Here is a 115063-nt window from a genome sequence, read left to right as displayed (position 1 = left end):
GGCGTTTATGTTTTGTTTTGCAAATGTTGGCAGCGGAAAATAAAACCGCACTAATAAAAGAAAAGAAAAGAAAAACAAAGCCGTCCCCAGCATCGTCATCTTGTGCGATTGTCCTTTTTCGCGAGTGCATCCGGTAATCGTTGCATATACATAAAGGTTTTTTTTCCTTCTTCTGTGTTTCTGTCTCGTGCTTCGTCGTTTAAACCGCCACGGTGGTCACAACGCTGTGTAATAAATTTTCAATTGCGTAAAGTGAAGTAAAACGGCCCCGTGTAGTGTCGCATGTGCGTGTATGGCGTGGCCAAGAAGAAGTAGCAACCAGCAAGCGCCTTACGTAAGAGTGCCGGGCCCCATGCTTTGGCCAATGGTTCGTTAAGTAGCAAAAGGAAACAAAAATCTGCCACGCACATCCGCGTGTGTGTATGTGTGTGAGTGTACTTGTGGTTTTGTTAGCGTTTCCGGTTTGTACCTTTAGTGAGTTGAATAAAGGGAGATTGGGGACCGGAAAAATAAAAGAATCCATAAAGGGAAGAAAAAAAAAAAGGCACCCATCAAGGCACCTCCAAACTCAAAGAAGACGTACATCCTACATCGTACATCCGCATTCAGCCACACAGGCTCCTGCTGGCGATTCGGGTTTCTTCAACATGGGATCAACGTTTCGGATCAATGCGGCACTCGCGGGTAAGTGCAGTTAAGCAGCGCGTGGGAAAGGCATCTGGTTTGCAAGTTTGCGCCTTTTTTTTTTGGGACAAAATCACTAGACAGTTGGCACACGAGTTTTGTTCTTATGGGAAAGAGACAGAGAAATGGTGCCCCACAATTGAGCCGAGGTCCAATGGTATGAATGTGAAGTTATCTGAAAAATTTGGCCTCTATTTGAGCCGCTTATATACCGCTCGGACCATCCATTAGGGGTAATAATAAATGAATTAAACGAATGAAAATAACGGTATTTTTATGAGGTAATATTTTAAAAATCAACACAGAAGAGAAAAGAATGTAATGCACATATACAGAGAGGAGAAAGAGGGAGACATTATGCGAGGAAGGGAATTTAAATACCTTTTTTGAGCCAACATTTACTGGCCTTTGTGTGTTTAAATCATTTTTAAAAGGATGGTTTAAATAATGCAACCTCTAGAGACGTTTCTTGCAATAATTTGGTATAAATTCTTGTGCATTTTATGCAATGCAGAAATGAATGACACACTATAAACGTTGGTAGTAGCTCGTGTGATCGCAGTTTTACCTTCGTAATGCATAGTAACGCAAAGCCGACTACGATCGTAACGTCTATCAATGTTTTTGTTTTTCGATTTGAAATATGGTTTTGTTTAATTTAAAGTATTACGGCTCGGTGCTATATTCTCAGCTCTTCTTGAGTTAATTTTGTACAAGTTTCTCAAGGCATTTTCTTCTTGTTTTTTTTTTGCCGGGCATGTTCGTTTGTTGAATCATAACTTATCACAACATTATTTAAACTTCCAGCAAATTTATGTTAAAAGCAATAAAAACATGCGCGATTGTACTATAAAATCAACCAGCTCACAGTGGCACTTTTCAATAAACTTTATTTCCCTCCCCAAAAACCCTCGCGGATGAATTAATCGCTCACATCAATAGTGATCCTGCCTTTTCGATTGCAACGATTAGCTTGATCTCATAAAATAAGACGATCGTACACTTTCCAAAAGTGTTCACGTAGCTACTTCCCTGCTTTGGGTTTGACTTCAGCCGTCTGGCAACCATTCGTGTGCAGCTTTCGTGTGCAGAAACAATGCACAATTGCACCGAACATCTCACCGATGTAAAGCAACGAAAAAAAAAGGTGAATGTGAATCCGGTACCAAAGTGGAAAATGCATTCCCCTTGTCAAAATGACGCCAAACGACGATGCGCCACTTTTACTCTTCTCATCGCGTCTCGGAAACGTCTCACTTCCGGCCAACATTACACCAGCTACACTTACATCCTTTCCGCGATACCCGGCTCGGAGCAACGTTGGTACACACTAAACTGGGTATCAAATCGCTTCTTACCCCTTCGCTTTGTGGTGGATGAAGCACGCAATCGTGCGATCGTGTATCGTGGTGGCTTTGGAGCTAGGAGATTTTATAGACCGACCGGATCTGGGATCGAGCCGTAGTTAGTGCGTCGGCGTCACGGAAAAGCTTTGGGATATCCGGGAATCGGTTCGGTAAAGGGTATTGGTAGGCTATTTTGAAATGAGTGCAGCTTTGGAACTTAAATGAAAAGCAGTGGGTAGTGTGTGCCATCAGACATCAGAGAATGGAACGGAATACTAGAGAATGTTTCTATTGAGTTTTAGAACTGACTGACTAACCAACTACGTGGTATCGGCAGTCTAGTAAGCCACTTAGAGGTCGTTAAGCCAAGAAGCAGAAAATGAAAAAGTGTATAAACGTGGAAAAGGTGTGTGTTTAAGGATCATTCCCTATTGTGTAGGGCGATCTTATTTTTCTTTTTGGCCCTCTCAAGGTTGAGCACGACGCGTCGACATGGCCATGTTGCCAATCCATTTCCAGGAACCTCGGTCTAGGGCTGCAGTTTTCCGCCCAAAGATGCATCCGATCTCCGACAGGTTTGACTCCATTTGATCTAGTCAACGAGCTCTCTGTGCTTCTCTACGCCTTCATGGTGGGATCATGTCCCATGTCCGGCATTCTCATTATGTGACCCCATCGTGTAAGGTATTTGAGGGTAACAAACAAGCGACAAAAATATTTCGATTTTTCATGCGCTTGTGCTGTCACCTGGTGGTCGGTCCACCGGTCAGTAGTCAATGTATGCTAGTAGAATACAAGCTGTCAAAAATTGAGAGTATTATCTTCTAATTTACAGTAGCTAGTACGACAACAGTTTCTTCGTCTGCTAATTTCGGGCCCCAGAAAATCGATCTATCACAATCGGACAACTATTTTTAAGATTTTCGCCTTTCTAGAGTAGGGAATGTTTGTAGAGTGTGGGAGCCTGGAACTGGCCACTAGCCATTGGAAGCCATTGGACCATTGGAAGCCACTGGAACATTCAACAGAGGCTTCGGTTCACAATCAATGAAAAGAACGTCACATTCCGTTTTATTTTCTCCAGGAATGTCATTGACCGATGTGATTTATAGTACAAGGAGCCTCCCAATAGTTGCGACGTGCATTAAAAAGTTCCAAAAAATGGCGAAGTGATGTTATTATTTATTCGAAACCAGCGCTGGATTAATGGACCGTTTGGGCATTCTAGGAGATCCCAAGTTGCCATCTTAAGTATACCGTAGAATCGTCCAATCGCAATTTTCTGGATCAATTTGAAGAGGAAAATCTCTTCTAAGTAATTACGCGGTCGAAGACAAGTACGAATTGATGCAATAGACGAACTTTTAATTAGAAAAAAAGCTCAAAAAAATATTTTTTGACACTTACGGCAGAAGTGTCGCCAAAAGACCGCAAGATAACAAGGCAAAAGTTGAATATTTTTCCTTAAATAGGCAATTTATTAAAGGAAACAACGCAATTTGAATGGTAATAGTATCTTTTGTCTTTTAAATTTACCATGCATCTGAAAAAGGTCGCTCTTTTAATGCATTTTAATGCAACGTATAACCCACCGTAATGGCTATCCTAGTTGATCCAGCGTGTCCTCAAACACGTTGGAATTTTTATATCAAATTTTTCATTTAATACAGTAGTTTATCACCGTATAAGAAAGATTTAAAGTCGTATGTTTCGTCATTGATTTTTATTTCCCAAGCACTTCTTTTGCAGTCACACTTACGGAGCGGAAATAAAATCACACATTCAACCAGAGTATGTAGCCAAAGAGTAGCGAATTTCCTTAGCTTAATGCAAGCTCTAGTATGTTACACCACACATGGCCAAACTTTCTCGCATGGTTGTAAAATTTAACCTCAACTGCATGTCACACAACGTAACAAACCCCCCCGTGCAAGAAAGATGGAAACAACGCTTGGCGTGTAATAACAGCCTTTCGATTGTGTTCCGATCCACGCGTTAATGTCCACCTTCTTCGCTAAGGACTACAGTAACACCATTTTCAGTGACTCATCCGTTGGATGGTGTGTTGCATGTTTGATTAGTTACGGATTACCGGGCCTATGGGGCTGTGTGTGTGTGCTTTTTTTTTGCTGCTGCAGCAGTTGGCACAGTTGCGTAACGCCCCGTACGACGCAACCGGTGGACATTCCCTCTTTTCTTTCTGTCGAAATCATCTCACGCGGTTCCTCGCTGTACGCTGTGCAAGGTACGTGTGGAAGTGGGTCATCCATACGGTGGCCTCCAGACCGGGTGACGATTGCAGCCATTGCAACCATCGTTGTCTCGTTCACCTTCAGGGCCTTTCCCTGATGCTCGCGTGTCCGGGTTTATGCTTTTCTCCGGAGCTGTGGAAGGCCACAAAAGTACGCCGATTGCATCATGCAGCCCGGTTGTCCGATGAGTTGTTGTTTGTGTTGAGCAGCCAATCTAACAGATCAGTGGAACAGATTTGGTCAAACTCGCCTTAACACTATATCCCTTTTGAAGCGTGTGATTTTGGCGAATCAATTCGAAATTCGCTACAAAGTATTAAGCTTCGTGCATTGATTATTGCATATTTATGAGCTTTTCTTTCTGAAATGAAGAAATGATAATTAGGCGCTACCGAACGAGGGAAGGAATTAAAAATGCGCTCAGTACGAACGGAAAGAGCTGCCGGCGAAAGTTAATTCTCATTAGGACGCCCGAGACTTACAGAAAATTGACTGCCAAGGACATGCGAAAGTTTTGCTTTAAAACCTCGATTTTGTATCAACATGGAGAATGATTCATTTGTTTGGATAAAGACGTTATGGAGAGACGGGATTGGAGGACAATAAGGAAAGGGTAAAAAGATGATAGCTCTGAAAGCTATTAATTCTGATGAAGTGCCATTATGGAAGGAGCTCAATTTGTCTGTATTAATACGAATTAGATGTTGATCAACGCTTTGAAGATAAAGCTGACAAACGAATTTCCCTCCCGAACTCCCGAAGGAAGGTAATGCTTCGATATTACTATGCAACCTTTGCGGTTTCGAGTTCCACTTCTTCTGGCGGGTCACCGTCAGCAGTGATGCCAAATGAGCCATAACTTTGTTGGTCAAATGCCAACTGGCTGCATCTGAACACGTACAAGTCTACTGAAGAATGCAGGTCATCACAATGGCCATCGTGTCACGATCGGTGCCAACCACAGCTGGCTGATTTGTCTGAATCCGAGTCAGTCACACAAGCATGTTTTACAAATTCCTACCATCCGGGTGATCTCTGTGGAGCAATAAATGAAGAAAAAAATTCCCCAAAAAAAAAAATGGGACACAATTTTAAAACAATTCCAGAACACACGGAGCGTGAGAAGCGCTGTTAACCTGATTAGTGAATACAACCGATGGGTTTGGGTTTTGTTTATAAATTTTACCAAACTAACCATAACGCAAGCTATAAATCTGTACAAACTGGGCCAGCCAGCCCTCACACCGTGTCCGCGGTGCGGCCGTAAATCAGTTCTGGCTGCGAAAAATAAACTCACCGATGGGTTATAAATTATGCGGTGCGAAAGCAATTAAACAATCAACGCGACGACATGTTTTACAATCGTACGCCCAAATGGCTGCTTTCCACCTCACGGTAACGGTAACGTAGTGACAGCTGTCATACCTGCTAAGTGGCCGTTGATAATATAAGTCAATGTGAAAAGTTTAAATGTTGTCGTTTGTTTGCGTGGAATGAAAATCTTTCAATTATCTCTGTAGCGCACGGGCAAGAACCAGACCCATCCCGGCGATGGAATCGCTTTGTAAAACCGCTGACCATCACTCGGATCTGATCTATCACGGTCAATCACCAACCGTTAGCGTCGCTTAATAAAGCGATAAACTTTAACCGCCGCCGGAAAATGAAAGCCCGCGCCGAAAGGCCCCGGCGAAGAAAGCGAAAAAGGGGTAAGACGGCCGAGCGACAAGCTCGTCAACAGGAGGGAAGTCGGTGTAACAATTCAACCCTCTACATCTCTGTGGCTGTACGCGCGCCCGTATCGGGACGGGTTTTGCGGGCGGATTGGCGCTCATGAAATATTCATCAACTTCCCAACAGGTTGAAGTACCCGATGAGCGTCTGTGTGTGTGTGTGTTTGTGAGTTGAATTTTATTTTTCGCTCGTTTGATAGCTTTCCTGGGAGGGAAAACGTATCCACTGTCTGCATGTGTTGTGTCTGTTTTTTTTTATTGCTGCTATTCGGTGGATTCATTCCATCATCCCGCTTGGTTCCTGTTCGTCACGGTTGACCCCATTCTTCATGATCGCATAACCGGGTCCGGACAATGCCGGACGTCCCGTGTACCCGATGAACCCGCTGAAGGAAGAATGCTTTCCCCCCGCTGTTGGTTGCTCGTACAAAAGAGTGGCGGCTGATCAGTGTGGCCGGGAAACACTCACCCAAACACTGGCATGATGCTGGCACGAAGTAACCACGTGTGAATCAGCTTTGCCCTACGGCATACCTAAAGACAGGCCGAGTTGTCACGGTTGTACGTGCTAATGTAGTATCATTAGCTGTGAACAGATGTTTTTTTCCTGGAGAAGTATTAGCGGTAAGGAACGGTGAATGCTTACGAACAAAGAATCGTCACATGCGGGAATGTGTTCAATTTATCTTTGGTTAGCGTTTTTTTGTCAAATTTTTTGTGAGGATCAAATTTAGTTATACGACCAGGGCGTTCTTCAGTGAACAAATGATCAAAAAAGATGATCAAATGATGTTTTTTCATCGAAAGAGGCGATCTTTCGTACAACTATCAAAATAGTAACATTGTAACGCTTCTAGGCCTTAGTTCTTCTTGACTCAACGATCTTCTAGGTCACGCCGGTCATCGAATGGCTTACTAGACTTGCCATTACCACATAGTTGGATAGCCAGTCCTCACTACAGGCGGTCGTTGTCGCCTTACCCCCCAGATTTTTATCTTCGTTATATAAAAAAACAGTTTTTTTATCCTCAATCGCATAATTTTAGCAGCTAAAACAGTTGTATTGCATAAAGAAAAAGGGACAGTGCAACTAATTTTTCATGAAGATAGCTCGAATGCTTCTGACCGCCATAACTGTTTGTGTTTTCTTAAAGTTTTTTTTGGAAGTTAGTACACCGTCATGGCTGCAGAATGCTTGGCTAAGGTCAATTACAATCTATTGATCACTGATGAGGTTAGTTAAAGGAGGACCTTTGAACGACGACATCGTCAACGTCTGGTGATTTTGAGTGATTCTCTTGGATTCATCTTAAACATGTAAAGCGAGTTTTACACAGCAAAAAGTATCATGTGCAACGAATTATTCATTTCCTTGTCCGAGAGCTTCTTCTACTACCTGTTTTTAAGCCGAATTTTAAAATGATCTTTTGTATACAAAATAATGGATTTTCGTAAGTGATAGTTATGATATTTAAAGCTCTTTTCAAGCCAGTTAAAAATGAAATAGTGTGTGAAAAATATGAAAAAATGTGAGTAAACGTACAGTTTAAATCTCTACAACTTGGCGCAACATAACTTTTACTTATCTTTTCAATTTTTCCAGTTATTCTCAATAAACTTCTGGCCTTTTTATTGCATAGCATACTGTAGCAAGTAATAAACACGAAATTTGCTACATGAGCTTCTTGTGCTTGAGTTTTTGATGCCCGGAATCTGTCATCTATAGAAAATTTTTGTAAATCTATAGCAAAGGGAATATATTAAATTACCTGTAAATACTCTATACGTTTATCCAACTTTATCGCTCAGGAATAAAATTCACAGAAGAAGCAATCAACTGTAGTTTTTTCGACTGTTTTAGCTTCAGCTACTATTAATCAATTGACTTAACTTACTTAACTTAACTTATCAGGCGCTACAACCGCTTTGCGGTCTTGGCCTACCCCAGCAGAATCCTGAACCGCTCACGGCTCCGCGCCGTCGTTCGCCAATACGTTATCCCGGCCTTGATGGCAGATGACTCCACGCAATCCTCCCACCTCAATCTGGGAGGATGACGCCTCCTACCACGCCTCCTCTATCCGTGTGGACGGCCTAAAAGGACTTTCTGAGCTGGGTCGTCCGGTGCCATGCGTATAACATCGGGCCAGCCCGTCGGAGCCTGGCGAGCCTAATTCGCTGCACGACGGTGAGGTCGTCATACAGTTCGTACAGCTCGTCGTTGTAGCGGCTCCACCATTGTCCTTCCACACATACGGGGCCAACGATCCTTCTGAGCATCTTCATCTCGAACGCGGCTAAGAGGGCTTCGTCTGTTGTGGACAGGGTCCATGTCTCAGAGGCGTATGTAAGTTCTGGGACTATAAAGGTACGATACAGTCCCAGCTTCGACCATCGCGACAAGTTTTTTGAGATGAGATGTTTCCTCAGGCTGTAGAATGACCGGCTGGCTGGCAATATCCTAGCGCGCAACTCCCCGTCTCTATGCTGTTTTCGGTGCTGACTTTTGACCCGAGATAGATGAAGTTTTGGACGACTTCAAATTTGCGATCACCCCTACTTGGTTCTGGATAACTTAGTAGGGCCGCTGATGGTACCACCATCAATTTGGTCTTTGCCTCGTTAATCTACAAACCGGGGTTTTCTGCCACCTGCTCGATCCTTTGGTAGGCCTCAGCTACCTGGGAGAGCCGCAGACCAATGATGTTTATATCATCAGCGTATGTCAGGATCTGGGTTGACTTATAGAAGATAGTTCCCGAAGTCTCCACCTCCGAGTCATCCCGAGTGAAATCTAACCTCCGAGTGAAGATCTGGTCAGTGGTTATATCAATTGACAAAGCAGTAAAATTTGCCTGCACTTCAAAGACAAAAGACATGAACGTTGGATCGTTCGTTCGGGTGGATTGTTCGCGAACATCGACAGCATATTTTCAGACGTTAAAACACTAAAAAATTTAATAGTAATAAACTATGCCAAAATCGTATTAACTGTGCCAATATCTTATATATGTTTATTATATTGTTTGCTTCCCATCGTTATGATCAGGTAGCAGAAAATAAAGGGAAAACACTCCATAGTCGGGCAGCTAATGAGAAGCAGTGGGGCTTAGTTTTTGGCCGTGTACCGTTTAATTATTTACCAACATGCTTCCGAATCGTATAAAGCCAAAAGAGCTTCGTTAGCTTAACTTCGGGCTTTCAGTTTCGAAAACGACCTACACTGGAATGGATGCTCCGTTTGTTGCGTGCGTCGGGACATCGCAGAACACTGCTTAGTGCTTCGGTACAAAAATAAAAGGCTATTCCCATATCCGGTACGTATGGGGTCCGGTTCCAGTTTGTGCTACCCTTAGCTGGCGCTCCGTTTCCGGCAGCTGTTAAAAACTTGTTTCCCAGCCTGCAGACGTTTGGAGAAAGAAGCAAAAACAGGCACCACACAAAGGTGAAGGAAGATTTCGCGCTGATTAATCGATTAGATAAATGTGGGGGGTCTGGTTTTGGTATGACCGGTGGCAAAATGGGCGTCTGTTTGTGGTTTTTTTTGTTTGTTTGTTTGATGGAGTTCGCTGTAGACGTGTCCACTCATTCAACGACCATTTCGAGATGTGCCTACCAGGGCCAGCCCGTGCTGGCAAACAACCGGCCAAGAGTCTGTGTGTTTTTCCTCTCCCTACATAATTACTTTCTTTGTGTGCGTGTATGTGTGTTTTTCTCTTTCCTAACCACTTCCAAAAGGAGGGACACGTTTCTAGCAACCCGTCCGTAGTTGATCGATCGATTAAGAAGCTAACAGGGAGGCTGCCTTTTCTTCATACCTTCCGTAGTCGCTAGCGTCTAGTGCTGCCGAGAGGTTGAATAACGATACCTAGACGGAATTGAAAAAAAAAGAGGCGGAGAAGGAGGAGCAAAAAAAAAAAAAAAACAGATCGAGCTAGACGCCATCCAAACCGATGATCGAAATGCGCCCGCCGCAACCGATCACGATGCCATTTCACTTTCGTTCGCCTATCATAACCTTATGCCCGGTGTTGGAGGTACATTAGCAGAAGCAAACCATTACAGAGTGTGGTGCGCTTTCATGGCCATTTGCACGACCCCTCACGGTAGCTTACGGTGGCCAGGGAAGTATGCTTTTTTCTTGTTGTTGTGCTACACACGTCCTTCCCACTTCCGCTTTCCCAGCAGCCGCGATCATGGCACACGGTTGCAGGTGCATAATTGCGGGGCGAAATGGTGTAATAAAAATTGACAGCCGGCTAAAAGTGACAGTAATTGACGATCGACCGCTGGCGGCAAGGTTGTGTGTAAAAGCACGTGGCAAGCCCGCACGGAAACGAAGGCGGAATTGGCGCCATCTAATCGCGGTTGGGCTATGAGCCTGGCGCCAAACGCTTACGTGTGTGTGTGTACGCGTTAGGGACGATTTTCTGCTTCCTCTTTCCTTTCTTTACGGCTTCATTTTGACACCTTTCGCTGCGACTTGCTACAAGCGATGTTTCCAATGTTTACGATCGTGTGTGCTTTTTCTCTTCTTTTTGTGGCTGCAGTACAACTTTATTGATGGGTCGATTAAAAAGACATCGTAAAGGGTGTACTTTGCGCCGAAAGACGTACGGGTGTTCCATCTTTCGTAGGAAAAAGGGTTGACACGACCGTTGACTATTTTATGATAGGTTTTTGCGATGCGTGCTTTCCTTGATCGATGACAGTGGTGGTGGCGGTGGTGGTGGGTTAGCGATATGATTGGAAATGGCGGAAGTAATGCGGAAGCGTACTTGTCATGAAATGGATAACGTCTGTGAAAGGGTTTTACCCACCATTACCGCAACAGATCAAGAGAAACCTGAGATTTGTGGGAGACGGTGCTTATTAAAGGGGTAGATGAAAAAGGACGAACTGTGATAACGACGCACCAAATCCGGAAGGTGACTGGTTGCATGGACATAGGACTAACTGTTAAAGCAAAGAAAAAAAAGAAGAAACAAAATGATGAAGTTTATCAAAAGTTGCAAACTATTTAGTACACTCAATCTACAGTACTGATCAGAGGCGGATCTTCCTATAAGCGTGACTGAGCGACCCACCTCGAAATGAGGGATGCGACCCTCTAGCTGAGGGATGCTTCTCCGACCAGGGGACCTCGTCGATCAGGAAAGGCTCGTAGACGAGGGTGTCTCGTCGACCAGGAGGGCCGCGCTGGAGAGATGAGCTGCACCGATCATGGGGATCATGATCGGCAGCTACAACGATCATCCCTTGATTATGAAGGCGAAGGGGCCTCGGATGATGAGGATGAAAGTCTCTTCCGCCTTGGGCCTGCTTACACTTTGATCTGTTCCGTTTCTCTAAGGGCGTCCAAAACCATTTCCGCTTAGGGCCTCAGAAAGGGCAGAATCCGTCTCTGGTTCTGATTTTTCATCTGCTTCTCTTAAATTCTAGCGGATTCTTACCTAATGCATTGTACTCAATTTAAAACGATCTAACACGTCACATGGAGAAGAAATAACACATAAATCGATAGGGAAATGAGAAATTGTACCGTGTGGTTGGTGCTGTTGCTGTTTTGGTTCAGGATAAAGATACGCGGGTCTCGAAGTAGAGAAGTAGCACTACTGTGCTACCCGAAAAATAAAGTGACTGCTTTTTTTCATCACCTTCGAAGTTATCTCCTTCCGATGCAATGCACCTCTTCCACCTCTTCGCCAACTCCTCAAAGCAGGTGGAAAACGCGGATGCTGGGATGTCCTTTAGTTCCGCCGTCGCTGCGCCTTCAATCTCCTCCGTAGTGTCAAAACGGTGTCTCCGAAGCGGCCGTTTTAGCTTGTTAAACAGCCAGAAACCGGCCGGCAGGTACCAAATCTGGCGAATACGGTGGTTGCGGAACACTATGAGTGCCAGTTGTTGCGAAAAACTCCCTCAAAATGATGGCCGTATGGGAGGGCGCACTATCGTGATGCAAAACCCAACTGTAGTTTTTCACACAAATCTGGCCGCTTTCGCTGGATGGACTTTCCGAAAGGTCTCGTATCGCCAACCGACGATTATTGACCACCAAATCCTTGATTTGGACGACCTGGGCGTCGTCGGTAGAGTAAGATGGTCTACCCAGACGGTCTACGTCTTCAACCTTCTCACGGCCATTCTTGAAACCACTGTACCATTTGTACACATTTTTCTTCGACATAGATTCTTCCCCGAAGGCTTTTTGTAACATCCACAATGTTTCCGCAGCGTTTATTGCATTGCGCAAACAAAATTTGATATATGCGCGCTGCTCCACAAGCTTCGACATGGTCAATAAGGACAAAAACACTTGACGCTGCTCCGAAAACAAAGCGTCACTCCTTGTCATATTACTATACATAATTTTTTTTGCAATAAATTTTTTTTAAGATCCGACTGTTAATCGAACGGAATAATCGAACTTTATACAGAAAAAAAAATCAATTAGATTGCAGGTTCTAACATTCTCATGGACAACGAAATTTAGGTACAAAAAACCTACTTTGTGATTCTATTTGAAACCAGGTTCGATCGTTCCATTCAAGGAAAAGCAACGAACCTAATAGACTCGGTCCGAAATGTTTATCACTAGTATAGTGTGTGCTGTATGGAACCTCACCACGGGTTGCCCCGGTCCTGCCGTTTACCATAATTGCGGCAAAATAGGACTTAAATAAATATGTAAAAGAGAGCCGCATAAGCCCTTGCCCTTTTTCCGTCAATCTTCAATAAGTTAGGTTACAAAATTGTAAAAAGATAATAGAATGGTAAGTACCTCGTCCGCACAAACGTGTTGATAACCAACAATCGAAATGTCACAGTTTAGTTTCTTAAGGTGAAATTGCACTTTAATAGCGTAATTGGTGGTACTCTTGCATACACACACACACATTGAACCTCGTCTCGATAATCAAATTGCATTCGGCGCTGCCAGGTGCACGGTAAACCATCCACCCACTTTACCAGTGGTCGTAAAAAACTCTGCGTACGATCAACCTTGCGCGAGGGTTGATTACGAACGGGCGCTGTTCCGGCACGATGCACCCCTTTCAGCGTTGCGTTTTCCCCATTTCCATCCGGTGCAATCGGAGCGCGTCATGCTACATAATTCCGCACCGTATCATTATCAGTTTGTGCTGTCGGATCTCGGCTCTGCGCGGTTGTGCAATCTTTCGGTTATTGTTCGAGGCATCATCATTAGGCGGGAGTCGCCGTCCTGCCGAATTGAAAGGGAAATGAGAAATGGTGCTGTGTGGTTGGTGCTGTTTTGGTCCAGGAGAAAGATATCACGGGGTACCTCGAGGTACGGGCATAACGCTCATTACTGATTATGGTCGCCGTGGACTAATGGTTCGCCTCCCCCCGAAAAAAAAAAAAAAAAAAAAAACCGAGAGGGAAGAAACACAACACAACGGCAGCAGCAACAATAAGCACAACCTCTCGAATGTGTATAAGCATTTGGCGAATTGGTAATGTACGAAAGTGAAGAAGGCAAAGGTAAGACGTTACAAGACGCTACCAAGACGAAATTCACCACAGTCCGTGACGGGGAGGGAAGTTAAGGTACGTCCTCCTGTACGTTGCATGCCGTGTGCTGTTTGTGTTCGCTCATTGTAATGAAGAAATGATAAACGGAGAAACAGTGCGGATGATGTTTGTTTGTCTGTTTGTTTGTTTTCCTTTTTCGGTGTTTATAAAACGGAGGGGGTGCAAGCTACAAGCGGAAAAAGCGGCCTTAAAAGCAATGCAAATATGCAGATATGCTCGATAGGGAAGGTCAACATAGAGCGACCGGAACGGAACGGTGGCAGGAAGCAAGGTGAAGAAACAATAACAATTGCAAAATTGATCCAACACAGCCAAGAAAGACGAGCGGCCCAATGTGTATGCATGAACGAATCAGTAAAGAGCGAGAAAAGGTTCCGAGTGAAAAGCGGATCGAGTGGATGGATGGGATCCGCAACAGTGGAGTGAATCCCGGCGTAAATGTTACACAAACGAATGAAAGCGAAACTATGGGGCATGGGAAGTGTTGGGAAATATTGTTGTTTTTTTTTTTTCGTTTTCATTTTCCTCGTACCAACTTTAACGGTCTTTGGTCACAGCCAAAGTCAAACACAAAACGGTCTTTGTCGCGTGTCACGTTCACGCGGTTAGGGAAGAGAAAAAAAAACCCCGCTTTTTACCGAATCTTTCGATTCGTCGATTTCGTAAGTCGGTTGTAACACTTGGCCACTGAGGGTGGAAGAATGAACTTTTACGCCTCATCTATCTGTTTCGATGGTGATGGTTCGATGCACGATTCCGTTTACAACTGAAATGTGCAGTTTATCGTTGTCGGATGACGTTTTTGCAGAGGATCGACAGTTCCGTCTGGAGTTTAATAACAAAAACCATTTTCGCAAACTCTTCTTAACCTACTTGTGGGTCGTTTTACACAAGGGGATTTCTTTTACAGGGAGAACTTAACCCTAATACGAAAGACGCAAATCATCGCCATATTCGACAAAATGTAATGACAATGCGTCATTCCCTGTTGACGTATTGAAGAAGACTTTGTGATTGTATTGGAAGATTGGAATGGCATTTGGTAATTGTAGTACATGGTCTGCCTGGCCAAACTGGCCAGGACGTTCCCACGAAATAACCAAACTAATCGTAATTTCAACCGGAAACATTTTACTCCATGATAAGATAGGGAGTTGTTGAGGAAAGTAGTTCCTGAAGACTTTATTACAATTTACTGTGACATATTTTTCGTGTCTCAAATGAATTCACTACGGGATTTACTGTTAACAGTACGAGTAGTAACATTATCTCGATGAATATGACAAGTAGAAGAAAAGATGGACTCGGAAATAAAGCATTTAGGAATAATAATTAAGATGACAATAGACATTGACGACCCCATATGCATAAAAGCGTTATACTGCAGTCTAGTCAGGCCCATCCTAGTCCAATGTAGCTCAGTCGTTTGGTGCCCTTATGCACCAAATTATTATTATTATTATTATATGAGTGAATACGGTGAAAGAGCCATCAAATCTCTTTACTTCTTCGTTAATAGAAACACTAAATTGAATCTAAAAAATCAACTGTTACTCTATAGAGCAATAATAAGACCGATCATACACATCAAAAGATGTCAAATAACGCAAAACAAGTGGCTAAAATAAATCTCGAATCTACCACCATGGCACAGTACGAGAGATATGCATTGTAAAATACAATATTTAATGGAATATTTGAAAACATTTAGTAAAAAATATATAGCGAAATGTCACACTCGTAATAACAATAGATAAAATCAGACATATTTGAATGCATTTTGTAGCATATATAAGTTTTCTAGTTTACAATGAGATTAAACTAGTAAAATAAGGTCCAAATTTAAGTTAAGTATCAAGGTTTTTTTTTTCTTAATTTCTCCCAACTGTCAAATGAATCGTCATAATAATTAAAACACCTCCTAAAAAGTCATCGCGCAGACAAGTAAAAGTAATATTGTGTTAAGGCTTCAATCGTTCGAATATTACTACATATTTAATCCTGAAATACCACGTCACAAAATAATGGATTATAAATAAAAAAAATGGGACGGCCCGGTGGTATAGGCGACAGCGACTCCGGTCGTCAATCGGCAGGACCGGGGGTTCAAATCCCATCCGGACCGTCCCCCCGTAGTGAGGCCTGATTATCCAACTACGTGGTATCGGAGAGTCTAGAAAGTCTAGAGGTCGTTAAGCCAAGCAGAAGAAATAAAAAGAAGAATGACGCAGAACGCTGGCTGCTGATAGGATTACAAACACTGGAAAAAAGCGTCGGAAAAACGCGCAGGTTAGTAATATAGCAGGCTTAATGGTAGGGACAATTGATCGATAGTTGACAAGATCAATGATGAGAAAAATCTCTCACTTGACTTCTCGACAGCATAGATTGTTTTATGAAACCAGACAGGACACGCAATACGGCGGAAACGCCCCCATGACTATAATTATGCGCTGATTTCACAAATATTCAACTTTGCAATGATTATAACAAGTTTTAGGCATAGGAGAAGAGAGAAAATGACGTAGAAAATAGGTAATAACTGTAATAAATTATTATTTGTGACGCTTTCGTTTAGCCTGCTTGGCAGAAATCAGAATCGTGAAGTACAGTTGCGGGTTAAGCTTCTAACGTGATCAATAGAAACAAATCAAGCGATACAATTAGTAGGAAAATTCTTCAGCACACCATTCTTAAGCATCAAATCGTAAGAATAGCTCTGAGGTATGCTCCAAGTGAAACACTCTCGATTTTCTTGATTGTCCAAAACGCTTCCGTTTGAAGCTGATGGCATTTTAACACCTGCCGGGGTGTGTTTTAGATTCCTCACTAGGATGCCGTTACTTTCACTCCTATCGTACGTCACGCCACCCAGTTGCTCTGTTCTGCACGTTCTTTAAGAAGATGCCAAAGAAAATCTAATGGTTTCGTGACGCGGTGTCATTTGGATCGTTGAACGCTCACTCGGCACCGGCCAGAAGAACCGGTTTCGTGTGGCGGATGACCTAACGGAAGATTGTCTGCAGATGGATGCTGCTGCAGAGGGTTAGAGCCGTGCAGACCATTTAGAAGTTGGGATGAAGAAAGAGAACGTTTTTACTTTCCACTTCGTTTGGGGAATAGCTTTTTGTCATGAAAAATGTGGTGCATTCGTTTCGATAGATTAATGAATGATTGACTATGCCGTACGGTGTATTCGACATCAACCTAAATGCTTTGTATTAATTACACCAATTTTCTAGTTTTATAATCCATTTTGAATTACCGTTACCGTAGCACGTGGAGAGAATGCTACGTATGAACTTTGTTCAAGAATTTCTATTTAACCCTTTAAAAAAGGTTTCAAACAAACGTCTTAAGCTTGATCTTCTACTACTCTTCGCCTAATCGTCATAGCAACGAAGCTAGACTTAATCCATTACACGTAACACGCGTCATTATAAATTACGGAATGAAATGAGACATATTAACGTACAACAATGCGTAGCCACGAAACAAAGAAACAGTTTGCAAGATAATCGGTCGAAAAGGAAAGAACCAACTCGGTATGAAATCCGACACTGAAACCGAAACGAAATCGTAACCACGAAACGAGTAACCGCGCGCCAAGCACCACCAAATGATTCATAATTCACTTTCACTGCATTACTAGATCGCGCAAACTTCCTCACCGATGCCTCGAACGCGTCATCTTGTGGAGGTGCTGGTTGAATGTATGCGCAATCGATATGATTCAAAACTTTGCTCAACCGCTGACTGTTTGCGGTTGAATTGAGCGTGCTTTTCTTTTGCTTCGAGACAGTGCAGTTTTTTGGGAAAATGAAACACATAACCCTTTCTAGCGTAGCGGTGGACGGTATCGCACCAGATTGCTTGGACGTAGTAAAGGTAAAGGTAACGAAAGAAATACTTACCTTTAGTAGGCCCTTCCGTAAGGAAGCTTCGAGTGCGCGCTACCGGCTTAGGGCATAGTAATAATTCGGATGTTGCATTTTGTTAAACAAATTCCATCTTTACACCCTTGGTACAATTTAAAGCACGTCCGTACACACACACACACACACACAGACACGTGCACAAAGGAACGTGGTGGTTGGTGGCATTCCACACAGTTCATGCGGGGTTCGGGTTTCCTGCTTTCTCCGCCCGGGTCGTACCCCACGCTTCTTTACGTGCGCCATTTATTGTGTCTGTATTTTCTGTACCTTTTTGGCTGGCTTTGCAGAACATGGCTGCAGGGCAGTGGAACTGGAAGAGGAAAGGGGTATAATAATAATTTAACATTTTATCTGGTTGGTTCGGAAGGGCAGCTACAGTGGGACGCAACGTAGGGTGCGCCGTAAACAAGAAGTTTTTCGAGACTACGTACAACTGCACACCTCTACCATTGCATTGCAGTTGTCCCGTAGACAAATGTTTACTAATGTACTAAGAAGGGTACACTGACAGGCGGACGAAAAGGAAAGTTGAACCATGGCGTTGGCATGATTACTTTCGCAATTTATTTACCAGCTACTGGTTTCCGGTCTTTGCGGAATTTATAGTATAATGTCGGCACGGTCCCGGTGGTAGAAGCGACAGTGACGCCGGTCTTCACACGGCTAGACCGGGGCTAAAATCCCATCGGGACTGACTATCCAACTGCGTGATAATCAACAAGTCGAGCAAGCCATCCGATGGCCGGCATGACCTGGTAAATCGCTAAGCTAAGAAGAAGTTAGATTTTCAATTTAAAAATGATGGGATAAGGAAAATCTATCTAATTTTTAAAAACGTTAAACGCGTGATCTTCACTGGACTGGAGGACTGAATGATCAATTTTCAATTACCGGCGTGACCTAATAGATCGCTATTACAAGAAGAACTTGGACTACTGTAATTACTACCATTAATACCTGTAGTACAATGTCTGGTAAAAAATACTATTAGAAGTATCCAAAAATGAAAATCTTCTGCAATAATAATAAAGTACAACATATCTTTGGTTCATAAATACTAACCAAACGTCACGTATTTAGCTGTCAAGCGGTTAGTAATGTAATCGACCACTAGCTTTGACGGCCAAAACCTTCGCCCATTGCTATGAATATCAATTGCATTACTAGCCCTTGCCGGACATTTGCCTTGACTGACACCGTTGTGCTTCTTACGTGATCCAGCGTCCGAAATGGATCCCATTGCATAATGCCACAATTGTCACAGGTGTGCCGAAACAAACAGACATGAAAAAGTAACGTGTTACGGCCCATCCTTCGCTAACGATGATATTCCCGGTAGTTCCGGATACCCTGCAGGCATTTAAAATCGAGAGAGAGAGAGAGAGAGAGAGCGAGAAAGAGAGAGAGAGAAAGAGACACAGACGCTAAAAAATACAGAGCAACCACCCGATCTTGTCCAAAGCGACGAGCGATCGGAAGATGGATTGGCCCGTTCGCTATGGTGTTGATGTTTTTGAAGCAAAGAAGAAAGTGGCCTAAATTTGCAAAACCGGTTCCCTGGCTGGGTGCCGATTACTTAATACTGTTTGTATTTTGTGTCCGTTTGTGCGGATTGGCGTGCTTATGCGCCTGGCTTTTTCTATTTCACACTAGTTCATAATCGTTCCTTCTTTGTTGGTTCGTTTTTTTTTTCGTTACAGTGTTACTGGTGACAGCATTGCTTCTGTCACACACCCTGGTGAGGGGCGATTCTTCGGCCGGTGGAAGCAGACGATCACCGGCACTGATCGATTCCGGCGTTCGAGGTAAGCAGAGTTACATGCTTAACGGCGACTATGAATGACTACGAATAACGTGATTTACTTCGTACTTGGCAGCTGGGTCACGAATGCCGGTAGTTCCTTTAGCTGGTTCGAAGGTTACCAAACTACGGCCGGTTGGCAAGCAGCCACCCGCCGAGGAGGAGGATGATGACGACGACGACGACGATGATGACGACGATTACTTTGACTTTGGGCTGGGAGATGATGACGACGATGACGATGATGATGATGAGGACGAGGAGGACGAGGACGATGACGAGGAGGAGGAGGAGGAAGTGCCTATCAAACCAGAGTCGCCAGCGCCGGCTGTGGTAGAAACGAGCACGACACGAGCGAGATTGCTGTCCGATGCAGCCTTCAACAAATTGTCCGAGACGCTCGGTGCTTTGAATACGGTCGGACGGTACATCGTTAACATTACCAAGGGACAGGAAGCGAGTGCCATCACGCAGGTTGACCCCGGCACTAAGGAAACCGTCCCGGAAGCGCTTCTTACTCTCACGAAAACGGTTCTCGGGCAAAACATTACCAAATCGTTCGAACCGTTGATCAAGCGGGTGGGCAATGGTGGTGGTGTCGGTGTGGGGGGAGACCACGAAACAGTCAGCGCGGTCACTTCTGGTCCGTTGGTGATCGTGTCAACTGGCAGCACCTTGGAACCAATGGTCGCATCCATTACTGTACCATCAGTTGCAGTTACAGCACAGCGAAAGGAGGACAATGAGCTCACACTCGCGGACAACAAGATCCTATCGCCTCCCGTGCCGGCCAGTGGTGCAGCAAGCGAGCAAAAAAAGAAGAAGAAAAAGAAGAAGAAGAACAAGGTAAAGCGCAAGGATCCGGCACATCAGGAGGTGCGGCTAAGTACGACAACGACGACGACCAGTACAACGACGCGCCGGCCAGAACCAGCGCCGAGCAGTAAGTAATGCAGTAAGCCAGCCAATCATTCCTCGATTTTTAAAACCTTTTTGTTTTTTTTAATTTTTGTAGATAAAATCATCGAATCCACAAAGGATATTGAAAATCGTTGCCGCACGCCGGACGGGCGCCCCGGAAGGTGTGAGGATTTGAGTACGTGTCCCGGATTGCTGCTGGATTTGAGTCACCTGCGGGAATCGCTTTGCTTCAAGAGCCTTTTCGTACCGGGCGTCTGTTGTCCGATAAGCACCACCAGTACAGTGCTTACCACGCCCAGACCACCACGGCCACAGCAATCCGGTTCGGGTAGCGGTGGTTCGTCTAGCTTAGTACTCAGCCCGGTTGTTAAACCAACGACCACGACGAGTACAACCACAACCACCACTAAACGGCCCCTCGTGCCGGTGTACACGGTATCTCCGGATGATAGTGGAGCGTTACTATCGGCCACACTCAAACCGATCGATAACATCGTCGATCCGCAGGACTGTGGACAGCAGGAATATTCGTCCGGTAGGATCGTGGGAGGTATAGAGGCACCAACTGGACAGTGGCCGTGGATGGCAGCGATCTTCCTGCACGGCACGAAGCGTACCGAGTTCTGGTGTGGAGGATCACTGATCGGCACGAAGTACATCTTGACGGCCGCTCACTGTACGCGAGATTCTCGGCAACGGCCGTTTGCGGCGCGACAGTTCACCGTCCGGTTGGGTGACATCGATCTGTCCACCGATGGGGAACCGTCGGCTCCGGTGACGTATAAGGTGACGGAGGTGCGGGCACATCCCCGGTTTTCGCGTGTCGGATTTTACAACGACATTGCGCTGCTTGTGTTGGACAAACCGGTTCGTAAGTCGAAGTACGTGATACCGGTGTGTCTACCGGGGGCGAATTTACCGTCGAAGGAGCGACTAGCTGGTAGGTAGCGATCGCATCTGTGCACTCAGGACAAATAACTAACCACTGTCTTCGTCTGGTTGTTTTAGGCCGTCGAGCAACGGTCGTCGGTTGGGGTACGACGTATTACGGTGGAAAGGAATCTACCAAGCAGCAGCAAGCGACACTACCCGTCTGGCGTAACGAGGATTGCAATCGAGCCTACTTCCAGCCCATTACGGACAACTTTGTGTGTGCCGGGTTCTCGGAGGGTGGCGTGGATGCGTGTCAGGGCGATTCTGGTGGACCGCTGATGATGTTAGTTGAGGCCCGCTGGACACAGGTCGGTGTGGTGTCGTTCGGCAACAAGTGTGGCGAACCGGGCTATCCCGGTGTGTACACGCGTATCAGCGAGTACATGGATTGGATAAGAGAGAATACGAAGAAGTAGACGCCATAACGCTCCCGGGCAGTTAGTGTGATAGAAGTTAGTAGCTCGATTTCGGATCGACAATCTAGTGACGTATTTAAAAGCGCAGCAGCAGAAGAAAAGAAAGGCAGAAGACACAGGCTAAGTGTTTTCGGTTTTTTGTATATAATTTATTTCTTTTTGTTTAATCCACATCCCCTTTTCCCGTCTTGATTCTTCGCTATCCCTTCGACACATTCGCGCACCCCGCTCAATCATGCGGCAATCAATTAGCATTAGCCCTTTCGTTTGTTTTTTTGTTTATCCTAATTTATAAACTAACTTATATCGAGACTATGCATCGCTAGCGAGAGAGCCGTTTTTTTCTCCTGCATCATCGTGTGTAATTGATGGAACTGCCGGTGGAGTGCAGGCAGAGCAGTAAATTATGTACGAGAACATGTATAATTGTTAGAATTAATGATAACAAACTACAGAAAGTTGTAGTGTAGTAACAAGGGATGAAACGTAATGGAGATGGTAGAAACCTTTACGACACTAAGGAACTAACAATAGAAAAAGAGAGTAAAGCCGGACGAGCTGTGTATAAAATTGAACAAACCGTGCAGCGCAGCCACGTGGTAAGCGTGGGCTGGGTGGCGAAATAATGAAATATTTCAACACGAAACAAACGCAAACAAATTTCGCCTTTGGTATTTTCATTTTCCCTTTTTGTTTTTACACGCCTTTGTGCCAACAGTTTTTAACCGATGGCAAACAATAGATGCCTATTCGCTTCCTTTTATATTCCTATTTAATTTTATAACTCATTCGTTTGCTTTTATGGTTTATGAGAAAACAGAAAAAACGCGATAAAGGTTCCCTCTCTCTCTCTCCCTCGACTGCAGTCACAGTGTTTCCTTCGTGGAGAAGAAACGTGCATTTAAGTAACTACTACTTATCGATAGACATCGTCCTCCAAACCATGCCGTGCCAACCATCCCAGGATGGCACACTTTTCACTACTCATGCCTGTTGCCTGTTAGTTTTTAATTTTAATGTTTTATTCTTTTTTTGTGTATGTTTTTTTTTGGCGCTGCCATGCACATTCACGGTGCACGGGTTTTGGGTTTTTTTTTGTAACATGAAACGTTCAAAGATTCGACACTAGTATTTTACACAGTACGGATTACGGTAGCTTCTCCCCTCTTGTAGCTGATATCTTCTCATCAACGGCACCGGTCACATCCAACCTGTGACACTAACCTAAAGTGGGTGTGTTGTGTAAGTTTATGCGCGAAAGTTGTGAGTGTGTTTTGGTGAGTTTCGAGTATATCTATATCATTAGTCCGATCATTTCTAGACACGCTTTTGGACAACATCTTTGCTTGATGGTATTTCAGTGGCGCTTGGTTTGGAGCAGCGCCGTGTTTAAAGTTTAATTTTTGTGTGTATAGATGGCAATGGCAGAACAACAGTGGAAGATGCCAATTGTTGGTTGGAGCGCACGTGAAACACACGCTTCCACGGTTCCTATATATATGTATGTATATTATATATTAGCTGCTAGCGTGATCGATTCTGCTCCTCCCTTCATATAATCGTTTCGAACCAAAACCGGCCGGCTAGGCCAGCCGGTCTATCGGTTCTCGGTGTCGGGATCGCGTACGGGTACGAATAACATGTTCGTTAAAATCTTGTGTTGTTTTGTTTTTGTTTTTGTTTTCTTAATGCACAGCACCACAGTTACAAGGGTTTTCTTGTTTAAATGTAATTTTCTTCTTCTCTTACTTACTTACGCCACCACAACTTAACACCAACGTCACGTAGGAAAATCTACAGATTTATGTTTGTTTCTTTTATAGACAGATTGTTTTTTTTGTTTGTTTGTTTGTTTTGACACCTTTTTGCCATATTTACGTAGATAAGAGTTTGTCTTTGATTGTTTATTACACACGATTAGAGCGATATACCGGTATGTTTTTTTTTTTCTCTCTCTCTCTCTCTCTCTCTCTCTCTCTCTCCACTGTTTGTATGTGTGTAGCAGTTCTTCAGCACACTGTTGAGAGTAAATTTTTCCATTTATTTTATTTCTTTTTTCTAGCTTTTGGCTTGCCGATTGATGTGATGCGTACAAATGCTATCGGAAACAGTACAGGTTAACAGGTTTTTTTTCTTTGTTTGTTTGTTTGTTTGTTTGCACACACTAACAGCCAACAGACATCGTAAAACATAACCTCGGTATCGCATAAAGAGCGGGACGACAGCGTAAGTGTTTTTTTTTTTTATAGTAAAAATTCCGATGAGCCGGCCAAGAAGGGAAGGCCACAATAAACAGCGTGGCAAACGGCCACGCGCACGCACACGTGCTGTGCATGAAATCTTTCATTATGAAATGGAAATATTTCAGTCCGATGCGAGGGCGAAACCCTACGACGGTCGCCACACGCCACACGGCACGAAAATATGTTCCACCCAACCCGATTCGAACTATACAGCACAGAATGGGCAAATTCGATTGGTGTTGTTTGGCAACAATATACGAATTACGCGCATCTGCTTTGTGTGAAATGCTTTAAACTAATACACCGCACTTTGCAAATTGCTGTTGCTGTTGGTTTTCTGGCACTGGCCGAGATGGAAAAAAAAACAGAGGAAAAAACAACACTGCTTCAGTTCGGCGTTACTGTGTCACGCGCAACCGCGATTTCATTGTGCCTGAACCCAAAAAGGTGGATTTAGTTTTGTTCGGTTGTGGTTTGAAACACCACCTAAACAAGAGAATCCAAAAACTTACACACAATGGCGCGTGAAGAAGGTTTATGAAAGGACCAATTCACGCTCGTTTACTTATTAACTTGTTTTGGTATTTTCCCGCCCCTCCCACCCGCTTTGTCCGGGATTTTTTTTTTTTTTGCGTGTTGCCAACCGGAACTTCGAGCCCGCCCTTCTTCGTCTTTCGGCGTTCGTCTCTAGAGCTTTTGAATCTAGAAAATACGTTTAAAATTTCATATAAAAACACGTGCAGCTACCATTAACCGCAGCTCATCGAATGGTTGGGGATTTAGTTTTGTAGCCTTTTCTTCCGCTTTTTTTTTTGTTTAACATTTCTCCCCCGCACTAGCACAAACTTTTGCAACGGTTTGTTGTTGTTGGGTTTTGTGGTGTACTTACTTAGAAATCTACACTACACTACAGAGAACAGTTTTTCCGCTTCCTGCCTTGTTTTTGATTCGGTATTGCATTAACGAAATGCTCTCTCCACAGCTAGCTATCGGATTTTTTTTTTCGGTACGATTCTTTCTGCTCGATTCGTTTCAGCTTTCCCTTCATTCCCTTTTTTATTTAGCTTCTAAATGCACTTCGCGCACTCACCCTTACCCTTGACCCACGTCCTTCCTAACACACACACACACACGCACACACACATTCGCACATAGCACATAGTAAAGTGGTACCTACTACCATTTATAACATCTAAAATAATCTTCGTTCGAACTTGCTTTGACATGTCTTTCGCTTATTACACTAAGATTTATGCGCTACGTTGTTGTAGTTGAAGTCGTGTTTTTGTGTGTCCCGTGTGTCACACTGTACGGTGTGAATGTTCTTATACGATAGAATTTGTAATTCATTTTTACCTTACACTTTACATCGCTCTCGTTTAGCAGCTAATAATCTGTGTTAGCATGTGTTTGATAGAATCTCGTTTTTTGTTGTTTTTTTTTTGTTTGTTTGTTTTGTTTACTTAATGTTGTGCATTCGTGCCAACAATAGCTATGACCCTGTAATTTTTAAAAGAGTTTCCCCCTTTTGTTGTTGTTTTTTTTATGTTTAGTTTCCATCTTAACAATCCACTACGTTAAAGTTCACTCTTTTGTAGTTGTTTTTCACATTTTTTAAATCTCTTTTTCTATGCTTGAGTGTGTGTCTGTTTCTGTTCGCGTGTTTTTTTTTTCATAATGCCTAGTGCCTTTATACGTTAAGAAAACTTGTGAACTATTTATCTTCCTGCACGAGAATATTTTTTTTTATACGATTGTTTGCATTGTGTGCGTTTATCTTGTGTGGCCTGTTTTTTTCCCCGCCCTACTGATTACTGCATTAGTATATGCGTTTTTAAATAGTTTTTTTGTTTCGTTTGTTTTCCTTTCTTTTCTCTTGCTTTAGTTTTGGATATAGCGTATGAAAGAACATTGTGTGTGTGTTTTTTTTTGTTTGTTTTGCTGTGTTTTTGCACATAGAGTTCATTTTTTTTTTAGATTTTTCAATACATTTTTTAGTACAAAAATACCAAACGATTTTGCAAACACTGGCCACCGCACTAGCACTCCTACCGGTGCTGGACTGTGGCGTCCGATACGCTCTACGGGTAGTTTCAGTGGTATTTGGTAGTTTTCGCTTTTCTTGTGTTACTTTTTAGTGTGTGTTTTGTTATGCTAGGTGCAGGAGCAACAAGATAAAACAGAGAACAAAAGAACGCACTCGTATCGGATCGCTGGAACTGATCGATAATTTTTATGGAACGATCAACAATAAATTGAGTTTTTTTTCATTTTCCATCGATATACTACTCTCTGTGAACAGTTTTGTAGGACAGTTTTGTGTGAGGAAAAAAAACGTGTTTATGTGTTTGCCTATATAAATATAAGTGTTTCTGTTTGTGTGTTCGTGTGTGCATGTACGTGTGTATGTACTTGTCCCGGTCCGCATTCACAACCGCAAATGTTTTAACAACTATGGCACTAGCTTAATGAGATCGGGACGTACACTTAGTGTGATCGTATGTTTATGTGTGTATGTGGTGAAGTTGAGCATGTCTCACAAAGTTTGTTCCTTTCTATGATCGCAAAATAAAAGAATAGAAATGCAGGTTGAAAGGGAAACATGGCAAAAGGTGAACTTATACAAGCTAAAGGCACTATTATGTCCAAACTACCGAAGAAACCGAGCACATGGCAGCATGGGTTTGATAGGTGTGCGTATCCGTATGGTAGGAAACCGAGTGATTGTGTTTTTACTTTTAAATAATAGCAAACTAAATAGACAAAAGATTATTTTTCGTGATACGATTTGCCTCAAAGTATGCAATCCGTATAACAATGTATTCGTTCGTAATAGGCCAGCGTTCCCTATTAGAATTCAATCCTGTCGTGCGTGCTGGGCGTTCTGTTGAGATACGGCTTCAAACTATGATCTTTATCCGTGGCCTGTGCGTGTGGACTAAAATGGAATCCATCAGCTAACAAGGTAGTGCAGATTGGAAATGGTTGATTACTGCTGTGCGTTTATTTGTTCTGTGTTCTATGTCTCTTCACAGCTGGTAGATGCTGTGGCTTGTTTGCTAGTAACTGAACTATGTATGTGCTACATATTAACAGGCATGGGTTGATGTGTTGTTGTTTTGTGTTGATTTACTACGCCGAGCTTAGTTAGCTCAGTTAGCTTATGAGTCTGTGCTGAGTAACATTGTTGTGTTCTGTGTTCGTATCTTTCGTACCACATTCCTGCCACAATGGTTGACTAAGTGCGTTTTGACTATTGTTGAGCGATTGACATTTTGCGTGTTGAGAACCGTTTCCTTCTCCATCGTCTCCCCTCTAGGTAGGAAGTAGGCGTTATCTGCTTCACTCTCGACTGCGAAGGTCCATTTTTAATGCTCCTGACACCTTGTTTTTTTTTTTGCGGATATCGCGTAGGTGGCATAATGTTTAGCTGGAACTAGACACTTGAAGGAGGGCTGGAGGATGGGTTGACTACTGCTGCTACGGGGGTTCTTCTATTGCTAACACCGGGAACGGGAAGTGGCTCAATCCACTTAGTCTTCTTCCTCTTCCCGGAAGAGATAGGTGCTCCAGTAGACCAGGTTGAACAGGGCAAACACCAGCGGGAACGTTATCCGGGAGATAACGTCGATGCGCTTCGACCGCGAGCATTGTCTGCTCGGAGGTAACATTGCGCGGATACAGTGACAGGGAAATAGAGAGAAAGAGAGAGAGAGAGAGAGAGAGAGACGGGAAGAGAGAATGACACGTTCGATTAGCACGGAATGATTGTGGTAAACTGGCATTTCAATCGTTTCGACGAGCTACATGGTGATCACGATCGATCATCAACTAAGAGTGTGGACTAGATTGATCATCACGTCACAAATGAAAGAAAAAAGAAAACGTATGCAGACAAGACAAGGCAAGTAAGTATCTAGAGTATTATGGATGGTTGAACTACTGGTTGGATGAGTTTGATGAAGATTCATTCGAGGCATTCCAAATGACTGAAAACTTGCGAGTTGCGAGAGAAAAGGCATGGGAAACAGAGCAGTAAATAGAGTAGCTCAAAAAACGGTAATGCTAATGTCGTTTTGTTCTTTCGATTTGTTTCATATGGTAAAGAACCGATCCGGTCGCAGCCGTTGATGTTAAATGTATGTTAAGATGTACCGCAAAAGGATCGGATCAATGGCAGCTGGATAACTGAAAGCTTTATTTAGTTGTTTATTTCTCTGTTGGGGAAACTAACGAAATAGAATATTAAAATAAGGAGCGTACTAAGAAATGAACGACAGTGTGTTACTATATCTGCTTGTTGGTGTTAGTGATGTGGGCAATGTATGTGTGTGTCTGTGTGTATGTGAGAGTGTTCATGTGTTGCATGAACGTGTGTGGATGAGAGCATCCATCGGTCGCCACATACGATGCGGCACGAAGGCTGCCAGGTTTAAATGGTGAGCTAGGAATGGACGCAAAAGCTCGAGACGACCGGGACCGGGACCGTTCGTCGAAAGCGTTATGGACGACATGAAATGGGATGAATATTTACAACAATGCTGCTTAGAATTAGTGACGGGATACAGTTTTGAGCGAAATGTATTATTATTTTTCATCGTATACCGCTACCACAGGGCATAGATCGGTCAAATAGCGCATGAGAATGTACACGTTATGAAAATTGGAAAAGCGGTCGAGCATGAAACCAAAGCTAATGCGTTCTATTCGGTTACAAACTAAATCAAAACCAAGCTGCCAACTCAAACTGGGGCTTTGGGTTTTTGTATTTGTAGTGCTAGGATAGGAGCAAAATTGTAAAAGATTTCCTAATCGACTGCAAGATGAAGAGATGAGAGTGATGTCTACTATCTATTGGTATTTGGTTGAGCAAAATGATTATCCTTCTGACAGTTTTCTTTTTATATAGAAACAACCTCTGATAACATTTGTCGGATTTTGTGATACAAATAAATTGAAATTTAGTTTTTTTGTGCTGTAAATTTTGTACTGTAGAAACAGTGTGACCCGAAAACTTCAAAAATGATGCTTTTTTATTCTAATGCACATAACAGGCTTCGAATATCGATTTAAGCGCCTAAAGGTATGCAATACGTATCGTTTGGTCAACCATTTAAAGTCATTTTTAATCACCATTGCATATTTTCAGGCGTTAGGATCGCAAGAAACGTAGCAATAGAATTATTAGGAGCACATAAACACACCATTTCTGTTCCTTTACAAACACTGTCAGCGTAGGACCTTTGTATGGTTTCAGCGCGTGTACTCGAAAAGCAGCATCCAAGGATGAATGAGGCGAATGACGCTAGTTTCTTATATAGGACATGAGTGAAAAGTAAGGATTAAACCCAACCAAACAAGGCTTGCAAAGGCGCATGATACAGGACAACAACAACAGCAATCGATAGAAGTGAGTTGCACGAGAAAGGAAAATAAACAGGAATAAGTAAGAGCGTTGTACAACGAGCACAAGAGAGTGGCTTATGATAATAATTAAAGGGCGATATAGATAGGCAAAATTAGTAAAATTGGTAGTAGTAGTAAAAGTAATTACCCTCGTCCCAGACACGGCACCTTTTTGAAGGGGCTTTTAGGTTGTCGGGCGTTCGGGATGAAGAGCATGTTCGGTTCGAATAGGTTTGAGTGTGAAGATTTGTTTGTTTGTTTCATATTGCCGTGATTTCCGTGACATGGAAGAACAAAACAGATGACAATTACACACAGTTTTCACAGCTTTCGGTACTGTTGCAAGGGGGTACTATTTTAATTTCTGTGATAGGAAGAACTAAACCACGTTACCACGAATCGTTACGCCATCGGGAACGGACGACGGAGGTAAGATCTTGTACGGGTTTGGTGTTTGCTTTACTAATGCTCGTCCAAAAGGACAGTTTTCGTAGTGCATCAGACGGTTGGGGAAGATTGAAAGACATAGTGTCACAAGTGCTTGTTCCGGTGTCAGGTGTCGTGTGGATTCATTGTAAATTAAGGTATTCTGATGATTGTAAGTAGCTGTGATTGTTTTTTTTATTTGCTTCTTTGCTGTGTAGTGAGGCTGTGTGTATAGTGGAAAATGAAAAATGTGTTGCACAAAACCAATCGGACTAAAACAATGGACAGAAGAGAACGTAGACAAAACAGAAACGCAACCACACTGTGTAACCCGTGTAACGGAACGGAACGATTGGAAACGGAAGAAAAATACGTTAAAAACTTTGCTTTCGCTAGAACGAATCCTTCCAGGTTCTTTTCGCTTGTTTTTGTAGCTATCTGTATGATGTAAGTGACGTGCGTGCGCCATTTTTGGAAGCGCCTGCAGCAGAGCTTTAGCCAAGACAGACAGACAAATAGAGCGCGAGATAGAGGGAGCAACAGAGCGATAGGGGGGGCACACGTTCACTTTTGGGGTTTTGGTGGAGGCATCCGCGGTGTCTTGCGAACATAGCACGACTCGGCTTACCTGGTTGGGAACTTTGACAGCCAGCTACGGCAGCAGTTTGGCCGCTTCGGGGCCTGCATGTGCACTTCGCACTGGCGCAGCTTTTCCAGTGCCAACGGATCACCCGGGTGGCGCACTAGCGGTTTCTGGAAAATGTAATGCAGCCAATTACTCGCACTGACAGACAGACAGTTCCACTGCCGGTTAGAACATAGTTAGCGATGTTGTGTTGCTTGAGATGAAGTTGTTCCTGCTACCGTTTCAAAACTGAGAAATACCCTCTATAAATTGAGTTTTGCGGTATGTGAACCAAGTTTGAAATTAAATGGTAAATTGAGATTGAAAGAGCTTTTTTTTTTTCTCTGGTGGATGAAAATATTGATGATGAGTAAATGCAACCACATTCACTCGACAGGGCATTTTTCTTATGCTTGTGAAGTAATTTTTCAATACAAAATGCTTGACTACTGCTATACGCTTGATACTACTGTCTGACGCTTATTACACTCATGCAGAAAGGATGAATAACTTGGTGAACAACGACAAATCGGCAAACCCCTAGGGAAGGGGACTGTGCAGTACAGCGGTCAGTGGTAAACGGCGCACAAACCAAACAGGTTTGCTGGCTTACTGTCCGGTTTATGGGAGGTTTTAGTGGGTAAGGTTAGTAGGTCCCGGAGCGTGCTTTGCACAACCCGTGCAACCCTCGTCCAATACGAACCATCGCAAAGGTGGCATTACTGTCGGTGTCCAGTAGATCCGAAGCCGCGTCCAGACTGGCCTGTTCCATTTCACGGCGCTTTTTCTTCATATTCTCTCGGTGCATGTCTGCTGCCCTATCCGCTTGGTGAGCATGAATGGATTGATATAGAAGCGCAAAAGAATTTATGTGTTCCAAAATGGGAGGAAAAAATGAAGGATGTGCCATGTTTGAATTGATGGTGGCGATGCATGGGTGGGTGTGTTTGCACGGATGAAATGAAAATCATGAGATGCGTGATCGTGCATGGATGTGGGATCAGGATTTTCCAGTTATTAAAGGGGTGTCAAAATCGACAACAACACATCAATTGGATATATTTATATGTATATATGTGCGTTTGTGTGCACACAATGCAAATGGCAGCAAAAGGGAAGGGTAAGAGATAGGGTAAAGAAACGTTATGTTGAGCAAATAGTACAATGGCCAAGTGAGCAAGTGATTCAAAGGTGGCGTTCAAGCACACATTGCGGGTGCGCACGTAGTATCAAACGTGTGATAGGCGTTTGACGGTGGGATTGACAGATGAGAGGAAAAAAATTTGTACGATTTGTGATTGATAAAAGGGTGTCGGTTTCGATGTATGGGCGAAGGACGCGCAAGGAATGATGATGAGCGAAAACGACCAGGTGTGGGACGTGGTGACGAACGGAAAAAAAAGAAACGTTTGCAACGAATGTAATAAATGGCGAGTAACGAAATCGAACGAATAATTGAGGCGCGCAAGTAATGACAGAAATGTGTTTTTTTTTTTCGATGCAGCGGACGAGTAACGCAACCGGTAACGTAACGTAACGTGTGTGACGTGAGCAGCAGGAGGAGAGGAGAAAAGAAACGAAAAAAGAGATGCGGGTGACATCATTATAATCGGTTCGAACTACGGTTGTATTATTTAAGGTCATTGCAGAATAGAAACGAAAACGTACAACACTATAGCCCAGAAACAGAGGTAGAAAAATTATATAGAACATAACACCGACGACGAGCACAGGTGGAAACGCGGACAGATGGCAAGAAAAAAAACAGAAAGGATCTGCATGGGAGCTGTTCGTTAGTGTTCGGACGGAGATGTGGAGTGGGAGGATAGCAAGAGCAACTGTACAGCGAGCGAGCGAATGTAATTGTTCCATGTTCTCCTTGGGAAATGCTTGGGAAACCGCCGTATAACGCAGCAAGCACGTGCCGGCAGCGGTAGACTAGCGCAGGATTTAGACATTTGACAGCTGTCTTCTGGGACAGCTGCTGCTGCTGTTGTGCTGCGGATACTACTACAGTTACTACTGCTGTCACGTGTTGTGTTAGGAGCGGGTAGAGCGGTCACCTGTCAAGACACCCAAGGGAACCGGAACCGTATTATCATTCGTGCAGTTTTTTTTTTTTTACTGGTGGACTGAAGGATAAAAGGCAAGAGGATAGTATTAGGAGGCTTTGGAAAGAGCAAGTGGGCTTGCAGCAATAAACAAAAATAATAAAAAAAAACGCATCAGAGCGCGACACAAATAAACACATACACGAACAATAAAATTAGCAAACCTGAACGGGACGCGTAGTTGACCAGGGCGAACTCGAGCAGCGCCCCGAACACGAACGTCAAACAGACACCGGTCCACACATCGATGGCTTTGGTGTAAGACACGGGCGGTAGCGATGCGTTGATGCCCGACGTTTGCGTCGCCATCGTGAGCAGGGTGGTGACGCCGAGCGATACGCGCGCCGGCACCGCACCCTGATCGAGCCAGAACGAGACCCAGGACACGATGACCAACATGCAGCAGGGGATGTAAATCTGGATCAGATAGTACGAGAACTCGCGCTTGAACAGCAGATCCACCTTCAGGCAACTGTATTCACCTGCGGAGACGTGTTAGATGTGCGTGCGAACGCAATCACAGAGACAGAGAAGCGAGGAAGACGTGTGCGTTAGTGGCGCAACCGTATGGAACCGATGGCACCGATGCCGCTGGTGCCCACCGTTCACCCGTACGCTTACCGGTGTTGGTTTTGCTGTTGCAGTAATCGGTCAAGAATTTCTCCAGCGTGAACCGGGGCAGATGCAGATTCTTCACCACCTGCACGGGATCGCCCTCCTTCCACAGAAACACTAGATCGGCCGTCGTCCAACCATCTGCGGATCAGAAGCACCGTGCAGCCCGATTAGTCCTGGCGTTAGTGGCGTGCGTTACAGCGTCGGGCAACGGACAGTTCGGTGGCAGCGAGGATTCTGCCACCCTTTTATGGAACGTGGGGGCGTGTTTTTGTGTGTGTGTGTGTGTTTTATATGTTGGTGGTGGTGGGGCATCAGTCAGGAGGATAAAGGATGGAAAAGGAGGAAGTGGATAGATGGACGCTTCTTGTGTCGTTGCTGTTGTGTGTGCTGGGTTGTTGTTTGTTTGAGTGTGTACGGTTTTTTGGGTAAAAAAACGGTACTTACAACTTGCCATACGTAGCGAGCACACCTGACGATCCAGTGGGTACAGCTTGAGATTCATCGGGCAGGCCAACGTGAGTGAAATACGTATGCTATATAGTACCGATCCGTACGGGAAGATACGGATGTAGACGTTCGGCATAATGATGTTGTGGAAGTGACCTTCCTTCTCGTTCGAGAAGAACAAGTCAGGCATCCACACACGGTTTGCTTCGGTCAGTGTAAGGTACTTTAAGCGGCCTGCATGAAGAGCGAGGAAGAAGAAGTGAAGACGGTGAAAGAGGTTGTGTGTAGGTGCGAGTGTGTGTGAATGAGAGAGACAGACAGAGAGATAGAAAGAGATCCTTTTTTTTTTGGTCGATGCTGGGGGGCAGCGAATTATCTTTAACGGTTTAAACCCGGTGGGGCAAATGGGAAAATCTTTATAATCGCAACTTTTAGAACACTTCATCTACTATTCCTGCCAGTTATTGAGGACTTTTTTCCATCCATCCTGACGTTTGTGACATTTCTTCCTTGCACTATAACGCTTCCCTTGAGTTGATATTGAGTATTTAAAAGTAAAGCAGCAATAAAACATAAAACCAAAACCTGAGCCTTCTCAAAATGGTGACCAACTTTTCACATTTATCTTCTGATTAATTATCTGTCACGGGCTGCTCTAGAAGATAAGCTAGCACCGGGCGGCTCCATTGCGCCATAACCTACAAACTATCGGCGAGAATTGGGAATATCTGATTAAGCAGCAAAGTGCACCCGAAACAATAAATCTTCCATTCTTTCATTTTATTTCTTCCCCAAATGGGTCATCGGGGAGTAGTTTAAAGAGAAATTAAATGTGCTAAGATGGTGTAGCCTAAAAAAAAAAAACAAAAGAAAACAAGCTCCTCCGACCTGAGGTTCTGATTCTTCGAACTCTGGCCACTGTTTGCTTAGGACACAGTTTGTATTCTCGTTCGCATCTTCGAATTTCTGCAGGCGAACGCTGTGCACTAGCGCTCGCCCGGATCCGTCTTTGGATGTGGACGAGTCGTTAAGAGTGGGGAGTATCAAGTTTGATCCATTTTTTTATCACGGCTTCACGGTGACAAAGGGATTGAGGTGGTGAGGATAGAGTGGGAACCTTACACGAGGCACAGAGTAAATAGGATGGGTTGCCTAGTGAGACACGTAACACGCACAGACTCGTCTAGCTGTTTTTATCGAAGACCTGTTTGAATTTTCAAGTCTCTGCGGAAGTTTGCTTATTGGGGCGAAGGTACGATCGAACCATTGGGGATGGGATATTGTGAGAGTTTCGACGATGGTGTTGGTTGGTTTGGTGGGTTGGTAGTGGTAGGTAAATTATGATTGATATGTAAACTTTACAGCCCTTGTTAGACATACACTGACCGAAGACCGAACGAAGGCGTAGACTGCTATAGACCGGAGTCGATGATAGATCCGTGTTTCATGGCCCTCGTCGACCAGCCCTTAAACGTCCGTCCGTACCGCTTGTTATCATATTTTTTTTCTGGTTGGTGTGTGCTTGTATGTGCGCGTCCGGCGGAGAGGTGTGCGTGCTTGTGTGCTTGTGCGTGCGTTGCCTCGAGCTGAACCGACGATCCGACGATCCGACGACGAACGGGCAGTTTACAATCGTTAAGCGCTGTCCCATTTGACGTACTGGTGGGGGACACACATACACACATGGCTTGGCGACATGTGCGACGGGCCATGCAACCAAGACTGGTAATGGTTTCCCGCGGATAAACCTTGGCCATGGCCACGAATCCACACGATGGTGTCGATTTGATGCGATGCTGTGCTGGTTTGTGTGTGTGTGCGCGCTGTTCTCCACTACATCTACTTCTACACGTACATATTTATTTCTTGCCCCGCCTAACGGGAGCCGGGGACGGAGACCAAATTGATTTCTTTTCCGAAATTCGGATGATCAGAAAAATCGTCCATCGCTTCCGGCGGTCGGTGTCGAAAAAAGGGAAAACGGATAAGCGAACATGTGTTTACTGTTTTGCGATTGCTCTCCGGGCTCTCCGGGGGCAGATGGGGACTCATTTTATCAACATTATTGCGTTTCGGGGACTGTTTTCCCCAACAGGGGTACCGGATTTGCGCTCACGGAACTGATAAAGTGGAAGGAAGCGCACCGAAAACATGAGTTTTGGTTTATTTGCGCAGTGGGACAGAGGGGGAGTGGATGGATGAAGGAGAAAAAGAAGAAGGATTCATATTAAGGTGGCTCCTAACACATGCTCGATATACATACGTTTCATACATGTATGTAGAGATACACATAGACGTATGTGTCAATGTTTAAAGGATCGAAAACCGGAAATGCCCAACTGGTAGTGCTATTTTGGCATCATCGGTGGCGAGATTGATGGAACGGTCTTCCTGGACGGGTAAATATCAATATTTCGCTAGAGTTCGCGATTTTTCTCGAACTGCTGATTGCCTCCGTTCAAATAGCCGGTGCGCTTTTTTTTCTTCTTCTTCTTCTGGTGACACGACGAACGGGGTGGGGAATGTTGGTCGGACGGGTGCTGTTGCCTCTGGTGTAACTGCACCCCCTCGGAAAGGTTGGTGCGGAAAGTTGTTCCAACCTCCTTTTTTTCCCACAGGAAAACGAAAAGCCCTTGATTGGCACGTTCTTGGGGACGTTCTTGTTTGGTTGATGCGAGTGTGTCGTAGCCTTTGGGCCGGGATCGGTCGATGAAGCGTAATCGAATTTCGTCAGCAATCTAGGCGCTAGGCAAAGTTGCCCGCAGGAGTAGATGCTAGCGACGGGCAAAACGTGGTTTTTGGAGGAAGAATTTCAAGTTTGTTCCGGTAATCGATGGTGTTCGGAAGCTTTCCCTCGCTTCGGGATGTGGAAGAGTACCGGAACTGCGAAACAAGCACGTGCGCGACGTTTGATCAGGGAAACACGAAACGGGACCCAGGGTGTAGCGCGTTCCGGGGGATTGGATTGGCTAGCGGATGATGAGAGATGGTTGCAATGCGGTGTGCCTACATGTAGGCGCTTCATCAGCTACGAACGGAAGGGGGCGCCAGAGAGCGAGCGAGGGGTTGGCGGTAACATTATTATGGCCTCCCACGATCCCACACTCTCCCACATCAAACGAGTGGCAAGCCGAGTGTAACATATCGAATTTACGATCAAGCAAGGGCGATGAAAATGATTTTCGGTACAAAACTCAGCCCTCCAACCGGGGTGGCCCTGGTTTTTGGGTGCTGAAATTGGCAACTGGAGTTCGGGCCGTTCGCATCCAAGCTCAGGTTGTGTGACTCTGCTGCTCGAGACGGTGTCAGTGGTGTCGGTGGCGGTGCAAAGCCTCCTCTAATTTCCCGCTAAAGGAGATGATTGAAACGCTTATGACGTTTAGCGAAAATTTAATCTGTCCAACGAGCCCGCCTGCCGGATCGATGGAGGATTGTATCGATGGGACGTTGGGTTAGATCAACAGCACGTAGAAAAGAAAAAAAAAAAAACGGCAAAAAACGTCGAGCTCTTGTGCTTGACTGAATGACTACACTACTACACGGAAGAAACACGGGTGCTAGAAGAGAAGCGGGTCTCTACTACACAAGCTCTACACTTTGAGCTCCTCGGGTAAAAAAAAGTCTATATCAAGATGTCAAAAAGTGGGATAAAAAAAAAACAACACTCTTGTAATGAAATCTCCTGCGGAATAGGATAAAAGATCGTGTGTTCGACAAAATTAATTTGCCTTTAAGGGTGAAAGTTTACAAACCACCCCAATCTACCATGGTTCCCTAACCCTACCCCTTGTTTCTTCTCATTATCATCAACCATACTTACCTCCGATGTCATCGAACTTTAATCGTTCGTCCAGCCACTGTTCTCGGAACGTGAGCTGTACACTGTACTCCTACGGGGTCGTCATGTTTTTTTTTTGGTGTGCATAGTTTGTATGTGTGTGCGTGTGTGTGTCGAATGTATGCAAGAGTTTGTGTGTAGTTTGTTCAGGTTTCGTTGTTGCACGTTATTGGTTGGAGATCAACGGATTCGATGCATAGCGATGGTTGACGACACAGGCGTATTTGGTGAGCGGCCATGTTGAGAAATGAAAGAAAAAGTGCATTAGTAACGTGTCACCCAACTTCCCATTGTATTGCATGTAAATTGTGTGCACTTAAAGTAAGGACGACGATGATTGTATGTGGCGGGGGGTTTTTTTTTTTAGTATTCTTTTTTGGAATATTGTTAATTTTGCTATGATTATAAGGGTATTTAAAACAAACGAGAGCTAGTTTGATTTAGTCAGGGCGGGAGCTAAACATAACGAGAGAGAGAGAGAGAGAGAGGATGAGTGAGTGAGCCAGTAAAAAAGACAGGGTTGGACAGTTTTGGAGCTTAAGGTTGGAGGTGGCGAATTCTAATATCACTACAAGGGCAGGTTCGATGCACGGAAAGGGCGTTGCGGGTCTTTTGTCGGTAAGGGTCGTCACGGGTTGCTGGTAGAAAGGGAAAAAGGTACTCATCAAATCATGTTTTCCGGTCTATTATACTATCTGGGGTAGGGATTATTGTTGGATAGTACGTTTTCCCTAACTAATTTTAGCATTGCGTAAGTCTTTCCACTTGTGCTGCCTATACACGCATAAACCGCAAAACATTTTGGGAAAAAAAGGGGAGGCACATGGGAAGGGAGAAACGCAAGACAAAAAAACGGAGCATGAGAGGAGATTGTGTGTTTTTTTGCTTTTCTAATTGAGCAATATTTCATATATCTCTGTGTGTATGTGTGTATGCATGGATGGAATCGAACTTTCCCTAGAACATTCCCTCGCTGGATCTGTGGTATCTCTAAAGGGAAGCTAAAACCCTTCCGAATCTTTCCGGGATCGCTTAAAACACACTACAAACATTGAGCTATGTAGAGGAAAAGGAGTAGGATGGAAGGGAAGGAAGCAAGGCAAAAAAGAGGGCGAAAAAACAAACTCATAAACTGGTTAGTAGTAGTTCATGTGGTTCACGAGAAATGGGAAAAATTTCGCTATTTATTTATAAAATACCCTTATCTGAGGCCGTAAGGGAATGGGATGAGATGTCAAATGAAGAATAAAGGAAAAAGGAGTAGTTAGTGGGACTAGTTTGGGGTGAGGGGAAAATAGTTTCCATCCAGTTAGGTCACACAGTAGAGCCACCATGGATGAGTCATGATGCGCTATCGTCTAAATTATTAATACACAGGAATGAGTCTTTTGCTTTTTGCTGGAAACTATAAAAGAAATACTATTTTTAATTCCTTTTCAACGTACGTTTAAGAGAGAGAGAGAGGCAGATAGAGAGGAAAAGACAAATTACTCGAGATAAGAAAATGAGACAAAACCAATCTAATTGAAGTAAACTAGTGTAAAAGGAGGTAACGGTAGTTACTACGAAAGGAACCTCCTAAAATAGGTAAAAATGGACGAAAAATTTAAGACGATCGAAAAATAGAATAGAAAATGAGAGAAGAAAAATGATGCGGAAAAAAGGGTACACTAAAACAGGAGGGAGAAGAAAGAAAATAGACTCAAAGAGTGGGATCGTCAGAATGTAAAAGAATGTTAATTGTAACGGTGAACATCCGGGGGAGGATTAGTTTACGTAAAAAAACGGGATATTTCAGGAAGTTTGGAAAGTTCGGGTTTCGATAAGAACACTAGTTGGGTCTTGTATAGTTTTCCTTCTCTTCTAATGAAACGGACGTTTTTGGGTTGTGTTTGTTGGTGAGGGGGGGGATGGTAAGCCGACGAAAGTATGTAAATTAGAGTCCGAATAAGAATCCGTACATTATGTGCGAGGTTTTGGTGAGACATTGTAGGAAGAGCACTAGAAATTCCATGAACCATAAAAGCTTGAAATCGTTTGTTTATCTTTCTGTGTGTTTGGTTGGTTTTGGGTTGGGGATAACAAAGAAAAATCAACAGCAATCCATTGCTGCAGCAGGCGGGGTAGGGGGGGGGGGCATTGTGGAGAAAAGCAACGTGAAAAAGGCACACAAACACACACACACGCGCGCGTGAGGTGTGGCATCAAAAGAAAAATGGGAGAAAATAGTTTTTATCTTGTTAAGCAACGTTTCCACTAAATAGTAAGAACGCTCTTGATTGTACCACACAACAAAAAAAAAAAAAGAGAATAGTAATACAAGTAGGATAAAGGTTGTCTAGTTTGTTGTTCAACCCGCTTAAAGCGCCACCCAAATTGTGCACTTTTTCACGTGCAAATGTTGAATTTCCTTTGAACAGACAAAACAAACGTTGCATGCAGGTGAGGAGAATGGAAACGTATAAACAGAGAGCAGGAAGGGACCAGGACGGGGAGGAAGTTGGGTAGTTTTATTTCCGGTGCCAGGTTCGTGGCAGATTCCGAAAAAAAAGGATATCGTCGTGTTGTGCGCATTCAGTTCGCCTTTCTATGTGTGATGGTGGTGGTGGAAAGATGTGTCGCACGGATATGGCAAGAGATTTTAAAACATTAAATTTGTTATTTTTTGTGTAGTTCATTTTACTTTTTTGTCATCTAAAACATTCCAATTGATAGGAAGGTTATGGTTCGGAGGCGGCTTGGGAGTGGGAAGGGTGCGCCCATGCAAAAGGAACCCATTATTGATAAGGAGCGTGGTAAGGTTACTGTTGCGGGCTGGTGGACGGGCAGTTGAAGGTATGAAGTGGGGGGGAGGGAGTGGTGGAAAATAATAAAAGACAACATGCAATCCCTGTCATGCCACATGCACAGGTTCTTCTAGTACATGCTAGGTGACGTGCAGAAGCGCTTGCATGCATGCAGCATCATGCACCTGGATGATTGCAGAACGCGCTGTAGACGCGCTGGATGGCAAAGTTGTGGTAGCAAGTAGCACGACAATAACAACAAAGAACTACAAGACACGCATGCCATGCCATGCCAGGAAGATGCCATTTATCGAACCATGGTAACAAAAGGGCGAATTTCGGTGTAGTTGTGAGCGTGCACATTTTTATCGTGCTTGTTATTATTTGCAGAAGCAGCGTTTCGAAGCACCACGCAAGTTAAAGGGTAGGTTGTGGAAGGAATGAGAGAGAGAGAGAGGGAGACACAGAAAAAAACTGGACCAAATCTAATGCTCTAATGCCATCATGCGAGAGAAACATTTCATGCGACAAACGGCTGGAGACACGCGGATTGCTACGCGACCATGCACAACCACGATGCAGTGGGATGTGTGTGTGTGTGAAACGATGGTGGGTATGGTGTGCTACACATGCAGTACAGCATGCAACAATCATCATCATGCATTATTGTCATTCTCATCATCATGCTGCTGCTGCTGCTGCTTTCATCGTTATCTACTTTCGCATGCTCATGCTACGTGCGGGCTACATGCATTCAGGCAGACATGCACACATGCACATTGAAGGCAGCTCTACAAAACATGCATTGCAAGTACGGTGAAGGAAAAGCTAGAGAGAAAGAAAGAGAGAAAAAAAAGTAGTATTTGCAGGTATGTGTTTTTTCAAGAACGATGCGCATGCAGCTAAACATACGTGCATCCATAATCTACTTGTACGGAGAGAACTAGAGAGAAGGAGTTCGCCGAAACGTTCGCCGCGACCATGCATTCGCGGTACGTATTTGTATTTGTTTTTCTTTTGTATTTTTTCGCCTTTTGTTTCTTTTTTTTTTTTAAGTTTCATTTTCGCATTTTTCCAAGGCGCATTATTGCGCGAAGTTTGAAGTGCTGGATCCCCGCAGATAGATCCGCGTACGCTAGACGCAGATAGTCAAGCCCACAAGCTTTGCCCCTCTTTGTCATTGTACGGGCGGTTCGGATAGGGTCTGAAGGGTCCGCGCTAGGGGAAGAAAGACGCCTAGAAAAAGAAAACAAGTACACACTCGTAAACCAAAAAACGAAACGAACGAAAACAAAACGACCAAAAACACGACAACACTGTTGGACGGATGTTCTTTTTTTTTCTTCTCTTTTTGTGCAACGAAGCCCCATCCCCACCCGTCTTGTCCGTTGCGCGATCGGCAGAAGGCATGGTGGGCTCCTCTAAGGCACGTGACGTTGGACCTCTAAAAGTAGTAGTGGTACTGTAGCTTTTTGGGGCATGGTTGCCCTAAGAAACTTAAACCTTATCTTAGTAGTTTTCTGATGCCTGGTTAGATAGTTCTGTGTGAGTAGTAGCAGTAGTAGTAGTGATAGATGACAGACAACATTACCCCAGCGATAGTGCTGTTTAAGGAATGCGTCTGTCTCGTCAGTTCAGTGAATGATGTTTTTTGAAAGTGAGTGTATGGTCGTTGGCTCGCATTCTTTTAGCATATAGTGTCTATAAAGTTTGTAGCGAGAGTATGTGAAAGAAGACAGCTAAAGGGGGAGACGGAGTGACGCTAAGGTAATTATGACGGATTTTAACATGTCCCCTCACTCACAGGCTGCAGTAGTGGATGCACTCTACTTAGCGAGTCCGGCGAGTGAGTTGACAGCTGCTGTTACTGTGACAGTTACGACACAAACCGTGCTCCGTGAGTTTAGTCTGGCTTGAAGTGCCTTAGTTGAATGCTCGGACACTTAATCTTTCACTCCTTCCCCACCTTTGTCATACCTCTGTCATCTCTAGTGAAGAGTACGTGTCCGTGCATTACCTGCTCGCAATGCATTCCCTTGGTTTTCCCCCTAAAGAATAGTCACACACGTCAAAGTTTTTGTACCAGTCTCTAATGGCAAATCGTTTGCCAGCAGCTCAGTCTTAACATACACACAAACAGACATACAAACACACATACAACACACGCGCGCACACTTATAACACACATACATACACTAGGAGTGGGCGCGTGCACACGCTTTCCGTTACACGGGGTTGCTTTTTTCACATTCACCATTCACAGTATGAGGAAAATGAATTTTCGAAATGGAACGTAACGACCACAACAAGAGAAAAGAAGAAAAAGAAAACAGTAAAAACCAAAAAAAATCACAATCAAAAAGGAAATCAAATAAAACTTGAAGATGAAATTTTTTTTTATTTCATTATAGAGAGAAGAGCTTTACAGCTGGATGGGTAAGTTGTTGGTTGGCAGGTTTGGTTGTAGTTTGTTTTTGTTTGTGTCCGTCGGACGCAATGCAAGTGCCGAGCTGCCGAGGCAAATCAATCCGTTACTGCGCCAAGCCAACGTACAGCTGCTTGTGGTGTAAATTTTCTCTCTCTTTTTTGTCGATGTGTGTTTTACTTTGTTCTGCTTTTCTTTCGATACTTATTAGGTGTTGGTTTGATTGGCGCCATACTTTTGTTGCGTACCAGGTTTATGTTGATCTCTATGTGTATTGTGTGCTTGCTATTCTTCTTTCCCAAGCGCACTGCAAAGGTTGTCAAGTTTCGTGAACCAATCCGTTCATATCGGTTTTACGAAGAAGAAATTTATCACGGTGCAAAAAAGCTCCACATTGAGCAAGGGAGCGTCATTAATTTATACTACATATGGGAAAGCTTTTCCAGAACAAGTTTGATCAAACATTAATCAATTATGCAAAATGCGATCATGAGATGTGAGCATGTGCACCGAGGTAGGGTCGTGTTGCTGGCCGGGTGGAACGAAAATTTCCTTCCAGAAGATTCAGACTGATTAAGTGTTTGGCCGGGTGCAGAATAATTTACGTGAACGTGTGCGGCTGTGTTGCGTATGAGTTTATACGTGTGTTTGTAGATGTTTATGAGTGAAAATGACACATTGGGGTACAGTTATGATGGGTGAGGAGGGTTGGTTACAAGACACACATGGTTAACAGTAGCGACTGCATACGGATGCACTTTGATGGTGTGAATAAATGAATGCAATTATGACACAATAAGCTTTGAATGAAAACTTAAAATGCAGTACTTCTCTCAAAGACGTCGAGCGGAGCATCGTGGCAGATCGTGAGACAAATTAGGGAAGATTTTACATATCCTGTTTGGTATTATGACAACCTTACCTCATCTTTAAGATATTTTCTCTAGTTTCTTTAAAAAACAGGTACTTTAAATCTACTTTCAGCAAAATATTAAACTGTTTTGTATAATAAATGAATGGTCTGTGATACTCCTCCAATGCTCCAAGGTTGGCTTGCTTGCTCCTTCCTCTAAAGTATAGCCTTTTCTCCGTGAAAGTTACAACTAACCAAGCAGGTTTCTTACCACTTTAAGAAACCCATTTCCATTGCACTCATGTGGCTGCAATTTAGTTTGAAAAATTGCATTTGCCATTGCATTTTAAGCCAAGATCTGGCAGTGAGAAAACGACCACTTTATTTCTAGCTCACAACCAACCAGAGGTCTCACCTACGGAGTGGCAGGCAGAGTGTGGATAAAACTTTGAATTAGTGGTGCTTTTGCTTTCTTCCGCCCATACAAAGAAACATACACCCTCCTTACGCTTTGTTATAATAAAACAAAGCGTCCAAAAGATTCCTCTCTACCCGGGAGGCATGTGCGCCAGCTTTGCGCTGATGATGACGACGACGATGATGATGAAGATGAAGATACGGACACTGATGCACTAGCGGTGTCATAATTTATTCTCGCCGTTTGTTGCGGCCAACCCAACTTTGGCCCGTGGTCAGCCAAAAGCCGCACCATCGGCAGGTCGCGTCGGACAGCCCGGGTGGAACGGTGTTACGGGGCTTGTGTCTGTGGGGATTTATTTGCATTCATTTTTTATGGCATCGCGAATGCAAGACGCGCGACCATCGACTATCTCTACCTCGTGCCGCACGAGTTATTGCATTATTCAACAACTTGAACAATGCGGTTCGCATTCGTGTTAGCATGCTTGGTGGGTGGGCATTACGGCACCATGTTACCATGCGAATCGAGTGGAACGGTTTTCACAAGTTACCATATTTTATTCCACCACACTGCTATACGGTGTGATACCGATGCGATGGACCGGTGGCGCTCCGCGACCGACGAGATTAAGTGCATTTAGCATCGGTACGAACTGTTTGTACTGCTGCAAATGGAATGGTAATTTATGCACAGAAATTGCAAAAAAGAAAGCAAACAAACCACCATCTTAATGTTTACTGAAATCAAGCTTGTTATCGTTGCACCGGGTTGGTGTTGTCTTCAATACCCGTAACCGTAGTGTGCAGTTAAAATAGTGGCGAGATAGTAAATTGCCGTGTGGCTGGCAACATAAATATAATTCACCAGCTTTGTAAAGCTCCACTGGTAAGTGGGAAGGAAGCTTTTCTATCTTTCCCCTGGCCTTCGCCCTATGCTTCACGTACTTCCATTTTCGTCCCCTCGCACCAGATTGACAGCCGATTCGATGAACTTTATCTGTACTACCACAATTCGTTGCAATATTTAGCTCGTGCAATTTTGGGAAATTGAACCACCGTCGAGGAAATGGATTGCAATCGTAAAGTAACGTCAATAAAATAAACGAAAACCTGCCCTTGCTCATGCAACCGGGGTTGCAGAAGGGAGGGTTGAGTTTTGCAAATGCTAACCGGTACCAGTCCGGCACTCGTATCCGATTTGCCAGAAGGGTGGGTCTTGTGGGGGGAGGAAAAACTGAAAGACCGCTGATACAGGCAGCACGGTGTTCGATCGTCTGCATTTTGAATGTGGTCGACCGGTCAAAGCACATTGAGTCGAGTGGTTGAAAAAGATGCTGGGACGAACACCGGCGAAGCAGAGTGGTAGATAAAACCGAAGAACGAGCAACATTTCGGGATGGTTTTAAAGTTAATTGGAAAAGTTTTCCTGAAGCGATCATACGCTCCTCAGCTACGTAGCCACCACCGTACCGGAGCAAAACCGGTGGCAGCGGTGGTACAGCCAGAAACGGTGGCAGCGTACTTTCAAAATTTGTGGCCGATGCACATTCTCCCGGCACCAACTGGCTCGGTAAGATTTCGCCCGGGACAACCCAGAACTCCAACCTGGGCTGGGCCGGGTAGGCTGACTTATGGCGGACCGATAACCGTAAAATGCACTTTACTAGGGAACTTTTGGGCCAATAAATGCGAAACGGGCTGCGCTGTGTGCTGTTCGGGAGACTTTTTTTTATTTCGTTCAGGTTGTTTTTTTCTTGTTTCTTCATTTGGTCACCAATAAAGCAAGCAAGAAGCACTCGAAAAAGCTCCTAGCCATCTTCCGAGTGTGGTGAATTGACTGGACGAATGTCGGTCGGTGCGCTTGCTCGGTCGGTGCAAATTTAATAGCTTATTAATTTTACGGTCTAGAGTTTAAGCTGGTTCGAACCCCGGAGGTCGGTCGTTCGTATGTCTCGTTGAGATAATTCTTCCAGCCAGTTCCCGGATAGACGATGCCATTTGGTGGCCTGATTTGGTGTATTTGTATGTGTATGCCTATTTTTATTTCCATAAAAACGGCTTCAAATACAAGCATCACTCCGCCAACTGGGTACTTTTGGCCAAAATGGTGTAGATGTAGGTCGTGAATTTTATGTTATCCACATTTAGAGCGTTTAGATTTGTGCCCAGTAGCATAATAACTTGCAGGATAATATCACCAGCGTAGCGTGGTCCAATTGTACATGTTTTTGGTTTCACATTGTTGAGCTCATAAAATCACGTGCTCCTGTAATGGAGACGCCTGGTACTTCATGACACGGCTGCTGTACTTTTATCGTGCATTACCGTATATCTGTTTGCGAGTCTGGTGGCACGTGGATTGATATAAAAGATTTCACTTTAAATCACTCCAAAGAAACGACCCAACGAGCAGCAACAAACGGTTTGGCTTCGAACAGGGCGGCTTAGGACAGTGTTCGCCCAGCGATGGAGGCGCATGGTGATTTGTACAATTTTCTACGAAAGCAATCACGCACCCATTCACGTTTCGGTGCCGCTCCCGGGTTTTGCCGCACCATGCTCCGCTTAATGAGATGTAAATCTTCCATCCGGTTTTGCGAACGCTGAAGGGTTTCATCCGCTTTGCAAGGTTTGTCAGCCAGTGCGTCGGTTTTATTTCGCTGTTTGTTTGTCGCCGCTACACAATACCGGCAGAAGGTCAGCCCCATTCCTTGCATCGAAGGTCAGCTGGGACTGCCGACGTATGACTGTGTGTGTGTGTATTTTTTGTTGTTGCGCTAATGATGTCATTCGTAGGCGGAAGCAGCAAACAGTGCTTGACAATCGTGTCAAGTGGTCGGGGCGCCACATGTACGGTCTTCGGTGTGTTTGGTCTTTGAAATAGTAATCCCTTAGCCCACCAATACCGCCCAACAGTCAGTCACCAAACTGGGCTGGGTGATGTCGAGCGGCAACGGCATGAATGCTCGGTCTGGGCAAAATGTTGTTTGCAGCTGGTTGATGCGGAAATGGTGATGAAGATGATGAGGATGTTTTTGAATTATTTTGCCAGGGGTTCGAATGCGAAACGCGAAACCATCTAGGCACCAGCAGGAACGGAACGGAGCGAAAATGTAAATGTGCTCATCAAATCAGAACCTTGGATTTGATTAGCATTTTTTCGTTGCTGCTGTTTTTGTTGTTCGTTGATGCTACTGTTCGCGCATACTGCACACTACTTTCAGCACTGGCTGAGCCAGCAAGCACACCAAAACACCTGCTTCGTTCGCTGCTGCTGCTGCTGCTGCTGTTCCAATTCGCCATAGGTAGACGATAATTAATTCTAGTGAAATTTTTTGCATTCGTTATGTTATCTCTCTTTCTAGCTTGATTGAATTAATGCGCAAATGGCACTGGGAGAGGCAAACGGAGAGAAGGTTCGAAGCAAGAAAAGCTTGAACGTGTTGCCTAACGAGCTGCGCTAAATTGTTAAATTATTATCACTTTTCCGAATGAAAAAGATGCTGTGCGATTAGTTTAACATGATAATTAAACGTAAAATTGATTCGTATTCGATCATTACAGAAAATTATGTTGAGAGGGCGCTATGAAGTACTGACATAACTGCAAAAGTAACTGGAACAGAAATACATGTAAAAAGATGCAAATAAACAGTGAAAAATGTGAGATGAATACGTAAAACAGTAAATCAAAGAGAAATCGACCTTAAATCTGGAAGATTCAAGGTGATTAGATAGGTACAAAGTAATGGACACGTACAGACGACAGAAGCTAAGCGAATAATGGTATGCAGGAAGTGAGATGTGTTATCTATCGTTAATATCTTAAGGCAAATACATTTTGGAATGTAACTGCAAGATAAGAATAAATTTACATATGTAAATCAATCGTTATGATGTTATATATCTCATTATGGCGTTGAGAGTTGTCAGTTTGATGTACTATAGCATAAAGCTAAACTCAATTGAATTGTATATTTTGGATTATACTTCATACAGACGACGATAACAATAACACGATAAAATAACATGATGTATTATGACAGGAAGTACACAATTATACGCTTTCAATACAAACGACAATGTTTGTTGACCAGTTGTTACAGATGTGTGATAAGTCTAGAACATAAAACTAGCAATAAATAAAGAGACATTGACGAGGACAGATGGAAGTGATGAATGAATAGATGAAATTTGTGTAGCGAATGAATAACTACGAAGTTGTACGCATGAACTGTGTTTGATTAAGGTAAAAGAGAAAAAAGGCATAATTAAACTCTGTGTGAAATATGAAAACATAAACGAATAAAATAGCATATTTAAATAATAATCATTAAGAAAAATAATTAAATAACCGTAAAAAATCAGCAACAATACGGTGCAAGCCGTCATACTAAAAATAGCTAAATAAAACAGTTAAAATATCAACAGAAGTAAAAAATGTCACAAAACATTTTTTAAGTATAATAAACACATTTTGCATTGAACTAGACATATTTCCGTTCTGTAGGAGCGTTGCACAGACAATACGACTTTGTTTGGTGTGTTGTTATGTGTATGTATGAGCGTATGTTTGTTTCTTCTTTTTCTTCTCGATGTCCAGTTCACTCAAACAAGCAGTATGTAAGTGGGGTGATGGGGCGAGAGCATTTATGGTGGAATTGGGAGGAAAGGGTTTCGAACCCGGTTGGCGCCTTTGCATGTCATAACAATGCTGTTGTAATTCCGTATGGCAGGATGCTGTACCGGAAGTTGAAGTAAACCGTGTGTTCGGCACACATACAAACAAATACAGTAACACAAACACACATATGCACGTACGGTAGAAGATGGAAATGGCACGGAACAGTGAGCTGAAGAAGAAGAAAAAAAAGGGCACGGAACAGAAACACTTCAAACTAAGAAACCAAACGACGAGTAGAAAACGGCAATGAGGCAATGGATGGAGAGCCCAGCAGATATGCTGATGAAGCGAGTAGGGCGCTTCGTACTGTGAAAGGTCATGTACGCTGGTAGTTGTGCAGCGACAGTGTTTTACATGTGTGTCCGTAGGAAAGACGAGTGAATATTAGTGACCTTGCTGTGTGTACATCTGGAGAGAGAAAAGTACGGCCGGTACCGTACCAGTGTGCGTGTTTTGAAAGGGTAGGTTTAAAGTTGGAACAATGTGCACTAAGCACCGAACAAAGCTCTTCTTACATCCGATCCCAATCCTAGTTTGTAAACATTCAATTGGGACAGCAATAGTTCCCATGGCGAAACAAAACAAAGTGACCGTAGAAATAGGGTGCAGTTATTGGTGAGCGTGTTACAGACATCACAGCACACACATTTTAGTATCAGTAGACATCAAACACAGTAACCACACACACACACACACACACACACGCACGCACTAAAACACGCAAGCAAGCGCACTGGCACGCAATCACACACACACAATCAAACAGTAACAAACACACGCGCCGGATGCTGTGCGTTTCTAGCTGACAAACCGGCTTAGATAGGTCTACTGCGATCGTTTATACTGTGCAATTAAAAGACGTTTACACCTCAGCCGAAGTATGGTGGATTATTCAATATGAAGAACGAGAGATTAATGAAACGCTGTTAGACACGGCACTACACTCGCACATCTGTGCACACAGTTACATCGTTACATAGATTATTAAAAAAACAAAATTTAAAACAAACAAACAAACTGTAACATAAATATAATTTATAATTGGAACTAAAAATCAAACAACAATGAACGAAAACGAAACTAAGAACGATGAATGAAACGTATTGTTGTGTTTGACGAAACACGTTGGTGGTTTTGAGTACGATCGACTGGTTGGATTGATTTCGAAAGGTCAGTTAGTGTGTGTGTGTGTGTGTGTGTGTGTGTGTGTGTGTTTGGTGTGTATATTTTGTATGCGTATTAATGTCCCCTTGCACTGCAGAGTAAGATGATGCTACCCAGTGGGTTTGCTGTCTTATGTTTAGGAAGTTCGTATGAAATGAGGATAACAGGATCAGGAGCAATGTAACGGTTCAGGAAAGGCAACTAACGATGGAAAACTATAGCTCAGGAAGATCATGTAGGTTTGGTGGAGAGGAAATGTAAATGAAAGGGTATGAAAGTACACCGTACTATATACAGTTTTTGTTTTGTTTTGTCAAAAACTTTATACCATGAGCCTAGCTTTAACTGAAAGACACTTCCGTGCTGATGTTTGGTTGGAACGTGATGGCGTTTAATGATTTTTATTTGTTATTATAGTTTTTGATGTAACATCATAATGTGTGTATTACAAGAGTATTACGAGATAGACACTGAATCAACAAAAGGAAACGGTAAAGTAACAGGAAAACAAACAGAGACAGAGACGGAGCAGCCGAAGTAAGACAATGGTGGTAAGTAAAGGGCAGGCGAGCGGGCATTCAGGAATGCTGGAATGCCCTTCTGTGTGTAGTTTTGTACAAGTGTATAGCAACTGTGACGCTTGGTTGCTTAACGGTAGACGCATAAACACCGGTGCTCTGAGACACAACACAACAGCATGATTGTTTGGAAGTTTTGTTTTTTCTTTTCCAAATTTTCATTATGCACAATGCCGGCACGAAAGGACGCACAAAGGACGCACAGGAAACGAGTAAAGAAACACTGTACAAACTGGTGTGGTTTGACTTTGAAACAGATTAATTAAACGGATTCTGGTTGTTCTGGGACTGTTACAAATGCACACTAACTCACCATTTTGTAATCGTCGATTTTCGAGATCGATCTTAGGAACATGTTGACGAACACCTGTGTGGCCTTGTCGTCTACGGGTTGGTGATTGGTTTGGTTTAATTGGTTTCGTTTTGGTTTTTTGGTTTTTTTTTTTTTGGTAAATTTGTTTTTAATTTACATTTTGTGGTTTTGTGTTGTCATTTCACACGTGAATATTCCACAGGGACACGCCGGGACAAACGCACGCATTCAACAAACGGACGGATTTTGTTTGTTGGGTGCGTTTGAGTATCGTTTTTTTTTGTTTGTTTGTATTGTTTCAATGGTGTGGTTCGAGTGGTTTGGTTCAACGCGTTAGCGACCGGTATTCAGGATATTTGTTGGTGGCCAGTTATGTATGTATTCCCGGATCGGTGGAGCACAGAAGGGGGTTCGGAGGTGTGGTTTTTGGTTTAGATCGAATGTAAAAGCAGTATGCGAATACGGGTACGAGTGGTATAAAAAAAAGAGAGAAAATTAATTAGCACTGAATATCGCTTGAACTGGTATTGATGACAGTGTGATGGCACTGGACGGTTTTTTTTTTTGCTTTTAAGTACACTTATGAACTAAGATCGAAGAACGCAAGAAATGAGAATAATTATCATTGAAATACAAACCCAAATGTAGATATACAGATACAGAAACATAAATAACCATGTAGTCGATCAGAACATAACCAAAAACAAAAACCACTTGAAACGAAAAATAAATGCAAAACCAAACTCGACAAATGAATGCAGTGAATTGCATCGAAAAATGCTAGAATTACGGTTACAGCGTTAGAGAGTGGGTTCAAATTGCACCAAACTTATATACCCCGGGTTGCAATGGCGTGAAGCACATACTTTCCGACGGTGCTACAATACGCACACACGCAAAACGGATGCAGAAAACCGTTCGATACGAGCGTATATCTGTTCTGATGCAGTTTGTTTTTGTTTCTGTTTCTTCTATGTTCTTTTCTTTGCTTTCACTTGCATCTAATTACTCTACGGTAGGGTTATGGGATGGATGACGGTATGAGTTGTTTGCTTGCATGTAGGATGAATATGCTTTCCAAAAACACTACGCCCATTACAATGTATGCTCCAGTAAGCTCTACATTAGTACTAAAAGTAGCAGTAAACGAAAATCTTGCTAATCAAATGCGTTGGTACGTTGTTGTTTTCATTGTTCTTTGATTTTCCAGCTGTCAAAATCTGTTAACAGACGTTGAGTTTTTAGCCATCGATTGAGATGGTATCGGATAAGGATACGGAAACCGTGCTTCATCGTACATAATAATGTACAATGATCGCTGACCGTGTGCCGTATCGAGATGCCTGAGGAAACTATGTGAAGAGAGAACAAGATATTTATTCATGTACACGGGTAAGGATGATAATAAGCAGAGCAAAGTCGTCTAGATGAATGTATAGACGTAGAATAACGAAAACAACAATTAAAGGTAATATTACAATAAAATCTGGTTCGATACCCAATTTCATTTAGAATCGATATTTTTGGCTACAGTTATAGCCTAAACTAACGTCAGAATTTATACAGCAAGAGAGAAAGAGAGAGAGAGAGAAAGCACGAGCGATAGAGAGAGTGAGAGAGAGAGAGAGAGAGAACTTGCAAAAAACTACTACGCACGTAGTCAGTGTGTGAGAAATATAGAGATTTAAAATATCATACAAATATATAAGAAACTTTGAACTTAAGTAATAAAATAAATAGAAGAGAGATAATGCAGAAGAATAATTAGCATACCTAGCATACATTGGCTGCGTATTAACGCCAAAAAAGAGTAAGCGAAAACACAATTTTGAAGCAAAATGTTATACTATACATTAAAAAAAAACCTACAGTGACATTCAGTGAACTATTTTATGGTTGGTCGATAGTCGAACGATGTTTTAGCGGCCAAGTGAGGGCAAAGATATATTTTTTCCATACTATATTGAGCAATTCAGAAGCTGCGCAAGCAGAAAGGTCAATATGGAGCATTTTTGAGGAAAACTAACAGTAATGCTCTGGTCGACATTGATCGGCGTACCGGCTCTAGTACGACATCGTAGCGTGTTTCTTCCGGAAAATATTTCTAGTCATTTTTATCCATGAATTGTTGGATCCATACGAACAGCGTTATCAAATACAAGAAAAAAAACAATCTAAACTTACTCTACTATCTAAAATACCACACACACACACAACAAATAGACAACTACGTGCTGAACGGGAAAACACTGAAAAGAGAGGCATTTAGATATAAAAAAAAACTAACAGATCCTACAGCTCGAACTAGTAGTGTAGTGTGGGCAAATGGAACCAAACTTTACATGCCACGTGTTCGATACGATAATGATGATCGTTTAGGACGAGTTTACACGAGGATCAAAACGGAACGCACTGACGGGTACACCCAGTGACGGTTGAGAAACACTTGATGTGAGAAAAAGACACACTAGGATAGTTCTAACATTTACTGACATCGACAGGGTGTGACAGATAGGTTTATCTACACCGATTAAATAACTGTGTGAAGGTGTGTCGTTTGGAGGTGTGTATTTGTGTGACCCTACACTTCTGGTTCGTCTGGTTGCGTCTGCTGGGTTCAACAGCCAATAGCAGTTTGATCCTTTTCGATAATGATAGATGACATTTTTTTTTATATAAATTTTCTCATTTACCTTCTACGATCTACGGCTTTGTTAAAAAGTGTAGATAAAAAAAGGGGGAAATGAAAAGTAACATCGTTACGCACGCTTATACGCTTATGAAAGTTATCGATAAGAAGCAAATACCAACTTACGACAAACACATTCACAACCGAGGCAATTCGTTGCAAAAGGTAAAATAAGGATTAAGGGCTGAAATTATCAGCAAACGGAAAGGGATAATCAGTGATTGGATCAAACGCAAGTTGCAACATTGTTTTTTGCATATTAATCGAAAACAAAACACACCAGTGTCAACGGGAACGAGATAGTATGGAAATATGATATTGCAGAACAGCAAACAAATGCACACACTTTCGTGATTATAGTAGTCAACTTTAAACGATGAATCAAAACAAATATACTAAACAGTAATGATGAAGAAAAACAAAACTCGTAACACGTCATTTTTACATGAAATGTTCGCAGCGGGGAAAAATATGCCAAAAACTTGCTTACTACGCGTGTGAAAATTTATTTTGTAACATTTAATATGACGGATCAAAAGGTTTTCTGGATTTAAGAGAGGAAAGCTTGCTACTGTAGCTGCAATACTAATAGTTCAGCCAAATCTCGGAACAGGAACTACGGAAGGATTAGTAAGGGGATGGGCGTCAGGAACGGTGACAGAACCAGCGCATCGTGCCGTTTTTCGGTGGTGTAAGCATGGAAAAAATATGTGAACTGCTCGCGCATATCGGTTTAACAATATCAATCCTGCAAAAAAGCCAACGATTAGTTCACTGAATGTTACATTGCATGGTGCGTCAAGTAGCACGTGTTATGCTGAGCTGAACCGAAGAAACACGATAAAGTATTTAGAAAGTATTTAATTTGATAATAGTATATGGTCAAGATATCCAATTGAAAACTAAAAAACAAAACAAACAAAACCTGAACAAAATGAAGTTTTCAAATATAAAAAACCATAAAGTTATTAAGCCGTGTGAATTCAAACGTCAATAGAAGGTAGAGAAAATATTAAAAATAGTAAAAATGCATAAGCAAAAATACAGGTTTACACAATTTGAAGATAAAAAGGAAAACGAGAAGTGAACAAAATAACAAATATGTCATACCCTCGAAAAAGAAAACAAAAATCGAAACATGAAGAGAAGCAAATACAGCACAAGAGAAGTACAGAACAGAGAGAGAGAGAGAGAAAAATGCTACCTGAAGGCAGGAAAAATGAAACATCATTACTGACTTTCTATCGTTCTAAGGGTAAAAGTTTAGGAGACAGTATCAGCTTGCAAATTCAGATGGAGCTAATCGTTGACTTTGTTGATGTTATTATATTTTTTGTGTCGTTTTGGTTGCCGAACGCCGAAGTGTACTATAAACTACGGTACAATGAGTAGAGATGAGGGTTGTGTAAACGATCGACAGAGATCTAAAAAGTGTTTCAATTGGTGCGTTTGTGTTTGCTTTTGCAACAACGATGACTCTTTTGTTTTCGATTGGAGAAAATATGGGCACAACAATGAATAAAACAAAATGTATGTCTAAAACTGTTTAGACTCGTTATATAAGGATTGTGAGTCGTTTGAATCTTGTAATTACAAAAGATTGTGCCTCTAGTACTAACTCTTACTTGTCCAGTTTTCAGGCTAACGCATAATAAGAACAAAAATGAACTAAAGTGCTCTCATGAAGTCTAAAACATAACATATTAAAAATGAACTCCATTAAACTGCACAAACATAACATCAATAAGAAACAAAACGAATAAAAAGTGTGAATTGTCTGAAAAAGAGAAGATCAATGTAACCCCAAACGAGAAGAACACAGTAAATACAAAACCAATAACACACAATACGAAAATGGAAACTGGTTAATGAAACAAACAAATAGGAATGTAAGGGTACGAGAGTAAAAAAAGAAAATAGGAAAACCAAACGATATTTTGTGTAACCAATGATGCAATTCGAGTAAAACATTGTGAAAGTTGTGTAATGTGACGGGATAAAATAGATATCAAAATGCCAAAACTCAAAATAAGGGTTTATTAAAAATTCAGAGGAGATGGAAAGAATAACACTACAAAACAACCGCTGGTAGGATAAAAGGAAGTAGGAAGAAACAAAAACAAGAACTCTCAACTGAGCATGGAGCATAGCATCAGGAAAAATACCAAAATAAATCAAATCAACTGAAACCCTGTTTAAACCAAAATTATAACCAAAACAAAACAAAAATCATTATGGTGAAGCCTTACTACAAAACTGTGCTAGCGAGAGCACAGAAGAAAAATGGCGTTATTTATCTTTTCACTACGGTTACTTAAGAAATACGCGTGAAAAAGGACCGCGAAGGCACACAAACACAAAAGCAAACAGGACGCACACACACGCAACAAGAGCGAACAAGAGGGAGGTGGGATGATTGGGGCCAAATCGAAAACCGAACCGGAAGCAAACACCAAAAACTTGCGCCTCGGAGCATCGAAAGACATCGAATTCTTCAAATAGTCCGTGGCATTGAAGTGGTTTGCGCCGGCAAGGAGTTTTGGCATTTAAGAAGAGATCCTTTAACCTTAAAAAAGATGGGATGCTGATGGTTGAAGGGCAGCGATGTGAGTGATGTGACAAAACAGATCGGGTAGAGGGGTAGAAGGCGGCTGCTTTCAGTAGTGTAATTATGTGTGTATGTGTTTATGTAAGAGGGTGAGTTATTGCATCAAAAGGTAAAGGTAGATTGATACACATACTCGCCGTTAGACAAAAAAAAAAAATACTTGCATTCAAACGAGCGTTTTAAAAACAACAAAACACAAAACTGACTGGGAGTGACTGGGAAGTAATCGTGAGAAAGTGGAGTAATTTTTCGAGTGTATGTGTGTGTGTGAATGTGTGTTTTTTAACAGGGTTGAGGAGAGTGGTTTTGAAAAAAAAACTCTTGCTTTAAATTTCATTCCGACTGTAGTGGGGGAGGGGATTCTTCTTATCGTTACTGTGCTCTATGATTTTTTGGTACGGGGTTGTTTTGATAGTAATTTTGTTGGTTGTTGTATTGGTTTTGGTTTTGTTTTAGGGGAGCTGATACCGTCGCACTTCTACACTTACCATAGTCACGTCATCGATTTTTGATATACTTCTTACAAAAATGTTGACGCGAACAACGGCCGGACCGTCTGTGTGGTGTGCACGAGCGAATCGATTTGCGAAAGTAGTTGCATTATGAGCGACAGTTGGGGTGTTTTTTTTTTAGTTACATCGGTTTTTTGTGGTATGGAATTAGGTTTCGTTTTTTCGTCATTGTTTGCAGTCGGTTGCAGTCGACGTTTGTGTTTGACGTTTCCGGTCGTCCCAAAACCGTCGATCGAACGAAGGCGTTACGATCCCATTGAAGCGCAGTTGAAACCGTGATGGTGTATTAGATTTTTTTTGTTTGCACGATCATCACGCAATTAGGTGGTTTTTGGTTTTTCGGTGCAAAACATTCGATAGATAGTTCGATTTTGTACATTTTGGTTTGTTTGTTTTAGTAGTTTTTTTTTAAATATGACAAAATTCGTAAAACACACAAAGTTGCACACAAACAGACGACGACGATGCCCATAATGAAAAGAGAGAAGAGATGTTGGCAGTTGAATTGCTATGTTGGTAGGAAGATTAGATGCTTGCATTAAAAATTGATAAAGTAACATAAAGTCACTGACTGTTGTTTCGACTGCTTGAATGGTTAAAGATAAGTTTGTTGTTTGAAAGAAATCATCATTGAACACGGCGCGCAAAATAGAAACAACTTGAGCAAGTTGTTGCTGTTGCCGAAACGGCCGGTTGTAATTCTCCTTCCACTTCTTCTGTGTGCTTTCAAAAACCAAAGGTCAAAATTATTACAAAGAAAAAGGTCGACCCATTTTGTAGTAAAACTTAGTGCAACAAAATAATCATATCCGGAAACGAAACGAAACCGATACGCGAAGGTGTGGAAGATTTTTGAAAGAAAATACCGCCACGTGTCGTAGTATCCAGCTGTCAAATGCATCTCGATGACAGCTCGTTTGACACTCGCTCGATGGCGTCATGTAAACAAGCGTTGTTTGTTTACTTATAGATGCTTGATGGTTTTGTGGTGGAAAATGTGCGCAAAAAGAGTTTTTCCACGTCGTTTTTCCGCGGACAGGTATATTTACAGGGACGTGAATGTGTTTGTGTATGGAATTTTACAGTGATGCGATCATATTTTGTGCAAATCGGTCAGTTTGTAGATAGTGTGTGTGCGTGTTTGTGTCTCATGTTGTACATTAGAGACGTACGGAATCATACAGCGATGTTGCTTTAGTACAGAAACTTTGAGTGAAAATATCGATCAGGAAACGTCGTATAATACCAATGCGATGAGCATAACGATGTCGGAATAGAGAGCGGAACAAACATCGTACCAGTTCGGTCCGTAATCATTTCTTTGAAGGTGTTCGGTTGCACCAAATGGGATGTGAGTGCAGTGGGAAAGATGTTTTTAGTATGCATCAAAGCTTGGAAGTACTAGCAAATTTGTGCAAATATCACTATAACCGGTAAATGAGATCATGTAACGATTGAGTACAGACTAAGCTACAAAGTAATGCGCTAGTAAAACTGGCGAAACGTGGCAAGCGCCTGAAAGACTACTCGTACCATGAGGATCATTTACGGCGTTCGGAAGATGAGGAGAAACGGTATGCAGCAACGGAACGTAAAGGGTAAGACTCAGCGCACTAAATTCAAAATGTAACACGCTTCAATAACGACTTCGGTTTTTGGCCCGTTTCAGATGGACTGATGGGAAAGAATTGCCTAGGCATGCTCTCGGCTAAGTGACAGTGCAATCAACTTGCAGTGCGTAAACTAATCTCAAGGTAGGGTAGCTATACGTTTCAGCATTACCGAATCACACGGTTGAGGGAAATGTGAGCTAATCCACCGACCCACCCACTCACCCACACTCGAAACACTCCCGAGATGCAATCTTAACTATTTGTATACCCTTTTGTCCCGGGGGTAGCAGTTCCATTAGCGTTTATTGAGAATGCTTTTAAACTTTCAAGCTCTCCTGAATGCTGCTGTATGTCCAGGGTAGACCGAAGGTGCCGAATGAGAACGACGGTTAAGGGCGTTCCTAATTTGACTTGAAAACGCGGTGAACTTTTAACGCAGGCAGACTCTGACGTACATTGAGCTTTTTGCCGTATATACTGAAGGGTTGGTTTTTTTTTGTTTTGCTTTCGTTGGCAATGGCAACCTGATAGTACCGTGGCCGAAGGTTTCAGTGTGCTCAAGGGAAATCTCAAACGAACGAACCGTACTACAGCAACTCATGCAGAGAATGTTTTGGTTGGCATCCATATAGACCCAAGGGGTGGTGCTGCTAGTTGGTGCTTTTATTACGTCAAAAGGTATGTTTTAATTGGAGTTCCGTTTTTTCGGAGAATCATAAACCTATTTGAAATGAGGCTGAATAGACGAGACGAGTGTTGTGTGAAAATAGTGAGGATAACCCCTGTATGCAGAATAGCAGACCATGCAAACATTATACCCAAAACACAAACTTTAAACATTAGAATCGGGCGTTGAAAGCATGCCCGCATCCTGTATGGCACTCGTTGTAAGACCTGCTGTGTGACTTCATCGACACTCTGGGCTGTTGCTGAAGCGCGACATATTCCTTTCATCAAACAAATAATTGACGATCTGTCCGGTCGATAGCGGGTGGACGATCCAGTGTCAGATTCAATGAGAAACCGGAAGGTATCGGTCCTCTCAAGTGTGTGTGTGTGTGTCTGTATACTCGTTAAGTAAGAGCAAAAGCTTCAAACAACAGCAATTACTTCCTAGCAAACGCGTGCTCGGACAAGATTCGAGTCGATTATTGTGTTATTTTTATCGTCCTTGTCCTTCAGTCGACTCGCCCCGAGGGTATGTTTTTTCGGGGCCCGGGATTATTTTGGCGTACTGTACGCCGGGCGCAATGCGGAGAAGGTGGTTGCGATACGTTCTCGGAAATAATTTGGCAATGTTGGGAAATTGGACACGACAATGCTGGGTCTAGTGCTCACTGGCAAGGTTCCGAATTGGTGCCGGAAGATGCTTGGAATTTATCCTCTCCCATCGCTCGAGTGGTCTGATGATGGTCGTCGTCGAGCAGGAGCAGCAAAAAGAAATGTAGCAATTTCAACGATGTAATTGATATGGTTACCACCGACCGATAGTGTACAGCAGCGTGATGTGCGTTGTTCTTTCATTATTTCCCTCTATGAGTTTCTGTAGAGCCCTTGAACGTGGGGCGTGTTTGTACATTTTAGTGTGCTTGTGTACTCGTTCCTCTTCCATTCGATCGGGTTGGTTAAATTTTCCTGAAGGGACAATTCCTCTCATACAACTGCACCCAAATGCTAGGAGATTGGTCCGTCGAGGAAAAGCGCAATTTTCTTTAATATTGATCAACATGTCACTCTCAGATTGAGATGCAAACGTAGCACACGTATACGGCTGGAAAAAAAACAACCATGGGAAAGGTTCTGCTTCTCTAACAGCAAAAGTAGTACAAATAGTTTTGGCAACTAGAGAGCCGGGTGTTCACCAGCTTTTACCGTTTGCCATCGAAACAGATCCTAAGGAAGGGGGTTTTCTAAATGGGGACCACATGCACCATCAACATTTCGAAGAATTTCAAGTACGTGCCGGTGCATTACCGGACGGATTTGGCCGATGTGAACATGCCGTTTTTTCCACGCTACCATTTGCACCTCATCTGCAGCGTCCTACCTTTCTTCTAGCCCGAGCCGGAGACTAGAGCGCTCAAGCACCATATGGCTGGATGTTTGATGCTACTACGGCCAAAAAGTGAAAATTTCTTGTTTGAACCAATATCAACGACGATGACGACGTCGCAATGTTCTACGATACAGTGCGGCGACGGCATCATCACGACAAGGAAGGCTTCCCGTCCGGGAAGGGCTCAGGTTCTTTCACAGACGAGCTTCTTTTGCCGTGAGTATGGTTTCGCTCACCATGAATCTCTAGGGATCAAAACATCCTTTCAGTTCCCGGTGCTGCTGGGGTTTTCCATTTCGTCCGACCCGGCGGTTCCTTTTTTCGAGTTGTTAATGGAGAGCTTGCTACGTTTTGCAACCTCCAAAACACTAGCAAACAAAAGTGGTACCGAATCCATTTTCGGCAGCTGACGACGAAATGCAAAAGCTCGTTTAGATCTACGGTCCTTACGACGGTTCTTTTGCGTACCCCCTTAAGCGGAGAGCATGAGGCGCGGCTTGAGGCTCCCGAAAAGGATCCACTGCGAGCGGTTCGGAAAGTTTTTCATCGTTCCCTCGTTTTCTATACTCACCAGGCACTCCGCGCTACACCTACCCGGCCCTGCCTCCTTGTCACCAGGTTTTCCATTAGTGCGGTATAAGGGATGCGCATTTTGGATCGTGTACGTCTTTGCCATTATGATCGAAATACGGGCGAAGAACAGGCAATTAAGAGACATTTGGCGCATGCCAATAGCTGACGGTGAAGCGAAGAAATGGAGCGTTTTTTAGGTTTTTTTCCAAAAAACTTCCCCGCGGATACTTTTCACTCCCCACCCACACCTTCCCACAATCGATCATCATTCGGTGTGGTGCGCGTGAAGCGCTGAAAGTTTTCTTGCACTGTCACTTTCCACCGCTAAAGCGAAACACAATCGATTACGGCTCATGACCATCATTTCCATTCGCTACTAGCACCGAGTTTGTAAATAACAGGAGCGAAATAATACTTTGAGCTGCCTGTTTTGCGACACGGGGTGGTACATTAGTAGGTTTGGAAGGACGGCTACTACCGCTAGTATGGAAACGGAAACAGAACGCAACAAACTGAGCAAAAAGTTAAGAACCACGGATGCAGCGAACCAGCAAAATGGGGAAAGAAGAAAAAAAGACGAACCGAACAAAACTTCTAAGCTGGTTGGTTGTATTGGTGGGGAGGTACATGCATGCAGCAGCATCCAGCACACAACGAAGAACGAAGGAAAAACGTGTAATGAATAAGCGATGAAACATTGCAAACCAACCATGGAAGCGTATTATCAGCTTAGCGCATTAGCCCTTGGAATCGGGCGCACACGAGGCAGCTCTTGGAGTACAAAAAAAAAAAACTGTGAAGCTAATTTAATCACCGATGGTAACCTTTTTTTTTTTTGAACATTTTTTATATCTTAGTCTTAGGGCGCTTGAATGCGGCGGAATGCGACAGCAGGCGCATGGGTGATGGGTTTTTATATCCGCGATGAAATGACGGTCTTAAGTCTTAACGTCATGTTGAAATTGGAAAGCTACTTTTACTCGCCGGATGAGTGAGTGATGGAGCAAGTTTTGACTTTTTCACTACGAGTTTGAAATCAACTTTAAATGCGAGTTTAAACGTGATGAAAGTTTTTTTTTTCAATTCTCTCGAACTCGTAGTGAACGATGGAAATGAAACTTTTGTGTGCTGGAGAAGAATTTAGACGAGTACGGTAACTTTTACAGAACATCCGAAGTAAATGATTGCTGCTTCCAACAAGCACACTCAAGAGCTTTTTCCAGTGTGGCGCATAATGTGCAAATGGAGTTTTAAAGCGATTCTATGAAATGTAATGCTACTGAAGATGGGAAAACAACTGTACCAAACAAAATGCAATCTCAGAACAGGTGGAAAGCAATAGACGGAAGAAAAAACAACCACACCTTCCGCTAGCTAGTAGCTGATGGTTAGGAAACAATCTTCGAAATCGCATGACCAATCACAAAGAGCAAGTAGAATTACGAGCAAATGTAAGTGATGTAAAACTAATCAAAATCGAACAAAAATCACCATCCTACACTATGACAAAAGTAAAAGCTGTTAGAAAAAGAGCTAAAAAAATCAAACTAACATCTCTGATAAAAAAAATGAGACCGGAGCAAGAATCAATCAACAATGCTGTTGAAACATCTGCGCGTAAAGTAAATTCCATTAGGACTTTCTCCAAAAGGATTTCATTGAAAAGGAGCACATTTTGTTGACAGAAATAGTGGCGCAGCGCTGACTGCTTCAACGTGCCACAGCTCACTGATTTAAATATAATCGACTACTTAGGAACATGCTGACAAGTTTAAGCGTTTCGAAAGAAGAATGTCAACTTCCGACTTGCCGCAGTACAACTGCACATGACATTAATCTATGGAGGGCACAACCCCCGTATGAGTCGTTATGACCGCTGCGCTTATTGCTTGTGTATGGTTGATTCTTGTAACTGCCCGTCTTGTGCCCGTCTAGTATCGTGCTGCTTGCACGGAACATTTCAATGACAAACGCACATATAGAACGAAATTGGAACGAGAAAAAATGAAGGAAAAATTGGAAAAAAGAACCTACACACGTTGAAATTGAAATGTAAATTGTTTGGCAAAAAGTTATTAAACAAAAACTGCACAAGCGAGAACCAGCGAGCGAGAAGGTTTTGGAATGGAAAAATGGCGTGTCTTAAAAACGTTAGCATAAGCGATGTGGAGCAAGTAAGCAAGAAAAAATAAATGTAAGAGAAAGCAACGTGTACTACAAAATTCTACACCGAAACTTGTGCCTGAGCTGACTTGCGGCGCACAAAAAAAGGGGGAGATGGAATGGAAAAAAGGGCTGGTAAAATGTGATAAGTATGACTGAACACCACCATGGTCAAGTGTTATATTTTATCTGCCAGGTTTTTTTTTGTTTGTTTGCTGCTTTCCAAGCATTCGCTTTTTGCTTTTTTCTGACCGAAGCAAGTAGTAGCTGGATGCCGTGTAGGCAGGTGTAAGCGTCTAATTGGCTTTTCCGTTTACCATTTGCTAGGTAAAGGTGTGGTAGCAGGGCTGCTGCTGTTGCTTCTAGTGGCGCTTTTCTTGTAACATGAATCGGAACAACGGTACAACCGTGCAGCGTAAGGTTGCTGCCGCCTGCATCGGCAGTAATCCAGTTGGTAAACTTTTTCGTCGTTTTGAAATGGGCAAATTATGAAACTGAGGAAATGGGAAACGAGACAACAAAAACTCGTTTAAGCCCATTCGGCTACTGGTGGGGGGGGAAAAAATGGACCAGTAGGTGGCGAAGCTGTTGCACGGTTTACGATTCATGATTCGTGCACAAAGAGCTGGTGTGGATGGTTAGTATTTTTAATGAAAATGGGACCTTGCACACAAGTTTAGGGCAGATCGGCAGTGCGAAAATGCGCGACCCGTAAACATTTTCTTCCCAACATGGGGGAAAGGAGTTTGGAAGGAACAAAAAATAATGTGGAAAGGAGATGTGTGGGTGTGGTAAGGTTGCAATCCAGGTGCATAAGCGCACGGTACAACATGTGTTTGCGTGATTTGTTTATTTGTTCTCAGGATTTGCACTTTGCCCAAGTCAGCGGAGCATTGGGCGAATGGTGAAGGAACACGGAGGCGATGTGCAGTGAACCGGTGTTAGTGTGACAGCTTAGTGTGCTATGGCTATGTTGTACCAACATCCTTACGGTTCCTTGTTCCGATGGAACGCTGCTTTTGCTGGCCCGTGCGGGATGCGAAAGGGATAACATTTGTTTCTGGCTAACTTTTAAAACATCGTTTCGTGTGTTTGCCTTTGACTGGAACAGGTGTAGCAAGAAAAATGTTCCAGTAAAGCACGAAATAACAAAATCGGTATTTGAATAAAGTTGCACTCAAGTGTTCAATCTATCTTGCTCTGTTTGTGCAGCAAAAGAACATCATGTGCTAGTTAGGGAAAACATTTATTTTTCCTCTTCATTTGCTTCATGTGAAGGGAACTAGTATTGAGTTGCATATTTCATGCAGCTCACTTGTAGTGAAAGCTGTGCAATCCTAACAAAATGCATCAGCATCAATCATGTTGAGACGTTGTTAATTTGATTTGTGAATATACAGTGACGAACAATAGTTTAACACTACCTGTTGTTGTATATAGCTCAAAAATAAGAGCCAACTTCCAACAAATCAACCTATTTTTATTTGTTTAAATAAGTTGAGCATGCTGAGAAACCGTTTTTATGATTAATATAATCATTAAATATATTCTTAAATATTTTTTTTCAATTTTGATGAAAATGTGGCCATAGTCCAAAACAACATAAAATAAAATAATTATTCAATTTTGAAATTGAAACGAATACTTTGCTGCATCAGCTTTTTACTTTTTTTTAACGCTAGAATTAGCTAACTTAATATAATAAGAAAAGGTTAAGTGTTTTGTAGTCTAGAATTTTTTTAATATTTTTCAGGGTTTTTTTTTGTTGCACAATTATTTATGAACTTATGGATGAAAATAAAATTTCTATAGATAGTTCAGATGCTGATGATAATTCTACCAAATTTTGGTAAAATTAAACGTAGTAGAGGTATCAAAAGCAGCAGTTAAAAACCTTGGTATAAGAATGGTCTTAATCTATTGTCCTGTACTGTAAGTCTGAAATGATTGCGTTGTACAACCAAATGCCTTAATATATTTCTTGAACTGGGCATATTGTAGCACCATATTGGAACCAGCAAACAATTCAAATACTCCTATGAATGACAATTATTTTGATTGTTAAACTATCGAAGAATGTTTCGGCATCCTTGGTTTGGTGTTTCAATTGGATTTCCAAGAAATTTCAATAAGCTTTGAACAAAATTCAAACCTATTTTATCGATTAGAAATGTTGCGTTTAGTTCAATGGCTTTTTTTATATTCACTATGTGCAATTTTGGCATTATTATAACATCAAACGCGATCTGCATTTAGCTTTCCAAGCTGTTTTGTAAGATGCATTTATCACTATACACGCCATTAAAGCTAGATCAGCAGCAAAAGAGAGTGACAAGGAAATCAAAATTTAATTTATGGCTTCAGCACAGCAAAAACAAAAAAGCTGCCTCCTTTTCGAGAAGGCTCCCACTGTCACGGTCAACCATCATCGGTGGCCACATATGAAAATGTGGGCGTGTGGGCGCGCGTGTGTGTGTTAAATATGACAACTAGCCTGTCATCGGAGCGGAAGGCAAATGTTTCATTAAAACTCATCCTCATTTGTACGATGCGGGAAAAGGAAAGGTCACGGTGCTTGTGTGCTTCTGCTGCCGGTGCTGCTGCTGTTGCTGCTGCTGCTGACGGCGATGATGATCGTAATAAGTGGAGCATTATTTTGCGGTTCCACCATACTGCCCAAAAGCTGTCAGAGGTTTGCGCTGATGTGCTGGGGGGGGGGATGGAAGAAAGCGGCCGAAAACCGCCCACAATCAAGCAACCGAAATGAAGCACCCAATTTGGGGTAGTCCTTTTATCTGGCAGGCGGACGATCAAGCGGGGTCAGACGGGCAGGATGTTTAATATGCAAGCACTTTTCTTTTCGGTGGAATCAGCCGCCCAAGGTGGGCGGAGGAGGCGTGTGAGAGCGAGCGAACATAATAATGCCGTGGCAGTGAGGAATGAAAAAGGGAAGCAACACAACAAAAAATATCTCCCGACTACCGACCGGGCTACAACCCAGGAGTGTCTGCTGGCTATGGATTAAGGAAGCGCATCGTTTGTATCGTTGGTGGTAACTTGCAAGGACACTCGGTTGGGTTTGGGTAGGCGAAGCAGAGGCCTTATTTATTTATAGGATTCGACTGCAGTAGCAGTAGTCCAAATTTTGTGCCAGCCGCAGCAATTTGAGGCATCGAGCTGAAATGAAATGAATAAATGAACGCCGGAGGGTCCCCCGCTTCGTTTTCAACAGGAGATTGCATTCTGTGGTTTGTAGTCTCTGAGCGAACAACCGGTGCCGCCCCGAACAGGCCGACGACAGGTCTCGGGGGAATGCTATAAAGGTGGGGAACCATTCGGTCTGCTGGTGGAGGATGACGGTGGCAAACACCTGCCGAAGCACTAGCAGCTCAGCAGCAACGGAGCACTTTTGGGGGAGGTGTGCAGGAAAAAACTCCAGACACAAAAAGAAGTACGGTGAGCTAATCCGGCTGAGTGTTTCGCCCCGTGCACACAGCATCAGCATACTCCCTGGGGAGGGGGGGGGGGGGCATAGGGGTACGATCGGGCTAAAGATGATGAAGCCTGCATTGGTGTCATAAGCCGGGGTGAAGGTGTGTGCTTTTAATAACACTGGTTGGGCTCTTTAATCGATGCAGCGAAAGCTCCCACGGCGATGGTGTGAAACGATGAGGGTAAAATTTTCCGTATTGCGGATTTTATTAACGCTTTTTTCTTCTGCTCCGGCAGGGAATATTTGATACGTTTACACTTTTTGACCATGGTGTTGCAGACATAACACATTATGGGTGGAAATTGCGCACCGAAAATGTGTGCGCGTTGTGTAGGGTGCCAACGGTGGAAAGAAAAACAGGCATCGACTTCTGTCGGTCGAGCTTGAAATGATTTTGATTGCTCACAGTGTAAAGATTTATTTTAACATTATTTGCTTTCATTAAACAGTCCGAGGGCTGTGCGTTTAGAATGTGAACTGATCTTTTTGTGTGTGCCTCTAACACTCATCAACACCTCAGATAGTTTTGGTGAGCTGCTAATGACAGTTCGGAACTATGCACTTTATGAAATCGTAACCTGTGAGCAATATATTTCACTATTTAATGTAATTGATGAAAATGGAGTCAAACAGTTTTGCTAGTGAAATATATGAGCTTTGAAAGAATGCTACGGTTAGGTATCTAAGGTTAGTAAGAACACGCATCGCTCATAGCTAACGGATGCAATATAAGGGCATGGCCAAGAAAATCAAACAACAAGGAAAGAAGTATTCAAATTAGAAAAATAACGAGAAAATTCGTTACGGGAAGAACGGCTATAGAACACGCCAAACTTTAAAAAAAATCGAAACTCTAGCTATAGGAAAAACTTGAGAGTAAGCCGTATCACTCAAGGCAAGTAGCGCGTGTAATGAAGCTTGATGAATTTGAATTTGAGTTTAAGAAGTAACGAGAGGAAAAATGTTAAGCGTTTACAGCCGATTCCGATTCGTAATGGTTTGATTATGAAAATAAAAAAAAAAGATTGCCGAGAGTACATCTGGTTCATGAGATTTTGTTGCTACCAAATACGGATTACCATTTCGAGATCGGACAGCAGTAACGTGGCAAGAGAATACGTACTTGCAGCTAAGAGTACGTGTTTAAGAAGATTGTTAGAAAAACAAAATTTAAAATTTTACCGCTAAGCTATACGCATTCGATGTGTGTGTTTTTCTAATGAAACTAGGTAAAGTAAAAAAAAAAAGGAGGGGAGCAATGAAAGTATCGAGCAAAAACCAAAGCTAACGCTAGCAGGCAAGCGAACGCCAAGCCAAATATTGGGCTGCGTCAAACTGGGCTACCATTTTTGTCTGCAGCCTGTGCATGTTTGTCGGCATGGCTCAATGATCGTGTGGGTAATGGTTGGGGGGGTCAGCACAATGTAGGTTCCAAATCGGTGTACCGAAGTTAACATTTTATCTTATCGTGTAACCCATTCGGAACGATCTTGAGCCATGCAATGCAATACCCGCACAGGACATACAATACTATTTGTCACGCAATCAATCAGGCTGCGATCTCTCATTCACAAAACTCAAACCACAAAACACACACACACACAGTCTATATGCGCAAGCGAGTAAACTGGGACGCAACACACGGGGGAATGCAACGGAACGAAAGTTCTAAAGAGAACAAAACGCGCGCTTTCGCGAAGAGAAAAACCAAAATGCGATCGAATGCGATATGCAGCGCCGGTGGGCTAAGAAGGGCGAAGAAACACTGGCCACACTACTCTACACAACAACAAAAAGAAAAAGTAACGTGTTCTTGCAGTGGGTGGTTGTGATGGTTTTTTTTTTGTTTTCAAAATTATTTTAAGCAAATATGCATTACTAGTAAGAACGCGCACCGAATGTACTCTAGCTGCCATTCAAATCGCAAAAAATGGGAATGTGATCGTGTGGTTTTTGCACTAAAATAGGCGAACATGGGTAGGATAAAATGCAGTGTCGATCGGGGGTGAAATTTGTTGTTTTGCTGTTGTTGTTGGGATTTGTTCATTGATTGCACAAGGCGTTGGTTGGCAGAAGACAAACGGACACTTACCATCTTAATGTCACTGATGGTCATAATGCTTCGAACGAACAGATTGATACGAACGATCGCCGGACCATCTGGCCGTTGGAGTTGGGCGTGGTGGGTTGTTGTATGTATGTGTGTGTGGGGGGTTTTTTTTTTTTGGAGAACGTGTGGAATTTCGTTTATTGTAATTTATTTTCCCCCACCAATGCGACCAGAGTAGAGAAGTGTTTCGATACGATACAGTGTTTTATGATAGATAGTGTATGTGGGGGTGTTGTATATGTTGTACAATGATATTGTTCCAAGCATTCATTGTTGCCGTTTTGCGTTTGTTTCGTAGAGTGGTTGCCGTAGTAGATTGCGGATCGCGAACGTGATTCGGTGTTAGTCGGTTTGCAAACGAAGAAAGCAACGAAGTTCGACAGTAACGAGCACGATATTTGCAAATTTTTTTAAGGTACATTGTGTATTTGTGTGTGTGGTTGATTTACATTTCGCGTTCGTGCGCGCACCATATTTCAAGAAAAGAGAGAAAATTGAAAGAGAAAAATGGTCAAAATATTGTGATGTTTTGGTTTGGTTTGTTTGCTGGTACTGGCGCTGTGAAAAAAAAAAGGTTCGTCGTTATGTAAGGATGCTGTGTACAGTGAATGAAAACATTTGTGCACGGTTTTGGAGCAGCTTGAGTGAAGTGTAAGTGTGAAAATTGTGTTGATCGTCTCTTCCCGCGCGGTGATCCATTTAAAACCTTGTTTACGATGCTGCTAGCACCAGATGTGGGCGTTTTGAAAAGGTACAGTATTGGCGCTTTATTTACTTGTTCATTCTCATTTTCATCTGCTAATGTTTTATGCAAGACAGCTTTACGGCCAGCAAATGCATTAAGACATTAATCTAATTACCCTTATTTTGCCCCTCCGCACAGCTGTTGATTGCGGTTTACCGAAAGAGCAAAGTAAATGGACATCGTTTGTGCAATATACATTTAAATTTTTATCTATTATCCGAAATGTTTAGCTAGCAAGCTAGTGCATTTATACAGCGTATGAAAGCATTTGTGTTAATCATTTTGCTGGATGACAGCTGTCAAATCACTGACTAGAACGCCTTACTTTTGGAGAGTTGTGTAATGGCGTTTTTTTTTTTTGGGAGTCCATTATTTAGTCCATTTTACTTTCAAAAAAAGACCGAAGGAAATAACCTAGCACAAAATAGTAGAGCTTTGCTCGAGTGTATGAGTGTGTGGGTGCTGTGCTGTGGGGATAGTATGTATATACGTGTTACACTATTTACACCAGACATGTGTACTTGGGTCTGTTACTGTTGTTGGGTTGGTATTGTTATTACTGGTGCAAAGATTTTGCTTTATTGCTTAAGTGAAAACGAAACTAAAGTACAGCTGTCGAAAGTACACATTTAAAACGCTGGGAAGCTTATTTACATTGGAAGCAGAAGCATGTTTTGCTTATTGTACAACGCTCTTTAGACGAGCGTCACCTTTGTGTCTCGTCAAACTAAGGCTAATTTGCTCAACCTTAAGAAGAGCTTAGTGTTGAGAAAGTGGTGGTCTTTTTTTTTTTTTGAATGGGATCTGAAATTCTAACCGTATGTACAACTCGCAAGCTAACACGTGTTCCATCCTGAAACACTATTTTCTTTGTGATTATTTTATTTCTTATTGGTCTGGATCATCCATCGGGCGAAGGGTATGTTCACTCGCCTGTGTTCGCTGTCAGGCACGTAAAGCCACTACCAAATGGTAGCACATCACATGGATATTTTATGTTCGTCTCGGCATTAAGAGTACATTCGCATACACACGCCCCACGTGGTCCGACGGACCCACCAGCTCTCGTTGCGTTATTTTACGATACGGCCGATAGTAAAAAAAAAAAAAAAAACTATCCAATTGAGCAAACGTCCTCCCGTCGTCGTCGGGATCCTGTAAATACACGGGACCGAGCGAAAGTTTTACGAGCACCGGGGCCACAATAAGTGGCGCACACATATTGCAGACGATTTGTATTCCCGGTTCTTGATGGGAGCGATTTAAGTCAAATGTTTGTCTGAGAGTGCAATAATATCATCGTTTATGGCGTGTGGGACAAAACCACCGGTGCTACCACGTGGGGCACACGTGTGTGTGTGTTGACGAACCGTTTAAAGATTAATGCCCAAACCATCCAGGACGATTACGGTGGCCTGAATGGTTGTATAAAGAACATCCCTAAACCCTTACCGTGTACCGACCGTGTGCTGCAGGTTCCGTACAAGAGAGGTGCATAAGAGCTTGGCTTAGAAGCAAAATTTCCAATAGTACGATAGTTTTCTCGCCCATGTACACCTTCCTTTAACACATTTTATGCGAGGTTTCGGCACCCAAGTGGATGTGTGAATGTTCGAGGGCGAGACCGTGAGGGGTCAATCGAGAAAAGAAAGGTAAACACCTCCGAAAAAGTAAACAACAAGCGGGGGCTACTGCTGAAGGTGCCGGCTCCCGCTTCGCTTGCAAGTCAGCTTCGTAGCAGAAGTAGCTTCCAAAAAGTTCGATCCGGACCGAGGCGAGGAGTAAATTCAGCCCCTCACAATGTTGACCTTCATCAATACATCAAGTCCAAGTTTTGTTCGCTCACTTGGCTGCGTGTTACTTCGCTTCTTGCACCAGAGCACAGTTTGGGTAGGCAATCTTGCAGAAAAATGGCTAACGGCAAACAATGGGCTGCGCAGACAATTTGCTTAACTCACTAATAGGTCGAACAAACTTTTACTTTCGTCGAGCGAGGGTAAAACTCTTTGGCAAAGCTCCTCGTGCTGGAATGGAAGAGGTGGCAAAATGTTTTCCAGTTTTTGCCTCCCTTTTGTTCGTGCTGTAGACTCCCAAAGACTCGGTCGGCAATACAAGGCAGCAAAACTTGAAATATCTTCAGGGAGTGCGCGCTAATGCTTTTTGCTTTTTTTTTCGGCGGTTACAACAGTTTTTTGTTCAAGATTACGAGAGAGAAAAAGCGAAAGATTTTTTCTTTCTTAAAAACCATAAAAATGGGGGGCAAAAAAACTGGCAGAAAACAAATCAACCGCAGAACGTGGTGGAGTTTTCACGAAAGCAAACGAAACGCTAACTGGTTGTTGTGTTCCGAAAATGGACAGTAGCGGTTTTGGTGGGATGTCCTCCAGAAGAAGGATCACGCTGGTAGGCGAACACTTTATTCTTGTCCGTTTGTGTAAGCGTCGTGTATGAGAACATCATCCGAACTTGCACGATGAGCTTAGGTAAATTATGGGTGGCTCAATTTGTGTCCTCGAGCTATCTCGCAACCGCCAGATAAAGTCGACCTACTTACTAAAAGGTCTGCCATCGCATCGCAAGAATCCTAAGCAGGACTAGAACGCAACTCATCACCTCACCGGGCGCTGTAAGGTTGATGGATTCGGGAAAAGTTTTCCATTTCAAGCTTCAATAACAGTGCCACAGAGTCCTTCAAGTAGGGTGCGGTCTTCCAACCACCCACCTTTCCCTCAACCCATTAAGCTCTTAACTCCGATGCTCGATCAGCAGTCGATTTGGTTGAGCGAAATTCAAATAGCTGATATAACATGTCCGCTCAGTTGGGACACATGGTCCCCGGTTCCATTTCCTATCGCAATGTACGATCCCGGCAACGAACTGACTGTGGGACAACGAAACACAAAATGTCACCTCGCTTGCCGCACCGATAGCCGGAAGCCATTTTGCAGGGTGGGTAGCTTTTTAAGGGTTTCTAGAAGGTAATTGGCGACGCAACTCCTGCAGCGCCGTAGCCTTTAGTGACGGGGGGAACACAATATCGAGAGGCCCGCGTGGTGTGTCGTGAAGTTTTTTGCCTAATTTGGCAATTTGTATGATTGAAGGACGAACGGCGTTTGCGTTTTGAACCAGTGGGAAAGGGGTTTATGTAATTTTGCTTTCTGTCCCCAAAGCAAAGAAAGGGTGTAGTAGTTTGTGGTGCGCCCAGGTTGTCCATGCTGTCGTTGGAAAAGTTTTGTTATGCACGTTTTTTTAAAGATCGCTCATTTTGTTTTTGTACCTTTTTTCGAGCCGAATTTTGTGACTCTTCTGAACGGTGGGAAGGATAAAACATTGAAAAAAAAAAACGGCAGACTTTTGTAAGTGTGTTGGTTTAGAGCAGGAGCATCTTCTTGCCTCATCTCGGTAACCATCCCGATCACCTCAGTTATGCGATTGACCAATGGGTGTTTGTGTATTCGTGTTTAGCCACCAGGTTAAGGTTGCGGCCAATTTGTCCGAGTTGTTCCCAGAGCGACGTGTGTCCACGTCGGTGCGCGGGTACGCTGTCAGTTACTAAATTTGCTCTCCATCTGCACAGCGGGAGCTGTGTTTTGCAACTGCCATTTTCTTTTCCCTGAGCATGGGGTTATGTTTTTGGCATCTCATTTACATGCGATTAAAATGCACAGCAGAGCACAGCAGAGACCATAGAGAGACCCTTGCCCTTTTGCATGGGTCACCCGAAACATAACAAAACCAGCAACAACACAAAAAGAAGCGAAATGGCAACTTTTCCCTCAGCGAATACTAAAGTTTGTGGGTGATTTGTTTTCGGAGATTTTTTTGTGATTTTTGTCAAGTGCTTCGGTGTTTCCCCTTTTTTGAGGATTTCCAACTGATTGGTTCGAGATCGGTGATTTTAAATCAGAATGGAAAGAAGAAAAAAAGCACCAAAATGAAAGGGCAAAATAGCTGTCACTCCATTGCAGCACGGGATTATGGAAGATTTAACCCAATCCCGTTGAATTTGGACAAAAATTCTTGGAAAAGTAGGGCATCGGAAACGCCACAGCAGAGCGCTGCAGCTTTGCAAAAAAAAAAAAAAAAAAAAAACCGTTCAACCTCTGTCAAAAGTTCGAAAATCCTTGGAGAGTTGTTACTTGGTTTATTTTACGACAAGTTTTTTGTTTTTGTTTAACGCTGTATCAGCGTAGAATCAGTCACTTGTTGGTGTTAAATACTCCCGGGGAGCACGAATGTATGAAGGCAGGGGTGCGTGTACATTTCACTTTTCACTGTTTGCGTTGTTTAACTTCTTTTTTTGCTGTGTAGCAACATTTTAACGTTTTGTGTTGCTTTTATTTTCATTTAGAAGGAACAATCTGAAAGATTTTGGGTTTTCCTCTTCTTTATTCCCACCCTTCAAGTTACTCAAGTAAGGACATTCACTAGTGAATGCCCAGATCGAAATCGAAGGGAGTTCGATGTTCAATTAATATTTATTTAAATTGCAAAAAATCAAAGAAAATGAATAACTATTGGAATAGAATGTCAAAAGATTTCGCAAAACGTTAGTAGCTAACAATTGTGTAAACATCCACTCAACTTTGATGGAGTGATGTTATTCTGGAACATTTAAAAAATCCATTTGATATGACAGATACAGCAACTGATACACTGACGCGCATAATTTCGCGTTGTATGAAATAAAAAAAAAAAAAACAGAACCGATCTATAAGTTCATAGTTTTCTACTCGAAAGCGTATATAAAAGTTACTCAATTTTTGTAAATTAGCCAACGTAAAATAAATTCTTACATACACTAAGATCAGACGAAAGAAATGGCAAAACGGCATTAAATAAAACAAAAAGAAACGAAAATCAAAAGGCTAAACTAAAAGGCCAGAGAGAAAAATTAAAACAGGGCCGAAACCGTGTAAGCGAAACCGAAACTGGACGCAAAGGCTGGCCTTACCGGTTCCGTTGATGCCGGACGGTCGGATACGCGCGTCGTACTTGCCGGCGCCCAGAATTTGATCTAGAATTTTCTTTTCCTTTTCGCGAAAGTTAACTTTGGCATTGTTGGCACTGGAAAAAAAAAAATCGGTTGGAAAAATCAGGAGGTCAGTAATGGTTGTTGATAAAACCAAAGTTGTATTTCAAATTAGGCAATCAGTGAAATCGTAAATAATGAAACACGAGGTTAAGCTTTCCCGGCCGAATCAATGGATGTGGCTCGAATTTTTTCCAGCGTATCGCTCTAAACTGTACGAAGAAAATATTGCATATTTTTTAGAAGTATTTAATGGTATGAAATTCGGTGCCGACATAGATTTATTTTAATAGACCAATTTATATCATTATTAAATCCTGGATAATATCAAAATGATTTAGTTGCGGGTTGCGGGTTACTCTCAAAACAAATACATCAAATCAAATAAAAAGGCACTGATAAAGTTAATCACAACCTTGACGACAGTTTGGATAGTCTTTCAAGTAATAGCTTGCAGGTTAATGTGAAAATTTTTTAAAAATTCAAATAAGCTTAAATTGACATTGAATGAGCCTCATCCCGATAGAAAATATAAGCGCAATAGAGCTTGCAAACACATGGATTGCCTAGTTTTGGGCGCTTAAAGTTTAATATACTTACAGCGATGCACTGCACAGGCAAGCGAAGTAAAATATGGCCCAAAAGAAATGGCCTGAGGCCATTCTGGAAACGTTCGATTTCGGATCCTGTAAATGAGAAGAAAAGAGTGAAATGTAAGAACTGCCGTCAAATGTTTATGCGCCTAGACCTGCTGGTAGTTAAACTGGAAACGACAGTTTTATAAAGCGAAACGGTTGACTCATTATTAGATCGTAAGATTGCTATCGTGCCAAGCAAGGGGAGGAGGGGGGGGGGGGGGCTCGTCCGCTGGGTAGCATTCCAGCATAAGTTGACACTAACTCAGTTTTATATCAGTCACTTTACTTCAAATCGCCCTTCCCGCTTTTTGGAGGTGGCCGAGTGCGGACGACTCTCGTTTTCCAGATAAAACGCAGCGATATAGCTAAACGAGCTTTTTTAATACCTTCCCACAGCGAGAGCAGGACGTGAGCGGTGGTGGACACAGCAATAGAACCCCCGTACGGCACGGTACCCGAACGGGGCAAAGTTTATTACAGTCTTCCGGGCCCGGTTGCCCGAAAGGGGTGTTATAAAGCGACGGTACTCATCGTTACCGGTCTCGATGGGAAATTACAAACGATCAGTGAGTTTTGAATGGTTCTAGCGACCCGGTAACAGGGGGCTCCGCCAAACCGTTCCGGCTCCGGGCGGATGATGTACCTCCGGTTCCGCCAGTTTCTCAGCGAGTGATGGTGAACTATTCGAGATATTAAGCTTCTTCCCGCATTGAGCCGGAGGAGCAAGGCAGCTTTTATTGACAGATACTTATCAGTGGTGAGTTTAAGCGAATGGGCTAGAGCTCAAGCTTCAAAATAAAATATAAAAAATGAAGGATGTAAAAAGAGTTTCCTTTGGAATGTAATAGGAAGATGCTTCGGCTTCGCCCATCATTTCCTTGTTGCGCAACAGTGTAAGTAAAAACCACATCAAATCGCAAAACTTGCGGGTAGCCGCGCACTCCATCCGTTTGGGATTTCTTTCCCCCTACCGTACAGAATGGGTTCGGTGTGGTTTTTGTTATTTATTTTCTATTCCCACCATTCGTTTGGTGCTTCCACTTATCCACACTATAAACCTGGAGGGAATAGATTGAATTTGGTGTCCCAGCGAAGGATAGAAACCAAACATTCTCCCACCTCGTCGCACCTCGAGTGGTCGTCTAATCTACGGCACGTTGCGTAACGACGATTGATGAACGACGGTTTTGGCTCTCGAACCGCATCCTAACTTAGCAGGGGTTAGAACCGTCCGGGTTCCGGTTGACCTTTTTTCCTGTATTGTTCTATTTTGTTAACCGTTCTTCCATGCTGTACCGTTTGGTTCGGTTGTTTGTATGGTTCATGATTGATCGACAGGTTTGTGCGTGTGCCTTGTGCGTACGATTCTGCTGCCAATCCTTTGAGCTTTCGAGCGTTCTTTTGCGCTAAGGTCAATCCAGAAAACCCCCGGCACCCACCCGGTTTCGAACGAGGGAAAAGTTTTCCACACGTGTTTTCGTGTGCTCTCCCTTTCTCCGCGTGTCTCGCATTGCTCTATCGACATAGGAAAGTTTCGCTGACCGAAAGTTGTGGTAAATCGGTAATGATTAAAGCGCGCTGCGATGGAGCAGAAGGAAGGTTTTGGGAAACAATAGAACTTTTCGGCGGTTCAGGTGGTGCTTTTTTTTAGCACTGTCGTACCTGCCTGCAATACCTATCGCATCGAAGTTGCTCCGGTTAACCAACAATCTTTCCCTTCCTGCGTGAGGTGATCGTTTCTTTGGTTTAACCGCGCGGATGGACGGAGTGCTTCGATGTTTTATTTTCAACCTTTCCACCCGTGAATTCCCCTAGCGAGTAGGGAAGTTTTTTTGGTTATGGTATACCACTGGTGTATCCGGGTGGGAAAATTTCCCAACATCATCAACCCCCTCGCACAAACACGCACTCACGACCGTGAGGTCCGCTACGGGTTGCATGTGAAGGATAATTTTTCACCACCAAAGTACCAACAGCCAGCGAATAAATGGCGTGTGCTACAAGTGAAAGTAAAACGTACAGACGACATCGAATGCCGCGCTGCCGATTGCAAATACCTTTCCCATTCCAGTGGGTGGAAATGTGTGTGTGCTTGTACCTGTACCGGGCACCGTTCCTCTGGAAGACTAATGGCACGGGGAAGTAAATTACGTTGTAACATGAATCTTTTTTTCGCCGTCAGTACGAAGAAGGTAAATTTTTTGTCGCTTTTATGCTTTTTTTTTGGTGGCGTTGGCCTGCATCTAACATTACGCTGTGCCCTGTTTTATATCTTGTTTTAATGCTTTGTAGAAATCGCTTTCTGCCGGTGCTGTCGGTTTCACGGGCGGAGCGGCGGTGGGTGTGCTCGTTCCACACAGTTCCATAGTGTACACGGGAAAGCTTTCTCGAATGAACATCATTATGGGCAATTTGAGAAGAAAAATCATGACGATTTGATTCACTTTGTTCGTGTGATGAGCAGTCGAGGACCGTACGAGCAGTTGTGTATGGTCGGAGTGTGAGAAGGAGAGTGCGGGGAGCGAGCGGCGAGAAGGGACGGTCTCCGTTATGATAAAGTGTGTGACCTTTTTTTTTTGGTGTGTTTTGTTTCTTACATGGGAATCTTATTGCATGAATACATTTCAAATGCAGCAAACGCGAGGCCATGATTTATGCGCACGAATGATAAATTATTGTTTTTTTTTTTGTTTGTAAAAGTGAAAAACAACGAATTGCTCGGACTGGCAGCGGTTGTAATAGTTGAATAATTTACAATTTGAATTATTTAAACTGATTGTTCTGTATATCGTTGTTTTGTTGTAGTCGCTGCCACGTACGACAGACATTATTTTAAAATTGCATTGAGTTTCTTTAGGATGTGTGCTTTGGGCTGATCGTTAAAGGAATATTCACAAACGCATCCGGTTTCGGGGAAATCTTGACCGGACGGGACAAAAAAGAACAAAGTTGCATAATTTAATGTAATGTTTCTTGCGTGCTCGGCTGTTCAAATTTCAAACGTTATGAGCGATCAGAACCACAGGTTCTGGGAACAATTAGGATTTAGTTATAACTCAACAGAATCAAAATGTGTGTGATGTAAGTTTGGAGGCATTTTGCAGTTTGAAGCGTGATCTTTTTCTTCTTCTTGGCCTGCTCAGGATAGAGCACGTCGCGTCGACATGGCCAGGTCGCCAATCCGTTTCCAGTAAAATCGGTCTAGGGTTGCGGTCTTTCATCCACGGCTGTATCCGATCTCCGACTGGTTTGACTCCATTTGATCCAGTCAACGAGAGCTCGCTGTGCTCCTCTACGCCTTTCCTGGTGGGACATGAGACCGGCATCCTCATCACGTGCCCCAGCAAACGTTTCCTACCGGCTTTGACTATCGTCAGTAGATCAGCGCCGCTTGACGGCTCAGCTAGCTCGTGGTTCATTCTCCTTCGCCACACGCCTTGCTCGCACCGCCAAAGATAGTCCTTAGCGCCCGCCGTTCGAAAATGGCGAGTGCATTGGCGTCCTCCGTCAGCATGGTCCAAGACTCGTACCCCTATCAGTGGACTCTACCGGACGTATCAGTGTGCGGTAAATCGAACATTTCGTGTGTTGTTGGAGTCTTCTGGATCGCAGGAGTTTGGTGTTGTTGGAGTCTGTAGTAGGGACGAGGCGCTGAACCGTAATTATATTTGTTAATTACTACTGTGACCGAAAAATAAAGTGACTGCGTTTTTTTATTGGAATTTTATTTTTATATTTTTAAATGGTTTTTTTATTAGGTCAATTGAAGGTCCTTCGAAGTAATCCCCCTCTGAGGCAATGCACCTCTCCCACTGCTCGAAGCGGGTGGAAAACGCGGATGTTGGGATGTCCTTTAGTTCCGTCGCCGTCGCTACGGCTTCTATCTCCTCGATAGTGTCAAAACGGTGTCCCCAAAGCGGCCGTTTTAGCTTGTTGAACAGCCAGAAGTCGGCTGGTGCCAAATCTGGCGAATACGGCGGTTGCGGAACACTATGAGTGCCATTTGTTGCGAAAAACTCCCTCAAAATGATGGCCGTATGGGAGCATTACCGTGATGCAAAAAGCAGCTGTGGTTTTTCCACAAATCCGGCCGCTTACGCCGGATTGAGGTACGCAACCGCCGCATTACGCTTAGATAGTATTCTTTGTTCACCGTTTGGCCCTTCGGAAAAAATTCCTTGTGAACCCAAGGTAATCAAAGAATAGCGTCAGCATCACCTTGATTTTCCACCGGCTTTGGCGCGACTTCTTGGGCCTCGGCTCGTTCGAGGGACATATTTTTCATCGACATAGATTCTTCCCCGAAGGCTTTTTGTAACATCCTCTATGCAATGCTTCCGCAGCGTTTATTTCATTGCGCAAACAAAATTTGATATATGCGCGCTGCTCCACAAACTTGGACATGGTCAATATGGACAAAAACACTTGGCGCAGCTCCGAAAACTAGTTGTCACTCCTAGCCGGGTTGATGGTCTGACTTGAAACATGGCAGAACTGTCAAAAACATACATATTGACAAAGGAAAAATAAAAACAAGGGGCTTCTTTTGGCGCGCGAAATTTGACATACAATGTTACCTTACTTTTCGGACACAGTAGTATATGAAAAATAACGGTAAGTATATGAAAAAATAATCCTCCTCAAAACCTTTAAGCTCCACTTTGAAATACTTTTATGTTAAAGTTTTAGTCTTTCAATCCTTTCTTAAAAAAGTGTTCTACTTAACCAAACAAAAACGATAATGCTAGCGCAGATGGCAATTTCCATTTGCATAAAAAACGACACGAAATACTCACGTACACAATAATATATTTCTTGTCCACAAAATGTCCACAAATATTATGCACAATAAGTCAAGAAATCTCGACCGGCCAACAACGAACCAGATGACACTTCTGTTCTTTTAATATCCTAGAATGTCCTATCTCTCGCATCACCAGGTCCACGCAAGCAATACGCCTAAAAAACTAATCCTTTTCTAACACCTCTTTTCTTCGCCAATATTCCCCCTTACCGTTCATCGCCACTGAATTGCCGTTGGGAGTTGGAACCGGTTGGAAGAAAAAAGATAGCACAAAAAAAAAAATGCTAGAAACTCCTCCGAAACTCGCTTGATTGATTCGACATTCAACAACACTGTTCAAGTTCGTCGATAAACAAACCATTCGATTTCTCATTTGCTTGATCCTTCCGGCCACACTATACACGGCCATACGATTCGAACCGGAAAGAAACCGCACCCTTCTTGTCCCCGTCCTTCACCGCGTCGGGATGGCACAGCACACAGCACCGCAACGGGCGTCATCATCGTCGTTGTCTGTTGGTCACTTTCTCAAGTGGGCTCGCTCTAACTAAGTTTCTTGTTTGCCATATTTTTGGGGTTTTCGATATGGTGCATCGGCACGTGCGCGGGCGTGGCGACAACGATGACGGACGGTATCGATGCGTAAAGTGTGCCGACCCGTGTGCCTCGAGGGTTACGATCATGTTCGGTTCAGTTCACGAACGGACGGATGCGGATGAGAGCCCTTTTCGTCCGGTGGACCGTGGAAACTGTGAGCATGGCGCTGTGTATGTGTGGGTAGGTGTGTGCGTGTGGCGAGTATTTGGCTGTACATTTTTCATGTTTATGTTTCCGCTTTTTTCTATTCCTACCACTACCCTGCTTATACACTAATACTCTATCGAAGCAAGATTCTTGCGGCGGTTCTCTTTGGGAGGTGAATAATCCTGACAGGAAAGCAAAAAGAAAAGAGAAAAGAAATCAACGGCACAAGTAGTAGAAGCAGAAATTGTATTCTCAAGTGTCAAACTTTTACTCGGTGACCGCTCCTGCTTCGAGTGTCCTTATCTCTAACGACATTGTGCACAGGACATTGAGCTTATGTATCGTGATGAGGCGAAGCTTTCGGTGTCACTCGTCTGTGCTCACTGTCAGCGTGTCTTCTCCATTTGCTCCATTTTTTTGTTTTCTAGGAGACGAGACCATAAACTAAAAAAAAATGGTCTGATGATCGTTTCTGAGAAGCAGCTACAACACAAAAAAAGATGACAAAAAGTTCGCTCTGTGGGAGCGCAATAGGGCGATGCTAGAGGTCCATCTTTTTCGATTCCTTCCCGAAATAAGTGGAACACTTTGGATGGCTTTCGTTCGTCGCTGCATCGAACTTTCTCTCCTGCTTATCCTTCATCGGAATCTTTTGTGCGACAACGTGCAAAAACGGGAAATATTATCACCGGGAGAATGCCTTTTTGGAAAAATAATTCTCGTCTTTTGTACTTCTTTGACGGTGTATATTTATATGTGTTTGTGTGCGACCCCTTTTTGGCGAAAGGTGTAGCATCGGAGGGTTGCTTCCGGAGGCCATTTGCACCACCTGTTCCTGTCCTCCTGTCACCGTTTCGCAACCAAGGTCTATGTCCTACAAGAAGGTCGTCTGAAGGATTTATCCTCACGATCTGATTTGCGTGTTGCAGGATGAACACAAGGCGGGCCAGGGAACAGGGTACACCAAAAAGATGTTCTTTGACGAGGTGAACCAAAAAAAAAATGTGCGAAGGTCCCGTTAATTGGGTGTCGTTCCGTTCCAGGATTTTCGGCGATGCTTTCGGGCTTAGTTTTCTGCGCAAATTCCAGGGCATAGTAGACACACCAATGCAGGAAAGGGACACAGCCAAATGAAGGGAAAAAAGGACCCAACAGTTTATTCACGATCGTGGGCTACTACCTCCAACTCCACGTTGGAGGCCTGTTTTTGTCTCCTCTACCCGCGATTGCGTCGACTTCCGACTGTCACGTCGGAGCTTGTCCTTACGCGTTGAATGCTAGAGAAAATTGATACTTATGGTAATTAGGTTTTTTTTGTGCTCTTCTCTTTCGCATTCACCCTTCGCTTACCGTTTAACATTTTGTTGTAAGAGTCTGAGTGCTTCTCTTTTTCTCTACAAAAAGCGTTTAAACGTAACGGTGTTCATGTGGACGATTAACAATTTTTCTTGCCTTCCCGCTGCTGTCCTCTGAAGGTTGGTACAGGTGTTTACCAGTGGATGCAGGTTTGTGTGTACGTGTGTTTGGAAAGTTTTAAAAAGTTACACTTTGATGGATAAAACTGGAACGTGGTTGAATCAATTTTTCCAACCCGTCAAAAACAGAAGACGAAAATGGCTGAACAGAAGTATAATTAACGAGAACGTGATTAATGTTGGCGGAGCTTTGGAGCCAGTTGGTAATGGAGAAATGTCATAAACAATCATGCTCAAAAGGCACGTGTCTTATCGAAACCTTGAAATGCTGTGATTTTTGCGACTGCAATCAATAAGAATGGAATTAAGTTGGTAATAAATTGCTTCCATCAATTGTGATTTTTGCCAAGGACTCACTAAATTATCTTGCCACAAAACATTCTCAAGAAAGTGATTCACAATAACTTCAAAACAGCTGCGAAGCTAAATCCCGCGAAAACTGCTCCAAAGCACTGCAAGGTAACCAGTCAAAATATTGAAATTTCTTCTCGTCACATCTGGACACAATTTAAACACACAGAAAAATGAAATAAGAGATTTGAATGTAATTCGACTTTCTCCTCATTAAATCATTGAACCCTCGCAACAGAGCATTGCTGCCTACCAAGTACATGGGAAGTGACATAATAAAAAAGACCACCACGTACCCCATGTGATTACGTGAATAATCCCGCTGTGCGTCAGTTGCGTACGGCACCGGAGACCAAAACCTGCTCGTTATCAGCGGACCCAATCCCAAGCCAGCCCACCCGCCGAAAATATGTAAACGGAGCGGAAGTAAAAAAAAAAAACCATTTCCAATGTAGCCATTTCCATTAACCGACTTCAACCGTACACCGTTAGCAGGGGGAGGAGCGGTTGAGCGCTCGGTAAAGAAGTCATACGCAGAAAATGGGCAGATTTCATGCCGGAATGTATGCCGCCACCGTGTTCTTTATCACACTACTGGTTTCTGCTTGAGTAGATTGTTGGAAGAAAAAAGGATGGGCAATGTGACACAGCTTCCGAACCGGAATTTAGATAAAGTCATCTATTTCTTCAAGTTTCCCTCTGTTCCGAAAGCGGAAGAGTGGAGACTATCGAGCCACTTTGGCCCCTCCGGGAGTTAAGGTGCTGAATTGGGGTAATGGTACGGTGGGGCAGAAGGTTGAAAAATCCGCTCAACAACCAGAAGCATCAGTGGCATCGGTTGTTTCGCGACAGTGCTGCGCAATGTCGCGCTTAAATTATCCAATTAAATTAGAATGATAATAAAAGTTTAACTTAATTAAAGCAACCCACACGGCCGAGACCGGGCTGGTGTAACGCAAACGAGCGGGAGCAGAAAAAATGGCAGCGAGGAAAGCATTAAAAGGGGAGGGTTGCTGCCCGCGTGTAAATCGTGCAATCAATTCTGGTCGCGACGTGCTACCCGTTACTACCTGTCCCGCTGTTAGTTCCTATCCTATCCCTTGTCCTTGCTTCTCCGCCTTGCTTCCTTCACATTTAGAGGTTTTAACAATCTAATTTCCCTTCTGGCGTGCAAAGTTTCAATGGATTCTTCGGTCGTATTTTCCGACCCGTTGGTGGACCCTCGTTCTCTCGCTCCCGGGCACAACCTCTTCCCCCTGCACTGTTCGATGTTTTAATTCAATCCGCGTAACGTTGGTCTTCCCTTTGGCTCATTTTCCGGTGTATCGGTCGGTGACGTAAGGGCTAATGAAACCTTAATTTTCGCTTTCCGCTCGATAGCGATGGAGAATGAGGGAGCGCACGGTACCTCATCCGAAGGCGAGTGTAATGGATAATTTAGATCGAGCTATCCGCCTGCTGCCACTGACCGCAAAAGTGCATAATCGCAAATGACTCGGTTGCAGTTTACGGTGACCACCGTAATGAGTGCTCTCCGTGTCTCTTGGGCCCTTGGTTTTAGTGCACCGATCCGATTGTCTGAGGTGAAGATGAAATCGCGAGGAACAAAAGCAAAAAAGTAAAACAGAGCTACAAATGACAGAAAATGGTAACAGCCAGAGTCGCTGGGTAGAGCTTAGAAATAGAAGAGGATGCTTCGCTCAATCATTTGTGGCCAGACGACGACAGTTGGCAGCAGAATAGCGGCTCCCATCGCTGCTCGCTTTCGTCCCATTGCTTCACTGTCCTTTACGCGGATCACAATATCGGGTGCCACAAATGCTGAATTTAATTAAATAATTAAATACAAAGTGCGACGAGCTATCTGTATGTTTTTTGTTCCCTTTTTCTGTTTGTGTGTGTTTGTGCTGCTGTGTGTTGTTCGTTAGTCGGGGCGCTATCTGCTACTGCTATCTGGGGTTCTGGTAAACGGCCCTACCCGGCCGTACCCGGGTATGTGCGTGCGGAGTTAGGGAAAACAAAAATAATAACCCACCCGCGCGCTCCTCCGAGTGGAAGACACCCGAACGAGCCGGGTTTTGTTTCATGATTCAGTCGCGATTTCCGTTGCGCAAGCCATCCAAGAGTGGCGAAAAGACACTGAAAACACAGAGGAAAGTAAAAACAAAAAATGTCGAACGCGCTAGCCACAGACCATTCGTTCCAAGCGCGCAACGTGACCCAAACCCCGTGGATGCTACAAATAGACAGCGGAGAGGCTGTAGGGTTTTATTGTAGGAAGGAAAAAAAAGAATGGACGATTATCATAGACACTCAGGGCTAACCAAAATGGAAAAATGTGGGAGGATAATATTTTTAGTAGCATCTGTGCGTGTGTGTTTTTGTAAGTTGTTTTTTTTTGTGTGTGCAGACACTTAATGATTGCATAATCTGCTCATTACGCACAGAGGTTGTACATTTGATTAATTATTATAGTGAAGAATTATAGTTGCAAGCAAGGATGGTAATAACCATAAACTTTGCACCAGAGCGGAACTCATGAACGTGGGCAATGGTCTGGTGCAGCAGACGCTGGAGAAGGACCTTAGCAGTGCAGCATGTTACAGCTAATCTGTGTGTCTTTTTCTACCGTTTTCTGGTGATATCTATCGTACTAGTTTTTACAGGAATATCTTGCGTTTGTTGTACGCTCAGGAAGTTGGAGATTATCCTTGGTGAACTGTGTTTATGTAAAGCAAATTGTTTTATCCATGTTTAATGGGTGACAATTGTTTCGCTTTCGTGTTTTGGCCAATATGGAGATTAGCTTAAAGTTTGGGATGTTTGTGAGTTTTGGTGTAGCACATCGAATGACAGATGGAACGTGTTAGTAAACGTTGCATACACGAAGCATTTGCAAGAGATTTCGTAGCAAAACGACACTTGCGAAGTTTTTTTTTTTTTGCTCTGATTGTGTTTTATTGTAATTCGTAAAAAAACTGCATTTCTATGGAGATTTTATTGTACACGCGCATATGGTGTGTCCACTGGGATAATATCGTAGTAAGCACTACACTTCTTCTTCTTCTTCTTCTTCTTGGCTTAACGACCTTCTAGGTCACGCCGGCCATCGAATGGCTTACTTACTAGACTCTCCGGTACCACGTAGTTGGTTAGTCAGACCTCACTACGGGGGGACGGTCCGGATGGGAATCGAACCCGGTCCTGCCGTATGAAGACTGGTGCCGCTCTCCCCTGTACCACCGGGCTGCCCCCGTAAGCACTATACAGTATAGTTGATTACTCAAAACTATTATATTTGTGTATAGTATGGTCTCTGTTTAAAACTGATAAATATCTCTGCCGTTCATCAATCTGATGCCCAGGTTGTTTTTAAAAAGGCTAATCTTACCAGTAAAAAGTTACCTAGTCATCCAGCTCATCAATAGTGTCTGTGGCAAGCAATTGATTAAAAAGCCATCGCTCTCGATAAGTTGTAAGTTTCTCTAAATTGGCAATTATAATACTTATAATAAATCGATTAGCAACATGAATACGTGGGCTGCTACATATATTTCTGGCCTAGGCCACAAGAAGAATTGCCAGATGCAATCTGATACTTTTGTTCGAAAGGTTGGCATTTTGACGCATAATCACACTCACAACGTTTTGACGTAAGACCATCATTCGTGATGTGTACATTGACTTGAGCAAATCAGTTTCGCCAAAAAAATGAAATTGACCCGTGAACGTTTTCGTGCCATCATTTTTCACAACTTTCGACGTGGACTATCAAAGACAAGACTGCTTTGAAGAACTCAAATCGTTGTCTGGCGATGAAGCATCATCCTATAGCACTGTTAAAAACTGGTGTAATGAATTTAATCGTGGCCAACGCTCGCTCATTGACGAATTTCGAGAAATTCGACAAAAAGTCGTTGTTTCTGAAAACATTGATGCCGTTCGAGATTGATAAGATCATCAGCCCGAAACAAAACAACAATTGACCGTGTGGATCTTCAACCTCGAGCCAAATCCAACGACAGTCATCCGTGGAAAAAGCACTTCGAATCAATTGATTGCCTGTTTCTTCGGCAAAACCGATCATGTAGCGACTGTTTCACTTAAAGAACGTAGGACGATCAATTCTGAACGGTACACCACAATTTGTTTGACGCCCAAAGACTTCTATTCTTCCGCGCACATCAAGAAAAAAAATGCATGGTCAACGATTTTTGTCCCCAGAAGAAGCTGTTGAAGCGTTCAAAAGCCACGTTTTAGAGGTATCGCAATCAGAGTGGAAAAAGTGCTTCGACAATTGGTTTGAGCTCATGCAAAAGTGTATGAATCATGCTGGAGAACACGTTAAAAAAGAATAATAGAATTTTTGATGATAAATAATTGGATTTTTAGGCCTGAAATATAAAATACCTTCCATACTTATTTGGAGATATTAACATGAAATTACTCAATCATTACCCTACAGGTCAGATTAAGCAAATGCTGAAGTTCAATTATGACGAGATTTGTTTAACATGACATGAGACATGAGTTTTGTGCCAGCAGTTTTACTATACACATATTGTTACGATAATGGTACAATATTAATCAAACATATCTATTTACTTTCAAGCCTGTAGATTCACAATCAAACGGCTTATCCGTGTTTTCCATTGACATGAATGAAAGTCATCGGACATGAATTACCTCGTGAGCAGTGAACTGGTTTATCCAGTACGCATGGTTTTATGCAAAAAACACAAAAAACAAGCAGGTTCTATTGCGTGAATTGCGTTCTTTTCCTTAATCATTGATTTAGATACCGATACCAATTGGACGAGCTTACGGTTTTGATGACCTGCCGATAGCATCAAAGCGTTGAAAAATAATTCTATTAAACCACTTGCATAAATATACGCTTGCTTGTGCATTGGATCACATATAAACCATTAACGAGTGGTTATTGGAGGTAAAAGTGGGAAGAACGTAAATGAGCGGACGAAAGCTAAGGGTGGATTGGTTTTTCCATTCCGAAAACCAATAATCACCTGCTGCGTTATTCATGCGATGGTAGCGCAACCGTAAAAGAGGCACCATACACCACCACCGCGGTACGGAAGTGCCACCGGCGTCGCAGTGAACAGCAAAGCACCACCGAACGTGTGCCATTAATATACTAAAATTATAATTTCATTTCACACCGACGACCGTTTGCTCCACCTCTGCTTACTGGTAGTACTATGTGGTGGCAAGGCTAGCAACACCAAACGAGCTTAGCATTAAAGATCATGAATATCAAATCAAATGCACTATCACTTCACTCCACAAACCGTTACCCCGTTTTGAACTAAACTCGCGTTTTGGGCTGGTTTGTTGTGTCTGTTTTTTTTGCTTCCCCTTCGAGCGTCGGCGGTGGGAAACGTGTTCCACGTGGTTGGCACGACACTTTCTTCGAACTTTTTGCCCGTTTTGGAGAGGGTTTCAAGGCACTCCAAGGAAAAGCGTACGGGTGTGTAAAGTGGCCAGCAGAAAAGAATGTCGCGTGTATCTGAAAAAACAAAGCACCAAGTGTAGGCAACGAACCACGGCTCGGAAAAAACCAAAAAAAGATTAAGAGAACGGTAACAGCTCGGCTAGAGAAGAGGTAGAGCGACGCCTTTAATAGGAGGCAGGCGATTAGCATTTTGATAAGCGAGTTTCTGTCGCGCGTAAAAAAGGGGCCCAATGCTGTACCCTTGTAAGTGTGTGCGCCCCACACAAGGAAGTGCGTTTTCTTCCATGTTCGCACCGAAGTTGGCTTTTTTTATCGTCGCTTCTTAAAGAAAAAAGGAAGTCAAAAAATACCAACAGAACTGCCCTCACTTTTCGTATGCACGATGGGCTAAAGTTCAAATCGACTCGGTTCGCATCGGATAAAGTGCGGCAAAGTCGCGATCAGAGAGCAGTCATTTTTGCTGTCGTTTTATGATATTATCAGGCATGACCCACCCCTGCCCAAGTCGCACCGGAGAACGTCGTCCTTTTTGTTGTATCTATTTTTGTTTTAGCAGGGAAAGGTTAAACGATGGTGCTCTATTTTTATTTACCGGCTGTCTTAAGGACACTTCAGCACACCTGGTGCACATTTGATGCTGTCTTTGCATACGCCTGATGCGGGGTAGTATGTGGGCAAGCGGACCGCAGCCAGCAACAGCGACGAAAGTGACAAAAAATGGTTCTTTCACGCGAAATGACAGTTCCACTGGGGAAGAAGATACTATGGGATGGGATGTTGTACTTTTTTTCCGGCGCGTCCCATGTTATCGTTGGATTCGTCCGACGCACCGGCAGCTTGTCCCGATCGGGTTTGGATCGTAGACTTTTGTTGAGTATGGGAGAAAAAGTTAAATTTTCTATCCAACGAACTGGAAGGAGATCGTGCCGTCCTAGGGTGTCCTCACATTTTCATAGTGTTTTTCGTATTTTTTGCTTTGCTTTCTCTTTTCATAATTTCGAAGACGGTGGCGCCCGTTTGTCGACAACTGGGGCAATAAAAATCGGGGAGAGCCTTTGCGTCAAGTAAGGACTTTTTCTTCTATTTGTCTCAGCATCCGTGTGTGGATGTGGGTGGACGAAGGTACTGAGGGTGTTGCAAAAGATGTCCTCTCCGTGGAGACGAAGAATGTTTTATGGAACGCGACATGTGTGAAACCGGTTGCCGGTTACGCTTGTCTGACGGTCCTTATCGAGCTCGACAACGCTAGACGCTTGCAGGAAGTGTTCGTGTCACGAAACACAGGGTTTGGCAGCCGGTTATGTGTTGTTTCATGGACGGAATGCTTTTTAATATTTCATTAAGATGTTTAAAATCAATTAATTGCGCCTAAACGTAGGTTTTGTGACTAGGAAATGTGTGGTTGTTAGGACACCGTTGGAATTTTTCTTTGTCTCAAGCACTTGGATGATATAGAGAATGGGAGTGAAAGAAATTGATCTGTATTTTGTTCTCTATTACTTTTATAATGTTCTTTAACTGTACAACTATTCTATAGTACGAATATTTTAATCATCGTCAGAAAACTTGCCAATCCCTGCCCTAGACGGCATTTCTTTGTCGCTACCAAAAAGTGATGTAAGACGGAACGTAAGGACGGCAACGGTCGGCATGTAATCAAAAAATTGTTTGATTATTCCGGCGAGGATCGGTAGGTCATAAATCGTCTCCGTCCGCCAGCTGTGGGAGTTTTCTTCTTTTTTTGTTGTTGTTATTTTGTTTACGATGTGTAAAATTTTCCAACAATACGCAAAAAATATGACTGACGAGGGAAAACCCGTGCGTGCGAAACCAAACACCTACTACCCCAATTCCCCCAATTTTCATACTCGTGGAGCGCATAAATCTTACAAATTGTACGAAGATTAAAATGACAACCGTCGGCACTTTGAAAATGGTGGCGACGATGGCGATACACGTACACGTCCAGGCGCTGTTGCCAGCGAAGACAAAATTACCTCTAGGCCTTACCTTCAAAAGTGGGTGTACTCCTTGGCACACGACACCGCTATCACATGACGAGTTGCCAAGAGGGAATGAGGAAGGGAAGTGTATAGAAAATACACTAAAAATGTTGTTTGTCAAACAGTCTGTCCGCTGCACCAGTGAGTGGTGTGAAGAAAGTGTGAAAAAGCAGTAAAAGAAACCCCCATTCCACCGGGTCGGGAAAAAAGACTATTGAAAAGCGGAAGAAAGATGGACACATTATGAGCTGTGGATTTTTTTACGGCTTTTCGGGTACCGATTAACGATCGAAACCGGCTTTACGAGAGGATACCACCATGGGGATCGACACGTGACCGTGGGAGCGCCCTGTTGGGTTGTAAAAGTGCAAACGGACACCGGTTAACAGTGGATGCTTCACAGTGTTGCTTGTAAAACCGGCAGCAAGAGGCGTGGCCTGATGATACTTTTCTTTAACATTTTTATTAACCATCGAGAGGCTGAGCTGTAAAATCCGGCGGGTTTTGGCACTCAGTAGTATTATTTGGTGACGTTTTATAGATTTACAAGATGTTTTGCATCTTAACATAGGCCGAAGTTAATTAGAAAGTAGTGTAAAGTAGCTGGGAGGAAAATTGGTTAACGTCTTGTCCATCATAATCATATTAGCTTTAATGGCTAACTGGGGAGCATAAACGTCATTTAATGCGTTTAGCCGATAAAAATGACATGATCTAGAGAACATAATGTTGGAAGTGTGGCAGTATTTGAATTGTGGAAATGAATATTTTAACACGTCTGCATGATTATGATCCGATCATGCGTTTTCTTATTAGAAGAAGTCATTTCATGGAATCGTCAACTAAGCTGGACATTGTGTGGACAAAAAGGAACGAAATGCTTGCTGTCAGAAAATCCAGATCTAATGTCTATTCATTGAGTTTAATAATTTTTATCATCAAATCAATGTAGATGAAAATAGGGCGCGCTTATTTGCAGCTAACCAACACACAGTACGTGCAAAGTATGTCAAGTTACAAAACGGTACAAGTTATTCCAATCATCCCAGTGGACTGGTCTCATCATAACCCACATACAAAGAATCAACATACTGAAAACATCCTGCCCACGATAATATCATTTGATCGTATTTTATCATCCCACTACCAACCGGGGGTACATAGTGGTCAGATTACACTCGGCAAAACCAACCACTACTACCCACTACTACTCATGTAAATTGGTAACAGCTTGCTCAGCACCGTATCCGTGTGAGTGGATGAGAGAAGGGAGCAAAACGGTTACAGCGATACTGGATTTCTCCCTCCGAGTTCCGAGCAAATAATACAAATGAACTACCTTCGAGTAGTTTTTCCTGCACACCCATCGGAGATGGTAGCGCGTGGATACTATACTAACCAATCTATGGGCCCCGCACAGTGTATACTGCTGACAGTTGCTTTATTTTTAGCCCAGCAAGCCCATCCCGAACCAACCGTTGTCTTTCGCATGAAGATGCAACTGTTTAAATGTTGAGAAACGCACGAGGTGTGTATCGGTTTCGGTAAAAACAACAAAACTCGGCCCCAATGGCGGTGGTGGGTGGGTGGGTTGTTGTACCCTGATTGTTGGTTGTATGGTACGAGCTGCCACGGCACGTGCTAATGATGATTATGGTCGCGATAATAATGGTAACGCTAAGGGATGGAATCGACAGTTCGGCAGATCTTTCAGCTCAGCGTTTTACCATTCCGTCTACCACCCACCGTTGAATGGGGCCATTCTCACCCAACAAATGTACTTAACCGGACGTACGTGAACGAATCGACCGTTGGGACACTGCTTGGGCACCAGGCTAGGCAGGCTAGGAAAGGCAACGAGTCCAAAGCAGCAGGACGATGATTGATGAGCAACGATTTGTTTGCCGTTTTAAAGCGTGGACCGCTAATGGTTGGAATGAACGTTTCCACACAGTATTTACAAACATTTTGACAGCATCACTTCGATCGTGTTTTTTTGTCTAGCGACTGGTTTCTGTTCAACTTGCGGTATAAGGTACGAATCGATCGCACGAACGATGGAATGAAACCTCGTAATCCCGGGCGAGGTTTGCGTAATTAAATGATAAATTTCATGCCTCCTTGAGCGTTGATCTTTCCGTTGCGCCCGCTGGTTTTGTGTGCCGAAACGAGCAAGAAGAGTCCTGTGCTGGACCGATTAGAGTAGGCGATAGGGGGGGAGCAGTGCTGGAGAATGCAATCGTGCTGCCATTAAAATTCCACTCACGTCCGAATGGTTGGGCGTTTCATTGCTTTCCAGCTCACGTTGCACGTAATGCGCTGCTGCTTCTTGTGCTCGGCTTGTGTCATCGTTAAGAAGGTATCGGTTGTGAGTGGTGATGCTGCTACTGCTGCTCCTAGTACGGCGAGAAAGAATTCTGTGTCCGAGTCTGCCCAAACGATTGAACCAAGGGGGGAGTGGGTAGGGGGAGGAGGCTCGCAAATGGATGCGCTCGTTTGGATGCTCTTACCGCTGCACCAGTGTTGCTACTTATGCATTCTGCTCAGTAATCTTTCGGTTCGAAATATGCTTTAGAACACGCACATACACGCTCAGCATGCACACGTACACAGATAGGCACGTAAAGGGGACGTTGTCACGTTGCTTTCGCCGTTATCGGGTCCGTTGTCCTTGTGGTGCGTGTGTTTGCCGGTGCTGTCGCAATCCGAAAAGCAACTAGATGGGAGCCCTCTGCTGGCCAATAGCACGAACCATCCAACATTCACTCTAATCATATTCGCTCTGTGCTGCATTCATCGCAGCGTTACAGCATCATCGCTATCACAGATCGTTTTGTGCACAGCCGTAGTAATGACCGTGGCCCGTCAAGGCACGTCAAAATGGCGAAATTGTGCACTGCAAAAAGCCGATCTGCCAACCAGAGTAATGTTGACAGCCGCATACTGCGCGCGTCAAGCGACTGAGTTAAGACACATTTCAAATCTACCCCTTTTTTTTGCATCCTCTTCCTGCGTCTTCGCTCCCCCTTACTTTTCCTCACCCAATCAAATGGATTGGACTAATGGAGGGGAGAGAGAGAAAGGAGTGGTGACATAAAAAGTTGCCGCAGCAGCAGTAACGCTTTGACAACAGTCTGCCTGTCGCTTCGGCGGCCAAGAATATGATTGTGATAAATTACAAACCCAACGAAACGTTGTCGTTATATTTTTGTTCGTGTGGAGCTTTTTTTTTTTGCTGCCGCTCTTCCTGTCCTGCTGTTCGAGTGGAAACTGTAAGGCGAAAATTCATGACCAAGCGCTGGAAAATGAATGGCTGCCGTTTTGCCTCCCCTGAGGTTCGCAAGTGGGCTCCACCTCAGGATCGGGGATGCTTCGATGAAAAGCAAACCACCGAGGATGGTACATCGTTAAAGTGCTTTACTGTGATGCTGAAGAAGGCGTGGAGCAAAAAGAGAGATGGATAGAGAGAGAGCGAGGGCAATAGAAGGTGGAGTTCTTTGGGTCGTTGTTTTCTTTTTTCGCCTTACTTTCGCCGAGTGTGTCTTTCTACATCTCTTGCAACTTTTATTTGGGTCGCCCTGTCTTCTATCCTAATGACAGTTCCACGGTTGCCGGTGCACTCACTCGCTCGCTCTGTCTCTCACGCTGCAGGTGGTGAAATGTTGGATGATTTTCTTGTCCTTGCTTTGCCCACCGCCTACCTGTCGCCATCTTCTGGCGTTTTCTGCAAACGAATTCACTCGAATGCGCGTTTGCATTGTGGTGTAATGGGATGGGTAGTGGTGCGTTTTCTGTGAAGGTGCTTTTCTTTTCGCTTTTTTCCCTGCATGCACTGCCATTTTTTTGTTCGCTTTCCTTCTGATTCTCGTTTTGATCAACCAACTCTGGACGTTGCTATCACGTCGATGCGGTGCGCTTTGCAGAAGACATAAATCATGAAAGTTTTTACCACGCGTTGCCACAGTGCGCGCACGCGGTGATGAGTGTGGTGGAAATTCCAATTCGCCAAGAAATATGCGTACCACTTCGCGATGATGGTGAGGTAGAATGATGATGTGGAATGTCCTGTCGTTTTGGGTTTTTTGGGTGCTAATGTCTGTCGTTTTGGGTGCTAATTCATACCAAACGACAATGGTGTTTTCCAGCGGTTTTTGGAACATTAGTTTTGACAAAAGTGCAATAACAACTGTATGAAGCGGAGTTGAAAGTTTCCAAAGAAGAACGTTAAGAATGTAATCCACGTATTGTTTGGACCCAGGAACCCAGAAACCCAGAAAACGGTCATTGGCATTCAACCATTATTGTCAGCATATTGTCGCGATATTACTTGGGGAAGACTGTGGACGACTGTTGGCTGTGAACAAACTGCAAACAGTGAACAGTGAATGGTTCATTTAAAATAATTCAATTCGTTTTTAGAATTATCATGTGAACAGCATAACTGTAGTCATTTGTTGACGTAGGACAGAATATTAAGCTGCGAGTAAAATTAAGTCAAGATATGCCAGTAATGGCAGAACTAGCTTTTAGAGGCTATACACATATAATATGATCAAGTGGGTAAATAAAATAATTAGGTTTGTAATTGCTTACGGAAAAAAACACAATATCTAACGCCACTGATTCTCGATGGACAAATACACCAAATGATTAATGTAGTTTTCATACTAATGATAACTTAGATGACTAATGTTGTTTTGTACCAACACTAGATTGATATGTATTTTTATGCAAATGATGACGTTGCAGTAATCGTCCCAAAACATGACTTTTTTTTGGCATCTGCATCGACCAAACGCTCATAAAGCTGGTTGGTACATGCATGATGCCTGTGGTTGTTGTTGTGTTTCAATTCTTTTACACAGAGTAAAGGCTGCCGTGGAACGAGGCAAACACCGGCACCCCATAATGACCATGACACAGAAGCCAGATTCAAAAGAAGATTGCTTTGTGCTAAGATACGTTGACATGACTCAATAGCAAGGATGGAGAGGCACATTGCAAAAACAAAACAAAAAACACGTACACACCTCTGATTCCTTTCACTCTTCCTCCACATCATAAACACACACACATACACACACACACACACACACACACACACACACACACACACACACACACACACACCCAGACACACAAAATCATCATTTGCTTATGCAAACAGTGCAAACTCCAATTACGGACAGCTTCAAATTGCGGCTTAGATGAAGAAAGGCGACCGAGAAGCAGAAGTGTCTTTTCATTTTCCATCGACACAAACGCACACACACATACATACAAACAGTCCCCACACGTCCATCGGTGTAGTTCCGTATAATTCCGTTCCAATGGTGCCAAGGATTAAGGAATAAACAACTCATACTGCTGCTACACACCAATATACCTCACCATCCCACCCCACCTTACGTTCCTGCCGTAGGACGAGGGATTATCTTTCGTGTTTCGGATGGAAATCCGTCCACCGTTGACGCGGTCGCTCCGGTGCCTGGGTCTTGGTTTGCGCACTTCATGCGTTTCACTGGGTGCAAAATGTAGGCTGACGATGAAGTCGTCATCATCATCGGTTTCGAGTGCTTGCAAGGAAGTCCTGGATGGACAGGAAAGGAAAATGGTTCCTCGCTGTTGCCATGTGTTTCTGCACAAGGGCGGGAAGTTCAGGGCCCCGGTTTCAGCTCGAAGCGGCTTACGACATGCGGATGGATTTTCCCGGCCGTTCATTGCGATGTTTCGTTCGGTTTCATTATTTTCCTTCGCTACGTGTATGTGTGCGTGCTGCTACGTCTTTGTCTATTTCTATGCTAGCACTTCCGTACATGTAAGCACGATCTTAAGGCGAATCGCTTTGGAAAGTGAAGGATTTTCAAGCAACGTCTTCAACGAATGTTCGTTCAAGTGTTTCGATATTTATAAATCCTTATCGATTCAGCTGCTGCTGCCGCTGCTAAATAAATATCCCACTCCAAGGAGGCAGACGTTCAAATGAATGAGGATATCGGTGTAGTTCATGGTAGAAGTTCTTTTTTTGCGATCAGAAGACAGAACGGGCGCAAAAATGTTTGATCGTCTTCGGCATGGCTAAAATACTGGTAAGAAAACAAATGGCAAACATCGAAACCTAACCATTAGCGCCACAATTTATGCAACCGTTCAGCAAAACGGTATAAATATTCTCTTCCATGCCTGCTTTAAGAGCATGCCGCTTGTGCGTTCATTTGTGCAACTTGCGCAACCATTTCCTTTCACCAAGTGAACACCACGCTAACTTCGTTCGAGAAACGTCCCTAACCGCATGATAATTTTCCTTTTCCTTTCATAAACATGTCCTCGCTCCTAGCACGCTTTCCAGATCCATTGTTTGGTACTGATAAGAAAGAAGGCTAGCGAGGAATACTATTTTCTTCTACCATTTTCTCCTTCCGCATGCCGTGACAATGAATGAATGAAGTGTCATAAATCTAGAGAGGGTGGTAAATATTTTCGAGCAGCTTAAATTTCGGTCCCTCGCGACACACGCCGGAACGATTCAGTAACCGCGTAAGGCATGCAACGTGATGACGTAGTCGTACGCGTTGCTTCGAATGTACTTCTCAAACGTTGGGCTGAGAAAGCTCACCGGCTTGGCGCGATGCGAAAGGAACCGGGTGATGGTAGTAAAAATAAATCGAACATCGATTGTTGGTCCAAACCATGGTACACCCCGACAAGGGGCAAAACAATTGAATGCATGTGAAGTAGAACGAGACAGAAGAAACACGGACAGACGATGGAAGTCCCCCAAAAGGGGAATACAATCAGTAAAAGTATCAACATAAAATGTAGGGAAAGCGGCCCTATTTTTCCTCCACCGGTTGATGCCTGCAAGCGCTTTCCATCCAGCAAATGGAAACCAATCGAGTGCCTTTCGTTCGTTACGAGGCAACGAACGTCTTCAAGATCGTTGGCGTGCAGCGGAGACGGAAGAAAGGATTTACGAGTTGAAAAGAAGATGAGGATCTTAATCCTGAAGCTACGGACCGGAGACGCTTCGTGGTCGGTCAGGTCGGGAAAAATCACTTTCCAAACAGGATTGAAATAGAAGAGCGACGAGGTGGTACCGTTGGGGTGGTACATAAAAATGTGTCCATATCCTCATGTTTACCACACACCCGCACCTGGTGTTAGGGGAGGGAGGGCATCACTTCCATCCGCTCCGGATGTTGGCGAATAAATGACGACCATCTTAAGTATAAAGAGGGTTGTCTAGGGTTTAAATGAAAATGGAGAAAAAATCGAATCACGAAGGATCGGCCGGTGGCGAGGGTTGAAACGGGATGATACACCCGGGAGAAGGTAAAAGAATGTGCACAGATCAATTGTTGAACCGCAAGGCTCTGGCCCCGAATTGACCGGAGCGACATCTGACGGCAGAGGTCTGATCGTTGATAGCAGTAAAATTCGTTTTTATGGCATTGTTTTCATTCAAAGCGGTCCGGTGGTGACAACAGGGTTTTAGAAGGCCAACCGAACATAAAAAAGCGCTTTCTCGGCTAGGTTTGCTTAGAAAGGTCTTTTGCGCCTTGATTTTTTTCTTTATTGATGTACGTTCGTTTTTTTTTTGTATTATTTTGAAAGCCATTGATTTTCGTTTTCAATAAAGGGTGTCTTTCATTTCGTGCTATGAATAATTATTTATGAAAAAATCATATAAAATTTATTACTTCTTCCCGTGATCACTTTTCCACGCATCATAACACAGCGGAGCGTTACTGTTTCGGGGTTGGTCCGGAGTACGGTGAGTCTATTTTTATGTATATGCGGTAGAGAAAGTGTACACGCTTTCTTTCACCATTCAAACGACAATTTGAGGTTACGTTTACGAGGCCGCGTGGAGCCATGTGTGCTAGAAAACTGTTCTCTTTTATCCTGTTGCCTGGCTTGTTGTTGCCGGAAAACCTTTCTGTCAGGCATTCGGCACAGATTCGGTCGCTCGTTTTACTTTATCGTTAACCCTCCCCGGTAAACCTGTAAGGGCTGACAGAAGGGGTGTTAGGTGTACGGACCTTACGGATCGTTGCCGCGGCAGCTGCTATAGTTGAATGGAAGCATAAACAAAAAAAATCAAACATCAACGAAAGCAAAGTAAGAACAAAACCAGAAAAAAAATAAACACGCTTATAACACGCGTTTCTGCCATGTGGCCTTGATTCGATTCAGCAGCATAAATTGGAACGAATGCGTAACCGTGCCGCCCCGTGCTAAATCCCCACGGAACCTAGATAAGGCGTGGGGAAAGCTTGGTTGCCGAACGCGGTGAAACAAACCCTACCCGAGACGGAGACTAAGACGATGGGCCCGACAACTGAACCAAACCGTTTACGATCGTCTCGCGCGCGACGTCTTAAGGTCTCTCGTCGTGTTGTTGGGCGGCGTGACGAAGGAAAAACGAAGGAGATGGTAAGGCGAGTAGCGTAAAACGGTTCGATTTTTCACATACCTCTTTGCGTAGGGCACTAGCAACGGTCGAGTAGGTTTGATTATTTTATTCATGAGCAGGCACACGATGATGAGTGTGAGTAGAGCCGAAACCGGGAGCCACAACAACAACTGAGCCTGCTACACGCTCTTACGCTGGCCTGCTGCCAAGAACTTGACAAAACTTTGAACAACACAGCTCGGCGCGTTTATTGGCGACAGTGATGACGATGATGCGATGATGATGAGCAGCCATGCCAATCATGATGCTGATCACCATCATCCACACCGTTCCTTTGACGCTGTGTCTCTCTACGTGTTATGCCCCTTTTTCGTGCTGGCACTATTGTTTGGCAAGCTAGGATTTTGATCGACTGAAATGCACCCCCCGGACGGATGTTAGAGCGCGAGTGCTTTGGTTTGGATTTTATTTGAATGTAATTGACGGTTTCGATTCCCGGGACTATTTGCATTCACTATCGCTTGTGTACTGCAAGCAAAGTAGGGGCTTATTTACACCGATAGGAAACGATCGCTTGTTTGGTTAGTCGGAAATCGTGAGAGTATTCACAATCGAGTGTACGCTGAAAGGGAGAATGGTGACTTTATTGATGTTGTAAAATTATGTGAAAGCCCATTTTGTATTCAACCTGGTTGGTTGTTTGATTTCGTTTCAAATTGTATTATTATGTTGTGTGTGCAACTATTTCTTTGGTTTGTGTGTTTTAACTTTTACACAAAATTAAACGAAAAATGTATTAAAATTTTGAATTTTTTCAAACTAAATTTTTAATATGTCAAACACAAAATAATAAATCTTTGGCTCCCTTACTCCCTTACTACGTCTCTATAATTTGTAAACCATTTCAGAAATACTTTTTCTTATGCCTAGCGTGATTGATCTTTCTGACATTATCGTAGTTGTCATTTGTTTAAAGTTGATAAGTTGTGGTACGACATTACATTTCAGTACATGTTGTGTAGTTATTCCACATATCACTTAAATATTATTCTGCAAGACGGTCAGGCCGTCCCCCATCAAATAGAAAAAAAATAGCAGTAATATTTTTGACTATACTTAACTAACTAACACCATTTTCTGGGTTTGCTTTATCCTTAAACCTATAAAAAAGAGATTTTTTCATAGTCTAGTTTTATTTTTAAGCATCTTTTCTTATGAGCATGGTTTTCATTGTTTGGATTCCTTCGAACATCTAAAATAATGCACCATCAAATCGAAACGCCATAAAAAACATCGGATTGTGCGTTGTTTTGTTATTGATTAAAAATTTAATACATTACCTGTCACATTAGCTGCTTAGGGTGTACACAGCCGTTCAAACACATGGCAAAAAGATTGGAGAAAATTTCATAAATCATTAGCTCATCGTTAAGGCCGACCTTTCTCGCTCGGTTTAGGGCACCGACCCATTCGGCCCCGTAATGTCTTTATCGGATTACAGCATCGTGCCAAACGCTCTCGAGCGGAGTGTTCTTGGGATGGTACCATTTTTGTTGCCTCCGTTCCGGTGTTTCCTTCCCGATTGCCAGACTTTCCAAGCCAAGAAACGTCCGTGCATCATCATCTCGATTGTTATTACTTTCTTCGGCGAGCCCGATTTCAAGCATGAACCAATCGAGCACACGGCTTCATAAGACACGAGCTCATTCGATGGTGTGTATGGTCCCAAAAATCCATGAACCATCACCATAAATCACATTCGCAATCCGTGAGACTTTTCGAAACGAATCCTGGAAGCTTCTCCCATCCCATCAAGAGATGCTGTCCCGCGTAGGCAAAAGGGTGGCTATATGGGTGAAGGCCGGCGTTATCCTTTTTGATAATAAAATATAAAAAAAATCCTCACTAGGCCGCTACACTACGCTTCACCTTTCTCTGGTGCACACGGGTTATGCTTTACGGGTAGTTGGTTACGCTCGGCTGCGTATTTCCCGGGAGGTGATTCTGGTTCATTCTTGAGCCATCCGTCTTGCGGCAAGAAACGAATCCAACCCCCAAAAACATGACCGTCACGCAAACCAGGCTAATGGTGAGTGGATGAAATGGGCCAAGCATACGGTCAACAGCAATGTGGTACGAAAATAGGCCATGAAATCGGGTGTAGCTTGCGCCAGCGGCATGCCTGTAGAAAGGATGCAATATTTTTAGGAGCATAACCAGCCCCATTCAGAGGAAAATATTGAATGAAAAAGGGCAGAAACTTGGCGAGGCTGAAATGGACACGTCGAAGTAACTGCGAGTGTGAATGGTGAACGAAAACACGCAAAAGAAGAGAGCATCTGCAAAACAAAAACGAACCTATACGTAGATGGATGGGATGAACAAAACAGACGGAACAAAAAAAAAGGAATCTACCACAGCAAGAAAGAAAAAATAATCATTCCCAAGTGAAGCCACTAAAAGGACACGCCGGGAAATGGCGTCCATTTAGAGAAGAGCGTGAAATTGATGCTTCATAAATGGAGATGCTGCTGCTGCTGCTGCCGTTGGTGCTGAATGGACCGCGTCACGAAACAACGCTCGCGCCCCATACAAACAGGCGGCAGGCTTTTAGGTGAGCTCTAGGCGTCGTCTTTTCCATGCATGATTTTTTTTTTTTATTTTGGTGCTTTCTTTCCGTCGGTTTTAGCTTTTGCGCTCTAGTGCAAATGTGTGCAGGAAAAAAAAAACTTTTTCGCCTTTGTCAGCTAGAGCCCAATTTTCTGACGATGGCCAGTTATTGCTTCATCACGGCTGGCTCTGCTACTGCTGGTGATGCTACTGAAAGGCAAGAGTTGGCAGAATTAACGCACCCGACCGTCACCGGCACTAAATTGGTGAAAGGACGAATCCAAGGCACACCCCAGAACGCTATGCCTTCCGCTGGAAGTAGATCAAGGTTCGGTTGGTCAGGGAGAAAATTACCGCATAAAATTAAATAAAAACGTTATCTCGGGGTGGATGGAAATGTGAGGTTTTCGGGATGTGGAAGAAAGTGGTGATCGGTCCGTTTTTTGAGTTGGTATGTGTGTGTTTGTGTGTGCGCGTTTGTTCTGGCTTTAACTTTTATGCCGCACTGGTGAGACGCTATTTAGACAGTGGTCGTATTGTAGTTTACTTTACGGTCTCAACCCAACCCGATTCGGGTTTGGAATTAGTTGATGAAACTAACCGATGATGCTATCAGTGGTCAAACTGTTTTTAGAAAGTTCCGGATGCGTAATCTGGGCGCTCGTTTCGTTTTATTTCTCGAAAGCAATATCTGGCGAGAGGTGGATTAGTTTTCTCTGTTATGGGTAAAGAATTATGAATCGCAGCTTAAAATTGATTCAGAGACATAAAATTGGGTTTTTTGTGGGTATTGTATTGTGCTGCTAGTAAAAAGAAACCATTTATGACAGTAAGGAGTTAGCTTGCATTTTATGCTTTTAATATCAGTATTGAAAACGTTATTCTTCTACACCATAGATTAAGGTGTAATAATTTAGTTTTGATGTTAAAAGTTTACCGATAGAAAATGTTTTATCAGCTTCAAATTTGGTATAAATGAATGCTGATCCTATTCAATAACTATTACTCAAATCTAGCTCAAAGTTAGTATAACCAGAGCAACCCTTTGGCAAACAACGCACCGACCCGACTTCCGCTAATTTACAATCCAAAATTTCTGTTTCGTATCGGCACCCATGGACCCGCCGGAAGGAAAATGGGCCCCACCAGATAGCGGATACCCAATACTCACACACTAAAACTGATGCATTTTTAATGAAATAACACGCAATCTGAAGTATGATTGGGTACCACAGCACCATCGATCGTACACCAAACCCAAATCAACAGCGACAACAAACGACCAGGCGCCTCCATCAAGTAGTCGAAATTGATGGAGGCGCCCGGTACCGCATTTCCGATTACGATCGAAGAAGTCATCGTTATCGTTTCGCACCACCTGGGCGTGTGTGTAACGGGGGTTTCTTCTTCTCCCTTAAATTCGTGTTCTGTTCTCATCAAGACGTGAAATGATTGAAATGTAAACATTAAGCCAAATCTTGCCTCCATTAGGTGGGCGCCACTGCTACCGTCATCACCGTGAGCAGAATGATGTTACGATCTATAGTAACCTGTACCATTTGTGCCCCTTGTTCTATAACGTTTTTAAGCGAAAGCATGTTACCGAAACTTCCGGGTATCAATGCCGGCAAGAGGGGGCAAAACCAACGTCACCCACCACCATACCAAACAGCACCACACCCGAACGAAGATTGGTGTGACTAATTTATGAGGTGCGTAGCGACCGGGGGCACGCCTATCGCTTTAGCTTCAACCACGGTAAGGAACGGGTGGTTGTTTCGGGAGGAAAGCTTTGCGGAACGGTGGTGAAGCTCCATAATAGGTGAAGCAAATTAGCGATCATTTTCCGAAAGCGAAGCAGCTCGTTCACGCGCGTGCACCACCTTCGTCAATTTGTATACAGTTTCGGAAGGTAGAATCTTGGCAGGACACTCGCGACCGTGGAAGGGAGGAAAGGATCACGAACTGTCAACCGGCTACGAGCGAAGAAAGGTGAAAAGATGGAGGAACGCGCTGGTGAACCGAGAGCCACAAGATAAACTGCCGTCCGTGGTTAGGGTGGAAGGCAAACCGGTAGCCTTCCGCGCTTTACATCGTGTGGCCGTTAATAAATCAAATAAATTGCTCAACCGATGGTGGAACAATTATGAAGCACATTATAAAGGATTGTTCGGGTATCGGGTTGCGATTGTTTGCAACCCGCACCAGAGCGGCACCATCGGCAGGAGACCGATAATGTTACGCTTTATGTTACGCGTTCGCCAACGTTCGTCACCATTGAACTTTGGCGCCTCTGACTATGCGGCGGCACCGGAGTTGATAAGGTGCGTTGTTAATTAGGCTGTGGTTTTTGCTATGCTACGACTCTGCTTTCGCTACCGTGCCGAGCGGATGGTGCGTTAAAAACCATCCACCGACTGGCGAGCGGCACCACCGGTTAATGATGGCGCGATTCTCGGCACGCTGGTGCCGTGCGTTGCGCTTTGTACGGCGCAACCTTTTAGCGAGTGGCCAAACTACCTTTCAGTAAGAGGATGATGAATGTCTGCCTATAAATGTACCGAACGCGTGTTTTTGGGGTTAGGTTTGGAAGATGAAACGGAACCGTGGCTGAGGCTGAGAGGTGTGTTGTTTTTATGTTCGCTAGATTATTATCCATGTTGTTTAAAGGTTGGTCACCAGGTGTTGGGAAAGGAGTGTGGGATACGCTTTTTTTTTTGGTTCGTTGCTACCGCTTGTTACTTTCGCTGTGTTTTATTGCGTTTAGATATGGTATGCGGCACAAAACGGATATTACAATGGCGCTCGTCAGTTATAATTCTCGTTAATGAATTAAGCTTCAAAAAGGAAAAAAAAAACACGCAGCCACCAAAAAAAAGTGTGGGAGCGAATGCAACCATTACCAAACGTTATAAATAGCAAAGTGGGACCCTTCATTGTTCGCTCCGTGGCGAAAGTATCACATTTGCAGGCAAAACTTCTTTGTTTTCGCACGAAGTTTGATCATTAAATCGGTCGAAAAAATGGCACAAAAGCGTAAACCATATCAGAACTGTGCCGTAAAAAAGAAGTCATTAACCGAATGAAAGATTGATTACGTCGGTGCGTTCCGTGTGCGGATGGAAGTGTGCGAAAAGAGAAAAATAGGTGTTTTTCTTTGAAGTTCGCTCATAAAAGAAACCCTGGGGTTGATTTACGAACGGATGCAGAATTCGCGGCATTAGCCACCGAACCTTCATTGATAGGACGTCCTGTGTATGCGGGTGTATTAGATTCATAAAAAAGAATCACCATTTTTCTTCTAGCGCCCAAATCTGCTATTTCCGTAGGTGTATGGGGAGCGCCGTTCACCGAATGTTTTTATGACATGTGTGTGAAAAACAAGTCGCTCTCCAACACCCTCAGCCAACTCAACTCGTTGGCACACCTTTAGGGTGAAACAATTTAATGGTGTTTTAAATATTTCTCGTGAAAACAATTTTCCCTCAACTTTCGTCATAGCGCCACCGGTGTGAGAGGAAATTGGTTTTTTCCCCCACTGTCGTTTTAAATTAGAAAGGCCATAAATTTAAGCTTGAAATTAGAATTCTCACTGCACGCTTTGGTGTCGTTTTGTTTACACTGGGGATTTTTTTCAAATTGCGTATTTACTGCTTTATTCTCGGGATCATTACTTAGAATAAATTGGATTGGCTAGTTGCGCTAGCCGAGGCTAGGCGCTCGGTGAGATTGTTATGTGTTTGTTTCACTCGTTTTGTTGTGAACTATAATTCCATCTAAATTATTAGCGTTGCTGAAGTTCGCTACTCAATTTGTCGGATGAGGTATTACACTGTAAGTTCAGTTTCAGTTCAGATAACTAAAAACCTCTTTCTTCATTGGGCTAATGAATGTGAAACAACATTCAAAAATGCAATGTACTGTTTGGTTTTCGATTATCTCATATAACAATTAATTTGCTGGTTGCTGCCAAACATTCGAGCAATCATACAAAAGTTAAACCAAAACATGTAAACTCAGCCCGTAGGTGTGGTCAACAGAAATACTATTTGGGCAGATCGGTCGCGTAAGGCATCTCAATTTTACAGCTTTTATGGGAGAATCATTTTCGTCTTTGACTCTACTACCTTGACCTGCTACTGCTGGCGTCGCTCGACTTGATCATACCTGTTTTGTGGGTTGTCAGTCCTATGTACAAAAAGGTCTTCTGCCGAGTAAAAACCGACTAACGTCTCAGCTATTGAATCACTCGTCCTTGCGTTTAATTAATTTTAGATTAATAATTTTCGCTATGTAGCTTCATAACATGTATACCTTTGAATTGTCAAATTTTAATAAGTTTCATCCTTTTTTTTCTATATTTCTCGATACTAATATCATGAAATAATGTTATGTTAAAGGTTGGAAAAGGTTATAAATAGCAAATTGATTTTGGAATCGAAAATTGAATGAAGCAACATTTAATTTGATTTTTTCACTTAAAATTGTGATTAATTGGGTTTTATGAAATGAACATGCCAATATTCGTTTATTGATTTAGTTATTTGTACAACTATGATTACTCGTTTATCCTTGCTTTTATTCTTGACATGAAAAATACTCCTTGCGTGGCATCCGATCGTTTTTTTTTAATCGATAAGAGAGAGGTAAAGAATAAGGAAGAAATGCCGTGTGTTATGTTATGTTTATATAAATTGGTCGTCTCAAGTGGTGTTGATAATACGGCATTGTTCCGACATAATTAATTATAAATCAATAAAATAAAAGTGGTTTGACCGTATTGCTCTGACTAAACCACTACAATTAAATTCTATTTATTGCTCAATTCTCTCGATTAAATTTACATAATCACATTGAAAGCGAAAAATGTGTAAATAAATAAATATGCGTTCTATAATAAATAAATTAATTTCAGTATTTTTTATTTATTTCCCATACGATGGTTCTTTGCCGTATTAATTTCAGTGTCCTTTTTTATCTTTCTTGGAAAGTAAATAATATCCTTTGATCTCATTTTACTTTTTTGGGCTGCTGGCGCTAAATCTAATTCTTTTACTGTAAGCGGTACGGTTTCTACCAAAATTTCACCGAATTCCACCATCCTCAAAAAGAATCAAACAGCTATGTAATTGTGTGCAGAGTTTGTTATTTTTTAATTTTACTAACGTAAATTTCGTTATTTCGTGTTATCGCTGTGTGGGTGCTGCACATACAAATCGAATCAAAACAAAGTCACCGACAAAAGAAAATTATTAAACCGATGCAATGTGACCAACAAATCCATCACCAATATAATTCTGCATTTTTTCTGTTGTTTTTCTTTACTTTCGTTTGTGGATATATTGTCCGTTGCGCGTTTCTACCACTAAACCAAACAACGAATGTTTATGTCCCATTAGCTGGTAAGAAAATTGGCGGAAAAACTCATTTTCTTTTTTCCCACGCATCGGTAATTCCTCTAGTCCCTCTCGGACAAACGGTACAACGTAGTGCGCTTTTATAATCATTTCCTTGCATTATCTTACTCAAGCAAAACATCTCGAAGTAAAAAAAAACATTGTTATTGTTGCGGTTACTGGATAAACACAGCTAACCGTTGCAGGTTCCATCCATACCAATCGCACCAGAGAGAGAGAGAGAGAGAGAGAGAAAAAAAAAACGCAACCCACGGCCAAAACGATGGAACCATTTTTGATGAAGTTGAGTTGAACTATTTTTAAAAGACAGATTCACATCACCGCATTGGCGGGTTGGCTGATCTTTGCCGGTGTTTTCTCCTCGGGGTTAGGGCAGTATTTTTAGCACCACCACCAGTGAGTGTCGGCGGACAGTCAACGGAAAATGTCGCACATTCGGTCGCACGGATGTCGGATCGTCCTAACGCACCGGAGAAAGTGCACTACTCGTTGAACGCGCCACGGTTGAACGAACTTGAGTTTGAAAATTAAATTTACTAAATGGAATTGAGTTTTATCCTTCTAGTGTTCACCTGCAGCCCACCCCTACACCGACCGATTATGCTGGATCGATAGTATAGTTAATTAGCGAAAAGCACTTAAGCCTTACCGCGGGCTCAAAGCATTTGCATTAAAGCGGTGAACGGTTTTATTTCAGTACGCGCCAGCATAATGCACACGGGCTCGATTGCATTAGATGACTTAATTCGGCATTAAACTCCACACACGCTCCCACGGGCGGACAGTTACACTGTGCTTGATAAAATTTCATCGAACGCCGTCCCCCGCTGAACTGCACGATAATCATTCAGCTGAGTCGCTTTCTCGCAAACACATCAACACCACATGGTGCGGATTTCCCATCGGGTGGGCATCACCTTCCTTTTCCCACCCGGCATAATTAATTTAATCTGTATCCCTGTCGTCCATTCTTCCTCTCACGCTTCTCGTTATGCTGCGCTGCGTTAGTTCTAGATGTTCGTTTGACTAATCCCGTGACAACGACCAAACGCATTCAAACACAAGCGATCTGTGATGGTGGTGGACATACTTCCGCTAAGTGTTCGAAAATAGTGCTTATTAATAACCCAATCAACATCAGAGAGTCACGTCCCGAACTGACACCCTCCCATACATCTGCCTGTCTTAGCGCTGTCTACAAATCTCTGAAAACCTTTGCCCGTCTCTGTATGTGTTTTTGTTATCGGCGTAAGTTGTTGTCGGGCGTAAGAAGATGGTCAAGAAATATATAGGTTAGTGCAGATCGCTGATCTCATGGAGACAACGGATGGCAGCGATGACCATTACTGCATTACTGGCGTGCAGGAGGACCGCCGGCTCGTTACGTTTCCGTCGGTGCGCGCAATGTGTGAGACCTTCTCGCTGGTGTGCAATTTTACAGCCTGTCTCAACGGCTTGCAGACACTTTGGCGACGGGCCAATCTCTTCTGCAAGGCGACGAATCGATCGCAAGTGGTTTTGTGCACCACCCCTGAGCAAGTACACACAAGAGCACAACTGGCTGATGAGAGGAGACACATAAACAGAAGCAAAAAAAAAAAACAAAAAAAAAATTGCCTCAGAAATGTAGTACCGAACCAGATCTCGTCACCAAACCAGCTTTTAGGGTAAGAAAAAGTGGTAAAAGAAAGTGGCAAAAATTGTCGAGCGCTTCCCGTCACCCACAAGACGCGATAATGCGGACCAGGAAAACACAGTCTGCCAAAGGGGTATTTCCCCTCCCTGGTGTTGTATGTCCCGATCGGATCCGTCTTCTGACACCTGTCACTTAGCGTTCTAATACATTTTGTCGGGTGAATTTACGTGAGACAGCAGAGCATGGTTCTGTTTTGAAAATTTCGTCGATATGTTTCACCCGATTTCCTTCCATCCCATCCTCGCTTTGCAGTTAATCTGTAGTAGATTGTGAGGAACGAACGAATAAATTGATATTGTGATGGTGATAAAGAATTTTGAATGATTAACTCCATTTTTCGTAGAGTGTTTTGTATCATTTCGTACTGTTAAGCGTAGGTGGTGTTTTCGAATTGGTCAAACACAATCGGACGGAGTGGGTTGTGTGCAGCATTTACATTTTGTAAAAAAAAAACATCTTATCTAATTGGGATTGGGGATTTATTGAAAGGGAAAAATGTGTTTTTGTTGTTTTTTGCGATATCTTTTATTGAAAAACTTTACTTTCGTGTAGTATTTATTTTCTCAGATCGTGTAGATCTGAGAAAATTACGAATCGAACTCCTGCTGAGTCATGAGAAATCAATCAATTCATTCTGTTTTTTTGTGTGCCGTGAATCATCAGTTTCAATCGAATCTAAAGACAAACTGTTTTTATTTTATTTCAATAAGTTTAAGTTCCTGCACAAGAATGTACCGTAATGAGAGATAATCTTACATGATGCAATGAGCCGTCGTCTCAGAGATAAATAAAAAAAAAAAATTTCTAATAAATTTAAAAAAATATGTACATAAAGTAATGACAGTTTTTCACCAACTACAAACTATTTTTTGGGATCATAATATAATAATAGGAAAAACGGCATAAACTTTACAGAATTTCTAGCACGAAACTCAGCAGCCGAACAAAGCTTTAATGTTGGTGGATTGTAATTCTTGCCTCTATGTTCTCTCAAAGTCTTCTTTTTCTTGGCTTAACGACCTTCTAGGTCACGCCGGCCATCGGAAATGGCTTACTAGACTTGCCAATACCACGAAGTTAGATAGTCAATCCTCACAACTGGGGGAACAGTCCGTATGGGATTTGAACCACGGTCCTGGCTTGCGCCGCTGTCGCCTAAACCACTGGGCAATCCCTTCCTGGCCTGACCCTCCCAAAGTTTGTAGTTCTATTCTCGAAAAAATTGTTAATTTGTAAAGTCGTAGTTAATTTTGATTTTTTGGAATTGCATCTAGTGCTAGGACATCCTGCTACAGTATTCCGATAGAATTCACTGAAGGTATTCGGCCTTGCCTCGACTCGTCTCCTCTATTCTTAGTGTTGTTCTCTATTCTTTTAAATGTACTGCATAGGCAACTTCATACTCGCCCATAAATTGAATTTTATAGGAAAAAAATCAAGATGTCTTCTCTGCATGTCAAGATGATTAATACTATTGAATGATGATGTTCCTGGTTTTGATAGACAGCCTCTGAACCTTTTTTTAAATGACCAGAACGAGTTGGTACGGAACAGAGCAATAATAAAAAAAACCCCCCTGATTCGTGTATCGTCCCTTACGTGAAGCTTCGTACAAAAAAGGATAAAAATATTTGTTTTAGTGTTCTCAAAGGAATGTAAATTTCGAAATAATAGTACAAAGCACTTTTCCGGTCCTTAGGAGAGGGCTGAGAAAAAGATAACTCTTTCTAAAGCCATGTCCATAAAACGATGATAGTAGGCTTTCCGTGCAAAATACATTTCCCTACACGCTCACCGCTTGCCACGAACCAAAAATCATCTCTCCATCAAATTGTGCTTCTCCTTCGGACGAAGAGCAGTCAGTAGCGGTGCACGTTGTGCTTGTGCTTGGGGACCAATCCATCCTTCGTTCTGCTAAAATCCGCTCTAATCCTTATGCGAAAACATCAACATCAGAGATTTGCCACCGTTTTGCCCCAGTCGAACCCGCACCAGCTTCGTCCACCCGAGCGGACACACCCAAGTGATCACTTTTTGATGACAAATTGACCGAGGGTGTTGGGGTTTGGGTGTTTTGCAGAGAAATAGGAATCAGTCACACCAGCAGCGGAACATTCATTGGCCTCGACACATGCGACATCGACGGCCGGATCGCTAAGTGTACCGGAAGCCGCGCCAGGAGGTGACGGTATACATGCTAGGGCAACATTATTACCCATCGACGTAGCGTATCCTCTCATCAGCGGTACTACAGCAACAAGGGGCTTCCACGAAGCAGCACGATGTGGCACGACGAGCAACAGCACATTCCGCCACACGCGCGTAGTCAGGCTTTTTGCCCTAACACAACCACATAGCGGATGGATGTATTGGGAGTAGGTAGGTTGCCATGGGTAGCCGTGATTTTTACCTCGCCCGGATGTTCCACGGTTGTTTTCCCACCCGTGTCTACCCGAATGCAAACCAGAGGCAGCAGCAGCAGCCATTTTCTCTAGCCTAGACTAGAAACCAAGCTTCAGCTTTTGGGGTGGACGTGTTGTCGTCAAAGCAAAAAAGTATATGTAGTATAGAAGCAAGGCAAGAGGAAGAACCTTTTGCTATGTTTATGATGGATTTCGCTATCAATCGCTTTTGCCTTGCTGATGGGGTGTGTGCGTCATGAACATTTAGCTTTGTAAGTGTGTGTGTGTGCGTGTATGTATTTGTATGCGTTGGCTCGTGTGAATGCGATAGTATTTATTTATTGCCATTTCACAACATTGTCGTCGTCGGCAACAGCAATAACAACAATAAAAATATCCTGCCCTCCTTTACTCTCTCTCTCTCTCTCTCTCTCTCTCTCTCTCTCTTTCTTTTTATTTTTCTCTTTCTCATTCTCTTTCACTCGTACGCATTTGGAAAAATCATTTTATCATTCTCGGTCTCTTTTGCTCCTTAGCTCCTACTCACTCTCTCTCTCTCTCGCTTACACATTCAGTGTTATAGTGAGTTCTCTCGTTTATCAATTGGTTTATTTGGTGTCGTGCTTCTTCTTCCCTGTTCTTATCTGTTGTGCTTTCGAATCAAGAGCTTGGGATGGGATGCTGATGACGTTGTCTGTGTGCGTGTGTATGTCTGTGGACGTTTTTTTTCCTATTCATTGCTCCTGTTTGAACCGCTAAGCTCTATCTGGATGTACGCGTGTATTTGTTACCCACCAACTCTCGACAGAGGATGGATGGAAAATTGATTTTTAATTACTCCACCCTCCTACTACGATCGGTGGTAAGGTTCAGATTTTCTCGTCCCCCAACCGAAAGCGCTAGGCACGGCGGGGGGAAAATAGATAGACGGATGTTGTAAAGTGAGAGGGAAAGCAAATGGTGTGCAGCTGTTTCCCTTGCACGGCAATGAAAGCGACCATCACCGGGAACTGGTACACTCAATCATATTTCCACGGATTATCGAATGAGATTTTCCGTGATTTCTATTCCACCGCTGCTGCTGGAATGATGAATTGTTTTTGCGCGATATTCATTTTGCTTTCCCCAAACACAGTTCTTGAACTGCACATTATTGTCTTCCACTTTCGTTTGTGAATAATATAGCTATTAATACGTAAAAAAAAAACATGAAAAATGAAAAAAGGTCAAATAAGCGTACCGTATCGAGCTGTTATAAAACCGTCACCATGGCAAACAGCTCTATGGTTGCGTGTGCAAGTGTTGGTGTGCCAGGTAGAAGAACTCGCGGTGATGAGTCCGTTCTGTCCCTTCGATGCTTCTTTAACTGTGTTTCTTCAGCGAAACAGAGAAGGAGAATAGCTCAATTTTCTCGACACGCACGCCACCGTTTGGCTTCGCCATGGTTTGGTGCGGGAAAAATATGAAGGATGAGAATGTTACACTACCGTTACATATTGAAGCACGCTCATACCTCTGTAGCTGTGTGTTAGTCACTGCCTTCGTACTCGCATACAACACACCCTAATACAACCGTAGCCAGTGTCATCCTTCAGATGGAATTGAAGGGATTTGCGTGCTCACAGATGATAGGGAAATGGGAATTGTGCCTTGTCCCTTCCTCAATGTTGCTCAGTGTGTGTCTTTGCTCTTACAACGTACAGCACGCATTGTAGAAGTGAAAGCGTACAGTGCGAGCACATCATACATTCACATAAACAACTCCGTTTCGTTTTTGCTCTCTCTCTCTCTCTCTCTCTCTCTCTCTCTCTCTCTCGTTATTACGTACAAAACAATACGGAGCAATCTCACTTGCAAGGAGAAAGGCAACGAAAAACAACCGGAGAGAGAGAGAGAGAGTAATTTGGAGAAAGCAGTAAACAGCGTGAGAGAGGAAAAGCTCGCCGGGGTTCGGTTTGGGCGTTTGAACGCTGCGTGGTTCGTCGTTGCAGCATCCAAGCAGCATGGATGGTTCGTTTGAAGGCTTCTGTAGTTGTGTCGTTCGTAACCGGATTGTTGTTGGTTGTTGATAACGTTGTTTACTGGTGTTGGTGGACTAGCACGGTACTACTGCCCCGCTGCTACACGCTTTGGAAGCTTTTCTTGCTCTTCATCCCCTTACAAACACATACGCACAAACACAGCATCTCTTGATGGCGATGATCGTCCATCGTCCGTGGTGGGGTGATGGTGTTTTGCATATACTGGCCTTATTTCTTACGTCAAACAGCACGATGAAAAAAAATGTGCTTTTCAACCGAGTGAAAAACGAGAAGGATTCCTGCCGTTTGGTTGTCCTGTGTATGTGTGTCATTCATTTTTATGTTTGTTTGTTTTTGCTTCGGGTTCTTATCGCTTTCATTCCGCTGTCGCTTTGTTTTTGCTGTAAAACCTCATCAGCAAACCCCTTTTTTCCATGTGTCTAACGGACTGTAAGCTTACCATCTTAGCCTAGAGCTTACCGTTGGATAGGGATGAAATGTTTAAAGTTTTATATTTTAACACCTTTCGGTAGGGCCGCGTGCTAGCGCAATAGAGAGTGAGAGGGTACGTTTCCTACCAGCGACCAGCATATGGTAATTGGGTCGCGGTGGTGGATGGGCTAGCAGTACACAAGGGTAGAGTGTGGGGAGAAGCGCAAAAAATGCTTCTGATAAAACCCCTATATAAATGCAAGCAAACTCAAAAGTCTACCCCTTTTTGGTTACGTTAAAGTGCCGTGTGTGATTGTACCCATTGCTCTGTATGGATGGAACGCTGCTGGCTGACACACACCAAACAGTGTGTTCTATCGCAGTCCGGCTCTCTAGCGGCATCATTAAATAACGCAACTCCCCTCCCATCATACGTACACTCATGCATACACACATCGAGAAGACGTTGGGGCAATTGTTTTGTGACTTCACTTTTCATTCCGAAAACCACTCGAGCATTGGCTGTACTGTGGGGAAAGTTTTTTCCTACCGATTGCGGTCACTGTCGGAATGTTTCTCGCAACGTGCTATTTGCCATGGAGACGCCTGGTCTTTCATGGCTGTTTTCATACTATTTTTTTATAATGTTACTATTCCTTATTTTCTATTCCCCCCTGCACTAAAGGATAGGTTGAAAAGGTAGAGATTGATCTCGCTTACCTGGAAGATGTAATTTCTTTGGTTGCGTTTATAGGTTTTCCGTTTTTCTACTTCCCAACCGTTGACTCTTTACCGCCAGACGCGTCCTTCTCTCTTTCTCCTAATCACTGCTTTCTCTCTCGTTCACTGCTTCACTTTTACTTCAACAGCCGTGGTTTACGGTTTGTGTATCGATAAATTTTCAACGTATTCGGTCGGTCGATCGAAGGAAGGTTTCGTTGCTGCTTACCGTCGGATTCCGGATACCAGACTTTAAAAGCCCCTTCAAGCACACAAACACTCACACACTTTTTTTTCACGTGCACATATTCTTTCACAACAACTATCGACGCCTTACGGGAGGGCCGTACCGAAAACGCGGTCGTCACAAAAGTGAATTCCGATATCCGATCGAAGAGCACCGTGTCACCTGGTACCGTAGCTAGTCACGGCATTTATCAGGCAGTTAATGAAAAATCACTCCGCTTGTGTCGTTCCACGTTGTTTGTGGGGTCGTTTTCGAGCATTTCCTGCCTTATTGGAGCGGGTTTTATACGATGCTGACGAAGGCGAAGGGATTATAAGATAAAAATGTGACACTTTAAGTTTTGGCTTTGGAGAGCTTAATCACAGCCAAGTTTTTAACGAGATAGATTGAACCTCAATATCGTCCTGTTGGTTGCTTTTTGCTATATCCAGACGAGAAAATCAAATAGGGCAAAGTAAAACATTCAACCTTCCTCAACCTACTGACTGCTGCTGTATAGTTACTGACTCTAAGCTCAGAATTGCCTGTTTAATAATAATAGAAATAACAGGACAACATTTCAAGCTACATAGCAAAAGTTCAATTAGGAAAAATGTCCAAAAATGCACAAAAAAAGAAATGGATCAATACATATTCTCACTTAAAACATTTAAACTATTGACAAAAGTATTTTAATCTTGCTCTTATCTTATCTATGAACCATAGAAAAAACCATGCAACTTTGCACACACACACAGGCACATCTTTCACGCAAGAATTTCATCCGGGAAATGGTAAAATTATTTTCCCATTACTTTTGCCGTTTGGCCGTTTTCCCCAAAAATCCTGCCGCAAGTTTTGCTTTCTTCTGCCCGGATTTCCATTATGTTTAGAGATACCTTTTCATCCTCATACCGATCACTCAGCTCATATAAAGTAAGAAATTGTTGTGATCTAGTTATCTTTTTCTTCTGTTTTTGTTCCACCGTGACCGTTTGCTATCCCGCGTGTATGAATACGCGTCGACGGTCCGAAAACGCAAGCATAGGAATGTAATGAAAATGGCTGGACCGGGGAAGGGGGGCCAAACTTTACTGTTTGTGGTAGGACTGTGAGGAGCAGTGGTGCCCACCACAAAACATCGGAATCACACACACACACCGAATGCCAATGGAAAGACGCATTTTTGGGGTAAATTCTATCTGGTTCGTTTGGTTTTTTTGTTTCTAGGATCGCTACTTCAACATCGAACAGCAAAAGGTCGAGGTTCTTTTCGGGTCGCACCGCTGGCTTTGATCTTTGATCAGTGAAGTAAATGGGCTTTTAGAAATCGCTCAACATCGTTCGATGAAAGACCGTCAATTTCTCCTCCTTTTTTTTCTTCTTTGTATGTTATCTATTTCCGACAAAACACGGCAAAAGGGCACTCCTACGTACACGACTGTACCGCTATCACACTCGCAAACGCAAACAAAAACCCCGTACATGGCTTTGGTGCTGTGCTGCTGCTCTCTGCTTCTCTCTCGC

The 115063-nt window shown here is 43.2% G+C and overlaps 2 protein-coding genes across 13 annotated transcripts; one reads left to right on the top strand and one right to left on the bottom strand.

Moving 5' to 3' along the window:
• The first annotated feature begins 18830 nt into the window (after window positions 1-18830).
• On the top strand, window positions 18831-21578 carry LOC126565794 (serine proteinase stubble). Its single transcript, XM_050223007.1, is given in 6 exon segments — window positions 18831-18911; window positions 18974-19015; window positions 19018-19312; window positions 19385-20251; window positions 20324-21169; window positions 21238-21578. Coding segments are annotated over 6 exon segments (2472 nt in total).
• Window positions 21579-27306: 5728 nt separating this feature from the next.
• Window positions 27307-113366, bottom strand: LOC126557929 (glutamate-gated chloride channel). Of its 12 annotated transcripts, none has more exons than XM_050213846.1 (12): window positions 113311-113366; window positions 74709-74794; window positions 74031-74143; window positions 68314-68381; window positions 37275-37344; window positions 33452-33688; window positions 33011-33145; window positions 32554-32871; window positions 30982-31103; window positions 30282-30406; window positions 29376-29408; window positions 27307-27475 (listed from the first exon to the last, which is right to left on the bottom strand). In XM_050213846.1, exons 2-12 carry the CDS (start codon window positions 74768-74770, stop codon window positions 27355-27357), a joined length of 1404 nt encoding a protein of 467 aa, XP_050069803.1. In that variant the 5' UTR covers window positions 74771-74794; window positions 113311-113366; the 3' UTR covers window positions 27307-27354. The 12 variants fall into 12 exon arrangements, with proteins under 12 accessions (XP_050069803.1, XP_050069805.1, XP_050069802.1 ...); XM_050213848.1 differs by having other exon boundaries at window positions 30982-31088; XM_050213845.1 differs by lacking the exon at window positions 68314-68381 and adding an exon at window positions 56300-56367.
• Between the last annotated feature and the right edge of the window lie 1697 nt (window positions 113367-115063).

Source organism: Anopheles maculipalpis, chromosome 2RL (genome assembly GCF_943734695.1).
Source record: "Anopheles maculipalpis chromosome 2RL, idAnoMacuDA_375_x, whole genome shotgun sequence".
NCBI classification, from domain to species: Eukaryota; Metazoa; Arthropoda; class Insecta; order Diptera; family Culicidae; genus Anopheles; species Anopheles maculipalpis.
Note: the sequence above shows the minus strand (reverse complement) of the source record. Positions and strands in the feature narration are given on the sequence as shown.

Coding starts and splice junctions, on each gene's coding strand:
- LOC126557929 (XM_050213844.1), bottom strand. CDS start 74,770: ATGGCCTCAGGCCATTTCTTTTGGGCCATATTTTACTTCGCTTGCCTG. Junction 33,689..37,274: donor AAAGTTCGATGACATCGGAG/GTAAGTATGGTT, acceptor CTCTTCATGCAG/GCCGCTTAAAGTACCTTACA. Junction 33,146..33,451: donor CTCGCTACGTATGGCAAGTT/GTAAGTACCGTT, acceptor TCTGATCCGCAG/ATGGTTGGACGACGGCCGAT.